This window comes from Parasteatoda tepidariorum, chromosome 5 (assembly GCF_982258835.1).
Source record: "Parasteatoda tepidariorum strain Cologne lab strain chromosome 5, Ptep-v5.0, whole genome shotgun sequence".
NCBI classification, from domain to species: domain Eukaryota; kingdom Metazoa; phylum Arthropoda; class Arachnida; order Araneae; family Theridiidae; genus Parasteatoda; species Parasteatoda tepidariorum.
Genome location: NC_141759.1, coordinates 37,388,472 through 37,532,650, shown reverse-complemented (window position 1 = coordinate 37,532,650; position 144,179 = coordinate 37,388,472). Strand labels below are relative to the sequence as shown.

Sequence of the window (144,179 nt, the reverse complement as noted above, 5' to 3'; positions counted from 1 at the left end):
CCACAAGGTGCTGATAGGTAGTCTGTGGTATCTGGTACCAAGTGCTCACCAACTGGTCCTGCAAGTCCCTCACATTGCGAAGGGGTAGCGTCGCTGCACGAATTTGGTTTTCCAAGTAGGACCACTAATGCTCTATTGGATTAAGGTCAGGTGAATTTGGGGGCCAAGACATGACTTGAAAGTCACTGGAATGTTCCTCGAACCAATCCATGACGATTCGACCCTTATGACATGGTGCATTATCCTGTTGGTAAACACCATCCCCCGCAGGAACTGTTGCCATGAATGGGTGAACCTGGTCTGCAACTATGTTCAAGTAGCTTACGTCAGGGATTGTTCTATGAGGATTATGGGCTCTAATGTGCCCCATGAAAACATTGTTCCAGGGCGAGAAATCATGAAAACCTGGGTGAGCCCATTGTTATAGATGGAAGGGGGTCATAATATAATGGCTTTTCGGTGTATACTTTTTCTGAGTAAAAGCATGAATGAAAAATAAATGTAATTAAAAAAGCATGTTTAAGTTTGTTGAATAATTTATAAAAACTTAAGGTTTCATGTTATTGATTTGCACAACATTTTGTTAGGTATTACAAAATAAATATTGTTTTAGATTTTTCGTTTGATTAAAAGCCAATTCGTGGTGGATTTTGTTTCAGTTCTTTGTAATCTTGCTTCTTTAATTTCTTCTCCATATCATTTGAGTAGATGTCTAGCAATTTTTGAGAAACCTAAATGATACAAAAGAAAATAATCTTACATATAATGAGTAAGGTTAAAAACAAGTGAATAGAATAACATATTACATAGGAAGAACTATAACAACACACAGTAAATCCAAATGGTTTCTATGATCACATCCGGGGAGGGGGCAATCATTGAGTTTCCCTATCGAACTCAAACCACGTCTTTTATGTAGATTATAGTCGTATTTTTCTGCATATACGCATGTTCCCCAACACTTGAGAAATTTCTCAAGTTCTAGAATTATTTCACTAGTGGTAACAAAGGTTATATATTAATATTCCAATAAATTATAATTAAAAGAATTTGTTTTCCACTATATTTAAATGATTGAAATAAATACAAAAGTTTAGATGATAAGGGCTGTAAACGTTTTCGGCCGGTATGTTAAATTATGCACGTGTGAAGAGGCAAACATCTGGGATGATTTTCATAACTCAAGTAAACTTCCTCCACCTACTTGGGAGTGGTAAATACCCCTTTATAACGTAATACTGTAAGAATCTATTTAACTGATTTCAGTTTTTTTTTTTACTAATATTTACGGCCTACTAATATATAACCTGGTTGGTTGTGAGTTGGGCCCCAAGAGGTCATGAATTCAATCCCCACCGGCTGAAGACTCCCTGTGTAGTAAGTGGTGACTGGTGTACGTTAAATCTATCTGGTCACAACAATACCTCTTGGGGTACTGGATTGGAGATTGATTGTTCTCTGGTTCAGTTCAAGATTACGATTTGTGAATGAATGGATGTATGAATGGGTCCGCCCTACAAATGGGCCGTGACGCGTGTATTCGGTTGAAGTCGTGTTCTTGGCCATAGATGGTGCCACTGAAAAACAAGAAACTCCCCAGCTGCCTTAAATTCGCTGGGTTTCACCAAGCAGACTGCTGATATTGGCAAATGGCATTAGAAACAGCAACTAATATATATTAACATTTATTATATATACAATTATAAAAAAAAACATTGTTTTTAATCAACCATATTAATCCCATTTATAATTTTAGTTTGAGTTGTTTTTATGTTTGTGTTGTTCTTTCTTTCTCCTCTTTTCCCTTCCCTTAGCTTAATTAATAATCAACCTATCTGTTCAATTTTACCTATTAAGTCAATAACTACCAACTGGGCCGGCCAACTGAGGTGGCCTCGTTGGTACTCTTTCTTAGTTTCTGCAAATGGCTGCGTTTTTAAGTTCTGATATAAAAGTTTCATTCAAGTTCTATAGGAACATTCTACAATTATTTATAAAATTTCTGTCTTAGCTCATAGCATTGTAAAATTTATTTCATTAAAAACCTCAAATGTAGGAGGATATTATGAACTGTTGTTTAAGGTTATTCGTTTCTATCAAAATATTTATGTAATGCTCAAGTGGAAAATTTTTTGAGAAATCATGATAAATCTTTTTTTTTTTTCTTCCTTCTTTTTAGACGAAAATTATATATTACTAGGCAGAATAATTTGATTTGAATGTATAAAATGCCAGAAATTTATCGAGCAATTATTATTTTAGTCTAGCACCAGTTTCTACCGTTTTTCTTTTTTTTAAATAACAATTTACCTTTTGCACTGACACTTATATTGTGACATCAAAAGTCACCACTTAGCAATTTACGATTTTGGATGGTAAAATTTCGCTTCTGAATTGGTTTATGATTATAAGCTGCTTCTTAGTAACATTGCATCATATAACTTAAATAAATTTATTTCGTGCGCGATAAACATATTTTAAATTTTTATTTTAATTATATTTATTGCGTTCAGTACAAGAAGTAATATATTGACAACCAAGCTGCTAGAACTGATTTATCTATATATACGGGTTATATATATATATATATATATATATATATATATATATATATATATATATATATATATATATATATATATATATATATATATATATATATATATACATATGCGGGTATATACATAAATATACATATGCGGGTTTATGTGCTTCGAGCACGATTTTCAAACTGTAATATTAATTTATATCAAATTTTTTTAAAATAAATTTTTAGAGATAATTAGTGTTTATACACTTTTTCAGATAGAGACTTTTTTTTTTAAACTGAAAAGAGCTATTGCTACTGCTTTGAAATAATTCTATTTCATAGCCTAAGTTTCACATATGATTTCACACGAAAACCTAATTACAAAACAATTTATTTTATTTGATAACCATAAAATCTTACTAAAATCGGAATGCATATAATTTTTTTAAAAATCATGTTAACAAACTTTAATTGCGAAATATGCATTTTGAACGAAGAACGTTATTATCCAAATTGATTGTCGATCATCAAAAGTTTTGTATACGTGTTTTAATCCTCCAAAGGTTTTTAGGACTATTAAAATAAGTCAGTAGCCACATATTCGAATAATTTATTTTTAAATAAATTTTATGTTAATCCAAAATGTTAAAATAAATATTTTATTTATTTATTTATAATAAATAAAAAGTTAATTGTTATTAACATTATCATATTGAAGATATAATTATAATCTTAGTTGTTATCATCAAAGTATTAATAATCAATTATTATTAACTAACTACGCACGATCAATTTAATACCGAAATGAATCATTAGTTTTGATTATTTTTTAAGGAAGAAATAAGGTCCTACTGAATTAATAACAACGTCTTTGTGAAACTCTGTCAGAATTTTATTCGTCAAAGTATATCTCGCTTTTGTGAGTTTGTATGCATGGCAGGTTAGTACATCTACTGAAATATCTGAAACACAAAAAATATGAATAATGTAACAAATATGATATTTAAATATCTTATATCAAATGTTTCATATCACATTATATCATATATGATGGATAACCATTTACAATTATTTTACTCATTCGTTGTGAAAACGCAGGGAATTAAACCACTCCGTTTTCTTCAAAAAAGTTTAAAGAGTGGTATACGGAACTAAAAATTTAAAATGGCATTTTTCGTGAACTTTTTAGCAATTTATACGCAGTGGTGGGAAAAGGAGAACATGCGAGAATCAAATTTCCTAAACCAAGATACATATATTGAAACGTTTAAAACGTTAGATTTTGTTACCACTGGAAAAACATTACCCACTAAGTGATACAAATTGGCCTATCTCATGAGCCTTCGATAATCAATAGCATATACATAACCTCATTTTCATCATATCAGTTTAGCTAAAGTTCATACTTTTACAATATAGTTTTATCAGAGCCGCGATGGTTCAGGGGATAGAGCGTTCGCCTCCCAGTGAGGTGAACCGGGATTCGATCCCCGCGATGGCTGGTCGATACAAATTCCGCATCCGGCTTGCGCCGATCACAGTGCTGACCTGAAATATCCTCAGTGGTAGACGGATCATGGGTCAGAGTCCCCTAGCCGTCAGGCTAACCGTGGGAGGTTCTCGTGGTCTTCCTCTCCATGTAACGCAATTGCGGGTTAGCTCCATCAAAAAGTCCTCCACGAAGGCAATTTTGTCCCACTACTTGATCTAGGAGTTCCCTTGTCTTCTGGATTGGGTTCAAAATTACAAGGCTACGGAGTTGATTGATTGAAAATTGGGTCTGCTGTTCAACGACGGTTATAAAATAAGATAAAATATAGTCTTATCACCCTACTGCATATAATTACACAGTCAGAACCTCGATGATCCACAAGAATACTCCTTTACTTCATTTGCATTCCTTAACCTCATCGGAGCACCACAAAGATCAAGCTAATGATGAGTGGGAAAAGGGTCGCAAGCGGCCTCAGGCAACGCCTCCTCTACACGGTTTATCATAGGTAGTCCGATCAGACTACTGTGAAGGATATGCACTCACTGAACGAGTAATTTAATACAGAATATAGTTAAAATAAGAAAGTGGTAGTAAATATATGACTAAAAATTAATTTTATTTATGAATATTACTGGTTTGCCTTATTCACTTGTCAACCACTACAGATTCAATTCTCAAATATATAAGATAGATTTCTCTCAATTACTTTTATAAAAGGTTTTGGGTTCATACGCACAACTAGTTCACTTTTTAAACAGTCTGCGCGGACTACTTATAAAAGACCGTGTGGAGGCTTCTTGATGTAGGAGGTGATGCCTCAGGCGCCCAGTTTGTTTAGTGAGCCTTCGATGTATTTAGAGGTAGTAGTGGGCAAAAATCATTTATCCACTGTGCGAAGAGAGTTGGAATCGCTGTCACTAAGCTGGACAGAGTACACCCAAAACTAAAATAACTGATAGTATAATTACTAAACGATCCATTCCTATTTAATATTCTGAATTACATAAAACGTATATATCTCTCGCAGAGATTCTCTAACAGAAGTAATTTTTAAATAATTTGCGAGTTAAAGAAGTGAGTTTTCGATTGTTTGGTGATAAATTTTGTCACTAATTTTTTAGCTTTGGGAGGACATTAGTCAGCTTAAAATCAAGTAATTTTTATTTACTTAAAAATCCCATCTGGACTTTATTTTATCAAACATGAATTTCAATCTACGTCTATTTTTTGAGCTGTCTTAAATAAACAATTCACCGACAGCATTCTATTGAAAAGGTTAAAATTTTTTTCTACGAAACTTATTGTTAGATTCGGGAAGATGAAATGGAATCGTTAAAGCGGATCCGCCTTTGAAAAAAAAATTGACAACCTATATTTATTTAACAATTACATTATCTTTATATTGTATTAAAGATTCATCCAATAAAAAAAAAGATAAAAGTTTTTTTCGCAATTGATTTTAAGGCTTTTAAAATAATGATCAATCACCTGCAGACGATAACATTTATATAGCGGCAGATAGAAAAAAAATAACGTTTTAACCCTTAATGAATGAGCGCATTTCTCTACAACAATGACCAATCAACGGAATTTTAACGCATTGCTTTATTAATCCCTTGGGGACGGTTGATTCAGATAAGCATTCGTACAAAATCAGAATCAAGTTGTAATTAAATAAAAAACGGTAACTTAAATGTAGTCGTCGCTAATTTGACAGACTTACTTTGCTTTTACTTTAATTATTGTTAGTTTAATCATACATATAATCAATGTTAATAAACAATAACTAAATAATAATATAACTAAACTAAATAGTTTTTTTGTAAACAAAGTAATGACGAATTAAATAAATCAAACAATTATAACTCCGCCCACAAATAAACTGCTAAAGAATTACTTTGATTTCCAGTTTTATCTTTTTACCCTGATTGATACGTTTTTATGCTGGCACGTATTTGTGACAGTCAGCCCAAAAGGGTTAAAGGAAATTATTTTGCTTTATTGCAAGTGCCCGGAAAAATTTAAAATGAACTAGCATTGTTTCAATTGATATTCGTATAGGTCAGAATATTTTATCTTCATCTTAATAAATCTAGATCCAAAAGGTAGCGGAATGAAATTTTAATTCTGAATTCCCTAACTGAGCGATTTCCAAAAGGGGCCCCGCAGAACCCTAATGTTAAGTGGAAAGATTGCAGGGGTCATTTTTTAACCAGTCATTTTTTAACCAGTAATTATTTTTGAAACCTGCTATAGGTTTGCATCAAACCAATAATCGAATTATATTTAATATTTAGGTTGTTTTCGTGAAATTATTTAAGTGAAATACCAATAAAGAAATAGTAAATTTTAAAAAAAATATTCTTTTTTAAATAAAAATATATTGCTTGAATTAGTAAAATGATATGCATATACAAATTATTGCATTCGTATTTTTTAACGAATTTTAAAATTCAAAATAAAAGGAGCAATTTCAAGAATAATCAATTAATTTTCTCCAATAACCGTTCTTACAGTTTATAGGAGTTCTTTTTCAAAAACCATAATTCAGCTTATGTTATTCAATTTGATTTACGCATACGTCAAGAACTACTAAACTAAAAGCCATGATGAAGTCGTGAATTCAACTGCCTAACATAAAAATTAATTTTAAGACAGTTATTGCACAAACAATGAAAAGAGTTTCATTTCTCGAATTAAACATTCCTAAATGTGTTGTTTTTTTCTTCTTTCTTGGTTAACATATGCACATTTGAAAATAAACTTTATTTATAAGTCAGGGTTCCGCCAAGAGAAGTTAGATCCTTTAGGTTTCCGTAGATGAAAGAAAAATTGGGAACAGCAGCTCTAACCAGAAATCATTAACATTTATTGAAAAAATCTTCTGAATGAATTTATATTTTTTGGTAGTTTTTCATCTTATTATATATATATATATATATATATATATATATATATATATATATATATATATATATATATATATATATATATATATATATATATATATATATATATATATATATATATATATATATATATATATGATTTTTCCTAAAACTAAATATGTTGGGAATCGCTATTCTAACTTAATCGAAAAGTTGTTTTCAGTTTTTGAAAGTATTTTGAGGTGTATGTGTACTTTGAAGGTTACTTGCCAAAGGCATTTGTTTCGAACACATTTCATTCTACACAGGGGGCAATACCACTTTCGAAAATCATTCCATTTTGTCAACGTTTGGGCTAAGTAATGAATTTTATTCATTAGTCCGCGCGTGCGAAATCTATTTAAAGTTATCAAGCACTTTTCTCACACAACCTTGAATAAAAACGGTATAAATAAAGAAAGAATGAAAAAAAAGGAGACGGAACGGCGGTAACGGGCCTTGAAAAAATAAGCAAGAAGATGACACTTATTTCGTCCATGTCATCTAATCAAAAAATGGCACTGTTCCACGCTATCTGATTTATTTATTTTCTTTTTAAATTTTTGGAGCAAATCTTGTTTTGACCTTTAGGTAATTTTCTATTTCTTTACTCCTTTCTTACAAGATATAATTCAAAGATAATGAGCTTTCGTAAAGATAAACTGATTACTTTGCTATGCTTAAATATTTGAAGTGTCACATTATCTTGATAAATTAAACTTTTGAATGTTAATAGATTGCTCACGCGATCAAATTTATTATTATGATAATTTCTTAGTAGCCAGTAAAATATTTTAACAATATTTTCCATTTTATGTCTATTTATTTCAATTAATCATTTTGTAAATAATTTTATCTTTAATAAAAATAATAGTTTTATAAGACAATTGTAATCATTTCAGGCTAAAATCTTCCAACACAAATACTGAAATATCATTTCAGTAGCATTTATCTAAAACAGGTTTTCTTAATCTAGCGATTCTAACCTTTTTCAACCATTAAATCTGCCACCATTAATAAAATTACTAGATTGCAGAATCAGTCACTTTTTGAAATCAAAACTGCAAGAGCAGAACCATTATGAAACAATATTAAAAAACATGCTCAAACTATCTCTTTTTAATATGTGTAGACATTCTGGTTTTTAAAATCAGCCGCGTCATAAAATCAAACGTTCTCAGAATGAACGTGGTTTTAATAGGCATCGAGCACCGTAGTACTTTAAAAATAAATAGCGGATCTCATACACTATAAGTATAAAAACCTGCACTGACTACACCATGAAAAATTAATCTAACTATTAATATAATAATTAATTACTATATTATAGTCAGAGTCGCGATGGTTCAGGGGATAGAGCGTTCGAATGTGGCGAACCGGGTTCGAATCCCAGTCGATACGAATTTCGCATCCGGCTTGCACTGACCGCAGTGCTGACGTGAAATATTCTCAGTGGTAGACGGATCAAGGGTCAGAGTCCCCTAGCCGTCAGGCTAACCGTGGGAGGTTCTCGTAGTCTTCCTCTCCATGTAACGAAAATGCGGGTTAGCTCCATCAAAAAGTCCTCCACGAAGGCAAATTTGTCCCACTATTTGATCCAGGAGTTCTCTTGTCTTCTGGATTGGGCTCAAAATTACAAGGCTACGGAGTTGAATATTAGTAGTCGTAAACCCATAAAATTTGGTCGGCTGTTCAACGACGGTTATAATTATAATATTATAATTATAATTATAACGGTTGTAATATTATAGTAACGTTTATTGAGTTGACATTGTGAAAAACTAGGTTCGATCCCCTGCTGTGGTGTGTTAAATGGTAGATAATTTGTGGTGGACAAAAAAGCGTAAAAGTAATATTGATTTTCTTCAGCTGTTTATTTCAAAGAAATATTTTTATAGTCAAGCTGTTAGAAGTATCTATTAAATCATTATAGATATACAAGATTATTATTAGACAAAAATTATTATTATAGATATACAAGAAGTAATATTTACGTACTGTCCACTGGATTACAGATCTCAGTCCAGTTAGGGTCATTATTTTTCTTCAGCAATTTTTTTCTTAACACTTCTGTTGTTTCATTATCCAAAACGTATTTTCCAGGATTGCTTGAAATCTAGCGTAAAATAAAAAGATTTAATATGTAATTTGAAAATAATGTAAAAAAAAATAACAATAGCTAAAAGCATTATTTTAGAAACATACCCTACAGAAATAAAATGCTTCTGAATTTTTTCTGCAGTGACAAGAATTTATTGAAAATATCCAATTTGAACGAACCTAAATTTCTCAAAAGCGTCAAGTGTAAAAGGTTCATCTTCTTTGGTAAACCAAAACCAATTATCGAATAAAGATTGTATATGTCGTAGGTTACTTGGAATATTTATTGAAACACTGCAGATGTTGTTGCCATTTTGCTGTGTACCTGGCTAATTGGAAAAGCCATCAGAACTTTGATTTCTGTCTGATACTTCTCAGACTTATAAAAATCAGCTAATACGGCATTAAAAAAACTGCGATTTTCTTAAAATTGTCTAAATTTGATTAGATTTATAGTCATAAGAATTATATTATGACGGTGCTTTGAATAGAGAAGTATAGTAAATCAGCTTCATCAAGAAAGGCGAATTAGATTAATTAACCTGCCCTAGTTTAAACAACATTAATATTTATGATCAGTGGTTAACAAAGATGTTACCAATTAAGACTATTTAGATACATTTTCTAATTTTCGTGATATTATTTAAGCACATTGCCAATGGCCTAAAATAAAATAAGATAATTGAACAATGGATCTAATATTTTTATCCGTTCGAAACAATTTTGATCGTTGCAATAAGCCAAAAGTGTAAGGCGCAATAGCAAATAATGGAGATTTTCCAATTAGCATGGTGTATGGCAAAATGACGTTGACGGCAGGCAAAAAGCAAATTTTTCCAATTAGCTAATGATATACTAAATAAAATCACGTTGAATATAAAAATAATATGGAAATTCGAATTTTTTTCCTTTTAATTTTGGAAAAAAAATTAAAAATGTTTAAAAATCGAAACATTTTCGAAACATTCGAACATTTCGAGCATTTCGAAAATCGAACATTTCGAGCATCGAAATTCGAGCATCGAACATTTTCGAAAAACAAGTCATATTTTACTTATTATTTTACTGCTATATGGTAATAATCAACGACCGTTGAAGTTGGTAGTAATGCATTATCCGGTAGTTGTGATAGTCTCATGAACTTTTTTTAGGGAACTTTATCAGATGGCATCATCATAAAGCAATAACCAAGCCGTGAAGTTACCGTAATGAGGGATACTAACTGCTTTGCCTTTCTGTGAAATACGTTATAAAGTAGTCGAGAGTTTTGCAGAATTTTAGAAAATTCCTGAAAAATATTTTAGAAGTCTCACCGTCAAAAGTCTAGTTTGAAAGTCTTGCGCTTTAAAACAATATCTTCTAAAAACCCAGCCTTGCACTGGTAGGAAGTAACATAGGAAATAACTATTCTCATTGCTTTTTAACCCACTTTTTTATTTTTATTTATTTATTTTTACAGTCAGAACGTTCTTACTTTTGATTAGTGTAGAAAAAAATTTCTCCTTTTCTATTGCAGAAGCTTTTTGAAAGGATCTTTTTGAGGAGATATTTTTATTTTAATATCTGCCCGAAGGAATTCTAAGTGTCCCCACAGTTCTACTACGTAGGTAGTGGTAGGAGGAAGGTGATAATAAATTTCAGTTTGCGATGCGATAGGTTAAGGTCATATGTTTTTTCTTAAGCGTTATTTTCAAAGGGGCAGACATATATGTATGCATATAAACTTATGCGTTCTTAATAAACTACATTCAGATAAAAACTAAACTAAAACTATCATTTTGAAATAATCTGCAACATTCGAGACAAAACTAATTTCAGATTTTAAATCCCAACATCTTAATTAGGTAAGATCACGTACTTGTATAAATGCAACAGAAAATTGTATTCCAACATTCGAATTAGGGAAGATCAAGTATTTGTATAAAGGCAACAAAAACTTTTTTTCCACACACTCGAATTAGGTAGGATCAAGTTCTTGAATAAATGCAACAAAAAAATTGTATTCCTTCACTCGAATTAGGTTAGATCAAATACCTTCATTAATGCAACAAAAAATTTTATTCCCTCACTCGAATTAGGTTAGATTAAATACCTTCATTAATGCAACAAAAAATTGTATTCCCTCACTCGAATTAGGTTAGATCAAATACCTTCATTAATGCAACAAAAAATCTGTTCCCCAGTGTTATCGAATTTGGAACTTTTTCCATTTTAATAGCAACAAATTAGTATTAAAGGATTAATATTGCTCTTGAAGTCATGCATACTTCACGACACACTACTGCGATGCGGCACGCATTTTGTCTACTTCTGTGACAGAGATATATTAAAAAGCTATGTTATGTAAATTTTTATAACAAAATGACTACTTACAAGTGCACAATACATTTCTCTGGAAAGATCTTTGGCATGCTGGGAAATATATTCCCATATAGCACCATGGAGGCATTCATCCAAGAATTCGTAAAATATTGTTTCTCCATCCGTCTTGTTATAAAAAGAAGAAGAAAAAAAAATCAATTTTAAGATAATTAGAGGAATATTGTTACATTTAATACGCTTATATATAAAAAACTTCATTGGTTGTATATTTAAAAATGCGTAAAATTTCCATATTTGCTTCCGAGATGGGTGTAATGTGCAAGAAATACGGGTTACAAGTAATCAATAACTTGTTATTGCGATTATAATTAATCATAATTTTGGATTACAGTTACTATGATCGTAAATCTCATATTAACATTTACAAGTAATAATGGTTACTTTGCAATTAAAAAATTTGATTACATTGCTTGATTGATTTAAATGTTATCAGTAACACGTTCCCACAATCCTATGTTCTGACATTTTAGATAAAATTTAAATTTTTACATTTAAGTGGTTTTGGAATTAAAGCTTTCTCAATTGATTTATGTTTTAATAAGTTTGATTTAATTATAACCTTATATAATAAGCATAAAAATTTCTCATATTTTAATCATATTTTTAACCAACTGCTATGCTTTTTGCAAAATATTTTTTAAAGTGGTAGACAATTTAAAACTAAAGTTTTCAGAATATATATACACATATCATATATAATAAAGATAAAATGAAAAAAAAAGGTAGAAAGTTAAGAAAAATAAGAAGTTACATTTACTGCGCATAAGCTTCAAGTATATAAAATAAAATATTTAAAAAAATATCTAAGAATTTAAAAAAAATTTAAAGTAGAAAAATGGAAAATAAAATAATGAAAAGATGTAATCTCGTCATTAACTCACACGATTATATCCGAAAAAAAGAGTGCTTTCTAATATTGTATTAATATAGAAAAAGCAAAACTTATTAATACAATAGTGTCGGGGGCACCCCCCACCCAAAAAAAAAAAATTAAACGAAAATAGAACATATCAAGTCAAAAATACAAAATAACATAAAAAAAATACACATCAAGATACACATCAAGATAAAAAAAAAAAAAAAAAGCAACAAAAGAAGCAAAAAAAAAAAAAAAAAAAAACTACAAAATAAAATACAATATATTATATATAAAGCGAGTAGTGAATTCAAATGAATTTACTTCCCTCTATCCTCTATTTATGCTTCTATTTTCATATTTTGTAACCTGGCAAACTTGTTACGAAAATATTTTAAATAATTTTTGAAAGATAACGGTATGTGTAAGTTCATCTTTCTTTCTTTCTTTAAACAAAGCTGGGTGCCTAGGCCGCGCAGCGGCCCCTACCCCATTCATCATGAAAATTATATACAGTGAATAAAATATTTTGAATTATGTAACAATGTGGTAACATTATAATTATAAGTAATCATGATTAGAAGTATGTACAAACTTGATCGGAGATTTACATTAATTGCCATTGAAAAATGAATACAGCCATGATTAGATAGATGTGTAAGTTCATTTAAATTCGCTTCTTGCTTTATATGTTACATTTTGTATTTTATTGTGTATTTTTTTTTTTTTAATTTTCTATTTTTATTTTCTATATTTTGCTTATTATGTTTTATTTTTTACTTAACATGTTCTACTTTTGTATCAGTTTTTTTAAGTGCTCCTCACAGTATTGCAGTGATAAATTTTGCTTTGGCTATATTAATACAATATTAGAAAGCACTCTTTTTTGTGGATATAATAGTGTGAGCTGATGATGACTTTATCTTTTCATTATTCAGTTTCCTACCAGTGTTTTCTCTTTTCGGTCTCGCTTTCAGGCCAGTGCCCATTGTAAACCTTGCAATGAATCGATTTTATCCTTGATCACCGAATTTTTCTTTGCTATGCTAATTTCCCGACCACTCTGTAAACTTCAACTCATCTCAACTTCAACTCTCACAAGGCACAGGGGATAAAAACGAGAAGCATAGATTCTTTTCGTCATCTCAACACAAATTGCTCGAATTTTCTGAACCATGCATTGCGTCTTATTCTTATATCAGATTAATAAGTTTGAATCTTTGAGTTATGATCTAAGTCTAATCGCTCGACTTTTTAAATTTCGACAAAATTTAAAACAATTCTCCCATCAATGAGCAGCTGAGGATGAAATTTTCAACTCCGACTGCAGACTTTTTTAAGATCTCGACTCCAGTTCTGATTAATACTTGATTAAAATTTTCTCAATTAAAAAAAAAAAATCGATTTTTAAACGTTTGTAGATTTTTAAACATTTACATAAAATATTTCAACAGTCCAACAATATTCAACTGTTCAAAAGAGTTGGTTATCAATTTAGTGCGTCTCTCTCTCTCTCGCATGCCTGTTAAGGCAGAGGGGTGCGATTGTTTTTGTTTTCCAGTGGCGCCATCTATGGCCAAGAATTCTACTTCTGTCACACCCATACGTCACACCCGTTTATACAGCGGACCCATTCATTCATCCACAGATCGTACTTTTGACCTGTATCAGAGAACGAACAATCCCCAATCCAGCACACCAGAGGTATTGATTTGTTATGGGAACATGGAGGACTTAGCGACTCGACAGATTTAACGCACATCCGTCACCATTTACTACATGGGGAGTCTTCGGCCGGCGGGGTTCGAACCCACGAACTATCGGACATGGGCCTTGCGCCCAGCCGACCAGGATATCTGGGCCAATTTAGTGCGGGTTTCTATATTTTAAATGTTATATTACTTATGCAGTTGAACGAAAATTTGCCGTGATGGCTGTCTACAGCGGTAAAGTGTTTAAGAACTTCGACTGTAATGAATTTTTTTTAAATAAAATTTCGCTGTGGCTAGGGAAAAATCGTTCGTAGAATAAATGAAAGTGCAATAGAAGTGGAAATGTTAGTATTTATTTAAAATTCGTAAATTTATTTTAAATATGGAAAAATCGTTCGTAGAATAAATGAAAGTCAATAGAAGTGGAAATGTTAGTATTTATTTAAAATTCGAAAATTTATTTTAAATATGGAAAAATCGTTCGTAGAATAAAGGAAAGTCAATAGAAGTGAAAATGTTAGTATTTATTTAAAATTCGTAAATTTATTTTAAATATTTAAGCGGATGAAAAATAGAATTAAATATTTAAACTCTTCTTAAAAGGCTTTCGCTCAACCCTTCTCGGAGCAGTGTAGCCCTGTCTAATATCACTAATTGAACAAATGTTATAAACCACTGGAAAAGTAAAACTTATTGCTTCGAAACGCTTAGCTACCCCTATTCACTGAACAACGAAGAGTTAAAGTCGTTTTAGTTAGAATGAAGAGCAAGTTCGCACTTGCGTTTGTCCTGTCTGATTAATATTCTCAATTAAATTTTGCTGTTGCGAAAGGGTTAGGACATACCTGTCAACTCTCCCGGATTTTGCGGGAGATTTTATTTTCATATTTAAAGTGGTAGTAAATATGTACTATTTTTTCTTTTATAAATTTAATTTTTAATTGATTTTGATCACCACTATTCTTACAAAAATTAAGCTTATATATTATTATGCGTTACTATCATGGTTGTCAACTTAATTTTGTTCAAATACAACGCAATTGTTTGCTTAAAATTGAAGTTTTAATTCCATTTTAATACCACTGGGAAAAATGATAATGGAAGGGATTAAAAGTTGGCAGGTCTGGTTAAGAGAATAATTTTTTGATAAATATTATTCATATAAAATTTTCACAGAATAAACTATAGCAAAAGCCGATGTAACTAAAATAAAATCAAATAAGACATATACAAAAGTTACTTACCGAATCACTATGGAAAGCATTGAAAAAAAAAAAATTATTTTTCAGTTGCAAATGCCCAAAACAGTTTTGCTAGTAATAGTTTAAATAAATATTATTCAAAGATTCAGAAGTTTCTCGCAAATAAAAGTTAGCTTTAAGGCATGTTAACTCATTTTATCAGCATCGAGAAGCAAGAATTTTTTTTTATAAGAAAATTTAATTTCAGTTATAACACCTGCTCCACTTTTTTCTAAAAATTTACAAAGTGTTAGGGTTATGTTGATCTAAAATTTTAAAATACTTAAAATGCAGCGCTGTCAACTGTTTCGCTTACTCCGGAAGATTTTACTGAATGGTAGAAGACTACCAATTGCAAAAATTTAGTTAATATTTCTAGTACTTAAGAATTCTTACCACGAGACAACGTGAACAAAGTGGCATTTTATATGAATTTCGGAATTGCTTGTATGTAGTGGTGGGCAAAATAACTTTTCATCTGATTTTCTAAACTAAGTTATACTTTCAATTTATTATACCAGGGATGATTATAATTGTCAAAGGTGGTAGAAACTAATTTCAATTTTATTTATTTATTATCTACATTTCAAGTGATTCATACTTAGAGCAAAACAATTCATTGCAATCACTTCTGATTGTAATCAAAAAAATATGCTAGAAAAGTTTGTTAATTTCATTCTCCTTTATGAAAATTCTTAATTTTATTATTCACCACATTTTACATGAATGCCGTCCGTGGTAATCTTGTTATACTTTAACACGTTCACGCCGGGAAAAGTGAAAATATTGGTAGAAGAACTATTTCAATATTAGATAATATTCGGGAGGAGTTAATCTATTCTCAACAATAACAATTCACTGTTAGGAAATTTATCACGGCGAAGAAGCGATTCAAAATAAAAATTGCATCCGTTAAAAACAATTGGTAGTTATGGATTTTTATTATTCCCGGAAAGAAAAACTAAAATATGAAATTTATTGTTACCAGTTTTTACTCCGGTGCGCTGCCAAGATGAGACAATTTAGCGTGACCCACCGGTGGGTCACCCCGGCGTGAACGTGCTAAAGAATAGATTTTGCAGCCACAAGAGAAATTTTTTTCCAGCAAAGCACAGCTAGCTGGCGTTTCTGTAAAGGCCTCATCTTGATTATATCTCAAAGAACCAGAGCATAAATACGTTTAAATGTATCTGTATGTAGTCGTGGTCAATTTTTTTTTTCTATTTACTATATAAAAAGAAAAATATTGAAGTTTAAATTTTCTACCGCTAGATATTAATTCCCTACCTAGCAAAACATGTTGGCATGTTTACATTTAATGCATGATTTTTAAAGGCGTAGAAATTATTTAAAAGAAATACATGGAGTCAAAACTATTTTTTTCTTTCAAATTTTCCATGACTTACCCGTCTGACCAAACGGTAAATAACTATTAACTAAATTTGCAAATTTGACAGATTTTGCTAGTTTTTTAAACGATTTTGCACAGCATATATCTGAAAAAAAAAGTGGTGAATTATATAAGTCTACGAATTTTTTAGAAATAGTGGTGGATAAAAATCTATTAAATTGAATTTATTAAACCAATAATCACAATTAATAAACTACCACTTGAAAATATTCATTCGCTGTCCGGAGCAAGTTGGCATCTCTGTATAAAGATGCCAACTTGCTCCGGAGAGCGGATAAATATTTACGAGTGGTAGTCTTTTTATGTAATTGGAAGGCGTAACTAACTGGAAGGCTGTGGCACAGAATAGATCAAGATGGCAAAAACTTATTGGGACGGCCTTGGCTTGTCATAGGCTGTAGTGCCCAAGAAGAAGAAGTCCTTTTATGTAAAATTGTTGGTTTAATAAATTCCATTTATAGGGCTTTTACTCATCACAACTTTTAAATAATTCAAAGCCTTACGGGATAGGCCACTTTGCTTCAGCTAAGCCGTGTTGAACCTTTTAGAAAGTTGGCAAAATGAACCAAAAAATGTGCACATGTTAGTTTGTAGTTTTATATCTTTTTTCAAAATATTTTGTCGTATCCGGAACATTTGCCATCTCTGTGAATAATTTAAAAGTCACTCGGTATATTATGAATACTGGGATTTTTACAAATTGGTATTTAAAGCGAATTTTGTATCATAAACCATAATTTAGCACACAGGTTTTTTTAGAAATCATCTATCGTTTTTTTTTTTAATTTTTATGTGGTCCTTCCACGGAGAATATTTCTCGGTAGTAGGATACAAATCGACAAGCCACTGTTAGGATACAAACTTGGTACTTGGGAAAGTGAGCGCTGTATTGAAATTTTAAAAGCTCGATGGGAACCTTTGTGTCGAGAATAAATATGGTTTTGTCCACTCCAAGTTTCTTTAGCTCAAGTTATTTATTCGTTAAATTAACTTTTTTGGCGAAATTTCACTTCAGTTACGTTTATTACTTTCTTATAAATATAGATTAATAAAACCAAAAAATATATCTATCGTAATAGCTAAAAATAGTACTCGAAAAAATGAATAGTCATGTAGTATACCTGGGTATTTGTGGAACTGCAATAGGAACTGGAACAGGTAAAGGAGCAGGAACTTTAACAGGACTCTAATAGGTAAAATTAAAATATCAATAACAACAAATAAAAAAACATGTTATATAAAATTTTGGAGAAGATCATAAGGTTTAAAACAACATATTAATAAAATATTGGATTATATGAAGTATTGGAGAAGTTCATAAATTATTGGAAAAGTGCATAAGCTCATAAGTTCTTATATGGCTTGATTATATGGGTTGTGCTATTGCTATTGTTAATTTAAAGGGAAAAGATTTAAGCCTTTCTTAACAAGGAACTAAAAACTAATATGATGTTTGTAAGGATTACACTGGGAAACAAATTTTTTGTTGCATTAATGCAAGTTCTTGACCGTATCTAATTCGGGTGAGGAGTTTTTAAATATGACATTAATTTTGTTTGGAAAGCTACAGATTTTTTTTCCAAATTATATTTGCAGTTTAGATAATTTTTTGTCTGATTATACAAGTTAATAAATAATGTATGGGTTTACATACACATCTTTAAGCTTATCTACTCCATTAAAAATAACACTTAAGACAAAAACATATGACTTTCACGTACTGCATCATAAATTGTATTGTATTATCGCCATTTTCCTACCACTCCCTACGTAGCAGAGAAGTGGAGAATTTTCTTTTTATTCATTCGAGTGAATTTTAAAAATCTTGATTAGGGATATTATATTAAATTGCATTAAGACTGCAGCCTGTAGAGAGACAGATATAACAAATTTTTTAAAAATAAATTTAAAAAAATAATTTTATTTTTTTAAAATAAGTATGAAAGAATTTGTCCGAAAAAGCCTAATAATGTAAATGCTTCTTAAATATAAATATTTTTGGCATATTTCCAGAAAATGCTCTTTTTTCAGGACAAACTATGAATTGCAATTATTAAAAACTTGGAACACTCATATCTGAGATTTGTTTTTGAATTTGTCTTCGGAAAATTTGAAAATGTTCCAAATAAGTTCAACTTTGGAGATTTAAAGCACATTCTCAGAAGAAAGTCTGGTGAATTTTTATTTTCTAGTTATAACTATCATAAAGACAAAATTTTGTTTAGGCTCGAAGAAATACCGAAATGAATTTTATTTCAGTTTTCTTTTTCAATGTATATTATTATTTTTAATCCATATATTCTTCGAAACTATAAAATTATTTTCCATGAAATTTTGGAAAATTTAGAAAAATGCTTTACAAGCTGCAAGTGCACGCAAAGTCTTGTTTCCTTTTTATATGACTCATTAGAGCACAAATGACAGCGCCTGCATCTGTGATCTAAAACCGGTATTTGATTACAAACTTTATCAAAATGAACTTCCTCTCAGAGCTGTTTTATTTTATTTTTTTATATTTTCATTTTATAATCGTCTTTGAAAAGCAGACTCAATTTTTTAGGTTTACGACTGCTAATGTTCAACTCCGTGGCCTTGTAATTTTAAACCCAATCCAGAAGAAAAGGAATTCCTGCATCAAGTATTGGGAGAAATGTGCCTTTGTGAAGGACTTTTTAATAGAACTAATCTGAGTTTACGTTAAATGGAGGGGAAAACCACGAAAACCTCGCACGGTTAGCCTGACGGCAAGGGGACTCTAACCCATGATCCATCTACCACAGAGGATATTTTTACGTCAGCAGAGTGGTCGGTGCAAGCCGGATATGGAGTTTGTACCAACAACCAGTCATAGCTGATATTCGAACGCTAATCCCCTTATTGGGAGGCGAGCACTTATAAAGAGTGAAAAAATTTATCATAGACATTCAGAAATTGGCGACAAGTGTATTAACTGCAGCCTTAGAGAGGATAAAAAAAAGAACAAAACAATTTTATTTATTAGCTTAAAAGATTAAATAAACTTGAACCGTGACATTATTAAATTATTTTAGAAGCTGCATCATTAAAAAAATTTGAAAAATATCCTCATTTGAGACACTTTTTGTTTGCTAAAGTAATCAACTTACATTATTTGATTAAAAAATTTCTTTCGTTCCAAAAATATACAAATTGGAAATAACAGTTGACATGTTTCATGCGCTCAAAAATAGGCTTACCATTTTCAAGACTTGCCAGACGTGAATGAAAAGAAATAAAAGTGATTTGAAATATAAAACGTAAAATTGCCAATCAAAAAACGGAAAATGAAGGTGAAAAACAAAACTAGAAAAACCTCAGTAGCCGAGAGAGAATAAAAATAATAAGAGAACTGCGTTTTCCCCTTTCAACCATAATGGTTTTTCTAGTTATCTTTTTTCGTGTTCATTCTTATTCTCTCTCGTCTACTGAGGCTTTTCTAGTTACGTCTTTTTCTTGGGATTATTTATTTAATCAGCTTATAATTAGTTATTCATCCGAATGTAATATCTAATTTCGAATTAATAAATAATCTCCATCGACTACTGAGACAGTAGACTGAATAGAATTATAAAGTTACTAATTCACACCTTATAATTGCCAGAAAAGTACAAATTAAATACCTTCTTTACTTTACGTTCTCTAGGATGAATGAAATTTAGTTCAGGCCCTTTAAAAAATGGACATGGATGGGATTCTCCAATTTCGGGATACAAAACTGGAGGTTCTACAGGCCTACTTTCACCATCAGCAGAATTGGGTAAATCTCCCCTAGAAAAATATACATAATTGATATAATATAATACCAGGGCTGCAACTACTACGCTTTTTGCAATATATTTTATAGAGTGGTGGACAGTTAAAAACAGAAGTTTTCATAATTTTCGGTAATTTGCCAACATTAAAATGTTGGCAAAAATGTTGGCTAAAATGTTGGCCTCGCCATGAGAGAGCTGTTACAAATTTTAGAATCATTTTTTTTCCTATTCCCACCAGGGTTGACTTTCGTCAATTCATGTGAATTAGGGTAGATTTTTTGGTCAATCCTTTCAGGGGCACAATATTAGGTGGACCAACGTTGTTCCAACAGTAACAGCAGATTGTACAGAGAATGAAAGAATGTCCGGCATTCATATCATGCCTTGTCCGGGATTCATACCCCGAACGTTTCTGATGCAAGGCCAGTTTCCTGATCCCTACACAGTCCGGTCGGCTATTGGTCATTTACTTGTAGTGTTGCTGAAAATAACTTTGGATCAAATTTACAAAACAAAGAAACAAACATTGGATCATAAATTTAGCTTCCACAAAACTCTCTGAAATAGAACTCTCACTTCTGACGATTCAGCAATCCTTCAGCTGTAGTTCGTTGATTTCGAAAATCATTTCGTCACGAAATCACATGATTTTACTTATTAATAAGTAAAAGATTTATTAAAATTACACCTATAGTTGCTGCGCTGAAATAGTCACAAAAAATTAGCTTGGTCCGAAAGAAAGAAAAATTTAAATGTTATTAATCTTTTCCTGATAAGAAAAAGCTCTGAAATATGTACTACCACTTTATCTTTATAAGTGTTGAAGTCTGTTCTTGACTATAGTGCCACAGAAGAATATTAACCCGTTAGCGTCCAGCGTCTTCTTTATACAAGCGGCTAGGGGGAGAGCCATTCCATAATATCAAAAAGTTAGCATGAAGGCAGAATGGAAATATAGCGAAGGAGCGAAATTGGGCTGCGGGATATTGAAGAATTTTTTCATTTGCATTGGCTCTTTCTTACGAAATTATAAACATTCCTTTTTAACACATTCATTACGTATTAAACTACTACTAGTTAAATATTTTGTGTTCTTTGCTGTCAGTTATATAGAATGGAAGGTGTGAAACATAAATGTGCTGAACCGCTGAATGTGACGAAATATATTCAACGATTTCTAATTTGTTGTTGTTCATTTACGTCGCACTAGAGCTGCACAATGGGCTATTGGCGACGGTCTGGGAAACATCCCTGAGGATGATCCGAAGACATGCCATCACAATTTTGATCCTCTGCAGAGGGGATGGCACCCCCGCTTCGGTAGCCCGACGACCTGCACGCGAAGTCGAGCACTTTACGGTAGCACAGTTTAACGAGGACCAATACCGCACACCCTCGTTCCCTACGCAGACTGATCCAACTGGTCACCCACCCGCACACTGACCGCAGTCAGTGATGCTTGACTTCGGTGATCTGATGGGAACCGTGTCTTAACGATCAGTCCACTGCGGGACATTTCTAATTTGTACAAATGAAAAAATAAAATGTAAAAATAGTTGGTATTACTACATTAAAACAGCTGAGTTTCAATGTTTTTTTCAATTTTATTTTTACCAAAATGTATGAAGTCCCATTTCTTCAAGCATGAGAAAGAATTTTTGGCATCCCCTCTGATATTTGAGAACAACCCCTCCCCTCTCCGGATCAAAACGATATTTTATTATTTTTTTCTTAAAATCATTTTTAGTGATTACATTACAAAACCAATAAAAAAATCTTCCTTTTTTGACAATTTTATATTTTTTTACACAAAAAATAATAAATAAAAATTTAAATAAATAAATAGCGAAAGATAATGGAAAAACACCGTTAAAATTTGGCAAGGGAGATTTTTTTAAGAAACAAATGCTGCTACCAGCTACGTTTTCCAGTATAAAGTTCATTTTCCCTTTTCTTTCGCTTGTATTATGGAATGCATTATGTCTGGTTGTATTATGGATATTACGGAATCGTCCTGCCTTAAGACGCTTGTAAAATTCTAGGACACATTTTTTTTTTCAAAAGCATATATTGTGGTAGGATAATTATGTTTTTACTGTCATTTGTCTTGGAGAATTTAAAGATACTCTCCCAGCAAAATTTATTTAATGTTCAGGTTTCTGTGACTAGATATAGAACTATATGTTATAATCGTTTTTTTTAATGGAATTATGGCTGACATTAAAAAATATCTTCTTAATTTAATAGTATACATTATATCAAATTTTTTATGAATCCCTTCGATTTGTTATCACTTCAATATAAAATGCCTAGATAAAACAGGTTAATGGATCTACTGAAAACTAAATATTAAAGTACATATTTTATTACCAATAAAGAACAACGGCAGCTTTGCTTTTGAAGTATAAAAAGCATGAATACAATTTAGTCAAATCAACCTATCAAATTTGATTATTTAATTGCAATTACTACTCACTTTTTTTATTCATTAAGATTCATATTATATTTGAATTTTCAAGCATATATCTGTCATTTATTTACATAAAAATTAGCTATCAACTTAACTTAGTAGGTTTTTAACGTTCTAAAAAAGAACATAGAATACTCCTTACCATTTAGAATCTTTAACAGGTGGAACAACAGGAAATGGTGATCTTAATTCGATTCCTTCGTCTGACATATCCATCGTCTGCTACAAACTTGATTTAATTTGTAAGTCGTTACCCTAGTGACAAACACGAATTGGACATGATACTCACAGCACGCGACGAATCTGCACGGAAAGTCATTCCATTAAGAAATTCCTCAATTCCTAGTTCCAGATTTGTACAGTATTATTTGATAGTATCATATAAAATTTTACGAGTTTTATATGCTAAAGAAATTTATCATTTGTTATATGTTTGAATGATTTGAATTTTTAATATTGGGGATTATACAATATAATGGAAAAAAAAGTCATTTTACTAGATAACCGTGATTCGTAAAAGTCAATCATTAATATTTTTTCTCTGTTATAAGAGGAAAAAAATCTTTTATAACGCATTTTTGCTACTTCATTTTAACAAATAATGTGCTTTGTTTGTTTCCAGAAACCTAGGCAATTTAAAATCAATGATTTATTTCATTATACAGTTAAACCCCGCTATAGTGAACCTTCAAGGGACCGGAATTTCGGTTTACTATAACCGGGAGTTCACTATATCCGTAGGGGAGAGTGGGGTCAATCGTAACGTTTTTTACTTAACTATTTTTAACTAACAAAAAATGCAATATATTATTAATATTAATTGACAGACGAGTAAAGTAGACTATCCTCTACTAGAAAAAAATAATAAATACCTTATTTTAAATGTTATTATATTAGTTATTAACAATTTTTGATAGTCGTGCACTTGTTACAATTGTCCCCACTTACGGGGTCAATTGTAACAGTTCATAAATTCAACTAAAACATAGTTAATTATACATATTATCATAGTTGTGATATATTTTTTTATTGATCAAAATAGTAGTGATATTTTAGGAGTAAAAATAATAATGAACAGAGACCTAAAGGGTTAAACTTTTAACTTTTAGGGGTTAAAAATTTTAATTTATGCTGTGAAAGGTGACAAATAAAATAATGCACATGCAGCATAATATAAATGATGTAGGAAACTATTGGTGGTTCTTAAGGAGTTAAGTAATGGTTTGTAAACATAAGATTATTTATTTTCAGCTGTTACAATCGTCCCTTTACTTATTGTTACAAATGTCCCCAAGACGCCATTTCAGCTTCATTTGTTAAAAACAATGCTAGTTAATTAACTAAACTAATTTTTTTTTATTGAAATGTTAATTAAGGTGTCCACTTACATATTCGGTTAATAACTTTCATTTGTTTAAACAAAATTACTTTGTTACAATATAATATTCTAATACCAAAAAAAGTACTTACGTAGCGTGAAAATATGTTTTGTGATGTAACTCCTTCAAAAGTACATAAAAATGGCTGCCAGCAGGGGTGCACATGTAGATTTATTAAATACACCTTGTGCGCCACCTAGAAACCAAATCTAGAACCCGACACTCGAAATCTTTGCTCTGATACAATCGTACCCTGTTACAATTGACCCCACTCTCCCCTACTGTAAACAATTTTAACTAATTTTTCCGAAATGCTTCCTTTTTTTTTACATATTATTTAAACAAATGACCAAAAAAAAGAAGTACAAAAATGATTAAAAATCAATATGTAGTAACAAAAAAAGTGTTAACTTTTATTTTTATTACTCTTCGTCTTGCGTACAAGGTTAGGGATGACCTTTATTTAGAGATGGGAAAGTGAGATAGAAGAAGCAAACAAGGAAAAATGCTTATGGCTACATTCCACTCAATAAATGGTTTTAAAAATCGGTAAATGTATTTTATGTAGAAATTTCAAAATTACCAAGAAATTAAGAAAAAAAAAATCAATCGAAGACAGAAAAAAGTTCATAATATCCAATTTCCTCTCTTCTTTCGGTTCACTATATCCACAAAAAATATTATTATGTTATATTATTATATACACTGGTTATCATAAATTAAGGAAAATTCACAAAAATCGCGATAACTCAAGAAATTACACATGGAATTTTATGAAACTTACCCACAATATACAACACATAGTAAGGTATTAAACAACATAAAAAGAAATTATCAGACATTAATAGTAGTATAGAAATTAGCACATGTATAAAATAAACAAATTGGAAGTATCGGTTTGCAATAGAAAAAGTACCTTTAATATGGAATATGATTGCCTCTAGAAGCAATACAGCACAAACAGCGATGTGTGATGCTTTCAATTATGCGGTCTATCAGTTCAATAGGAAGTGAGAGCCATTGCTCTTGTAAAGCAGTTGCAAGCGTGGCAAGGGTCTGAGGGGGCGGATTGATGGCAGATACACGCCTCCCTAGAGCATCCCAAACGTGCTCGATAGGATTCAAGTCCGGGGATCGAACTGGCCACTCCATGCGAGTAATTGTTTCCTGTTGAAGATAATCATCAACAATGCGAGCTCTGTGTGGTCTTGCATTATCGTCCTGTAACAGGAAGCAATCACCAATTGCCCCGGCATATGGGCGCACATAAGCATCAAGGATGTTGTCTCGATAAACCTGAGCATTCACGGTTCCCCTTGGAAAGACATGGAGGTATGTGCGCCCTCCTAAGGATATGCCTCCCCAAACACAGACACTGCCTCTTCCGTATGCATCTCTTTCACGGATGTTTGATGGATGATAACGGGTCCCAGGTTCTCTCCATATCAAATAACGTCTACTGTCACTTTCTAGACTAAACCTGGACTCATCCGTAAAGAGAACAGGCCTCCATTGATCTGACGTCCAGTGGACATGTTGTCGGGCCCACTGCAAACGGTCTCTCCTATGGCGTGATGTGAGCGGCACGCAAATGGCTGGTCGTCTCGCATACAGACCACCTTCGTGGAGCCTTCTGCGCACAGTTGACGTTGACACCAACCTTCCGGTGGCTGCAGCAAGAGAGGATCTAAGATGTGTCGGAGTAGCGGTTCTATTCCTGCGTGCACTTAATGTCAAATATCGGTCATCGGCACTGGTCGTAACAGTTGGCCGTCCTTGACTGAACCTCCTAGATGCCGAATCTGTGGTTTGAAATTGCCTCCAAAGTCTATGAACCACAGATGGACTCACATTTAGCCATCTGGCCACTTCTGATTGACTCTGCCCTGCCTCTAGTCTCCCGATGGCTCTCCATCGTAGTTCTTCAGGCAAATGATGCCTAGAGGTCATTATTACGAATTGGCTATCTCAGATTTTCAATGTCGCAATCACAGTAAAATTTGTGTGCTTTCTCTCAAACTTGGACTTTTATGCTCCAGGCAGATGACGTAAGCCGAGTGCAGCGCCACTAATTTGCATATTGCAATTTTACTCAGCTACTCTTAGTGGACAACATATGCAAATTTTGCACGGTTTGGCTTACTTTTGAAAGAGTTATCGCTATTTTTGTGATTTTTCCTTAATTTATGATAACCAGTGTAGTAAGGCACGGGGGCGAACATTTCGTTCACTATATCCGGGAGTTCACTATAAGCCATGTTCACTATAGCGGGGTTTGACTGTATTTTATAACCAACGTTGAACAGCCGACTCAATTCTGAGTTTACGACTATAAATGTTTAACTCATTGGCCTTGTAATTTTGGAACCAACCCGGAAGACAAGGGAACTCCTGGACCAAGCATTGGGGACAAACTACTTTGGAGGACATTTTTGATAAATCTAACTCGCATTTGCGTTACATGGAGAGAGAAACCACGAATACCTTCCATGTTTAGTCCGATGTCAAAGGGAATTTGAACCCATGATCCGTGTTCCAGTGAGAATATTTAATGTCAGTACTATGGACGGTGCGATTCGGGAGTAGAATTCGTATCAACCGGCCACCTCTGGGATTCGAACTTAGGTTCACCACATTGAAAGGTGAACACTCTATCCCCTCAGCCACCTCGGTTCATAATCAGCCATTATTGAAGTCGGAAAAAATAAGTTATTTACAGAAGAGCAAATTGGGATATTGAATGATTGTATTAAATTTTGACAATCATGAGTTGGTAGCGATCAATGACATAATTTTTGTTGCCAATTGAAACTGAGTAAATCTTTATTTTTGTTGAGCTGAACTTTTAAAAACGTGTTTTGCTAAATTTAATAACATAAAGTCAGAAGGAAGAGTTTTAAAAAAGAAAATGGATCAGAATTATTCTAACTTTTTTAATTGTCAAGCAACATCATTTATGGGCTGAATGATATTGCGTATAGTTGCGCTTTATTTTAATGAGCTAAACTAGATACGTATTTCACTTAATAACGTTATGTCACGCGAAAAAGCGATGATAATAATACAATTATTAAAAACAAATACTATTATTATAACTTTTTTGATTGCATTGGAACATTTCTTTTAGTTTTGTGTATGATTGCGCTGTGTTGATTTAAACCGATTGATTAATTACACCGAGAAACAAGTTTTTCTCTCTGCTGCATAAAAAGTTTTTAACAGATTTGATACTTTCACTTAGCTGATTTCAAATCTGCAATTAGTTTCTCTTTACAATATTATGCAATCTAATAATATAGTCCAAACCAGAACTTTTAAGCATTCACCAGAATGATTGCTAAGTGTACCCCCTTCTCTGGTGCGTAAGGCATGGTGAGAAAAAAGCGATAATACTTTTCAGCTTATGATGTGATCCATCAAGATCATGTGTTCTTTGTCTTATGTGCTATTTTCAAAGGAGTTGGCAATTGTAAATGTTTGCATATAAACTTGTACATTCGGACAAAAAATGTAACTAAACATTTTGAAAATAATCTGTAGCTCATCGAACAAAATTAATTTCAAATTTGAAATTCTTGAATTTGCATCAGGAAATAATCAAGCATTTGCATAAATGCAACAAAAAATTTGTTCCACCGTGCTATTCCCTTTTCCTTCCTTTTTTTTTTTTTGTTGCCCAAGTGAAGAACTAGCTAGTTGCTTTTTTTAATTTTATAACCGGCAAACAGCTGGCATAAATCTGAGATTATGACTATCAATGTTGCACTACGTAGACTTGCGATTTAGAACCCAATGGAATCCAATCTAGAAAACTAGAGAACTCCTAGATCAAGCATTGCTACCAACTAGCCTTCGTGGCGAACTTTTTACTGAACTAACCCACATTTGCGATGCATGGAGTGGAGAACCATGAAAATCTCTTACGGTTATTCCGACAGCAAGAAGATTCTAACCCAGAATCCGTCTACCACTGAGGATATTTTATGTCATCGCTGTGGTCGGTGCGAGCTGGGAGAAGAAATCGCATCGACCAGTCAACACTGGAATTCGAACCTGTGTCACCTCATTGAGCGGTGAGAGTATTTGTCCCCTGAACCATCGTGATTCCAGTTACTTTTAGAGTTAAGTAGATCACTCTTACAACAGTTAGTGTTTGTTTATCAATTGCTAGACTAATGGCTATGCGTATTGCTCACTTATCATCTTTAGTGCATAAATAAGCTGGTTAAAGACTTATATTACTCCTTACAACTTACAGATAGTGAGAATTCAAGATCACAATGCCGTTTTAATATTATTTTAAAACTAATTAAATGCCAATTTATTTTAACTTGTGGTTTATAATGGTCTGTAATTTTCAAACGAGTACAGGAAGTAAAGAACTTAGTCTCTCTGTAGATGCGAGATTAGAAAAGTCTAAATGATTAAAAAAACGAATTAACTCTTATTAATCGTTGAAAAAAGAATAAGCAACTAAATATCACTGTTACTAATCCTGAAAGAGAGATTAGAGAACTAAACAGTATAGAGAACTAAATAACTTTGTTAATTTTTGAGATGAGATTAGCGAACTTCCAATGTTTAGACAAATTAAACTCTTTTTTTTTTATCATGGAAAGAGATATTAAGCAACCAAATCTCATCGTTTCTTATCTTAAATTAGATATTCGTGGGAAAAAAGGCAATTTAGAGAACTGAATCTCCTTGTCATTAATCATGAATAAGAGATTAAGAACACTAAATGATATCGAGAATTACATCTCTCTTACATTTTAATCGTTGTAGAGAGATTAGATAACTAAATCTCGGTGTTACTAATACTAAAAGAGAAATTAGCAAACTAAAAAATTTAGAGAGCTAAATGTCTTTGTCACCAATCGTAGAAAAAAGATTGAAAAACGAAGTTTTAAATACAGTCGAACTCGTTTAAAACGAGCTCGGATTTAACGACAACTCGGATTTACCGAGGGAAACGAGAATATTTGGATGGATCAATGTTAAGTTTATGGAACAGAAATCGCTTTTAACGAACAAGACCCGGTTTTAGCGAGCAATATTTTTCTGTCTTGCAATCTTTTTTCTCATCTTTCTGTCTTATCTTTTTTTTCAAAATGATAAAAAAAAAACCGCGAAATGAAACTTAATTGCCCTTTGAGACTGTAGAGCAACTAGACATTTTTTGCTGGTTGGGGGGGGGGGCAAGTTGTCATTAAATTAAGAAAATTATTTAATTAAATTAAGTTATGTATATAAAGTAAGTAAATATTAATTAAATTTTAAGTAAACTCAATCATTTGACCCCTTTTCTGGTTGCACGCCTGCCTTAAGGATCCGTTTATTTCGAGCACTCGGATTTAACGAGAACAATGTTACGGTCCCTTTGTGCTCGTTATAAACGAGTTCGACTGTACAATTATTTTTACAAACATCACAAAGATACTTAAGCCTGTTTTTTTCTTCTTCATTTTTAATGAAGTTATCATGATTTTCTTTCCTCAAGGGGATTAAATACAAAGTTTCGAACCATTCAGAAAAAGAATAAAAACTCGTCATCTAAGATATTGCCGTTTCTAAAACTTCACAACTATGTTTTGCAAATAAAATTAAAAGTTCATTCGATCGGTGTTCCTTTACGGCATTACAATTGGTCTAAACGCAAATACTGAGCCGCGGTGGCTCAGGGGAGAGAGTGTTCGCCTTCCAATGAGGTGAACCGGGTTCGAATCCTTGCGATGGCTGGTCGATACGAATTCTGTATCTGGCTTGCACCGACCACAGTGCTGACTGGAAATGTCCTCAGTGGTAGACGGATCATAGGTTAGAGTAACCTTGCCGTCAGGCTAACCGTGGGAGGTTCTCGTGGTCTTCCTCTCCATGTAACGCAAATGCCGTTTAGTTAAATAAAAAAGTCCTCTACGAAGACAAATTTCTCCCTATACTTGATCCAGGAGTTCCCTTGTCTTCTGTATTGGGCTCAAAATTACAAGGCTACGTAGTTGAGCAATAGTAGTCTTAAACCCAAAAATTGGGTCTGCTGTTCAACGACGGTTATAAAATAAAACAAATGTAAATACTACGTTCCGAAAATAGAATAAAAGCTCATTAGTCGATTCGAAAGGAAACAGTGTTCATTTATGACAGTGCAATGGGTTAAACTGGACAATATTTTTTTTCTAAATATAATATTTGATTTTCGGGAAAACAGTGTTTATTTACAACTTAGAAATGAGTAGAACAATGTCTTGAAAATAAAATTGAAAAAATTGATTCGTAGGGAAGCAGTGTTCAGAAATGCTGGCAAATCTGTATAATATTATATTCGTTACATAAAATAAAAGTTGCATTAATAGGACAACATTTTTCATTTAAGACATATCAATGGGTCCAATTGCACAATATACGTTTTGAAAACTTATAAATTTTTTCGAAGGATGATACTGTGTCATTGCAATTTGTCAAACGGCTGCATAATATATTTTTAAAAACAAAATATAAGTTGATTTAAAAGAGAATAACGCAGGTTGACATGAACGATAATGAAACAGATACATGTAAAGAAATTATTAGTGAAAATGGTATTTTTCTTTAAATGCGATTGTAAAGTAAAAACACACGTGTGTTACATTGTCGCCTGGTAAAAACAGCTGTTTTATTTTGTCACTAATATGAAACTGCCTTTAAAATGCCATCTTGATGTTCAACGCCAGATTTATTACGGTTTTCAGTTCTGCTAAGAATGACATCGAAAAATAGAAAACATTTTTACATTTTCAAAAATATTTTACATTAAAATAGTTCACAAATCATCAAAAACTGAACCTCCAAACAAAAAATTTCTATTTAATGGCAAACTGTGAAGTACACTTCCATTAAGTAAATTGTAAAAAGTTATATGAACTGATACTCCGAATTTTGGCGGAAGGAGCTAAAAAGAGCTAAATAGGTAAGAACTTAAATATTGTTATATAGACAAATGAAATAGTGTGCCCTTCTCGAATCGAACGAGACTATGGTTGAGTCAATAAGACGAATTATCTAATAACTAGGAGGCTTCGCCCACTGCTCGCTGGTGCTCGCCAACCGCGAAACTGCTTTCGCAGTTCATTTCGGATTGCTTCGCACTCCGATGCTCGCTTTGCTCGCTCATTGGATACGTTCTTAACGTCTAGCTTTTGTATACTTTTTTGAACACTGAAGTTCCGAAAACTTTTCACTGTAGAAAATTCTAAGCCTGTGCATTTCAATATTAATTTAAAATTGAAAACAGTTCGCATATTTTTCTTAATCACACTATTCTAAATTTCAGTTGTTGAGAAAAGTAACTGTTGTAGGTTTTGTTTTAAAGTCTTTCCCACCAAAGGGCTAAAACCATGTGTTGTAAAACAACATGAAATAGTAGGGGAGAGTGGGGTCAATTGTAACAGGGTACGATTGTAACAGAGCAAAAATTTCGAGTGTCAGGTTCTAGATTTGGTTCCTAGGTGGCGTACAAGGTGTATTTAATAAATCTACATGTACACCCCTGCTGGCAACCATTTTTATGTACTTTTGAAAGAGTTACAACACAAAAGATATTTTCACGCTACGTAAGTACTTTTTTTGGTATTAGAATATTATATTGTAACAAAGTAATTTTGTTTAAACAAGTAAAAATTATTAACCGAATATGTAAGTGGACACCTTAAATAACATTTCACAAGAAAAGAGATTAGTTTTGTTAATTAACTAGCATTGGTTTTTTACAAATGAAGCTGAAATGGCGTCTTGGGGACGATTGTAACAATAAGTAAAGGGACGATTGTAACAGCTGAAAATAAATAATCTTATGATTACAAACCATTACTTAACTCTTTAAGAACCACCAATAGTTTCCTATATCATTTATATTATGTTGTATGTGCATTATTTTATTTGTCACCTTTCACAGCACAAATTAAAATTTTTAACCCCTTAAAGTTAAAAGTTTAACGCTTTTGGTCTCTGCTCATTATTATTTTTACTCCTAAAGTATAACTACTATTTTGATCAATAAAAAAATATATCACAACTATGATAATATGTATAATTAACTATGTTTTAGTTGAATTAATGAACTGTTACAATTGACCCCGTAAGTGGGGACAATTGTAACAAGTGCTCGACTGTCAAAAATTGTTAATAACTAATATAATAACATTTAAAATAAGGTATTTATTTTTTTTTCTAGTAGAGGATAGTCTACTTTACTCGTCTGTCAATTAATGCTAATAATGTATTGGATTTTTTGTTAGTTAAAAATATTTAAGTAAAAAATGTTACAATTGACCCCACTCTCCCCTACTGAAAGCCGGATGTAAAGCATCGGCTTCGATGAAGATAATTTTGTGAGAATTTTTTTGTTAATTTGGCGAGAATTCACCCGATTACACATATGATGCTCACTACGTGCTCTTGCGCGCCGAAGCCTATCAATTAAAAATGAAAACTGTTGCCAGCGCGAGAAAAGAAATATCATCGGTTTTATTGATACATACGTACGTATTAGCGTTTTATATAATATAGATTATTCAGGTTTTATTTATAAAAAAAAATTGAAAGGCTTACTTTCATCAATTTATCAATGCAGTAAAGACATCTGAAAAGTTGTCAAGACTCAAATGTCCATAAAAAAGTTTTTTACTTTGCAGCAAACTTTTTTTGTTTTGCAGCAAACTCAACCGGCGACCAATTGATCATCCTTTTTAAATAAGTAGAATTTCGAGTATTTCGAGATTTAAAATCATGCAGTCAGAAACTAAATCAATAAGTAAGCACAAGAAACTCCTATTGTTCAAGTAAGAGTGGATTTAATTTTTGTTTCTTACATGTTCGTATGGTAACACGGTTATCGTAGTGAGTTTGTTATACAATATTTAGTACTACACATTCTGACATAAAGAAGAAAAAAAAATACCTTTGATGAATAATAAATCAAATTAGCAATTTTGTCAAAATCAAACTCTCTACTTATTTGCTATTAGTGATTATGCGAGCTAATGAATTTAATTTGAAGGGATTTTTTCACCAAAACGAAACGAGATTTATCACCAAAACGTATAAAATTGTTTAAGTTAAAAGAATACACAGATTTAAAACAGTAAACACTACATTGTGATGCAAAAAAGTAAAGTTTAAAGAAAAATTAATTTAATGGCGCTCGCTGTTCAGGACTAAAAGGCAGCTTCCAAACAAATGAGTATTTACGTTACAAAGTTAAAATCAATCTTTACATTTATAGAAAGACTACATTTGCATTTATTTTTAACTCGTTTAATTGGTGATGAGTATATAAAATGTGCTTAAGCTAACTAAACAATTTTTTTAAAATTTTTTTAAAGCCTAGACGAAGGATTAATATTATTATAATACTAGCTGACCCGGCAAACGTTGTATTGCCATATGAATTATTTCTAGAGTATGAAAATATATCTATATTATATAAAACGCTAATACGTATGTATCAATAAAACCGATGATATTTCTTTTCTCGCGTTGGCAACAGTTTTCATTTTTAATTGATAGGATTCGGCGCGCAAGAGCACGTAGTGAGCATCATATGGCTAATCTATATTATATAAAACACTAATACGTTTTAATTGATAGGCTTCGGCGCGCAAGAGCACGTAGGGAGCATCATACGTCTAATCGGGTGAATTCTCACCGAATTATCAAAAAAATTCTCACAAAATTATCTTCATCGAAGCCGATGCTTTACATCCGGCGTTCAGTACTATTTCATATTGCTTTACAACACATGGTTTTAGCCCTCTGGTGGGAAAGACTCTAAAACAAAACTTACAACAGTTACTTTACTCAACAACTGAAATTTAGAATAGTGTGATTAAGAAAAATATGCGAACTGTTTGCAATTTCAAATTAATATTGAAATGCACAGGTTTAGAATTTTCTACAGTGAAAAGTTTTCGGAACTTCAGTGTTTAAAAAGTATACAAAAGCTAGACGTTAAGAACGTATCCAATGAGCGAGCAAAGCGAGCATCGGATTTCGAAGCAATCCGAAATGAATTGTGAAAGCAGTTTCGGGGGTTGGAGAGCGCCAGCGAGCAGGGGGCGAAGCCTCCTAGTCCTATTTATTGTGTGTGCGTATGTGGTATATGAGTGGAAGAGGCATGGAGCGCTGTGAGCGATGACGGAATGTGAAAATAATAACACACCAAATAATAGTTTTTTTAATTTATTGTAACTTTTTTTTTATAAATTGTATATACAACGAATTCCGAAAATATTAGTCAATATTAATCTCTTAGTGCAATGGAGTGTACAATATCTTTTGTCATTCCGTCTTTAGCAAACACAAATAAATTGGATTGTTTCCCCACTCGAGAGCATGCCACGTATCGTGTGAAAAACATGGTGTGCTCAAATCTAAGACACAAACAGACATTGCTTGACCTTGCCATTGCAAATGCTAATCTAATGGGGAACTGAATGCGTTTAAATTGAATTGGCACATCTGTGGGTATAATAGAGATTCGTGGAAGTAATATAATTTCACCCCGGAATTTGTCATTTAAAATAATGACTTCGATAACATTGTTCTTTAATTTTTTAACGACTAATCCCGTGCTGTTGCACAGACGTGGTGGGTTCAAATTACGAAACAAAATAATTGGAGATCCAACTTTGAGTGCAAAATTATGCGGTGGTATGCCTGATAAATCCAATGAGTTTAAAAACTCTGTTGGAAAATTTGGAGCTGATGTGCCGGCCAATTTGGTACTGCGTTATTTCGTCGTTGTTATTCACTGGAAGAGCAGTCACATTGGTATTTTCAACTCGAAATACTGCCTTTATTCACATACTTGCAAATATATTTGATGTTCTTCTTTTAAGGGCGAGCGTAAGTATTAGAGTTTAAAGTGAATTGTTGCAACGTGCGTGAATATTACTTTTTGATTTATCAGGTTTCTATGTCTAGTTTGGATTGGAATATGATTAAATAAAGATATATTTAAAATATACGTTAAATCTGTCCAAAAAATGAAAAAAAAATTAGTTATAAACCTATTCTCATACCTACTGAATATACATATAAAATTTCATCAAAATCGATCCAGCCGTTTAGGAGGAGTTTAACCACTAAAACTGTGACAAGAGATTTTTATATATATAGATTTAGACCCAAGAGTTGATCTAACTGATCTATGTCTTATATAACATAAACTGTACTCAAATATACAGTGGAACACCAAATTTACGTTTTCCATTGGACTAGCGCTTAAAAATGCACGGATAACGTAAAATCGGGGCAAAATAACATAAGTATATATTTCAAAAATCGTCACTTATGAGATGAACAACTAGAAATATGTGCATTCCTTATACATGAGTTTTGCTTTTAGATACAAATTCAACAATATCCATTTCAATGCTCACTATTGTTTGCAGATTTGCTTTATGGTTTTGGTTTACATTCGCAAATGTTTCGGAGTTTTTATGCCTTCAAACTTTTAAACAGTTGTAAGTATATCCTGCAATATTTTTTGCCCATCTTTGTTTTCATCACTATCTTGGGGAGCAGGCATCCAATCAGATATTGAAGGAATTATGGAAAAGTAATGGAATGTGTGTTGCTGTCAATAACCCATTCATCAACTTCGAAGATCTGCCAATAAGTAATTTATTCCGAGGGGCCAATGTCCCAGTTGGATCCCGAGAAGCAATTAACACTAAGAAGTTGTATTAAACCCATTTCCAATGCATTTTAGTCGACACTGTCCAATCCTGTAGTAATTAAATTCAGAGCTTCAAGAATATAAATTTTTGCTTTCGAAGCAACTTGCAGGTCACCGGAGAAAAATAAATGATTTTCTAACCAGTTGTTTAGTGTAACGTTCTTTAACTGAACGAAAGACTGAAACTTAGTATATACCTATATTGCCCAAAAGCATTCAAAATGACTGGATTGTAAAAGAATAAATGATATGTAAAAAAATTTGCTTAAAATTAATTTTTAATATTTTTTATATTATTTACAGTTATATAACAAGTTATTAGTAAATATTAACAATAAAAAATTATATGCAGTACAAAATTCTAAGAAATTCTTGTGTCATTATATACATCTTTGTTTTTCTAATTGAAATTAAAATCAGTCAAAATAACTTCCTTAGGCAATCTAATGTTAAATGAGTGTATAATTCCAAGATTCAAAGGTTGAAGTTTGCTGGAAAAAAAAGTCCACTAACAAATTTTTCAATTTAAGCTCACATACTTCTTTTAACCACTCTTCCCGTGCTTTGCCTATCCCACAACCCTTTTGACAGGAGCGCGCTTAGGGTTTACACCTGGCCGAAACAGTGAGGCATTTTATCAGAGTTGATCAAAATCATGTTTCAAATACAATGTTACATATAAATAAATATAAATATATAAATTAAATATAAATATATGAATTAAATATAAATATATAAATTAAATATAAATATATAAATTAAATATAAATATATAAATTAAATATAAATATATAAATTAAATATAAATATATAAATTAAATATAAATATATAAATTAAATATAAATATATAAATTAAATATAAATAAATTGTTTATTACATTGATTCTTTCTTACAATATGAGTTTTGCAAATATAATTTTATTTTACTTTATATTTCAATAAGATTTTAAGTCCTTTTCTCATTTAACAATAAAAACTCTGATAAAATGTATAAATAATACTTAATGTTATTAACAACAATGCTGCAACTAAAATTTTTGACACCACTAATAATAAAAAGGCAAATATCATTATTTAATTATGGTAAACTAATTAGTCAAATAATGATGTCAGTTACTTTTTTCTATCAAAATCAAAATCTTAAGGAATTGTAAAGACAGAGAATCAATTCGTCAAATAAAAAGTAAATTAATATAATCAGAAAGCATTTTTGAAATAAATTATTCTTGGCAGAACAAGTTTTTATTCTTTAATTACAAGTAGATATATTGACTATATATTTAATAAGATATAATATTACTCGTATAAAAATAAATATGTATAAATTTAACTTGGTATAATTGAAATACAGTCGGACCTCTATTTAGCGAAGTCACTAAATCCCGATAATAAGTTCGTTATATGGAAAATTCGTTAAGTAGAAAATCACATTTTGAAATACTTAAACAACACAAAACACGTTTTAAATTCATAAACACTAGACATAATTGAAAAAGCAATTGATGCACGCTTATTTTGTAAACTAATATCTACTATTTATTTTATAAATCTTAATCATAAAAGAAATCTGCATGGAAAGCAAGAATACAGTAAAACATTATCCAGTGTTACACTATCATACTACATATGTTTTCATCTAAAAAAAACTACATTTATGTATAAAATTATGGCTGCATTTATTATAAAAATAATTTTAAACATACATTATTACCACATGCGTTCTTAAGTTTAATTACTTCTGATAAAATCCGTTAATTTCGTCTGAGTTTTTCGTTTGAAATGCAAACAAAAAGGGTAAGGGATTTAATCCCTTTCTATAAAAGTTAAGTGGCTGGGAAACTCAATTCAAGATCATTTCCCCCATAAAATGCGTTAAAGTTTCAAATATTTTGGGAAATAGGGAAAGTGGATCTCAAAAATAAAAGTTCGTTAAATAGAAAATTCACTTCGCTATTTGGAAGTCATTTTACGAAGAAATGACCAAAATGTTCTTGGTTCCTCGAAGAAAAAAAAATCGCAAAATGGAAATTCGTTAAATAGAAGTGCGACTGTATATTTACTGATAGTGAAACAGCAAATTATTTAACATGTTACTACAATGAGTACATATGAAAATGACATGAAAAGAATAATGAAATGTTATCATTTAAAAGTTACATTCTTATCTGCATTTAAAAGTTACATTCTTAGCTACATTTAAGTTCGTCAACAGAAAAAAATATCTTATTTCGTTTTTTAAATTTATTAACCTATTCCTCATTATAAAAATATAACATCCTCATTATAAAAATATAAAAACAATTTATTATCAGAGCCTTAAGTATATACATATTAGATAACGCAACATTGTGTAAATAACGTTTTCCGCGTAAATCTATAATTAAAAAAAAATTATAATCAATCATATAAATCAATGATTTCTTTTTTAAGTAAAATTTTTTTATTCATGCCAAAACCTTGCTTTTTATTTTTCTTGACATTATCCGCGGCAGTTCTTGGGAATTGAACTTCACGCATTCACAAAATCACAAATTTTAATTAATTTATAATAATAAAAATTATTTATTAATAATAAATAATTAATTTCCATGACATCAAAGTTGAATTCATGTTATTATTTTAAAAACTACACTTCTGGTATTTTAGACAAATTTTGAATTATAAATTAAAATAATTCGTAAGAATAATATATCCCAGGAATAGGAAAAATGTAACGAAGATTTAGCAAATGTGAAGAAAATAAATTATAATATTGCTGTCTATTAAAACAGAAAATTGTCAATTAAAACAGAAAAATCTCAAGGAGTTTAAGTGCTGCCAAAGATGGAAGCCGGTCATCATTGATCTCAAATATGCTTTTAACAATTTCGAAAATGAACGTTCTGGTATAGTAATGGTTACAGGAATAATAATAAAAAAATTCTTTAAGTAATCGCAAAATTTGGCATAGCATCAGTAATATTGTTTTTGTACTGTAAGTTTCTTTTACTACAGTATTCACTGTCCTTCTTGAAACTAGAAACCTTGATTCATTGACAGTAAATAAATAGCAAACTTAAGTGAAGATGTCTTCTTCAAAAACCATAGTGGAAAGATCTATTAACATTCTGGTCACAATAACTGTAAGATAAATAACATTTCTTACTGAGAAAGAGATAGAACTACGAGTGTAGTTTATAAAGAATTAAAGAAATCTGCTCAATGTGCAAGAAAATGAAGGTAAAAAAACTTATAACTATATTAACAAGTTATGAAATTTTTGCGGCCCTAATTTATAGCGGACCTGGGTGGTCGGACAGCTCGCCCAATCCTAAGCCGCTTTTTGATTTTGATTCAAGGTGTTTTCTTAAAAAAGGTAATTTAAATTCCGGGATAATTTCATATTATAGGTATAGGTATAGGCTAGCAGAAAATGATGGATGAAGCGGTATAACGAATGAAACGGACAACGCAAAATCGGGGTTCTACTGTGGACACCAAATAAAAAAAAATCTCGATTACGACATCGCTTTATATCATTTTTGCGATATCGTACAATATGAGTAAAAATCTGACTTTTTTTTACATAAATCGATGTTTCGGAACAACATTTTTCGATGTCGTAATTTGTAATTTTTTCAAAATCGATCCATATTGTGTGTTATTTGGCGACTGATTTTTCGAGCTGCCACCCACACAAATCTTAACACAAATGATTAATGAATATAAATTTTAATATCGCGATGCAATTGTCAAAAATATATCGTGCTATTCTCCCAATCAATTTAATTTCTACATTAGTGTCAATATTTTTGTCACCGAAATAAATTTTGCAATATTCACAATAATATCGCATTCAATGATTATAGCTTTAAATAATATTCATCACGATTGTCATATTCGATGCCCCTATGTGCATTATAGGTAGCCGGTGACCAGCGTAAATCAGAACCTGGAGTTGTTCCACTTGTTGGCAAACTTGCCTCCATGGTACAAATATCTGATAAGTACTGATTTCTTTTTTTAAATGAAGTTTATGTTATATGCCTTTAAATGATGAGAATTTAAAATTCGTTATCAAAAAAGGTGTGATTAATTAATTATTATTATTGATATTAAAATGCTTAAGCATTAATATTTAATAAATTTAATATTCTTGAAATTGAAACGTCAAGCAAGAAAAACACATTTATGTTTAAAATAGTCACTGATGGGGAAATATAATATGTTTTTTATTTTCGATGTTTAACTTGGATATTTTTTTCTGCTGAAGCTTTGCACTTAAACTAAGTTCTGCACTTAATTGATAAATTTTCGATCAAGTTCTGCACTTAAATAAATGATAGTATTATCACATAATTATCAACTATTTTCTATAACGTAACTGTACTCCCAATACGATTGCAAGAAACATTTCTTGGTCAGTTCTTTAAAATTGCTAAAATTTGGTGCATTTTTTCTTTGAAATTATAGAAGATTTAAAAAATGACCAATATGTTGAAGACGTAAAAATTATAAAAAAATACCTTTAAAAGATGTAAGCCATCAAAATTGACCTTGAAATAAACTATAATGCCATAAAAAAGTTTAGAAAACCAATTTTATGTTTCTTTTAATTAAAAAAAAATAATAAAAAAAGATAGTAAGTCGCTACTTTATCTGTGAAACTAATAAAAAATAAGGCAATAATTAAAATAAATATGCAATTTTTTTAAAAAAAAAAAACGTAAATTAATACCTGATAAATAAAACTTCGATAATTTTTAGTAACAATCATCAAGAAAGATTTGCATTGTATTATTAAATGTTTTTTGATATTCTTAAAATTGAAAGATTACCTATTGTCTAAAGACTTATTCTTATATTTTGTAAACATCAACAATATATCGTTCAACATTAATACTTGATATTGAAAAATAAACAAATCGCTACTTTATTTGCAAAATTAATGAAAAATATGGTAATAAATAAAATAAATATGCAATTAATAAAAATAATAAAATGTAAATTAATACCTGATAAATAAAAATTTGGTAATTTTTAGTAACAGTCTTTAAGAAAAATTTGCAGTGTATTATCAAATTTTCTTGGTAATTTTAAAATTGAACGATTATATTTTGTCTGAAAACTTTTTCTTATATTTTGAAAACATAATATTATATCGTTCAACAACAATACTTAATATTGAGAGATAAATAAATTAACAGGATTCAATGATTACACTATTTTGCAAAGAAAAAAATGAATTCATTAGCAAAATGCTCAGGTATTAAAATGTATAATTCAATCTTCCTGAAAAATTATTAAAAAGAAGAGAAAAATAAAAAAGAAATAACCAAAAAATTATGAATAATCATGAATTAAGGACAAAACAACCAAGGATGCATAAAATTCATAAAAACTACTCTGTCATTATCAACATCTTTGCCTGGTTATAAATTTAAGCTATTTCACAAAAATATATTTTTTTAATAAATGTTGTTCTTAGATGGCAGCACTACATGTCTTGAAAACTTGATGAGTTCAAGCGTATTTGATCTCTTCCTTAGTTTTTGGCGACATAATTGCTGATCTTTTGGAAGTAAATACTGAGCGTTATTTAAAAAGCATGCTCATGATCATTCTATTGGTAGTATTACTTAAAATTTAGTAATTTAGTAACACAAATTGGGTGGTCATTGGAAATAAAGATTCGTTTAATCCAACAGCTTTTGTGAACGTGCTGGTAAATAAAGTTCATGCTATGCTATGAAACAAAGTAACTCCATTTATTTATATTTTAAACTGGAAATCATCATGCATTTTTCACAGAGCTGTTAAAAACTTTTGAAAAATTACTCGCATAGGTGATAGCATTTGCACTTTTTAAGAAGTGATATTTATTGCAGAAGGGAAATTAAAATTTCAATAATAATGTAATTGTAAGCAGAAAGTTTGCTAATTCTTTCAGCACTTAAAACCGCATCCTAGTCGCTAAGTTCGAAATGGGATACTGTGATGGGATAAGACAGTGTTTCCCAAACTTATGACTTTTGTGTACCCTTTGTAAATTTTTCGTAACGCTGTGTACGCTACAAAAAAATGAATGTATTATTTTAAAAATATGCTTATTTAAAATGGAGAATAAAGTTAAAAAAGTAGTGCGTGGAGTCCCTCCGCGCGGAAGAAGTTAAACTTTGCAACTTGCGACGTTAATTGTAGAAGAATCAGCAGTCGTAGAAGGATCACTAGTTCTATTCAACGACTCTTTTTCCTGCTCCGCTCGCTTCCGTGCTCTGTAATAACGGTAATATTGTGCATTTTTCCCTCGTGGACCTTTTGAACCAGTGGAAGTGCTTGTGGTTGCCTCATCGTCTCGCCATGGAAAATGTATTTGTATTAATAATGTATGTGGATGCGTCATAATGTAATTTCAAAAGAGAAAACCTATCACAAGAGACGTACCTTGACATAACCTTAAATCCGTCGCATTGTCCGTGGGATTGTTTTCATTCATTTTTTACAATTCTTATCCACTAAATTTGAAAATAAAAAATACTATCCTATTAAATTATATGCGTATCAAATCAAACTAAAAAAATATTTATAAAAAAACAATTCGCGATTGCAACGAACTATAGGGGGCGTTGTTGTATGAGACTAATACCTGCGATTTCTATATGAACAGTCATTCAGTTACTCTAGAGACGTCGTTAATGTAACACGTAGCATTGCAACGTTCCTTCTTTATTGTGGCTAATTAAATTTAAAAGAGAAAAATGCTTGATATTCTTTCTTATGCAAACGAAAACAAATTGGTATCTCTTTTTATTAGAGAAGGAATATCCAAAACACATCGGAAAAATATTTGTACATTAACAGAAAAAAATATGCATATTGTTATAAGAGTTAAAACCTAATGCCCGAGAAATAGTATTACTAAATTTAATGATATAACATGAAAGGCCCATTTAAACTTTACATTCTATAGTTTTAAGAATTATATTACTTCAAAAATTAAAATGAACAAAAAGTATACATAAGCCTCATAATTTTATGAAATTTAATTTTATAAACAAAGTTTTTTTGACAACAATTTTTATCAAAAACTTTCAAGTTTCAATAAAAATCATTATTTAGAAACTAAGAAACGTAAAATAAAGAATGCTGACGAAACGAAAACAAAAAAACAATTCTTTTTTGTCGCCATTTTTAGTGCTACGAAAATTCGTCTTTGGGATTTGCCAAAAACAAAACAAGATGCAATTTTATTTTTTCAGGAGGGAAATATTTTACCGAAAAAACGAAAATGTACCAATTCCCACAACATGAAACTTTATCTTGGTAAACATACGTTTTGGAAATGTTATTTCATTTGGAATCTTATTTATCAGAGTTCATATGGCGATATGATTGTTTTGAATCTATGCTAAACTCTATATCGGCTCATTTTCCACCGAAATCCGATTGACTATTTTGATTTTAAATAAAGTGTTTCATTTTATGAATTGTCGCAAAAATTTTAAGTGTAGATTGGCGGCACTTAAAAACCGCCAAATCTGTAGCGGCGTTGGCGTTAATACGTAAGTACCGAATTTTTATTCCATACTTTTCTGAATCATATTACTTCAAACATTGGAATATACAAGAAGTATACATAAACACATAATGTTATACCATTTAATTTTTCAAAAAAAGTATTTTGAGAACAATTTTTATTAAAAAATTATAAACTGAAAAACGGAAAATAAAGAATTCGATAAAAAAACGATTTTAAGAATTCTTTACATTGAAATAAAAACTTTCATATTGTTTCTTTTTTTATTATTCTTATAGTTCTTAATCAGACGTAAAAAACCATTCTGTAGAGAACCATCATCAAATGAAAAAAAAAATATTTACAAGCAAATTTTTTATAGTAAAAACTTACCTGATTTATAATTCCCGGAGAATTCCAAAATGATAAGTTCCTTGTTTGAAAACTTTATTCTCAAATAATAGATACATAGTTTATACCTTCATTACTTTTAGATAACATACTACACAGCAAAATTTTATAATTGATATAAATTTGAATATGTAGCTAAAAACAGAAAAAAAAAACGATTAAAATTAATTAAGAATCAGCACAAATGGCACTATTTCAAGTAAATTGGATAATTTTTTATTGTTGTTTTCCGAATTATATGGATACAAAAATATATACTATTCTATAACAAAGAAGAATATGCTATAACTATTACAATTCTGTATGTTCTGAATTCATATTTATTCACTGGAATGACGAAAGCAATGTTGACTTCACTTTAATTCGTAATGAATTGAAGACAGAAGAAATGCATTTTACCTTAATACACACATCTGTAACAGTATCCGAAATCGGAAGTCATCAGTTGCAAGTTTGTTGATAATAGAAATTAAAAATTATTGAGGAATTTTTCTTCAAATGTTTGGCGTGTTCTGTTCCTGAAAGATTTACTAATATTCTGGAGATTTTTTTCAAGTTCTTCGGCCTTTTCCTTAGGGAAATTTTGTTTCTTATTTGTTGCTAAAAAATGGCGTCTGATTCTGTCAACGATTTTGATGGAACTAAATGAAAACGTGATAAATTAATGTCTGATATTTACAGGCTCCCGCTAGACGGCGTACTAGAGCGTTGCGATTGCGAATACTTTTATAACTTTTATTATTTTTATGCTAGTGAGAACCAAAACAATATGGAAATGAATGAGGGAAAACTGGATCCTACCACGTGATTTCCCGGCCAATAAAAATGTAGCGCTAAACGTTTAACGCAACCTTGTTGGAAGTCGCATAAGAAGTATAACTTCAAAAATCACAACTGGCTGTTGACACCGCTAATTATTAACTGTTAACTCTGCAAAAAATTAGTCAACAGAAAAATATGTAATTTTCATGGCTACCTTTGTTTTTAAATAAAATCTTTTGAAATGTTAGTCTTTTGCAAGAAATTTCGTCTAAGAACTCATACCCCCGCTAAACTTTTCTCGTACCCCTGAGGGTACGTGTACCACACTTTGGGAACCACTGGGATAAGGGAACTCGAACGCAAATGGGATGAAGAGGAAAAACGTAAACTGCATCAAATTCTGATCCTGAAATTGAGCACCTAGGACTGGATAATGATGGGAGCCTCTACAGAGGCTGCCTTATCAGACCCCAGTTTATTGAAAATATGATGACAGAATATCCTAAGTAAATATATAATAATTGAAAAATGCATTTATTTATTTATTTTTGAAATTTAAAAATTTTTTTTTTTTGAAACTGCCATCTTTAATGTGGCATTTTATGATAAAAATGTGAAAGATTGCTTTGAAAAGTTTGTTTAACACTAAGGAATAAGAGATAAGATCGAGAGAAAAAAAAAGAATATTGTCAAAAAGAAGAATTTATTAATTTTTTTTTTTTTTTTGACAAATACTTTTAAAGATGGGTTTAATTTTCCTCAATAATTTTCTTTTTGTTTACTTATTTCCTCAATAGATGGCTGCACTGGTTAGCTCTGCTTATTTTCGAAATCTTGTGAGTTTTAATGGTGTACAACATGATTCGCCTCCAGGTGGCACCACCATTATGAGTTTTTAATTAATATTATACAATTCTCGTGAACTTTTGATCTAATGATCGGATCGTCCAGTTCTAAGACTCAATCTTATTAGTTCGAGGGGATGATTTGTACAGACGATATTTTAGGTTACGAAATCAGACCCCAAAACGAATTTTCTCTGAATTAACATACCTTTTTTTTGACGGATTTGGATTTCTGAAAATTTGTTAATCCTATGAGAACCCCATGCAAAAAATAGCTTTAATTCGTAAACATTTATATTATCCATGAGCAAAATGGGTCTTGGTTTGGTTTTCATGGCATTCTCACTTTTCAACTACAATAATCAAGAATATTATAATAGTAAACAGTGCACATGCGTTGCTATGGCGACCGCTGCTGTTAGATAATTTTTTTTTAAAATCCTTTTTTCACTTTTAATTTTGTTATGCATTTAGTTGGTGAGTTTATTTTTGAGATATGGGACCAGAGAGATCCCATAAATACTTCTTCAGTTGTGAACAAAAGAGAATTTCCTCATTTGAACGATGTTTTTGTTTTTATTGTTTTAATTAAGAATCATAAATTCTAACCTACAGTTCAAACTGGATCGTTTTCAATACTAATTCAGGTGAATATCACAAGTAAAGAGGGTCCAAACTGATTGACACGGTCCCAAAAGTTACAGTTGAAGCAAGAAAAAAAGAATGCCAGGTGTTAAACTTACCGAGGCTGAAAAAGCTAAAGAGGGTAGACAGGAATACCATAAGCGTTACACACAAACTGAAAAACGAAAGGATTCCGTTCGCAAACGGAGTCATGAAGCCAGTTCCTCATAAAAGTACCAAAGTGGTTAAGAGAATTGAACCCTACCGAAGAGCGAATGGTGACTCTTCGAACATCTTTCATGCAAATACGACAACTTGGTGTTGATCACCAGTAAGGGATAAAAAGATCCATTATCAACATACCCAATTACTTGCACAAGACCGTACTTCTACGCAATATAAATTATTCATTCACTATTCATGTAAAATTGAAAAAAAAAGTCAAGCTTTCAAATCAGATTTCATATATGAACTTTTGAATCCGAAACGGGTGTATGTTGCAGCTTACAATCTCCATTGATCATTAACAAACACCATTGTACCAATCCGAAAATGTTAATGTTGATCTCGATTGCATGTTCAATGTCTATTCAGTCATCAAAAGAATTTACACAAAATGTGTCTGAGCTGCTTTTAAATATGTCTGTGAAATTGTGTACCGAGCAGTTCAGGATTAACAATTAAAGATGTTCAAGATGAAAACATAATAAAGTTTCTTTTCCAAAAAAAAATTAGGCAACAACCTTTTTGCCTGTGATCCCCTTGCGGCGATCATAATTTTCCTCATTTTTAATTTCTAATTTTCGTATTATTTTACATATGAATATTTAAATTTGAATTGTAAGGTATTCAATTTTAACATCATTTTAAAGAATTTTATTTTATATGAAAAAATACAAAATTTGAGTTAAATTTGTCGAATAGTTCTTGAGAAATCATATTTTAAAATTACGGTATTTTTTATATACGAGAAATACGGTACGGTATTATTATTAGCGCTTTATCATTTCGGAAAAAAAAACATGTTTCGAAATAGAACATTAACATTTAAACGGTTAAATTAAGTTTTAACGTGTTTTTTTTTATTTTTAAAAAAAACTAATTCTCAATAATTATAATTTTTTTTACAATTTTTTCCGGTCACAATTCAATAATTTTGACTCATATTGCTTGAAATATATTTGATATTGTGCAAAGTGAAACTAAATTTTATGTGATGAGTTAAAAAGATGTGAGTCGGATTTAAAACGTAAAAAGCAAACAAAACTGATAACAAAACAGACCTTATTTAGTTTGCGTGACAGTTTCAACGAGATAAGAAACGACAAAGTAAAGATGTTTTTAAATATTGTTTTTAAATATTGTTTACTTAGTAAGTTTTATGTTTTAAGAGACAATTCATTGGTTCTAACTTATTTCGAAGTAATCTATTTCCTGCAAATTTTTTTTACAGGAAAATAAACATATCATATGCAGTATACAATGTATTAAGATGCGCTTTCATTATTGTGTGATATACTATTAAGAGAATTTTTTTCTTCATCTATATGCATCTACAAGTTGCCCTGAAATTCAGGAATAATTTGAATTTTGAATCATTTGTGCAAGAACTTGAAAAATGTCATCAAACTGTTATTCGTGATTCTCACGAAACATGACAATTCACTGTCCCTTGCTCCAAGATCTAATATTATAAAACTAAAAGAACTTTTTTTAAAAAAAATAAATTAATAAGTAGTATTGCTGTTAGCATTTTAAAATGACTTTACACTAGCATTGACTGTTTTGTATACTTAAAAAATTTAATTGAATATCAAAATGTCATTTTCCTGGCATGTCCCAAACAATATTTCCAATAATAACTAGCTTCAAAACTTCCCATACATTTTTCAAAATCTAATTTCTTTTATCTTATCCTATGTAAGCATTTCTAGAATATACGCAGAGGGTATTGTTTACTAAAACTTCGTTTAAAATAATTTTTTCTGTCAATAATTTGTTTGTCCCATGAAAATCTGTTTACCTGGCTACTTTTATTTAGTGATTTATAACCAAAATAGATAGCATCAGGAATCAATATCTTATGTTAATAGATTGATTAGATACCCTCTTATCTGAATATGTCTTGTTGCATGAATAAAGAACCACTTTTCTGTCTCAAAATCTATTTCAAAAAATTTTTCAAGGTGAGTAGGTTTTTATGCTGTCATTTTCCTGGCTTCTTGAAATCATTAATAACAAAAACTACATAGATTTATCTGAGTTATTTTAAGAAATACTGTTGTTTTCTGCAGAATATAAACGTCTTCGGCCGCCAAAATATTACATTAAAGTAAAGTTATATGCTATAAAATGGCGAATTTGTCATTATCCTGGCTTATGAATGCCAGGACATTGAAGTGTTACCAGAAATTCTTTTTAACTGCCAATACTGTAAAGAGGGAAAGCAAATATTAATCTAATACCAAGTTTATGTATGATTGTAATATGCTTGGATGTAATCAAAGTTATTTATTTATTTAATGATTGATTATTATACACAATTTTATTCTGTACATATCAGCAACAAAAATTTTTTTGTTTCTTTCTACGGTGGATAAAAAGAATTAATTTAAGCAATTTATGGTCAGTCTAACATAAAAGCTTAAGTTGAGTTACTTACTATTAATTTAAAATGACTGTTTTTTAAACTTCTAAGGTAATATGTCATTTTCCTGGCATTCAAGATTTGGTGAATTTCTATTTCATTTTTTTTCTCGAGCAAATGTCAATAAACTACACTGCTGTCTATAAGATATTAATAAGTGTAGCTAAAGAACTATACAAAAAAATTTTAGATTATTTTGATGACTTTAAATTTGAAGAAATTTTTTGGTCCAAATTGTCATGTTTCGTGAGATATATATATATATATATATATATATATATATATATATATATATATATATATATATATATATATATATATATATATATATATATATATATATATATATATATATATATATATATATATATATATATATATATAAAATTGGATTACCGACTGCAATTCTCTCGGCTTTTTTCAGGGCAATTAAAAACCAACTATTCGATGCGGTATCATCTTGGCATGGTGTGTAGGCTGTTTAAACAAAGAGCTGCAATGACTTGAAAGCTAGAGTACAGGAAAATAATACTTATGCATGCAATCAGTTATATTAATTTGTTTTAGATCACAAAAGTATGGACAAAGATCATCTTTTGTAACGATAGGCTGTTGTTGCTTGCTCGGCATGATTTAAACGAGGAAACGCATTAAATATATTTGCGGACCATTGACATTAACTATGAGGAGAATATGAAACAATCAAATATGAAAAAATTATTTCTGTTAAAAAATATAATATTAATACATTTTCTTGGTATTCCTTATATAGTATTAAAAAAACATTTTTAAGTTAGAGAAATATCTCAATGGTTGTCGTCATCGTTTTCTTATCTTTTTCTGATTTTAGGTTTTAACTTTCACTGTTAAATAAATAAAAGTATATAAGAACACTTTTATAGTAACATATTGTCCGATAATAATCTGTAACTATAAAAGTGTCCTTATATTTTATTAATTGGTATGCCTAATTTTAACATATTTTCTTATATATCATTGTATAATAACAATTGTTTTGTATATATTATCACTAGGAAGCAAAAATCTTAAATGCTAATTGCTAAAAAAAATCTTTGATCATATAATAATGGAAATATTACACTTGCTTATAAATACTTAAAAATAAGGTGCTATAATTAAAACACATAGATATTTAGAATAATGACATCAAAAAATATCTTATTAAATTGGAAGAATTTTTAAGCTTTAATAACTTTATTTTTGAAGTTCAGGATTTTCTTTTCTTGGACCTTGTACATTTTTTTCTTCTTTTCTGTTTAAAGTTACTAGACGGTATCGATTTCAATGGCGAAATTAAAAGTTCTTAAACGTCTAAACAAAAAACACGCAAAATAATTCTTTAATTCACAGCAGGATAAATCTTTCCAGCGCTTTTTATAATTCATTTGATATCACCTTTATATTTTCTGATATAAAACACGGAAAATTGCGTTTCCTATTTTGTGCTTTATAACATTTCTTGCCGGTCGCTATCGCGCAAACTGATATTTGACTACTACTATTAAATTTTTGCTTTCAGATGAGAAGAAAATCACCTCAAAATAAATAAATAAAAATATAGAAAACAATAAATGTATTAAAATAAGTTTTAAAAGGATGATAGTTACATGCGGAAAAATTCATTTTTAAAACGAAAAGTTGATGCTGCTCCGCCGTGACGTCATTGACAAAAATCAGAAGTTAGTATAGGAGCTTTAACTCAGAGCGACACGAGTCTCTTCGAAGGAGCGAATTTTCTATTCTCTCTTTAGCCCTGAGTTAATGTCCAGATATATCCTTGTGATAGTCCAGATTTGCCCTAACCAAGCAGTTTTCTTGGTGATTTTGCATTCCAGGAAATAATTTATCGTTATAATTTTAGATTTCAATCACCATGGTTTTATTATTATATAGGTTTATAGATGCATTTTTAAAAAAAAGTCACATGAATTCAGATATTTTCAAACTATTTATTCGGTGACGTAATACCGTTCATTTTGCTTCAGCCTATGAATATAAATTGAATGCTTAATTAAGTAAAAAATAACTGTGGCTGATGACATAAACTTCATTTTTGATTAAACAGAGCTGTAAGCTTGCAAACATCACTGACACAATCGTTTAAATAAATAAAAGAGTCTATAGTTTAATTTGTAACAATGCTTAGTGCTAAACCTATACAAAAAATACGTTTCTTACGAAAAACTCAATGGAAATTTTTTTGATAATTTTAAATATAAGATGCTAAAAATTGCCATAGTTCGAATTTCAGGACGCTAGCACAAATGATTCTTAAGTTATAAGAGAGACACACTGATTATCTCTTCCTTTTATTATTACACAAGGTAGCAATTTTTTTTTGTTTTCTGTTACAGATTTTTGGAATTTTCGCTTCGTTGATTTCAAATCTCCCATCGGTTTCTCTCAACAAGTTAATTTTTTTTTCAAATGATATTTTTAGTCTTATAATGTACAAACGTAATGTAAAAACGTTGCATATAACTGGGGGTCACGGAAGTGTTGCGACAAACTTCTAGGGCAGTTAGAAACCTACGTCTCGAAATGTCGCCGTACGCCGTTAGGGCTGCTTCTCTATTACGAACAGTTTCTTCGCCCCCTGTGCTTCTGAGTAGGTCATAACAAGAAAACTTTTTTAGCTGTGTAGGACGACATTTATGGGCATGGGTTCCTATGCAATTTTAAACCTGTTAATGTGCCATACCTGCCAACTCTTCCGGATTTTCCGGAAGATTTTGTTTTCATATTTAAAGTGGTAGTAAATATATACTATTTTTTCTTTTATAAACTTAATTTTTAAATGATTTTGATCACCACTATTCCTACAAAAATTTAGCACATATATTATTATGCGTTACTATCATGGTTGTCAACTTAAGTTTGCTCATATACAACGTATTTGTTTGCTTAAAATTGAAGTTTTAATTCCATTTTATTACCACTGGGGAAAATAATAATGAAAGGGATTAAAAGTTGGCAGGTATGATGTGCCCTAACTCTTGTAAAAGTTTGTCGCAATATTTATGCGACCCCTGCAATACATAGCGTTTTCAAACTTGTGCATTTTGTCACAAGATAGATTCCCACGTTGAATGCCACGCTAATTTTACACGGTGAATAACTACAAAATAAATTTGCAAATATAGACAGATTTTGCTACTTAATAAAAGTTTTATAATGACGTATCTGGGAAAAAGTGGTGAATTATATATACTTACAAATTGTTTAAAAAAAGTGGTGGATAGGAATCTACTAAATTGAATTTATTAAACCAAGAATCACAATAATTAAGTAAATTTCGAATAAGTTTTCTGCAATTCCATAAAAGAGTGTACTTTTTATTGTTCTATATCATGTTATACGCTGTCAGCCAGCTGTTTTTCGCGGTCTATGTGAAAGGTCAGTGTCAGCAAGCGGTGGCAGAAGCAGCCTAAATGTAATTTCAGTGTCAGCCACCGGTGGTTGACGCAGCCTAAATGTAATTTCAGTGTCAGCCACCGGTGGTGGTCGCGGCCCAAATGTAATTTCAGTGTCAGCCACTGGTGGTTGACGCTGCCTATATGGAAAGTCCAGTCTCAGTCACCGATGGCTGACGCGGCGCTCAACGTGTTAAAACTGTTACTTTAAAAAAGTCTGTAGTTTTAGAAGCAAATCTTATTTAAAATTTAAAGTCCCCACACCCGAATAAGGAAAAATCAAGTATATGTATAAATGCCACAATAAAATGTTTTCCCCAGTGTTGTAGGTCGACAAAACATAAATGTTATCCAATTATGTGCACGTACGTCACAACGCATATAGAATAAATGGAATATTTCTTAGAAACTTTAGACGCTTTTTCTCTTACTCACAAAGTAAATATATTCTTTTTTTAATTGAAATGATGTTCTCAACATACTTTCCCTAAATAGTTTTTATGACACGTTATAGCAACCTCTATCTTTTACTCATACTCATAAAACCACGTCCTCAGAGAACTTTCAAATCCAAGCGGTTTTTTTCTTATCTGGGAATTATCGCAGATTTTAAACCAACAAATCTTGAAGGTATCATATATAATTATATGACCCTAAAGAGATTAGGCGCTTTAGAGGAACTGTGAATCAAATAACATTTTTCTGGTGCAGTTTCTTTTCTGGTGTCTTGTTGTCATATTCCACATCAAATTTACTTTTATAATTTTTCGTTAAAGTAAAAGAAAATGGAAATTTTAAGAATCTTTCATATATGGTGTCTTTTTTGCTTGTGTTTCTGCCAGGAAGGGAATGAATCAGTCACTGATAATGGTAATGCACTTTTATTGTTTTTTATTAATCCCATTAGTCACAAATGTTCTCAGAGGTGACAATTTGCTCCGGACAGCAACTGGATGTCTTCGAGTGGAAGTCTTTTAATCTATGACTCTTGGTTTAATAAATTCGATTTATAAGGTTTTTACTGATTCCTAATTCAAAGGCTTATGAGATACCCCACTTTGTTACAGTTAAACCGTGGGCCTCCTCGGTTGAGCTGTATCGCCAGCCAAAATCTTTATTCGTGAAGGTGGTGGATTCGAATCCCGACGTATCTCTGAATGTATTTCTTCGTGATGTCCTTCCGTGTATTGCCCTATCTGACCTTGAACTTGACGAAGGCTTATAAGCCTTAATTGAGCACATTAACCTGTAAATGTAAGTTGTACTACTAAATAAATAAATAAATTCAGTTAAGCCGCCTTGACCGTGTTAAATACAAATACTTATGTTATTAATATAGTAACTGTGGAAACAGCTTTTGAAAAATAAATTAATACATTTTAATTAAACCTTTACGCTGTCATTTTTGATTTGTTTTTGAAAAGGAAAAAAAAAAGAATCGTAATTAGCAATTTAGTCTTTAGACAGGAATCGGTTAGCAAGAGTTAATGAGTGAATCAGAATTATACATATCCATAGTTTCAAACTTGTACATAATCCATACATCCATAGTTGTAAACTTGTACATAAAGTTGTAAATAAAGTTTTAGCCTTTTGGGGCATTAAATCTTCAATTTAAAGTTTAAAAATATTTTTCAACCTGCCACCACAAATCAATAATTAGATAATTTGTACATATGATCGATTTCTTTAGCTAGTTAGCACTTACTGCCATTATTTCAGCTCAGTTGCCCACGGACACTGTTATAGATGAAGGAGTGAGGTACTCCGTAGTTCACCTCTGTCTAAGTTTAGCATATTTAACTCTTAAATGTTTAAGTAGTTTAGTTTTTAGAAAAATCATTCATCCACTGATCGTAATTTTGACCTGAACCAGACAACGATCAATCTATAATTCAGTACCCCCAGAGGTAAGATTTGTTATGGGAACATGGAAGATTTTGCGATCCGACAGATTTAACGAGCATCAGTTTCCATTTATTACACTAAGAGTCTCAACTTTTCTATTGAGGATAAGCTCGTTCTGAATAGGCACCAGGAAAACTACATACAGTTTCAGTTCCTTTATTCTACAAGTTTTACTATTTGATTCGCTGCTTATGTATTAAATGTTTGGCAGAATGTGGAACACTTGGCATCCCTGAGATCGGCAGAATGTTAATGGTGATCAGTGGAGACTCTTAGGAAAATTATGAAAACTAAAATAATAATAATAATAATACTGTTTTTTTTTTTAAAATTATGTTAAAATCTGTGAAAGCACTACCCCTTTGCTATTAAGTATAAAACTGCACCGGTGCTTCTCCATATCGGTATAACAATTCAATGCAAAAATTTACGCAATTGGTTGCCAGATATTGCAGTAGATTTGCAGGATGGCCATATCTGTAAAAATTTAAAAAGAGAATTAGAGAAAAATTTTTTCAACCAATTCCTATTAAACAAAATTTTTTTTTTATGAATTAAAGCATATGCATCTAGACTGCTAATAAAATTCTCAAGTTTGAAGTGAAAATGAAAATTTTAAAACTTTCCAACGAAACGTTTCTTTTTCGATCAACGCATGTCTGTGAACAAATGTTTTTCTGTCTAAACACAATAAAATCGTAATATCGTTCACGATTTACTTACGTGTACCTGAAACACCTAATATTTTCAATATAGGATGGCGATAATAGAAGAAAAAGAAAAAAAGCGTAATTCTTCCTAAGGCGATAAAGGCGTAGCCCTTTCCTCTAAACCAGGGGTGTCAAACTAAAAACCTAACTTGGGCCAAATAAACAATGCTTAACTTTAAGTGGGCCGCAAAAAAAAAAAAGAAAAAAAATCAAAAGAAACAAATATTTTTATTTTGTACACTGTAGTAAACATATATAAAGTTAAATTATTGTTTGATACTTGATATCTCTTCTCTGCTATTATCTTTCCTATTTCAGAAGTAAATTTTATTGGCTGAGACTACTTTCAAAATTGACCCAACGTGAGCGTTATCAATACGGTTTCGGACAAGAGATTTATTTACATTCATAACAGAAAATAATTGCTCGCACTGATAAGTACTTCCAAACATGGAAATAATTTCATATGCGAATTTTCGAGTATTTTTAAACCTTGCCGGTAAATATTTGTAAAATTCAGGCACTCCCACTTCAATAAATTTTGTCTTCAAATTTGAGTCGCGCTGAATCTCAATCACTTCCATTAGCATATTACTGGGTACTGAGTCTATATTTATTGAGAAAATCGAAGAAAACAAACAAAATTTGTCTTCCAAGGAATTAAAATCTTTAAACCTTGTTTCAAATTATGTTCTAAGATTTGAAATTTTTTCTGCGTATTTTTGATATGATGCAGTATCCCTGGAACGGCAGGTGCTGCAAGCCAATTAGAATTTTACATTTTCGCTTGTACAATTTAAAATGATCCGTATGGCCTATAAATAAAATATATTATAATTTTATATGGTAGTTTTCTTTCTAATTCACATTTCTATTTTATTTTTACTTTGCGTCGGATACATTGACTGGGACGCAAAAATGTTGCCGCGAGTTTGACACCCCTGCTCTAAACTATCACTCCATTAATTAAATTTTAAATCAACACTCACAGTTTAAAGCACGACAATTGATCGCCACCACGGTATGCGAGCAACCCAAATGGGCAGCAGCTGTGAGAACGATAAATTGGTAACTTTAGTGTGATGAGCAACCCAGATACGAGTGGCATTACCTAAAGCCCTGGATAGAGCCCCGATGGCTGAGGGGATAGAGCATTCGCCTTTCAATGAGATGAAGGGTTCGAATCCCTGCGAAGACTGGTCGATACGAATTCCGCATACGGCTAGCACTGACCACAGTGCTGACATGAAATATCTTCCGTGGTAGACGGATCGTGGGTTAAAGTCCCCTTGCCGTCAGGCTAACCGTGGGAGGTTCTCGTGGTCTTTTTCTCCATGTAAAGCAAATACTGGCTAGTTCCATCAAAAAAAGTCCTAAACGAAGACAAATTTCTCTCAATACTTGACCCAGGTCTTTTGAATTGGGTTCAAAAGTACAAGCCTACGGAGTTGAACATTAGTAGTCGTAAACCCAAAAATTGGGTCGACTGTTCAACGATGGTAATAAAATAAAGCCCTGGATAAGTAGATAAAGTAGCGACACGCCGCCATGTTGGTAACTGCAACTTTCTTGTGATATCAACTATCGATGTTTCTATTCTTATACACCACTTTTTATTGATAATTATTTTTATAATCGTGAAGTTAACTTAAATATTTATTCTTTTAATTCTTTTTTTTTTGCCTCTGATATTATATGTTTTATTTTTATTTTATTCAGTGGAAAAAATACCTTATGTTTAAATAAAAACTTTCTGATTTCGTGTCTTTCCTAATCTGCTATAAATTTTTTTTTTAAACTCTGAAATTTTTTGCAGTCGTTTTTTTCTTTATGAGGTTCAAAGGGTGGCATGTTGTGTGATTTAAATCATGAAGGGCATTATTATCAGTGCTTAATGAGAAATTTCTATTCCCAACAGTTCAAATCTTTTTCTTCTTAATCCATAGGGGAGAGTGGGACCAATTGTAATATTTTTCACTTAACTATTTTTAACTAACAAAAAATCCAATATATTATTAGTATTAATTGACAGACGAGTAAAGTAGACTATCTTTCACTTGAAAAAAAAATAAATACCTTATTTTAAATGTTATTATATTAGTTATTAACAATTTTTGACAGTCGTGCACTTGTTACAATTGTCCCCACTTATGGGGTCAATTGTAACAGTTCAAAAATTCAACCAAAACATAGTTAATTATACATATTATCATAGTTGTGATATATTTTTTTATTGATCAAAATAGTAGTAATATTTTAGGAGTAAAACTAATAATGAGCAGAGACCTAAGGGGTTAAACTTTTTACTTCAAGGGGTTAAAAATTTTAATTTATGCTGTGAAAGGTGACAAATAAAATAATGCACTTGAAACATAATATAAAAGATATAGGAAACTATTGGTGGTACTTAAAGAGTTAAGTAATGGTTTGTAAACATAAGATTATTTATTTACAGCTGTTACAATCGTCCCTTTACTTATTGTTACAATCGTCCCCAAGATGCCACTTCAGCTTCATTTGTTAAAAACAATGCTAGTTAGTTAACAAAACTAATATTTTTTTTATTGAAATGTTAATTAAGGTGTCCACTTACATATTCGGTTAATAATTTTTATTTTTTTAAACAAAATTACTTTGTTACAATATAATATTCTAATACCAAATAAGTACTTACGTAGCGTGAAAATATCTTTTGTGATGAAACTCTTTCAAAAGTACATAAAAATGGTTGCCAGCAGGGTTGAACATGTAAATTTATTAAATACATCTTGTGCGCCACCTAGGAACCAAATCTAGAACCCGACACTCGAAATTTTTGCTCTGTTACAATTGACCCCACTCTCCCCTACTCATTGTTACTTGGTCTTTTATAATAAAAAATTTCTAAAATTCTTAGTACAATTAATTAAATTTTAAAATGAAATCTTAATAAAAATTTTTGATGCAAATAACAAAATCAAATTTTTTTTAATGTTACAAATTTTTTAGGTAAATAATTTAAATAAAATGTGATTGTGAATTAAAGTATAAAACATTGTAAAAATATTTAACCAATAAATTTTCTTAAACAAAATTAATATTTTGGGAAAAATTTCAATTTTTTTTCAAAACACAATAATCTTGTTTTTAATTGTACTGTCTCATCAATTTATCGGTTTAATAAAAATAAGAGTTAAGGCTATTTATTGTTTATAGATTCATTATGATTGAGGTATATTATTTGAAAATTTATAATATTGCATGACAAATATTTTATTTTAATACATAATTTTCATAAAAAAACATTTTAATTTTATTAATTGGAGAAAGTAAACCAATAAAACTGCTAGGAATATAAAATGAAAAAATAAATATATATTTTACTGAATTAGTACAAAGGTATTTAAATTGCATTCAATTTGAATCTTTAATAATTTTTTATTTAATTAATGAGTAATAATGTTAATAACATATATTTAAAGAGGAAAAATACTTGCCATATATGTTAGTTATTTGAAATAAACACATAATTTTTTTATAAAATTAAACAAAGCAATTCGAATTGTTAATATAAACATTTTTAGAGACATTTCTTTAAAACCAGAAAGGCAAAATTTCATATAAGCAAACAAAATAATGAGCAATGTAAACAAGACAATATTTAACGAGAACAATGCAAAGAAGACAATAAAATGACAAGACAATTAATTTTTTAGCATTTTCAATATAAAATTTTATCGTATTTAGTATCGTTTGAGGTCCATTATCTTTACCAAATCTATGCCGCCATACTTTCCGCCGTTCTTTATTGCTATGTCCAACAGGTTAGCGATAGAATTTAATGCCTCATTTTAACTTATTAAAATACCTAAATGCGCAACAGCCTATCATTATTAATTTCAAAAATAAAAAAACAAAACAAATAAAGTAAAAAGAAAAGTGAGATATAACAGATCGGTTGCAATGATACTTCACCGTTCATACTAGTCAACAAAATAGCGACTGTTTACTCATGTGATCTTCGATAGCCAATCAAAATTGAAAGCGGCTCAAAAGCCGCAGGGAAAAGAGTGACGCTACTTTTACTAGATATAAGCTTTAGTACCAGGACTCCTAGGTCATCACTCATCACTATAACAGAGTTACAGATAAGGTAATTGCCGGACCATCTATCGCCTATACAACCTTTTTTTGTCGCTGAAAGATTTTTGTCAATCTCGTGCATTTATGTAAATAGTTGTATATATTTTATCAATCATTTTCCATTTTAGTACACTTGCATAAATGTTAATATTATTCTGATCCCTGTAAATATTATTATATTCTAATTTAGTTAAATCTCCATTATGTTTAATTTCCTATTGATTTAATCATATGTTCAACCGAATGGTTTCTCACTTATGACATTACTATTTGGTGCTTGGCAATCGCTCTCCCCCTTATTCCACTCTCACTTCAGATATTCCCCCCATTATATGTTAAAAAAATCCGACAAATCAGTTAATGCCTCTTCGCGGCAGCTCACTGAGATTTGAGCTATGTTCTAAAGTTCTCATCACAATACACTTAAGCGAAGTGCCAATTTATTCCCAAACCTTCATCATATTTGCGTTCCTGTTTCCTTATTGTCTTACACGAAGTCCAATAATTCAAAATGAATTGGAAAAGGGCTATTCGAAGCGTCAGATTTCCAGTTTGAACTTGATGACTATTTTCTGCTACAAATAACACCAATCTAACTATCACTAGCCTTTCAAGCCGAAGTACCGAGGTTTCCACATTATCCAACGGCAATTTGTGAGGTTTGTGGAAACGGTGAGCTTGCATAGGTGAATCAGACTCTCCGCTGGGGACTAGTGAGTTTATAATGATATAATACCAAGTACTAGTTACACATAAAAACTTTAATATTTCAAAATGGAATATGAGGATAGATGTTATGGCTCCCTACATTTTAAATATTTAATCTATCATTTAAAAATCTATCATTAAAAAAGTAAGAAGCTGGTGACATTTCAGGGGTATTTATTAATCGGGGAAAAAAGCATAAACTAGTCGCATCATACGGATATGTTTGATGTAACAAATTGTTTCTTTTACCACTCTGCTTTTAGCTTAACTAATCCACATCAGTTTTGAGTACGATAGTATGATTTTATTTCAAAATAGGTAATGGTAAATAAAATAGGACAAAGAATCATTAGCCTCGCCTTCTAATAAATCTATATTAACCCACCAAGAATATATATTAACCCACTAAGTTTAAAACCGATTTTTTATTTTCACCCTGATTATAGTCACTCTGAAAATTTCACTCACCTGGTTCAGCCACCCAGCTCTTACTTTATTCAAACTTTTTTTCTGAAAAAAAAAAAGCATTTAAAAAGCATTGAAATTGTTTATATATTTTTTTAAAAAAATGTATCTTGCTGGTTAGAATTGTTAGAAAAAAGATAAAAAAGTTTTTTCTATGAGTTCCCAATATTTGTTTGATTTTGTTCAAAAGGTATCTTTTTTGCGTACTACACTGGGATAAAAAATTAGGTTTTTAACATCAGAAAAGTTTGAATAAAAGTTCAATTTCGAGTATAGCTGTTTTCTTTTTCAGACCTAACCGATTCCTCTATTTCTATCTCTACGAATCTATGGATTTCATCATCTCTAAGCGATGAAGAAGACACATCTACTTGTAAGTACATCATTAAATAAAAATTTTAGCAAAAATTTAGAAAAAATTTAGCAAAATTTTAAGTAAAATTTTTTATATATATATACATATATATATATACATACAGGGTGATTCTAAAAAGATGGGCAAAATTTTGGGAAGTGATAGTTTTCAATGGAAAAAAATCAATCAGGAAAAAGTTTTTAGATTTGCATTTGGGGAATCGAAATTACGTATTACGAAATTACGTTTTTTTCTCCTCTTTTCTTTTTTTTTTCTAAAAAAATCAGTATAAAAGCTTTTACTATTTTTAAGTATTAACTATTTAACACTACTAACTTTATTTCAGATAAGAAATAGCTCTGTATATATGCTATCAAGGCATTAACTTTCAAATCTTTATGGTGAACATTTTCTCTAGCTAAGTTGATATTTTAATGTGTGACTTTATGTTTTGTTAATTTTATGTAAAATCATTTTTCGCACCCTCCGCATGTAAATGATTCAAAAGTTCATGTAAAACGTCACTTTGCTCCAGCTTTCTCGTAATAAGGCTTTTAAAATGCTGACAAAAACCTAAACAATTCTTAAGCTTTAGTTTTTAATTGTCTACCAATCTATAAAGGATCTTCTAAAAACCGTAGTAGTTGGCAGTGCTTTTTTGTCATGTATTCTCAGTGTTAAGGCAATCAGGATAAAAGAGATACAACAGGTAGCCAAACTATTTCTTTCGCAGTTAATTTTGGGCAGGGTAAAAATAGTTTGATTTATTTAATGAACTGCTACTTAGTTCAAAATTATATAGTTACACTTTAAACTAACATTAACAGGGATACCATTTAGTATTCTCATGCTCAATTTAAATTAATTGCGGGTTTTTCGTTTTTATTTTTGTGCTTTCCTTTTCTTCTTTTTTCACTTTTCCTATTTACATTTACAACTAATTTAAATACCTACTTCATTCTTACTTCACCCTATGAGTCAGCAAACATCACATAGGTAGTGAGATGGGCTCGTTGTCCAGGTACTCGCTGGGACGTATTTCTTGTTTCCACATTGACAGGGATGTCACGATGGATTAAATATGTAAAACTGGGTTTGTAATCAAAAGCAGAAAATCTATTTCAAGACATTAAATTAACATGTTCACGCCGGGAAAAGTGAAAATACTGGTACGGGAAAAGAAAAAATACTGGTAGAAGAACTATTTCAAATTTAGATAATATTCGGGAGGAGTTAATCTATTCTCAACAAGAAACAATTCAATGTAAGGAAATTTACCACGGCGAAGAAGCAATTAAATATAAAAATTGCATCTGTTAAAAACAATTGGTAGTTATGGACTTTTATTATTCCCGGAAAAAAACAAAAAAATGAAATTTATTGTTACCAGTGTTTACTCCAGTGCGCTGCCAAGATGAGACAATCTAGCGTGACCCACCGGTGGGTCACCCCGGCGTGAACGTGTTAAGCGACCTTTTTCAGAGATGCCAACTTGCTCCGGACAGCAAATATATATTATAAAGTAGTAGTTTATCAGTTGTGATTCTTAATTTAATAAATTCAATTTAGTAGATTTTTATCCACCACTATTTCTACATATTTCGTAGGCTTATATAATTCACCGCTTTGCATACCTGCCAACTTTTAATCCCTTCCATTATCTTTTTTCCTAGTGGTAGTAAAATGTAATTAAAACTTCAATTTTAAGCAAACAATTACATTGTATTTGAGAAAACTTAAGTTGACAACCATGATAGTAACGCATATTAGTATATGTGCTTAATTTTTGTAAGAATAGTAGTGATCAAAATCATTTAAAAATTAAGTTTATAAAAGAAAAAATAGTATATATTTACTACCACTTTAAATATGAAAATAAAATCTTCCGGAAGAGTTGGCAGGTATGGCTTTGTAGTACGTATGCCATGCTATACCTTTTAAAAAGCAAGCAAAAATAGTCAAATATTTGCAAAATTTACTTTATAGTTATCTACCGTTTTATTAATTACTAGGAGGCTCCACCCACTGCTCGCTAACGCTCGTCAACCCCCGAGAATTGCTACGCAATCCTATGTGGTTCACGCCGTGAACCATGGCTCGCTGCGCTCGCTTGCCAATGAACACAATGTTCTAGCACAAAGACATAGTATATTATCAAAGACATAGTATTTTATCATCAAAGACATAGTATTGTACTTATGTAGAAGAATTCTACCAATGTTCTTATTGGCTTTTAAAAAAGTATATTAGCTATTTAGATTGTACATGGTGAAAAAATCAAAACATTAGCTAAATGAGAAATATGTTAGCAAAATAAATTATCAAATATTGCAGTTACTCACCTAAATTCAACTAAATGTGTATAATAAATTAGTTAATGCTAGAAATTCTGAAAGTTTTAGAAAAAAAATTATTATTTAAAAATATAAACTTTAAACCCTAACTTTTCCTTGTGAGATAATAACCCTCAAAAAGTCTTTCATTTTCAAGAACACAAAAATTTGTTTTATCGCCAAATGAAATATTTTTTGGTGATCAGCATTCTTTTGATCATTGCTATACAAAGGTGACACCATATGGGTCATTCTCACGAAAACTGTCATTTTTCAGCTCATAAAATCCCAAAAAAGTAAAGTGAATAAAAAGCTCTGAAACTTTCTATATTAATAGAAATATGTAATGGCATTATAAAGAAAGTATATATCCTATAAATTATACTTAATATTAAAATTAATTAATTTTTTAAATAATTAATTTATAATTATTAATTTATAATAATTAATAATTAATTAATTAATTTATAATTATTAATTTATAATAATTAATAATTAATTAATTAATTTAATAAATAAATTAATTAGTTTAATAAATCAATTTATTAATTTATTAATTTATTTTTCAAATTAATTAACAAGTAAATTAATTATTTTCACTATTTAAAAAGTGAGGGACTGACACTAATAGTGAGGGAATGATATTTTATTTTAATACATGTTTTTATCTAAGTTACATCTACCTAAAGTTTGAAAATTATAACATACTAAGTATATCTAATATTTATTATAATTTAGTCTTATATATTTAATAGTTTTTACAGGTTTGGGAAATAAAATTGGCTGGCTCGATTGAACAAAAAAAAATTTAATAATATACTCATCTTGAATCATTCCCTCACTTTATACACTAGTGAGGGAATGACGAATTCAATAAAATTTAAAAATAACAGTTAGGCTTTATTAATTTCTGAAGTCAATCACATACAATTATATTCATACAAGAAAGCAACATATAATTATCCACTTTCTCGATGAAATTGTATTTTATTTTACTCTAAAAAACGACATGAGGGAATGACAAATGTAAAAAATTTTACCTGGTTTGATTCATTCAAATTTATTCCACAGCAAAGCTTCTTTAAGTTGAAGATGGAAACATACTGCAATTTTGTTCTATGATGCCAGTTGTTAACTTCTGAAGTTTTTATTAAAATATTTTTATTCTAAGATGATTGCAGGTGATAAAAACATTGTTGTGAGGGAATGACGCGAAACACTGGGGACAAAGTTTACAATAGTGCTGTGTTAATATTTTTATCAGAAATTAAATTTAAAATTTATTTTCTGAATTCTATATTTCAATATTCTCAAATAAAAAACACAAATTTGTAAAAAAAAAATTTTTATATCAGAAACAATTTTTTTCTTTTTTTAAATCAGCAGTGGGGACAAGTGAGGGAATGACATATTGGTATATTTTTATTACCTAAAATTAATAAAAAATAAAAATTGATAATTTTATTTTTATTCTTTTGTTAGCTTGCATTCTGAAGGACACTTTCCCTGAAATTTTTTTTTTCGTAAGTTGTAAAACAAACATAAAATATACTGGGGACATGAAAATGACTGTTTTTGTGAGAATGACCCATATGATAAATTTGACCACGAATCCGAAAACAATACGGTTCATTTCCAGGAGGTGGCTTTATGCGTGCTCCAAATGATGCAAAAGTAAGAGCAGAATTATATTCCCAGATATGATTTCGATAATTTCGTGCCTCAATCGAATTATCACTTAATAATTTTTGCAGCAACTCGGGAATGTCCATTAGTGTAGGCAAATTAATTTTTCCATCGTGGCAGCATTTCGTATATTTGCCAGAAGAATTTCGTTCTTTGGCCCAGAAGTAAGCTACATTGTTCCATCATTGAACCAATATTATACTCTTCAACATCTACTGTTACATCTTGAACAGTTATTATTGCACTTGATCTCTGCAATCTACGTCTTCCATAACATTCCTCAACACTTTCTTGGGCTCTTCGAACACGTTTTCTTTCATTACGTTTAAAAGCCCTAGCAGCTTCACCAATATTCTGCATTTTAAAGCGTGAAAATTCAATGCATAAATAAACGCGAAGTATAAAAAAATTCAATGCATTCAATACAAACACTTAGACGTTTAGGTAGCTCCCAGTAGAAAAATATCAATTCAACAGCGGCCTTTTAAAGCATTCTCACTTCAATTAATTAATTAATTCCTAATTGAGTTTAAATTAAATATTATCATGTTTTTAGGGCATGAATCTGAATTGAACATCCTGATAATGCTCACTCTGGTTATTGTTTCCGTTTTTAAAAGCGCTATATGTTGAGCCACCTCAACTAGATTTGGCATGTGACATTTTTAGCAGCAATGATTGGTCGATTTTCTAACGTTGCCATTCGGGGAGTTGTAATGAGGCTTTTTTTTTTGGTGCCGTGTAGGAGAAATATATACATAGATTTTGTCTTGTCCGGAGTAGTTGGCATCTCTGCTATTTTAGAGCATTTCTTTCATTTTACGATTGAATGCAAATATAGAATATTTTATGAATGGATAATTTACAAAGTAAATTATAATGGTAGTTACGATTCAGTGATTAAATAAACATAAATGAATTGAGTTTCTACCACTTCTTACATTTTTAGTCGCCTTGTCACCCTGTACTGAATAGATTAAAAGTTGCAGACAGTCACACGAGCCATTTTTTTCTATATATATATGCTTGTGTCAACCATATACTCTATTATTATTTTTTTTTATTTCCAATGGCACATTAAAAGAGAATTGAACATCAAAAAGTTAACAATAAATCTATAAATAAGAGCGAGCAATCCAGTAACGCTCCCAGATAGATTTCCGAGGGAGAGCAGAGCACCTAGACAGGTGAAACAAGTCCATTACCTCGTGGAGGCCACACAATATACAGAAGGGATCATGAACCATGTTGATGCGACATAGATGTTTTTTCAGGCAATTGTGGCCAGTTATCAGACGAATCATGGCAACAGATTTCATCCTAGGCCACTGAGGGACATTGAGAATCTGTTTAAGCCATGGTTTATTGGAATTACGATTTTTGAGTTCGTCATGAAAAGAGGCCCTGAAGATGTTCTTTATGAGACTTTTGATATTATAGAAAGGGAGTCTGGAATTAGATCTCTGTAGGACAGAGGCTCCTTTTTTTTTGCCAGGAGATCGGCCGCCTCGTTTCCCTGGATTCCACAGTGGGCCGGAATTCACTGGAGAGCCACTATCTTGTTATTATTGGTAAACCATTTGAGGAGATTTGAGCAATTACCGATGGTTAAAGTTCGAGAGCGGCTGGGAGAAGCCTTGGCTAGGCATATACTCCATTATATGCCTAACCAAGTGATTATCTTTTCACTTTGAGTAATTTCAGATATGATAAATCAGTGAGAGCCTACCAGGGCCGGTATTGAGTAACTAAAGCAATTCTAAGTCTTATATTGATTAAATATGATAGTATTACTGTTAAAGCGAAAATAAGTTTTCAAATTAGCATTTTCTAGCATTAAGCTACCACTTTTTATTTTTTCCATCCTGATTTTGATTCCGTACAATGCTTTTATGTCTCGCCCGTACTCAAGAAGTTAACAAGTGTCGGTAGTCATGGATATTTTATTTTTCCTGAAAACAATGTAGAAAATAATCTGGAAACAGTGTTACTAAAAACGTGACAAAAATATTTAAGCGTTAAATACATGCAAAAATTCATGCAAGTAATTATTTTTTGCAATTTTCCTGCGTTTTCTTATGCACTCGTGAATTTTTTAGCACCCGCAACAGATATTATCATTACAAGACCAAAAGACGATATTTCAAATGTTACGGTAACTGATACTTCTGAATCTGATACAACTGTTACAAATTTATCAACTCCTGATGAGGAAGGTATGTATGTTGACAGCATGGTGAAAATGTTTATTTTTTCTTGATTATGAAAATATTTTTTAAAAAATTATGATTTTAATTAAAATGTACTACATAAGAGTCACCTGACTACAACTGAAATGTTGAACATTTTATTATTTTATGGTAATTTGTGAAACAAACATTTACAATATGTGTTAAAGTAAAATGCAATTTTTCAATAACTTCTCAAGTGTATTGAATTCTGATACAATAAATCCGTTACCAAAAGTAGTACTCGTCAGTTAAAATCTTATTGAAACATAACAAAGTTTTAACTAAAAAAACCTAGTCAAAAGCCTAGAACCTAATCGGATGGGTTGAAATTTTTGGCCAGTCAAGATATGGACCCTAAATATTCAAGTTTATTTATTATTTAAAAAAAAGAAAAAGAAAACCAGCATGAACGATGTGTATTCGTGGCCCTATGGCTACGAAATCCGTCTCAAATCTAAAAGAAAGCAGGCTCTACCTCAGTTTGTAACAGTTTTAATCCTTCTCTTAATACTGAAGAATAAATATTCTTTTTAAAGTATGTATGCTAAGACAATTGCTGTGATTTTAATTTAGTAAACAGTTATAATTTATTTATCAACTTTAAATGAATATATTTTCTTTTCGTTAAGTAGGAATTTTTTTCATTAAAAAATATTTATTATTCTCAACTCGTTCTCTGAGTTAGGAGGTCGATGTTTCAACTTTTAGGTCCCTGATGCACATTCATGTATGCAGTTTTAAATTTTAATAATAAATGAACTGAAACTTCGAGAGATCTTGTATGATTTTGATAATGCACTTTAATTTAAACTTCGTTAAGTTCAATAGAAACATTACAGATGTGTTATTTCTAATGCCACTTGCCATATACGAGCTAGCCTACTTGGGGAAACCAAACGAATTTAAGGCAGAAGGTGCATTTCTTGTTTTTCATCTATAGCCACGAATACGACTTAAGCCGCATGCATGTCACAGCCCGTTTATAGGACGAACCATTCATACATCCATTTATTCATCCGCAGATCGCAATTTTGACCTGAACCAAAGAACGAGCTATTTCCAATTTAGTTCCCCCAGAGGTATTGATTGGTTATCGGAGCATGGAAGACGTTACCGACAGATTTAACATGCACTAGTCACCAGTTACTACACGGGGAGCCTTCGGCCGTCCGGGATCGAACTGACGGCTTTTTGGACATGAGTCCAACGTCTACCAAATAGGTTATCCTGGCCTTCACAGATGTGTACTATTGTATATTTTATTTTATTTTGTAACCTTTGTTGAACAGACGACCTAATTTTTCGTTTCTACGACTACTAATGTTCAACTCCGTAGCCTTGTAATTTTGAACCCAATCCTGAAGACAAAGAAACTCCTGAGTCAAGTGTTGGGAGAATTTCGCCATCGTGGTGAACTTTTTGATGGAGCTAACTCACATTCACGTTGCATGGAGGACTGTGGGCGGTGCAAGCCGGATGCAGAATTCGTGCGAAGCGGCTATAGCTGGGATTCGAGCTCTCGTTGAAACTCGAACCCTCTATCCCATAAGAACTATTATATAGTGGAAAATTTATATAGTGATAGTATCTGAAAGATATGCAGATCATTGTTCAAGTTCGCCAACACTGTAAAAGCTTTACCAGCAAATAACTGACTCACTATGACATTAAATATATTAATTTGAATTATTTTTAACTTTTGGGTGAAAAACTACTTAAAATTATTAAATCGAAAATTATAAATTATACTATTAATTTAATTACCTCTGGAAAAATGTTCGCTACAAATTGGAGCAAGTTTTCATCTCTTTTATTCATTTATTTAAAAAAGAAATGAAGATGTTTTGCAACTAGTGTATTTTTCGGAAAATGTAAAGCACAACTGGCAATTGTGTAACTAGAAAGCATCATTAAGTAACTATACATATTTAACCAGGATAATTTATATCTAACGAAATCTCTAATATTGTACTTAAACAAAGGGCATAATTAACAAGCAAATTTATACTAAGTTTCTTGCTGCCAAATATAAATTTTTTAAATCGGAGAAAGAGTTAATACAATTTTCTAGATTTTAATAATTTTGTAAACACCACTACACATTATTTATATTTAAAAAAAATCATTATATATTTATTTTCACTTCAATTGAAACATCCCTTTAAGACCTGGATTATCTTTAATGTCTTACATCATTCTTCAAAACAAAGTAACTTTTCTAGCGCTTTTTTCATTTCGTGTTATTTATACTTTATAGTTTTATTAGTTTATAGTTTTATTGGTCTATATATAAAACACTTATGTACTAAAAGTGATAGTACATATCTTTCTGTTAACTGCTACTTTATCTTTAAAAATACACTGTGTCTAGATTTCAAATCAAAATATAAATACTATTAACTATTATTATATTTAATATGATATGGGAGATAGAAGTATCTGGATTTTTTCAAAATAAATCATAATATTAAGACACTTAACCTACCACTACTTGAAAATAAAAAAGGCGGTCTTAAGGCGATGGCGGACCTAATGGGTCAAAGGTTTCTTTCACCAATCAATTGCACTTCGATTTATCATACATTCCCACTCAGATGAATTAGTAGTTAATAATTTCGCTCGATTTCAACTAAAAGTATTGCCGAGCTATTTAGGAGGTTGATTTATGATTGATTAGGTTATTTTTGGTACAAAACATAACCTCATTCTCTGCATCAAGTGTATCTCACAACCTCAAAGCACCTAATTTTTTTGTGAGGGACAATTTACTATTTTGTTGGATTAAAATTTGAAATATTTATTCGTGTATAAAATATAATCATTTTTTTAAACAGAAGAAAACATTTCGGGTTGTGAAATGAATCCTTGTAAAAATGGCGGACTCTGCCTTGAAGACCCTTCTGATTCCAGTGTGTTTGATTGCATGTGTCCTGATGACTTCACAGGAACTCAGTGTGGAGTCAAAGACAACTGCAGATCAGATGAAGGCATTGTTTGCAAGAAAGGTTACTGCTCTTATTCAGAGGACAGATCAATGAGAAGTTGTAATTGTTTCTTTGGTATGTACTGGGATGACATCAAGGAAGAATGCAAAAGTAAGATTCATTTACTCACTTTTATTAATTTTACTGAAAAATCAAGGTCACCGGCATTTTGCCACGTGCCAGTGCAAAAAATTTTCAGAACTTTTTAGTCTGCCTGTTTTTTTTTCGTGTTTTTTATAATCAGCTTTAATGCTTTTAAACATATTAAGGTGTTGTGAGAAGAATTTCTCTATCAAAGAGGACTTTCTATGGCTTATTGCAATGAACCTTTAAAAATGATATTTAATATAAGACTTCACTACTCTGGGAGCTTTTAGTAAACTGCCTGAATAATCAGACTAATTGAGCAAAGAATAAAATATTTTCATACAAGCGTAATGTTATATGGTTCATTGCAATGAGAGTTAGGAGTATTATATTGATTGGAAAATGCTGGAAACTTTTATAATGCGCCTAGCGGGTTGAAAAATCACGGTGGCTGGTTTTAAAGAAGCTAGATTACTTGAAAAACTAATGATATATATTCCTCATTAAAATAAAAAAGAAACTTTAAAGATACCACTCTTTCAGTACGAAAAAATTTTAATAATTTTATCTTTTAGTGTAATCTGCTTAAATCGTTTCAAAGTCTGTTAACATAGCATTGCGTACCTAGTATTTAAATACGACGGTGTGTGCTTCTTGTAACAAATAGAATCCATTGCAATATTTTAACCTCAATATTTGTATCTTGGGTTTCCGCTATGTATTCTAATCCTGTGATTATCAACCAGATTAATTCGGAGGACGAATAAAACAATTCAACGTTTTGTCGCACATCGATAAGGTTGATAATTGGGACAATTGCAGGTATGTCAACCGCTTTCTGAATAAGTTTTAATAAACTGGTTACGAATTAAATAGAAAAACTTGTATAATAAGGATAATACCTACTTTATAAAAGTATCACACAAAAAAAAAAATACTTAAATGATTTTTGACCAGTTTGTTTCCGATTACTCATATACCCTTTAAATCGAGAAATATTTTGAACTTTAACTTCTTTAAAATTAAATTTATATTAATTTTGATACACGAATATTTATTCTGCTATTCAATCAACAAAATAGCAAAAAAAGAAACCAAATTTTACGGGCATGTCCAGACAGTTAAAGGATACAAGTAAACACGAAATAACTAAAAAGAAAACAATCAGAAAAATAAAAGACTATCAAAAAATAAACATCTGAATTTAATGTGATTGCCGTTCCTATTTATTGCTGACTATCATGTCCATTTTGGGTATCAAACTGGTTACAGGTACGGTTGAGGAAGATGCAAAATTAAGTCGATTTCGTTTCGTTTTAATGTGACACTCATAGCTGAAAATGTAGTTTCCTGTACTGCGACTGTACTTTTTGATTTTACGTATTTTGCTTTCTGTTAAAGCAGCAGCATAGGACTTTGTTGAGATTGCTCTGTTGTAATAGATGGCATTGTTTTCAGTATAGTTAATGTAATTGGGTTTCGGTTCGAATTGGGGATATTTGACTCACTGCTTGTAATTTGTTGGCTGGGAGCCTTCACAGTTTGCGCACTTTGTCGGTTGATCTTTCGGTTTAGCACACTGGAATGAAAGATGGTTCGTCGTGGTTACAAGTTTGCTGAGCTTGAGTGAATTGCTGCCTGCGAAAGCACTGTGAGTGACGCATGGCCTTCCACGATAGCTCTCAAGTTTGATGATTTTGTCTCTTTTTTATTTAGAAAACAAAATGACATCATTGAGTATTGCTATTTTATTAGATTTTTTTTAATGAACAAAAGTATGCCCGAGTATCATATCAGACATCTACTTTTCAATTCTCATATCCTCTTCAAATCTAATCCCGTCCTTGACATTGAAAAGCCTATTGGTTCATCGCTCTTTATGGAGCTCCCATTTCCGATTATAAACGAGCCAGTTTCATCAAACATTGAGAGATGAGACCCTAATTAGCTCGTCTTCAAAACTCCCTCGCTTTTCCGTTATGAAAAAGAAGAATTTAAAAAATGCAACAATGATTCGGTAAATACAGTTTGGTTTCTAATACAAGCGAATGTTGCATGAAGTTGAAAAACAATTATCAATTTAAATACATACTGAAGATACTTATTTCAATTTTTAAATAAAAAAAAATTTTGTACGATTGAAAGATTGCGTGAACAAGACAAAATTAAATTTTAAACTTACTTTTAATGTTTAGCAGCACTTTTCATTACCTTCCTATATTAAAAAAATCGTTTTTTGCAGCCGTCATCACCGTTTCAGAGAATTATCAGCGATCGTGTTTTTCACTGACATAACTGGAAAACTATTACATGAAACTAAATGAGATTTTGCTCATTTTTAGAGAACTGATTGAAGAACATTCATATATTAAAATGTGGTTGGCTGTTTGGTTCTAATGCCACTTGCCACACGGGCAAGTCTGCTTAATGAAACCGAGCAAATTTAAGGCAGAGTGTGCGTTTCTTGTTTTTCATTGGCGCCATCTATGGCCAAGAATTCGATTTCTGCCGCACCATACGTCGCACCCGTTTATAGGGCGGACCCATTCATACATCCATTCATTCATCCACAGATCGTAATTTTGACCTGAATCAGAGAACGCTCGATCTTCAATCCAGTGCCCCCAGAGGTATTGATTATAGATATTAAAATGTTTTTGATGCGGATATTATTTTTTGAAATATTTACGTCAAATCTGAAGATTTCCTTTTTGTGTCGCATTTAGGGCATATTTGTCATATTTAAGATAATTAGACCTAAAATGCAATCTCCTATTTACTTCAATGCAACACTGAATTTTTATTGACATGTGTCTGTCACTACAAATTTTAATCCTTTTCAAATAGCTAAAATGCTTAAGTTTTTAATTGTTTAATTTTCCAAAAGACTAGAGTTTTCATACGTATTATCGTTACAAGATCTTCACAAAATAAAATGGTGGTCACAAATGTAATGCACTTGAGATTTGTTCCTTCTTCGTTACCACTATTGGATATTTCTAGATCTGTGGGAATTCTGTATTGTATGGTAGCTAAAACGAGAGACACTATAAATTAAACGAAAAACTATATACTTCTATTTTTTATCCTCATTTAATTTTTCTGTGACTCATTATTGTTTCGAAATAAAGTCTTTAACATGTTAGATGTATGTTTTATCATCTTATAGATTCTGAACCACCCTGTTTTCCCAATCCTTGCCACAATGGGGGTGAATGCAATATTGATAAGGATAGTGATTTCAAGTGCGAATGTCCAATAGGATATGAAGGATCCACTTGCAGTATTAAGAACAATTGTGGTGATGGAGATGATTGTCCTGGTGGTCGATGTGAAAGAATAGAAGAGAATAACTTAAAGATTTGTACTTGTTCTGAGGGAAAATATTGGAATGAAGAGGAACGTCGTTGTGAAGGTAATAGGTTTTATATTTATTGAAACTAATTATGATTGTTTTCATTAAAAGTCGAATTTGACTTTAAATTTCGAAAACTTATTTATTTATTTTCGTTTAAATAATACTTATACTGCAGACGTCACTGGAAGAATAACCTTTCAAAACATAGCAGAAATATTAACTTACAAGAGAAATATTTATGTCTCCCTTAACAATCGGACTAAACTTTCTCTGAGAAACATATTTTAATGTTAGGATAATAACGTATGTATTATTTCAAAATAGTATAAAGTTATAGTTTATAAAAAAGTAAAGTTTTTACACAAATTTAAAGTAAATTTCGATTTGTTGTCAAGGAAAATTAGTTACAAAGTTAGAATTTATCACCAGCTTTTATTTCCTGAGAAGCGAAAAGTATCTATAAAGTTTATTAAAGACTTGAATTTTTGCACTAACTTAATGCAAGCTACCATTTTCTAAGTCATTTAAAATATTAATTTTTTTCTCCATTTTTTGAGGCTAAGTTTCTTGAGTATAATGATTGTTTAATAGGGATAATTTTAATTTTATTTATAGTATTTATCCTAAAGATTTGGTTTTGAAGAAAACTAATGAGAATTGCTTAAATGTTGAATATTTTAATTTTAAAATTGATATTGTTGATAAAATAATCGAAATTGGTGTTTTTGATAAAAGGAAAGCTTTTAAATTTAAAGTTATTTTTTTCTGAAACTTTAATACTAATTTGTGTAATAAAATTTTTAAAAATTTAGTTTTTTCACAATTGGTTAGGATTAAAAATATTTGCAATAACGTTGAAAGTTTTCAGGAGGCTGTGAATAATTTTTTGAATAATTTGAGTAATAATGATTTTACTTTTAACCTTTGTGAAGTTAATTTTTTGATTAAGAAAATGATTGAAGAATGCTAGATTTTTATTTCTTTTAACAGGGCGCAATTCAAGTCTTAACTGAGCAGTCCCAATTAAGCATTATATTAATTTGTTACGTAATCTTCTCTTTTACCTCTCTTTTTTTCAATCTGTGCATTTTAATAGTGGGCGTTGTTTTCTTTTGTTTTAAGTGTTTCCTTTGCATTTAGTTTGCTTGTGAAATCGCTGTTTGATCGGTTTAATGTGAGTTTTTATTTTCTCAAGTTTTTGTTTGAATTTCTTTTCTGAATTGGTTTCATGTATTTTAGGTATTTTTTCCTGGACTTATACAAAACCTTCGGGGTACTGAGTGAGTTACTTTTGGCATTTAATTTTGCCTCTCTCTCAATAGAAAAGGTTTTGTTTTATGGCTTCCGAGGCCGGTACCCTCTGAAGACGTCAGCTTCGGTGGTCATATTTTTATTTTCATTTCCTTCGTTTTCTTTATTGCTACATTAATTTATTAGCTCATTCGTTCTGTTATAATTTTTAATATATAATGAGTTTTCTAAATTGAAACTTTAACTTTATTTAAAACTCTTATTTTATATCTCTATGTTTCTGACAATTCTTTTATATACACTTCCTGCTTGGTTCTATAATACAATATTACTTTATTACAAATCAAACTTTTTCAATTTAAATTAATAAAACATAATTTTAATTAATTTAATTAAAGCATGAATTTAATTAATTTAATTAAAGCATACATTTAATTAATTTTAATAAAACATAAATTTTACTACCAGTTTAATTAATCAGGGAAATAATATGGTAAAAAATATGAAACCTCATATAATTGCTTAAAATATTCTCATTAGTATCCTTCATTAAATTGCATGCACCATTTTCTGCAATCTTCAAACATTAATTTGTTGAAATTTGTGAAATCTTTTGCTGAGAGCAGAGCATTTGATATCCCTGACATCTTAGTTTTATGAGTTAATATTAAAGGAACATTTTATTAAAATATTGCTAGATATAGTTTCTAAAATTGAGTAACAAAATACGAGTTGCAAATTTAACGCGTTTTAATTAATGGCCAAAAGTACGAGTGCGAAGTTTTAATTTTTACATATATTTATTGTATTTTAGATGAAAAACTTCCCTGCATTCCAAACCCATGTAAAAACCATGGGTTGTGTGAGATTGTACCCTCTGGTGACTACTCCTGTAATTGTTCTTATTGTTCAATTGTTCTTATTATTGTATATTAGATGAAAAACTTCCCTGCATTCCAAACTCATGTAAAAACCATGGGATTGACATGAGATTCCACCCTCTGGTGATTATTCCTGCAATTGTTCTTATTGCTAGTATAGTTCAATTGTTCTTGTATTTTAGATGAAAAACTTCCCTGCACTCCAAACCCATGTAAAAACCATGGATTGTGTGAGATTCTACCCTTTGGTGACCACTCCTGCAATTGTTCTGGTCATTATTTGGATAAGGACTGCAAACAAGAAAATACGTGCTACAATACACATGGTAATGATACGGAGTGTGGAAATAAAGGAACTTGCAAATTTAAAGAAATCTCATCCTATTGCGATTGCATTGATGGATATTACTGGGATGCTGAAATGCGTACCTGCCGAAGTAAGAAACAATTTTTTTTTCAATTTACTTATTGAAAGATGTATAAAAAATTCATACAATGCAAATTCGAATTAATACCCCGCATTATTATAAAAACCTTAGAGCAAGTTTTTATTCGTCTGAACGTGCGCACTAAGAAGTTGCAATTCGTCTTGTCATTGATTTTATTGGCATTTATAAACGTTGGTTAATGTAACTGTTGTAACTAGTGTAGATGAAATTAGATGTATCTAACCTATTGCACACTAAATGGTTGTTATTCGTCCTGACATTGGTTTAATGAGCATTTGATACTGCTGGTTAATGTAATTGTTTTAACTACTGTGGAAGCAATTAAATGCAGCTAACCTTTTGCGCATTAAAAAGTTGTTATTTATCTTGTCATTAGTTTAATACAGAGTTGAAGCCGATGGCTAATGCAATTCCTGTAGCTAGAGCTTGAGTAGTTTGGTGCAATGTTTGGTGATCCTAAACTTTCGCACATCGAATTCTTCATGGTATTTAGTCAATAAGCCTTTAAAATCACTGATTAATGTAATTCGCTTAATTTCCCTGCTAGCGATTTGGTGCAAAATTTGATTAACTAAATCTATTGCTCACTAAGAAGCTGTTTGGCTTGCACGGCATTTGTTCAATAGGCATTTAAAACTGTCAGTAGTCCTGTATTTACTGGGAGAGTAATTTGTGGTTACATTTATGACCGATTTTTAACTTACTGATGGTTATAATATACACATAACCAAATAACTACGTTTTTGAAAGTGTTGGTTATCATCTTTCAAAATGTATTTAATCTTGAAATTAATTTTTGACTGACGGAAAAATTACAAAACTGCTGAAATACGAAGAGTTTTGAGCAATGAAATTTTCCGGAGTTGTTCAGAGAAATACTATTCCTAGAAAGTTAAAACAGAAGTGCTCTCTAATTTTTGATTGAAATAAATCGCAAAATTTGGATGAATGCTCGCCAAATGTTTTACCCCGTTAGTGCAGCGTTCGAACAACGCCTCCTATAACTGAAAGCCTCCACACTCTTGTTTGTAGGTAGTCCGATCAGACCACTATGAACCATTTAATATGAAATCTATTAAAAATTAGAATGTGGTAGAAAATATATGTCTAAAAATTTGTTTTATTTATGAATAGTATTGGTTTGCTTTATTCACTTGTCAACCACTACAGATTCAATTCTCAAATATATATGATAAATTTCTCTCAATTACTTTTATAAAAGGTTTTGGGTTCATGCGCACAACTGATTCACTTTTTAAGCAGTCTGCGCGGACTACTTATAAAAGATCGTGTGGAGGGTTTTTGATGTAGGAGGTGATGGTTCAAAGCGTTCTTTTGAAAAATAAAAAAAGTGGTAACTACTTAGTCCTTTAAATTAAAAGTATTTAAATATAATTTCATTTTTAAAAAAACACACATACGTCAGTTTTGGAACTTCTTGTAACTATTTAACATCTTATTGCTTCCCGATATTGCATCACATAAAAATAAATTTAAAAAAAAATAATTTTTTAACTTGTTTTTAATTTTTAATTGGATTTTGCAACCTATTGATAACAAAGAAAATTTCTTGGACATATTCAATGGCAATTAACCCAGAATAACATCACGTGATGCATACCATAGATCGGTGGAGATAATTTAATTGATTTATAATTTTTGGCGAAAATAAATTAGTATTAAATTTTGAAGAGTATGTCCTGGAATTAGTTAAAAGCACCTTCTTAGGAAATTTTAAAAATGAATCAGAATTAATAAATCTTTTGTGCATCTGAATTTCCCAGATATTGCCTCCTTATAAGATTTTTTTTTCGTTTTTTTGCGGAATCATTATTTTTAGCCAGTCTTTTTAAGTTCTTAGATAACACTAGGGAACAAATGTTTTGTTGCATTTACACATACATTTGATTTAATCTAATTCGGGTATGGAATTGGACAAATCTGAAAGGACTTTTGCCTGGAAAGCATCAGATTTGTTTCAAAATGTTGTTTTTAGTTTAGTTTAGTTTTCGTCTGAACATACAAGCTTATAAAGGATGTATAGGTTTATACAAATGCATGCAATACACTTGCCTGTTCCCTTGAAAATAGCATATTGAGTAAAAAAAAGCACATGACCTTGACAAATTGCATCATGAACTGAAATGTTCTACCACCTTCTTTCCACCAATTCTGACGTATCAAAGAAGTAGAGACGCATAATCACTGGAAAGAATTTTAGAAATTCCTGGTTAAGAATATATTATTGAATTGCAGAAAAACGGTAGCTTCTTGAGAGAAACTGATTGCAGATTTGAAATCAGTGATGTTAAATAGCTAAGATCCGTTCAAAAATCCAATGCAATAGAAAAAAGAACTGCTCTCCCTTAGTGTAATACCATCTCCGGAGCCAATTTGGACAAGTTTTTAAGCTAAGGTCTTGTCCAATTTCTAAGCAAGGTCTTGTGCATACAGATCCTCATTCGATCATTCAAAACTTGCAGAGGTTTCAAAAGAATATAGAAAAACTAGTCATAGTTATTCTTTGTTTTGGTTTACAATAAAATTTATCTCATTGTTTCTTCTTGCAGAAAATTTTCCTCCTTGTTATCCAAATCCATGCGCAAATGATGGCCTTTGCAGTAGATCCAATCATACGTTCCATTGTAAATGTTCCGAGGAATACACCGGTGTACGGTGTGAAAATCCAGACTACTGTGTCCTTCAAGGTGGTAATGTAGTTTGTGGAAATGTTTCCTGCGTAAGCAACAGTAAATTAAAAGCATTTCAATGTCAATGTGAAGAAGGATTTTACTTTGATTTCGGCAAAAGGACTTGCCTTGGTAATAATTGATTGAATTCATTAAATTCACTTTAACGTTCGGTATTCGAATACGAAAAGTGTTTGAATTCATAATTTCTTAACACCAGGTTTACGAACGTTTCTTATGTACCTATCTCTACGAACACGCGTCAATTTGAAGCATGAACGAATACATATAACAGCACTTACAAAGATGCCAACTTGTTCCAGACAACAAATATATATTTTAAAGTGATAGTTTATCAAATGTGATCTTTGTTTTAATAAATTCAATTTAGTCGATTTTTATCCACCACTATTTCTAAATAATTCCTAGGCTTATATAATTCACCACTTTTAATTATCGGAATTCATTTAGCAGTTATTTACCGTATTTTAAATTTTGTTGGTGTGTTCGGAGCAGTTGGCATCTCTGTCCTTAGTAAGCAATGTAACTATATACTATAAGAAAAAAAAGTGAAAATATTCTAGTATTTTGTTTTTCAATACTCAAACTAACAACTGAAACCTTCAAAATCTGACATCAATTGACATTCAGCGTTTGTTCTTTCTATTATTACTTATCGGCAACAGTTGCTTATCTCTTATTTCATTTGAGATAACGATATCGGATCGAAGTATTGTCGGTACATTCCTATTTATTATTGATGTGATGTTTGCATGCTTACTCATAATTTTGACTAAATTACGATCGCGTCAAATTGACGCATATCCGTAGCAATAGGTATACCACAAAGAGAATTTCAATATTTCAACGCTTTTGAAGAAAATAGACTTCAATATATATTTACCTCTATCAATGGATAAAAGTCATTACAAGAGATAAAATATAAATGCAAACGGGTTTTGTAATTTTCCTAATAAAATTCTAAATGCGTCAAAATGACGTGTCCCGTAAACCTAATGTTAAGCAAGCTAAAGCATTTCTTATGCATTTTGCTTAGCAATGAAAACTTTAAACCTACTTATCTCAAAACTTGATTTTTTGAGTTGTGCCGATATTGCAGCCCGTGGTGTCACGTATCCCACAGGTCTAAGAAAATGTTAATATTGATATCGAAAAGGAGAAAAACATTGATCCTTTAATACATTTGCGACCACCACCTTATATTTTTCAGTGCTGTCAACTACTATGCCTTTGTAAAATATTTTGTAGACTGGTAGACAATTAAAAACTAAAACTTTCAAAATTTTCACTAAATTTGCCAATTTTTTTAAAGTTTCACCGCGAGAAAGCTGAAATGGCTTTTTATATGAACTTTTGAATCATTAACATGTTGTTATGTGGATGATAACTTTAAATCAAATTTACCAAAACAAAGAATAATACATTGAAACTTATACTTAGCTATCACTTGAAGAAATGTTTTCAAAAAGAGTGAATTGTTAGCAGGCGAGGTTATTACACGAAGAATATATAACCAAGAAAACTGCCCCACCGGACCGTTAAAAGTTTATCCTATCATAAAAAAGAAAATTCCAAGTAGCAATAACCTCAATTTAAAATTTCTTTCATTATTTCTCAGACTCCTGGGAGCGCAAAAAATGCAATTTAATTTATCGAAGCAAGAGTGTGTTCTACTTAGGAGATTCTTTTTTAAAAGAAAGAGAAAAAGAACTAAGCATAAAAAAATGGAAATTATTTTATAATTTTCGCTGTTTTAGATCTTCAGATGAATTTGTTATCTAATTCTCTAAGGGCTTAACATTCTCTTTTACTAAAATTTTTACATTATATAGGAGAAGGTGGGGTTCTAAAAAAAGATTCGAAAGTCTGTTGGAGTTTAACTGCTTCGCCTAGATATTAATTGTTTAGTTGTATGCAATACATAATTTATAAAAAATAATAGATGAACTATTTTTTTTATGAATGATTTTTTTTTTTGAAAAAGTCGAACCACCCGGTTTTACCCCACTGATGGGATAAAACTCGGTATGCATGTTAACTCTATGGGAAATTTAGGAATACTGGAGTTTCAGTGAAAAAGTAGCAGGCATTTCTATTTTTTATGATAATTTAAGAAATATATGCATTTAATTTACATGTGATGCAGAGACGGCGGTAATCAAGAGGGAGGGGTAAGAGAGGTGCAGTTTTCCCGGTGACCCCTCCCTCTTGATCTTGGCAGTTTTCCGGAAAGCCCGACCAAAATTCTTTACCAAAAATAGTACGCTTATAAATGTTTTTATTCCAAACGAAAATGTTTTTATTCCAATTTTCTTTATATCCAAATACGAACTACAATTTTGTGCTAAAGGTCTTCAAAACTTTTACAAATATGAAAGTAAGACTTTTTGTGCTTTGAGAATGAGGCCCGTAATAAATTTTGTCCTTGGACCCCTAAAACCTTTGTTCAGTATTGAATGTAGTTATTATCTTCCTCTACTGCGCTCAGCTTTTGTGGGATCAGCATTGACACAGATCAAGGGTGATGACTCCAGATCTGATAGTACCCAGTTTTACTTTACACTACCAGTGCTACTTATCAGGTTAAATCCTTTTTAAATGTTAGGGTATGAATGTTTAGTAAATGTGTAATTAGCTGGCCTAAAACTGACTTTTATTATTCTAATGACTAACAAATAAGAGTATAAAAACCAAAGGAGATTATAGAGCAGACATAATAAAGCAAATTTATCCACTTAAAAGTCGTAAACTTATCAACAACACTCTTGTATGGTAGATTCTTCTTCTTGACTAGTAAAGTGTATATCAGAGTTTGTGTAATTCAGAGTTTTTACAGGAAAAAACTAATTTCGCTAAAATCGAGGTAACCGATTTTTCAGAGATGCCAACTTGCTCCGGACAGCAAATATATATTTTAAAGTGGTAGTTTATCAATTGTGATCTTTGTTTTAATAAATTCAATTTAGTAGATTTTTATCCACCACTATTTCTAAATAATTCGTAGGCTTATATAATTCACCACTTTATAGTACTTATGTCATGCGGTACTTTTTAAAAAGCAAGCAAAAATAATGAAAAATTTGTAAAACTTACTTTAGTTATTTACCGTTGTTTTAATTATTTTGGCGTGTCCGGAGCAGTTGGCATCTCTGATTTTTCCTTCCCCTACATATGGTGTAATGTATACTTTAGTCGAAAATTATAATTTTCTGTTATTGTTATTACCTTGAAAAGTACTCTAAATTTCGACTAATCTATCAAGTTTACTTTAATTTTTCTTCATTTCTAATAATCTATTTTATGATTAATTGAACATTCATTTTTTATTGAGCATTATTTTAATCCATTACTTAGCGCATAAAATCTTATTCACAATACTTATTAGTTCAAAAATTATATTTAATTTCGATTTTTTCTGTTGCATAGTTAAAAAAACAGATTTCTTTCACAAATAAAATATTTTTAAAATAACACAAAGCAGAAAATTATTGAAGAAAAATCCAATTACTAGTTAGTAATTTTTAATGCTTCTAAGACTCTCTCGAAATATACAGTTTTTATGTCAGTAATTATGAATAAATTGTTAAAATAAACAAATTAGATTTCTATTGAAAGTTTCATGTAAAATATCTAGGTTTGCATACCAACTTCGTCAAGCTCCGTCTTTGCTCTAGCTTTTATTGCTACTTATGCTAAATAAATTATTTTAAGTCGTAAAATAGTGCTGTAACTTTGTTTTACAGGTTATTTAAGTCCATCGAATATCTGTGCTAGTATGATAAATATTTTAAATTTCAGAGATTGATTTCTGTCCTATCATGATGTGTGGTGTAAATGAACAATGCGTCAACAGCAAATGTATTTGCCAAGACAATTTTCAGAGAAATAATAACACAAACAAGTGTGAAGGTAAGTGTATTTTTCGTACAATATATTCGTACAATATATATTAATAATTTCGTCATTATTCGAACCGTCAGGTTCTTAAGGAAAGTTTTCTACATTGATAGTGAAATTAAAAATTAAACTTCGGTTGTTAATATAAAGTATTTCTCGCAATTGGAGTCATGAAGGTTTACCCAATCGCGTAATCTGATGAGACTTAATAATTTCGAATATATAAAAATCGGTGACCAAAATATTTTGCTGTAAGTCTATTTCAGAAAGATATAATGCATTACTAACTACCACATGTTATGAATGACAAAGAATTTAGTAGGTTAGATTTGGTAACAAATCAACTAAAAAGCTTTCGTATCATTCTTAATCCAAAAAACAACCAGTTTTTAAATTGGCTGCTTCCTCTTAGTTCAGAACTTAGATAAATCGAACTATAATGGGTTAGGGCTCTACAATTTCGAGCCCAACGCCATGATTGTGGTAATATGGTCAGGATTACTCACAGGCCGCTTTTACTTCTCAGACAAGCTGGTACTTATTGGTCTGAAGCAGAGTAGGCTTCAAGCCATACCACTGAGAATCGAATCCCAATCTTTCAGTGTCTATTTTTACGAATAAGTGAAATTGCTCGAATGGCAAAACTCCTCAGCAAAGCTGAAAAACTGATAACAATATTGTTATTGGTTTTTTAGTTATTGTTATCAGTTCTTTTTGTCTTCTCTTAAATTCTTAAAGTTTATATTTTCAATGATCAGAGCTGTTTGTATACCGGAAACGAAAGAAAATCTAGAAGTAACTTCCGTAGCTTATTTTCACAAGAAATTAATGTTCGTGATTACGAAAACTTATTTGCATTTATTAACAGTAGGAAACAATCTTGTATAGAAGATATGGCTATAAATAAGCCTTGTTTGGCAGAGTTTTTCACAGCTCTGAAACCCTATACATATCTTGAGACGAAAAAGCTCAAAAACTGGTACGAAAGATCTTTTATTCCAGCATTTTTTTTCCGCGAAAAATTTAACTACCCAGATTTTTTTTTACGATTAGAGCGTAAAAAATTCGCTCAATTGCTATCTAGGTCATATTAAAAATTTAAAAAAAAGTGATTTTTTTAAAATTATTGTAACGAAAATATACAATGTGAAATGTATTCTTTCTATTGTAGAAAACATTACTATTGTTGTAATTATGAGTTATAAAAAATATCGAGTAAATTTAGTTTTGTGCAATCAGAGTACATTTCAGTTGATATATTCCAAAGCATATATTTTATCTTACATAATAAGAATCTTAATAATAAGATAAATATGAAGATAGATTAATGTCTCTTTTTTAAAAATTATTGCAGCAAATTACTGTGCTGTCAACCCATGCCCTATAGATGATATGATATGTACTGAAGGACAAGGAATCAGGGATTTTTATTGTTCTTGCAAAGAAGGCTATTCGTTCAATGGAGCTCATTGCGCAAGTAATAGCATTAATGTAACAGAATCATAACACTATAACACGGTGATGCGAAGATTTTTTTTAAAAATATGTCTGTTTTTTCATTTAGATGCGGTCTGTGTATTTCCATCATTCAATGATTGTGACCAGAAATGCCGTCTATCAGAAGAAGAATTCAATTGCAAATGTGATTCAGAGTTTTTCATTTTAAATGAGGACAACAATACTTGTAGTATGTAAATTAATTACTATCCTTTCATTTCGTAATAATGTAGATTCGGAACAAATAGTTTTATATCGAAATGGAAGCAAATAATTTAAATCAAATAAGAACAAATAGTTTTATATCAAGTAGGAACGGGTTGTTTTATATAAAAGAGGAACGAATAGTTTTATGTCAAATAGGAACAGATAGAACTATTTGTTGTCTTATTTATCACCAAAAGCTACACTAAAAATTAACGTTTCTTACGTGTTGCAAGAAAGTCAATAAAAAGGATAAATTTTTCCATAATCTAGTGGATTTATTCTGAGTATAGGTTATCGTGTTGTCAATCTAGCTTGAGCTTTTTCTTGGGACTGAATTGCAATTTTCCTTAATACTAACTCATATGCAGCTTAAGCCGAGTGTTAATTTTTTTCTCATTTTTTTAATAACTATTTTTTTTAAAAAAGAAAAAGATGCTGAAAGGTTTTAAAAAAACAATCCTAGAGAAATGGGACAATATTTATACACTGATGCCAAGAGAGACTTACTTTAATTGAAATTTTTCTTTCTAAGTTACTCAGTTAAGAAAATAAAAATAAAACAGTGGTACATTATTCACCTTAAAAATTATGTTCTAAATTCTGCTTAAAATTATTCTTAAAACTTAAAAAAAGGTCCTCCTTGCTGCTTAAAAGAAAATATTGAAATTTTCAGACTTAAGAGCATTTTTATTATCACGCGAAGAAAAAAAAATATAGTAACATTTCCCTACTGCATAGTAATACTCGTATTACGGACGAACCAACTTATTGTCTCTAAAAAAACAATTTTCTTACTGGCAGTATAGTCTTATGGCATGTATGAAACTGAATTTTAAAAGTAAAATTTTAATTTTTCTTAACGTCAGTGATAAATCAATAAATAAAACTTGCGTTTCTACAATATATTTGGCAATTAAGGTTTTAAGTGTCAAAATGTTGGCAAAGTTGTTGAATTTTTTTAAAAATTTTTAATACATCAAGTTTATGGTGTATTAAAAGTTACACAATTATTTTATGAAATCTTTCTCAATGACCGTACAAGTAAGTAACTGCGTTATTAATATAATATGAAAAAGTCGATTTATGAGTTTTAGAAACGATGATACTCCCTCCGTCCCGTATTAGTTGCTACATTTAGGCCAAACATTTTGTTCAAAATTAATTGCTATATTTCAAGTAGGTGGAGTCATAATTAACTTCCGATACAGTTCAGTAGTTTGACGTTAGTAAAATTTTACTACCAATGAATTCACGATTCATTTGAAAAAGGTAGTAATAAGCGAAGTGGTGAAAGAATTCTCCCTAAATGGGGCGTGGCTTAAGATCGTGTGAATCCTGGATTTTTTACAGGGTTCCAGCAGTCCTTGAAAAATTATAATTGAGGTAATAAATTAAGGTTAACGCTAGAAGATATTCCTTATTTTAATATATTACTTTGTCGTTAAGTGAATCAAAAGCTCGAAATTTTCATGCATATATACTTTCCTTGGTAAACAAGTTTTAGTGGTGGTTACAGAAATTAAATTATCGACATTCGTTTAATTTTCGTTACCATTTTTTAACATTTACAAGGCCTACGTTAATGCTGTTTTAAACGAACTTAGTACTGATTTAAGGAGGGAATGCTTAGTAAGTTAATGTTGATGATTGATAGCATAGTACCCTAAAATCTCTGAAAAATGCTCGAGCAAAATGATAAAATCTTCAGTATCAATAAGCAGTACAAAAGTATAAAAATGTTGCAACTAATTTGCGGCAGAGGGAGTATTAACTATGGCGTAATTAAAAGCATATGCATTTAAAAATTTAAATCGAATATTTTTCTTTGTCCTGTTTATTTTCTCTATTGCATATCAAGTCTAGTTATAATGAACTTGTTAATTTGATCCATTTCAATATGACAGCTTACACTGGAAATTCAACATGTTCAAACAAGACCTGTGACATGGGAAAATGCTTTAAAGGGGATAATGATGAAGAAACGTGCGCTTGTCCTCCTGGTTACACAGAAGAGGAAGGGAAGTGCATAGGTAATATTTTACTCTCTTTGAAATTAGAAAATATAATTTAACCTAATTTCAAAAATACTTACGTAATTACTTAAATTTTAAAAATCTAGATTTGTGCAAGGCCAATAAAGTGCCGGAAGGGATCTGTCCAGACAATCAGTGTGAAAGTACAAAAAATGGTTTCAGGTGTAAATGTGAAGGGAAATATCAGCTATCCAAAGATAAAGTTACATGCACAAGTAAGTTCCGTAACTTTCATAACGCTGTAAAACATATTTTTTGTTAATTTCAAAAAAGTACTTTTTAGCTCCTCTTAGGCACCACTGTTACCTGTAAATTACATAAAACTTTAAATTCCATTATTTTTTTTAATCTTAATGTCTAGTGATCACTTTATGTAGTAGTTTTCAAGTACATAGTAAGAGTGCAAAACGTAAGTTTTGTTTCACCACATAGACCGCTAACCTTAAGGTTTTACCACAAATATTAAAAGAAGCATGATGGATGGGAAAAGGAGGGGGGGGGGGCTATGCGCGACTCAGGTGCCCATCTCAAATTTCAAGACAAGTAAGTTTTGTCTCATGAATTTTTACTGATTACGTCCTCTTTTTCTTTTTTCTTCTTTTTTTTTAGTCATCCTGGAGAGAACACGGAGTGTAAAGGATTAATTCTGTTATTTGATTTTCAAATGGTTTGATTTTATAGGTTAGACTATTGCTTTTTTAAATTCAAAAGAAAGTTTTAAATTTTTCTCTGCGAGGAACTAAAAGCTAATATGATGTTGGTAAGAATTACACTGGAGAGCGAATTTTTTGTTGCATTGATACAAGTATTATATCCAATTCGGGTGTATGCTTTTTTTAATAGGAAATTAGTTTTGCTAGATACAGATTTTTTTAAGGCTAATTTTCAATTTTTTTTTAAAAATCAGAATAAGCAAGTTTGTAAAGAACATATGGATGCGCTGACCAGTGTCGACCAAAAACTAAAAAAACTGGTAGTAAAATTTTGAATCGGATGTATGAAAATTCTTTGCTTTATTTTTCCAATTAGCCGACCAGGTGGCTGAGTGGTTCGCGTGTTTGACTGCGGAGCCATTGGCCGCGGGTTCGAATCCTGCTCTGGGCATGGATGGTTCTTTCTCTCTCTGTGTTCTATGTCCTTTCCTCTTTGTGTGAATGGGACCCGCCCTATAAACGGGTTGGTGGTTGTGTGACGTGGGCGACGCTGTTCCACAGGTGCCCACTGGGTAAGGAGAAGAGAGTAGCAACTCTGTCATTTCTGTGGCCAATGGGACAAACCCCAAGTACCCGCCATTAAAAAAAAATTTTTTTTCTTCCAATTATTAAAAAAAATTGTTCTGTTTGGGAATTTCTGCGAGGAAATTCTCTCAGATTGTTAAATTGGAAAGGTAAAACAGTTTTCAAACGTCCGTTTAGAAATTATATTATCAGTTCTTCAGTTTTCGGAGGAGACTGGTCAGTTTAGTACAGTTGGACATATATAAATATTTTCTTATCTACGGATTTGAAACTAACAATTAAGATAAAAATCATAAACTGAAATGCATTTCCACCTTCTTCCTACCACTACTAACGCAGCAGAGAAGTGGGAAGATTTAGTATTCACTTACAATTTATTATACCAATTGGCAGCTATATTGATGTGTCATAACTTTTATAATATAATAAATAAAATATAATAAATAAAATATAATAAATAAAATATAATAAATAAGAACCTTGAAAACGATGCAGTGGATGTTTTTTTCTTCCTATGTCCACCAGGAGAAAGATCTTTCGTCATACAGGCATCTGAAGGGCAGATTTGTTGGCCACTCTTTCAGGGGCACCATATTAGGTGGGCCATCGTTGCTCCCACAGTAAGGACAGATAGTACAGAGAATGAAACAGCATCCATGCCTTGCCCCGGGATTCGAACACAGAACCTTTTTGATGAAAGACCAGTTCCTTGACCCCTACGCAAACCAGTCGGCATGATGTGGATGTGTGATGCCGAAATTTGAAAATTTGCTAAATTACTTTACTACTATTATTATTTTTCTTTGCCTCCACTGTGAAAAATCCTTTAAAAAATCGTTAATTTGCAGCTTTGCCATTGGTTTACATTTTTCTATTCTTTTGTTTTACTTTTATAGGCTTTATAATATCAAGGAATTTTAAAAAAAATATAGTTTAATCATTATATTAGTTCCTTTTTGAAGGAACAAAACCGCACATATTGATGTGTTACGTAGTAATATATGCTCCATTTACCCATCACCTCCTACATCAAGAAGCCTCCACACGGTCTTTTATAAGTAGTCCGCGCAGACTGTTTAAAAAGTGAACCAGTTGTGCGCATGAACCCAAAACCTTTTATAAAACTAATTGAGGGAAATTTATCTTATATATTTGAGAATTGAATCTGTGGTGATTGACAAGTGAATATGGCAAACCAATAATATTCATAAATAAAATAAATTTTTAGTCATATATTTCCTACCACTTTCTTATTTTAACTATATTCTGTATTAAATGACTATCTCCGGTAAATGGATATCCTTCACAGTGGTCTGATCGGACTATCTATAAAAAACCGTGTGGAGGCTTTCAGTTATAGGAGGCGTTGATTTACCACGGATCATACATCTGTTGGTCATAAAACTCTTTCATCTTGCGTATTTGTAACAACTTTTTGACTTCACCCTAATACATTAAAATTTCCGTTTTTTTCTCCTATTCGATGCATCTTATATTAAAATTGGGTAAAAGTTTTATTGGGTAAAGTACATCAAAATTGATCGAAACACGAGTATTTAAGAAAAAAATATTTAGCCGAAAACTTTATCTCAATTCATTATCTTAAGTCTGCAAAAGCGACTGTTTTATAGCGTTCTTATCTACCGGTTTCAACTGGCCAAGTAACTAAAGTGACTGAAGAGAATTTATCTTATCACATTTCACCTAGTTAAGGTACAAAAGAGGACAGGAATATGCCTTAGTTTCTGTAAAAAGATGAGTTTTGTGTTTATTTTCACGTTTCGCAAATAGGACGCATTTCCAACCGAAATTATAATATTTTCTAAGATATGACGAGTCGAATGTTTGTTTAAAGCCACGCATAGGGTTATTACAGTGTTTTCCAACATTCTGTGATTGTCTTGCTTCCAACTGAGAAAGGCTTACCAATATCACGGAACTTACTGCTCTAACTTTTGAATTAAAAACAATCATTTCTATTAAAGAATATCTGTTAGAAATTTCTTATCTTAGACTTTTAACCCTTTGGCGCTAAAGGAATTCCGGTATTCCTTTTATATATATATATATTTTTTTTTAATGTTCTAATTACAAGCGAAAAGATATTTTGGTATTTCTTAATTGTAAAAAATAGTTTAACAGTTATTAAAAAAATCTGTTAGATACTCAGCATCGCATTTGTTTTAAAATATGATATCCAAAAAAAGAGTAGTTTGAAATTTCTTGTCATTCATATTCAAAAATTTATCACCTAAAATTTATCAATAATTGTTTTAGAATAATCAAGGGAATTTCAATGATAAATAACTGTTTCTCTTAAATCTAAATAATTGCAAACAAGTGCGAATTTGAAAAAAATATTTTTTGGAAGTGAGTCAAGTTTGAAAATTTTTACTTTTAACAAAAATATGCAATTAACGGTGTACGATGCTGTATTTCATAACCGAAAATTATTAAAATGATAAATGTAATATTTTTCACTTATTTTAACGTAAATTAATACGAAATAATGAAAAAAAAAATATGAAAATATGTATGAAAATTCCATGTCAGAAAATTTTCATGAAACATATTAAAATTGGAACGAAACTAGGACTGAGTTATTGAATGTCATTTTAGAAGCTGCTCTAATGATTTTTCAGAAATTCCACGACGCTTGCAATTCTAAACTGATATGACATTCATTTAGAACAGAGGGAGGCTGATGTGGACAGGACCTTGAACTAGTGTACACAAATAGAAAATTTCTGTTACTTATCCCTCGACTCGTATTGTTTGATTCGGGCTTAAATATCTTATATCAAATAATTTTCCGATTGAACTGAACAGACTGATCGATCTACAACTGCCCGGTTAGGATTTTTTCTTATTAGGCTTAAGAAATACGACTACAACAACTATGGATGATTTCCATTCATCATACCTACCATTGCATACCTGCCAACTTTCATTCTTTCCGAGAATGGATTTTCAGAGTGGTTGTAAAACAATAAACGAAAAACAATTTGACTTAAAAATATATTTATATTTTGATCTTCTTGAAATTCGCTTGCGCAAAGATTATTATGCTTTCATATATTTATTGTAATTATTTATATGTAGTGGTGGTCAAACTCATTTATAATTATCATTATAATTCAAAAAGTTAATTGGAATAACATGACTATTGCTACCACTTTCAAAATGAAAATAAAATCTTCCGGAAAATCCGAAAGAATTGACAGATATGCCATTGTTAGATTCGTTGTTATTTTGTTTTAGGTATTGCAGCATCTTATGAAATTGCTGCATTCGCGACATCATATACTTAATTGGAAATATCAAATCTAGTGGGAATACACACTTATTGAAATTTATTTTATTTTCATAATTTTGCTACCTTTTTCTTTCAATTTTTCTAAGGGTCGTACATACTTCGCAACAAATCATTTATTTTATATTACAAATTTTAAAACGTAAAATAAATTTTTCAACTCTCATTAAATTGAATGCAGAATGTCTGAAGGGAAAATTTATGATATATTTTTCTAAACGTTATGAAAAATTTCAGTAAATTTAGTAAATTAAATTGTATGCACAATCTTTAGTTACTACTCTGTACATCTTGCTTCCATGTTTTTTTTAAAATCGATATTGGTAAATTTGCATTTTATAAATTTTATTAGAAAAAATATAGCTTTTCAAAAAACCATGTAATTTTTCTAACAAATGACTTATTTTTATGATGAATTGAAAATTCTAATGAATAAAAATTGTTTATTCTTGTGTTGAAAGTTTTTGTTTTGTGTGCCAAAAAATTCTGTCAACGAAAGAACGCGTCTCAAAATACACACATGAAAAAGATGCCTTTATGAAACAAAATGGTAGGGCATTTATCCTGAAATGTATAAATCAGATTCACAGCTTAGTTCTGTTGGATAGAGGTTGAATGTGCATGCACATTCTCTTTAGCGCCATATATTCCGTGTTTATATAAACTAGAACATTACCAATAAGTTTATGGGCAAATACTCTACGATTTTCTTTTCTAGAAGAACCTTTTGCATTTCTGTAAAAGGAGGCGTATACTTTAGGGGACAGAACTCTCCGATAGACCTAATATTAAATACTCCAATTTTAAAAAAAGAGATTTATAAGTGGTGCATTCAGCAATTTCTAACAATATAGGTCAAGATACTATAAAACAGAAATAAATTTTCACAGATTTTCTTCAGAAATCTAATTTTTTTAAAATCAAACATAGAGGAAAGATTATAACTAAGAAGTGTATTTAATATTTTTTGTTTGCAGTACGCAGAATGTGCCAAAAAGATGAAATAGGATGGAAAGCATGCTCAGCTAAAAATGCAACATGCATTGAAGATTGGAATAGTGATTTAGGGTACGCATGTCAATGTACATTTCCACAAAAGGAATCAAATCAAGGCATTTGTCAAGGTAAGATAATTTAATTCTTTACGGAATTAATAATTTTTCAATTTCAGTCAAAAAATATTCCACAAAAAATATTTGAATTTTTGAAGTGAAAACGGAAATCGTGCAAGGAAGCCGATTTTCCACGCTTTTTGGGAAATAAATTTCTTCTAGTGATTGCTGTTTACGTTTTAATGTATGATTCTTTGTTCAATAAATTTGATTTAGAGATATATTTCTCGTCAACACATGTAAATGATTCAAAAGTATATAAACATTTTAAAAATCCACATAGTATCAAATGTACGGTTAACAACTTTCTACGCTTTTTTTTGTGGAAAATTTTTCTAGTTGTAGCAAAGTTTATGTTTCGATGCACCATTTCTTGTTTTGTTAATTTGGTTTCAATTTATTTTCTACACCACATCATAAAAATCCTTCAAAACTTCATATGAAATGTCTATTTTATCAAACTGAATTGAGTTGAAGCTATTAAAATGCTGGCAAAAATTCTGAAAACTTTAGTTTTTAATTGTCCTCCTCTCTACAAAATATGTTGTAAAAAGGCTAGAAATTGGTAACCTTTTAGACATTTTGTGGTAGAGCTTTTAAAATATTGACAAAATCAACCAAAATTCTGAAAACTTAAATTTTTGAAAGCGTTATTATTGACAGCCCTGTTCTAGCAACTGATACACAAAATTAAAGTAAAATGTATAAATTTTTTTTCTCCCTGTAACAAATATTCGATGTGTGTTGATAAACATCTAATCTGTAATCAAATTCGTTTCATGCAATGCTTAGTTTCCTACTGTCCATGGTGCAGGGTTTAAGCTGAGTCTAAAAATTCATTAGCAAAAAAGCTAAAATCTGAAAAAAAGTTTTAGCAAAATGCTAAAATGCCATTAGGCTTATAAAATTACTTTATATCAAACAAGTACTGTAAGTTATCTGACAAAGAATAGCTTAATGTACAAGAATATCAAAAAGAATACCTATAACAAAAAAAAAAACACATTTATTATTTATCAAAACATTTTGGTTTATAATTAACGATCTTCCTTTCTTTCATGTTTGCCCATTTTACAAATGCTTCTTGAAAGTTAAATGCACTTTCAGGGCCCTCAATATTAATCATTAACAAATTGTTTACATGGTTGATTAACAACCTGTTTCGAATATTAGTTTTAATCAAATTAAGGCAGCTAAAGCCCCTTTCACAGTCAACAGTGTGCATTGGTATTGTTGCACAATACTCTATAACAGAAGTTATTAATGGGTACTGTTCAGACACATCATTGGTATATAAAAATAAAAGTAATTCATTAAATGACATGTTTTTACATCGTTGCATTAAGATGTGTTTAAATAATCCCCATTCACAAAGTAATTCAGTTTCTGTAAACTGAAAATCTTTTCTGGGAGATTCCGAAAACAAATTGAAAATGCAACGGATTTCCTTTACACCATAATGCTGTAATTCTTCCGAACTATGGGGCATCCTGCTAGGTATAAATATATTGAACATTTTGATTTTATCCAAATCTCCCAATCTATCAGTAATATTTTCAATGATACAGTTTAAAAAATTGTGCATCAAATTACGGAATCTTTCGCTCTGTTTCAGTCCATCTAAAATTATATGGCCCTGAAACTCAAATTTTTCACTTTCCTTCTTAGGCACATCATATAAAAAACTCATATAATGAGTGCCGGTGCCATTTTTTATTTCTTCTAAACTTGAAATACAAGCCTTCACACTTGATTGAACATATTCAAAATTTAAATTAGATTTTTGAAATATGAGGCTTAATTTATTAATGTTGAACATGATATCATTCATGATGGCAGTGGTTGCTAAAGTTTTTTTCATCAAGTTTTTTTCATAGATGTTAGCGTCATGGTTTTTGGCGGAAGCTTTTTTTTTTTAATGGAATTTAGTAAAATCCTTTAGCAAAAATGCGAAAATGCTTTGCTGAATTTTAGCATTTTTGAGGGGTCTTTTCGCATTTTGCGAAAAAAGCTACCGTAGCGGAAACCCTGCCATGGTGTCAATGCTGCAAAATCGTGTTCTTTAAGTTCTTGCAACATTTTTAGCATCGGTTTTGGCATAAATAGTATCTTTGACATAACCCTTTAACCGCCAAAAAGACAAAGTGAATTTTCGCCCTCTATTTATCGTGCTCGTGATATTTCCGGGCTAAAGTAAAATGCAAAAAAGATATAAACAATCCATTTCTTATGTTCGGAATCATGTTTATTTCTCAATACATTAGACTGCTGTATCAGACTCTTTGAATCAGCACTCATCAAACATGTAAGCCAAAAATAACCCAAGAATTGAAATTTAATTTATATATTGTACATACACTTAATTTTATCAAATTTTCTTTAAGAAAATAGGCATTTTATGACCGTTTTCTTCAAAATGATAAAACCATTAGATGTTAAAAAATTACATAAAGCTAAGGTCTAGGAATTTTAGTAACCATGTGATTTAGGTCACTGTCACCCACATATCTAAGGCGAGACTGGCCTAGATACACCACTAAAACACTACAGTATTAGTAATCATTGGTATTGTCAAACTACAAAACGCACGCGGAAAACTGGATTAGTTTTTTCCCCCAGAAACTTAAGTTAGATTTTGTAATTACTTGCAACTAAAAAAGAACTGCTGGCATTTTTCTTTAATTTCTTACATCATTCATTGCAATATGTTTCAAAAATACAAATATTTAAAATGATAAGAACAATATTTATGATAGATAAAAATTCCAAAATAGTTCTTTGAGGCGTTTTTTTTTTCACAAAAAAATATGACGTGTCAGCTTTTTCGATAGGGGGCATACGTATATATAACATAATTTAAGAGTATAATTCTTTGCCCCAACTAAACAAGAAACTTATTTTTTTGGCTATACAATCAGAAATTTTATGAAAGAGACTATACTTTCTAACAGTTAATATTTTTGATTATAACAACACAGATAAAATGATAATAAGTGACGCTCTTTTATCTTTTTCAATGTACATTTTTCAGATAAAGTGTATGTTAATTCTTCGATAAAAATACACAGCTCAAAACAATGAAAGGATATTGTATGTCTCGAATTAAAAAAAAAATGGTATGAGCAATTTTTTTTGTGTGCATAAAATGGAAGAAGATAGTCACAAACGCGAACTTTTCTTATTTTCAAACTTCGCAGTATGGAAATTTTGAGTTTGACGTTGAAGACAACTCTATAGCGACAGCGAATTTTATTTGCTTTTCAGCTTAATGTGAGACAAAAGCGGAAAAGAATGACCGACATTCATTAAGCGCGTTATTTCGATGAGAGCGATGTCTCAAAGAAGTCATTCAACAGAATCATAAGCTTGGCAAGTTGCTGACCGGTTAGAAAGGAGCCAAACACAAGCGAAGTAGCAGAAGCCATTGAAGTTTCATAAAGTGTGATTTCCAGGATCTGGAACCGTATTTTGGAGACTGGAAATGGAGGTCAAACATCAGGGCAAAATCTTAGACCTTCAACAACGCCCAATGAAGACGACTAACGGCTCGGTGAAACCGAAATATGAATGGCACTCTTCTTCAACAACACCTTCACTCAGCTACTGGCACCACAGTTTCGACACAAACTGTCCGAAATCATTTTCACGCTGTAGGTCTGTATGCTCGCCGACCAATGGTGTGTGGCACGTTAACAGCAAGGCACGGTCACGCCGACAGGGAGTGAACTGGGAGAAATGAATGGTTCAATATTCTTTTCTCTGACGACTCTCATTTTTCTATTTATCCTGATAATAGACGTATTTTCATCTGGAGGGAGCGTGGTACTAGAAACAATCATGCGTTCGTGCACGAAACTATAAGATTTGGGGATAGGGGAGTGGTGGTCTTTGCTGATATCTCCATTGATGGGCGCGCCGATCTCCATATCATTCGAAATGGAACTCTGATCGGTCGCCGATATATTGATGAGATCTTGAGACCTATTGTTGTCCCTTACTCTACAGCAATTGGGGATGACTTCATGCTAATGGACGACAATTGCAGGCCACGTCATGCTAACTTGGCGAATGCTTCCCGTTTGGAGGAAGAATTCATACGAATGGATTGGCCAGCGTGCTCTCCAAGCATGAACCCAATCGAACATATTTGATACTTTCTAGGCAGACGAATTCTGGACGCTTACCACCTCTTCAATCTCTCCAAGAACTGGAAAGAGCTCTTCCGGAGGAGGGAGATCGAATTTCACCAGTCCTTCATTAACAACCTCATTGACTCGATGCCTCAAAGGTGTTCAACGTTGCAGACTGTCCTGGGAAACCATACCTTCTATTAAAAACACTATTTTATAAATAAACACCCTTTTTTAATTTGTTTTTATCATATGCACAAATTGTGTTTCTTCCTTTTATGCCCAATTGCTCAATAAAACGCATTTTTTTTCTGTCAAACAGATGTCATTTTTATCTCATAGAGCCTACTACGTCTGTGGATAATGTATCAATCATTCAAACAATTGTCCTGGTTCAAGATAAACCCACAACTTCAATATTCTTTAATTGTTTCGAGCAGTATATATGCACAGAAAATCTACAGAAGCATTGAACCGTTTCCAGTTATATAGTCATAGAATCCGTGATATTTTCCATGTTTTGACGCAACTGAAGATTTAAGTCTTATCTATCCGCCAGAAAATTAAGCTTTAAATATTTTTTCTTTAAAATATGTAATCTAGTAATCGATTTTTTGCTTAAGGTAATCGAGTTTTGCTCAATGTAATAAATTTTTGCTTAATATGTAATCTAGATCTAGATCACAAATGTGAAAAAAGTAAAATTCTTTCCATTTCTGCAAAGAATAAAAATCTATCAGACAAAATAAATGTCATAAAATTATCTAAAAGATTACTTAAATCATATTTTTTCATCTTTCCTATAATTTTGTTATTGTAATAAAAAGATCTAAACATCTAGGATTAAACCAATTATACTTTCCATACACAATCGCTTTGTGAAGGCATATAAAAAGAAAAACAATTCTTAAAATATTATTTTTAAAGTGATAATACTGTATCAAAAGTTGTCCAATTTATTGGAAGCTAGATCTCTGGTGCCGGCAGTACAAATGAATTAGTTATGCTTGCTGATAAAATTTTCAGTTTTGTTTTTGTTTCTATAAAGAAGCTAACTATTTGTGCTCTTTATGAATTATCAAAAGTTTAAAATATTCAGAGCAACCAATTTTCTGCTCTTCCCGGCAATATTTCTAAAGGTAGTTACGTTTGTGTTTTATATTAATTTTTTATTTTGTAAACGGCTTTGAACAGTCGACCTGATTCTATGTTTACGGCAATCAATCATCAACTCCACAGCTTCATAATTTTGAACCCATCTGAGATGACAAGGAAACTCTTGGATCAGCATTGCTACCTCTGAGGATATTTTTCGTCAGCATCAGTTAGTGCGATCCGGAGCAGAATTTGTATTAACTAGCTACCACTGGGATTCGAGCCCGATCTTCTGAGCCACTGCGGTTCAAGTTTATGTTTTAATGTATAGTTCTTGGTTTGGAAAATTTGATTTAAGGTTATTTTCCACGCCGCTACACGTAAAAGATTCAACTGCTTTTATGAAATGCTAGTTTGTTTCAGCTCTCTCGAGGTAACCTTTTAAAATGTTGGCAAAATTACCAAAAACTCTGAAAACTTTAGTTTTTAAATGTTTATTAATCTATAAGATATTACGCAAAAAGCATAGTAGTTATTGGCAGTCCTGCATAAATAAAGGCGATTCTTCTTCTTCAGGAGCGCAACAGCCCTTTGCAGGCCTTGGCTGCCTCAACAGCACGCCTTCTCCAGCTCCCTCTGTCCATGGCAACTCCCCTCCAGTTCTTAAGTTTTAGGACTTTGAGGTCGTTTTCGGTGTCGTTGAGCCATCGAATAGGTGGTCTACCTCTAGAGCGGGACCCCTGAGGGTTCTTGAAGGTGGCAATTTTTACAGGGCTATCCTCAGAGCCTCTCCATATAAGGCCGAGCCATCTTAGTAGGTTGCTTCGGATTATCTGCATAATTTGAGGATGTTTATAGAGCCCATAAAGTTCAAAGTTGTACCGTGTTCGCCAACATCCTCCCTCTGGTATGGCACCAAAGATAGTTCTAAGTATCTTTCTTTCAAACGTTTCTATCGGGTGTTGGACGTCAAGGTTTAAAGTCCAGGTTTCGTTTCCGTATAGCAAGACAGGCAGAATGAGTGTCTTATATAATTTTAGTTTTGTTTTTCGGCTAATAAAATTCGATCTTAGTTGACTTTTTAGTCCAAAAAAACATTTGCTGGCCATATTGATTCTATTGTCAATTTCAGATTTCAGTTTGTTTTGGTCATTAATAATTGCACCAAGATACTTAAATTCTTTAACCTTTTCAAAGGAATATCCGTTTATCTGCAAAGGTTCACTATAGTTTACAGTTGAGCTTGAAAACTCAATGAATTTGGTCTTGTCTTTGTTAATAGAAAGGCCCATATTTATAGCAGAGGCCTCTAGGGCTTGAAAGGCATCTTTAACAGCCCGTTCTGATCTTCCTATGATATCAATGTCGTCCGCATAAGCGAGGATTTGGAGAGATCTGTTCCAAATAGATCCTCCTCGGTTTTAATCCGCTATCCCGAATGCATTGCTCCAATGCCAGGTTAAAAAGCAGACAAGCAAGAGAGTCTCCCTGACGCAGGCCTCTTTCAGTAATGAAAGGTTCAGATAGATGGCTTTGGATTTTAATCCTGCATCTCACATTGTTGATAGTGGCATGGGTGAGACTTACGAGTTTTGTAGGGATTCCGAACTCGTTCATCGCTTCAAGTAATTTATCTCTTTTAATACTGTCGTAGGCAGCTTTGAAGTCTCTAAATAGGTGAAAAGTCCTGATGTTGAACTCTTTAGTTTTTTCAAGGATCTGTCTTAGAGTATGAATTTGGTCGATGGTAGACCTTTGAGGCCTGAATCCACATTGGTAATTTCCGACCGCTTTATCAGCAAAATGCTGGAGCCTTTTGAAAAGAATATTGGAGAAGATTTTATATGCCATATTGAGGAGTGTTATACCTCTGTAGTTACGACATTCAAGTTGGTCTCCTTTTTTAAAAATAGGGCAGATGGAACCTTCTTCCCATTCAATGGACATATTCTCAGTGTCCCAGATTTCAATTAGGAGTTTATGGATAGCATCAATAAACTGGGGTTCGCCGGTTTTAAGAAGCTCAGATGGGATACAATCGGGACCAGCCGATCTGTTGTTTCTGAGTTTTTTAATAGCCATTATCACTTCATCGATTGAAGGTGGGGGTTATCTGCATCCCTCAGTATGGCTAGATCTACTGGGTTGTTGCGAGGGACAGAAATATCACCCTTGCCTACTAGCAAGTCTTGGAAGTAACTCTTCCAAACTTTGGTTACCTCTTGAGGCTCACTTACGAGTTCACCTTCGTTGTTTCTGCAGGTAATAGTTCTTGGTTTAAACTCACTTCGCATATAATTGACTTTTTTGTAAAACTTCCTACATTCATTTTGGTTATTCATGATTTCCAGATCTTCCAGTGATTTCTCAAAGAAGGCTTTCTTTTTTGCTTTATTTAGTTTCTTTTCTATTCTTCTCAGGTTCTTATATTGTTCTTCAAAGAAACGTGTGCGATGTTTCTGTAACATTAGTCTATATGCCTTATTTTTTTCCTCAGTTGCCTTATGGCAGTCTTCATGGAACCATTCGTTTTTGGAAGGACGCCCCAGTTCTGGAATAGTATCACTTGCAGATTTCAAGACAATGTCTTTTACTGTATTCCAGTTAAAAACAATGTTCGGTATTCCTTTTTCTTCAGAAAGTCGGTTGGATAGCTTGATGTTATACTCTTTAAGAATTTCGTCGTTTTTCAGTTTAGAAATGTCAAGTTTAAAGTCCTTGTTTTCCTTCTTTTGATAAAAACTTTTACAGAGTCGAAGTCTCACTTTGGACACGACGAGTACATGGTCTGTATCTACACTGGCACCCCTGCAGCTTCTCACATCAAGTACATTGCTGCGGTGTCTCTTGTCCACAAGTAGATGGTCAATTTGATTATGTGTAGATCCATCTGGGGATCGCCAGGTGTGCTTGTGGACTTCTTTATGTGGGAATGCTGTGCTAGAAATAAACAAATTCTCTGAGACTGCAATATCAAAGAGTCTCTGTCCATTTTCACTGGTGTAGTAGTGCAGGCTTTCAGCACCCGCTCTTTTCCAATTTTAGCGTTGAAGTCTCCGATAACGATCTTCATGTCTTGTGCTGGGCACGAGTTAATGCTTCTCATCAACAGGTCATAGAAGATATCTTTTTCAGAAGCATCTTTTTCTTCAGTTGGTGCATGGGCACAGATTAAGGTGGTATTGTAATGTTTTCCTTTCAGCCTGATTTTACAGAGTCTCATGCTAATAGCCTGGAAGTCGATGACAGTATTTCTCAGTCTTTTGCTCACGACAAAACCTACACCGAATTGGTGAATTTTGTCCTGGCAACTGTAGTATATTCTGCAATCCTTTTTATCCATAATTCCATTGCCCAACCATCTGATTTCTTGGATTGCGAGGATGTCAAGTCTGTAGTCAACAAATACATCTATCAGGCTCTTTAATGCTCCAGCTTTATACAAGGTGCGAATGTTCCATGTTCCAAATCTCGAGTCCTTTTTCGTTCCGAGTCGTCTGGGTGGATGTGAGCCGGGTTTTGCATTTTGTTGAGGTTTCTTAACTTGAGTTTTTTTTTCCGGGGTGGGGTAGTTAGCCCCACGCCCAACCCCCAACCTGGAGGACCAAATAAAGGCGATTACCGGGATTTTTTTAACAGCAGATGGAACTGTTTCTTAGCCTAAAAAAGTAAATAGTGATGAATAGTTTATAATGAAGAATAGGAATGTCGTCTTTTTACACGTTGAGTGAAATTTCCCAAAAGGATGCTAATATATATTTTAATTAATGATTACATGCATAGATATTTTATTCATTCAGTAACACAATCTAGAATTTAAATGGTTTAACTAAATTATTTTACTCTTACCCGATTAATCAGCCCTGTATAATAAATATTAATATGGAAATAACATTCAAACACCACATTCTATGGCTTTAGAAACTTGTTGACCGTGTCCTTAAAAGCAGAGATAGTCATTTATGGTTGAAGCTTTATTCAAAACAGAGTTTTATTAATTTTAGATGTTTGCAGCAATGAAGAATATCAAAGAAAGTGTTCAGCTTTAGGGGCAACATGTGATATTAATGCATATGGTGAAATAATATGCAAATGTCCTCCCTTATATCAACAGACGAAGAATGAAGAATTTTGTAATAAGCCTGGTAAGCATTTTATTGACTACTAAAGAATCTTTAATGAAATACGTTCAGTTTTCGTATTTAAAGTTAATGCGATCAAAATTTTTTTTTGCACGTTTAAGGAACGAGTTAATATTTAATATATTGTTTAAAATACAAGAAAATGAAACACAAGCTCCATAAATATGACCTAGAATGCTGGCTGTGACATCAAAATGCATTTAAACCCGTAATATCAATGCAAAAATATTTTTAATATAAAAATATTTGTGCATCGTATTTGTTTTTTAATATACTATGTGAACTCGGTAATAATTAAATGATACGCTATTATTTTTTAATAAAATATTTCCTGGTTTAATAAAATATTTTCTGGTATCTTGGCAGATCTTCAACTGATTGGAGTAGATTTTCAACTGTCTCGCTCCAAGACAAAATTGACATGTTTAAGTGATTTTTAAAAAAATATACGAATTAAAAAGTCCTACAACTTAGCCAACAAATTATATGAAACAAATTTGATTTATTCGCAGAGTCCCTATAGAAAGCGATCTGTTCTGTTGTTGAATCATGAAAAGTAGTTACTCCCCCTGTCGCATATCAGTTGCAATATGTGAATAATTTTGTACTGATTATTGAAACAGATGATTTTATTTTAACATTACGAGATTTCAGGGTGCTATGCTATAAATCAACTACGTGTGCTTACTAAGCATTCACTCTTTCCCTCCTTAACACGTTGAGCGACGCGTCAGCCATCGGTGGCTGACACTGGACTTTCCATTTAGGTCACGTCAACCACCAGTGACTGACACTGACATTACATTTAGGCCGCGTCAACCACCGGTGGCTGACACTGAAATTACATTTAGGCTCCGTCTGCCACCGCTTGCTGACTCTGACCTTTCACATTGGCCGCGAAAAACAGCTGGCTGACAGTGTATAACATGATATAGAACTATAAAATTTACTCTCTTTTATGGAATTGCAGAAAATTTATTCAAAATTTACTTAATTATTATGATTCTTGGTTTAATAAATTCAATTTAGTAGATTTTTATCCACCACTATTTTTAAACAATTTGTAGATATATATAATTCGACACTTCTTTTCACGTGTCGTGCTAAACCTTTTATATAAATTAGCAAAATCTGTCCATATTAGCAAATTTAGTTAGTAGTTATTTACCGTGGAATTCAACGTGTTAAATTAAAACCAAGTTAGTTTCAACAACTTAAAGTTTGCAGGCTAAGTCACGGTTTAATTTTGCAAAGACTTTAATACCAATAAAAGCATAATACTATTTTATTGTATACCGACTCACTAAACGCATGCGCAGAAAGATGGTGTTTTCTATACTAGGGTGCACAGCAAGTTCTTTACTGCTCATACACCGGATTACTGTTTCCGGTGTATTTTAAAGCCATTCATGGGTGAAAGCGAGACGGAAAAGAGGAAAAGCTGGTAGTAACCCCATTTCAGTTTTAACATGTTTTTGGAAGGAGTTAAACTATTCTCTTTTTTAATTATTCAGCTATATCTACTTTTCTATAAAGAAGGAAGCTGTTTTTAATATATGCTAAATTTGTAAAAAAATTACGGTAGTTACAGAAATTTAATGTTTCTTGAATTAAATGCTACAATGAAATGCCTTTCGTACCAGTTTTTGCTCTTTTCCGTCTCGCTATATATAGGCTTTCAGCCCTGAAGCCATTTGGCTTTCAACGTTCCGACGTGTTGTGTTTTGACGATCATTGTGTTTTGAGACTAGTATCTTAAGTAGTATTTCTTGTTTATGTGTATTTGTTACCTGATTTATTATTTGTGTTTAACACGTTGAATGCCATAGCGGTCGCAGGTAACCGGTACTGAGTTTGTTAGTAGCGCCACGGGGGTGACCGGCGAAGCCAAGATTATTGGAAACACATAATTCGAGTAAATTTTTAATATTTTTATATTATTATCGTTACTAAAATGGTTTGAAGAAGTTAATGCAATATAGAACACACAAGAATAGTTTTATTTATACACACAGAGTTGTCAACTTGCTCCGGACAGCGAATAAATATTTTCAAGTGGTAGTTTATTAATTGTGATTCTTGGTTTAATAAATTCAATTTAGTAGATTTTTATTCACCACTAAACCTTTTAAAAAACTTGAAAAATCTGTCAAATTTACAAAATTAGTTTGCAGTTATTTACCGTTTGGTCAGACAGGCAAGCCATATAAAATTAGCGTGGCATTCAACTTGTTAAAAAAATAATCGTTATAAGAATCGTCATTTGAATAAAAGAATCGTTATAAAACACTTCTTATCTTATCTACAATTTATCAACTTCGAAATTTAAACCTAAATACAATTATTTGTAAAATGAACTTAATCTCGCTGCTCGAACAATATGCTAATCTAACGGAACAAACAGCAATAAACAAATAAAACGAAGTAAATCGGAACTGCCAAAAAGAAAAAAAAGCGAGTTCTTCCTAAATCTAGCAATTATGTCATTTTTTTTTGACAATTCATCTAAAAATAACTAAAACAAATTTTCACTTCAAATTCAACAGAATTACGTAATATCATTAATATTTTATGAAATACAGCAAATATGAGCACAAAAACTACATGATTTATTTCTTTAATTAAAAATAAAATTATTTGTTTAAAAATATCGCCTCACAGAATGAGCTGTAGTAAGCAGCTGTATACGTTCTAACACAGTGGTTACCAACTGGCGGCCTGAAGGCCACATCCGGCCCACGAAGGCTTTTTTTGTGGCTCGTGAACTAATATTAATTGTCATTTGTTTGCGGATAATTTTTGTAAAAATTCTATATGGGTTTAAATACTTTTCTTTCGTTAAAAAAAAAAAAAAAAAAAAACATAATTTCTTCGTTTTTGTGAAATTTAACACACCAACGGGACAAAAAAATTTATTTCTCAGGTAAAAATTTACTTCTTATTTTAATTTGTAATTCAATACTTTTGTTTTGTACAACTTGATGAAAGTCTGACAGTAATATTTAATGTTCCTTGAAAGCTATATATTCCTTGAGTCCTATATAAAATTTTGATAAAGTTGCGGCCTGCCATTTGACTGGGGTTTTTAATTGCGGCTCCCGTCCTCGTGTAAGTTGGAAACCCCTGTTCTAATAGAAAGTAGAGCAGCTGAAGAGCTCGAGATTGTTGTTGTTTATATTTATATTGGAAACATCATCCATACTTGTGATTTGCGAGTTATTTGAAATGTTCTACAGTGGAGGGAAAACTTTTTTCAGGAGCCTAATTTTGCAGAGTATTCATTTTTCATAATCTACTTCTATAAAAAAATAAATAAGCCAATCAAAAAATACAAATATCAAAATTTCGGATTTTTGTCTGATTTTCAAAATAATTACTCTAAAAAAGGGAAGGAGTTTGAGTAAATATTGTCGACTGATAGCATTTAAACGTTTCTCTTTTCAGCTGATGTTTCATATTTGATAACGATTCCACTTGATTTAGAATCATATAGAATTGGCCACACCAGACAAGTGAAAAGAGGAAGGTCTTTGGATACTGATTACTCAGTGGATTACTTTCAAATACAATATGATGCTGAGGAAGCTGTAATTATGTTTTCCTCATAGATAATATTATAATGAAATTATTAAAATCTAAATCATATAATTCATTCGTGCAGCATTTTTTTGTTGTTGCAAGAAAGATTATTCTCCTTCGGTCCAAAATAAATTGCTAATTGTGTCCCAAATTTGATGCTACATTTCAAGCAGTTGGAATCATAATTAACTACCGATACACTTTAGTAGATCGACGCCATTAAAATTAAACTGCTAATGAATGTACAATTCTTTATTTAGAAGATAGTTTTAATCAAATACTGGTGTAGAGTACTTACAAAATGGGACGTGGTTTAAGAACATGCGAGTCCTGGACATTTGAAACTAATTTATAGTAATGGTGGGATGCCAACTGCTCCGCTTTCTGGAATAGTTTTTTCAAAGTGGTAGCAAATTATACAGTAAAATGCGTGAAAGAATGATGGCTACGCCTACTTTTTGATAGAGTAACTAGTAAATGGATGTTTTAAACGTTGCATTTTATATGATACTTATAATTTGTGATATTTAGTGGTGAAAAAATTACTTAAAAGGAAAAATACGAAACTGAAGGTAACTTAAATTTCGCCACCACTAGAAAATACTATTTTACAAAGCGGAGCAAGTTGGCATCCCTGGTAATGATTTAATGAGGGAATAATTGGCAAGTAAAGATAGATTTATAGCATAGCACCCTGAAACTTCTGAAAAATGTTCACACAAAATCATTCGTATGAATATTCAGAACAAAAATATTCAAAAGCTGTAACTATTTAGGGACAAAGGGAGTATATATTTTTCATACTAAATAAATATTTTTCCATTTACGATAAAATTCTTATCATAAGAAAATATTTAATGAAAATTTTGATGCTGAAAACAACTCAACCCGTAAAATAACACAGAAGAAAGAGGTTAAATAACAAAATAAAATGATAGTTGGTACAGAAAGGTGATTAATTGAACTACGAAGTTTCATTTTTTAGCATTGCTTTGCGTCATCAGTGAGCAATTGTGCGGTGTAAATTTTAAAAGTTCTTGAAAATACAAAAAGCGAAATGGTGGGGATTAAGTTCGGCAACTGAAAAAAAACGTCAGGGAAAATAGCATAATTTTGTGATTTTGATTAATAGCGGACGCCCATAAGAGACAAATGTCCTTAGGCAGAAGTTGCTCAGACAAAAAAAAAAAAAAAACAGTTTTGAACAGTTGGTGATTATCTTAAAAAAGTCGTACATTTAAAATTCTATTTTTCAGGAACTATTCAACCAATTTCGCTCAAATTTTGTATTTTGCCATGTAAAATTACATACTTTAAAATGATGTAAAAAATTGTAAAAGTTACTTTTCAAAATTCTTTTGACTGCTGTTAAGTAAAATAATAACAAATAATAAATATTTATTAAAATTTATGTTATACATGGAACTATCTTTCAATAAACGAATTTTATAATTGCCTGCATAAATTTTTCAATTCGCTTAAAATGTTCTCGAGATATGGGGAAATAAGCAAAAAGTAAAATTAATATTAAGGGGTTCAAATTTTGGATCATCCTCCTGACCAAACTATCGGGACTGTATTTTCCAGATTGCAGCTACCCCTCATATTTTGGAGGTCAGAAATCTGAATCCGTCGAAAAAAAGGTAGGTTTGTTCTGAGAAAGAACGTTTTTGTGTCCTATTTCGTAACTGAAAATTACGTCTGCACTTATGAATTAGCATATTTGAAGTCTCCTCCGCGAGTCATTAAGATTGAGTGAAGTACCCATCATTAGATCAAAAGTTATTCGGGGTGGCCCGTTTTTTTTTTTTTTTTTGGCGAACTGTACATTCAAGTCTTAAGAAATTAGTTGGCCAGTATTATTATGTAAATACATTCCTTGCAATAAACGAATATGTTTCTGTAGATAATTAAAGAAACAGAAATATATATTGTATGGTTGGTATTAATTTAAAAAACATATCAAATATAGTTTGGAAGATAAGAATTAATGAAAAAAATTTGATTTTCCCATTTTTTTCTACAGCATTTAAAATAGTTCTTGATTGTGACCATCCTGATTAATCCAATCTGTAAATTGTGCTACTATATTTATTTCTAACCATGTTTCATTTTAAATAATGTTTTCTTAAGATAATTTCCTTATCTTAGCACATCTTTTAATTTTAACGAATCACAACTGTTTTATCACAAATGTAAACAAAGATTTTTAACGGCTAATTTATTCTAATGGTTACTTTTGTCTTCTTAAAGATATGTCTAATTGAAAAATATTTTTTTTTTACTCTGTCAATAGGGTTCTTTTTTATTACAATTAAAATTCATTTTATTTACGAATAAGCTGTTCTTTTTGTTGAAGCAAAAGTTTCCTTCTTTAAATATTGTTTCTTCTTTTTTTGGTAGTTCTCAAAGATATTTCCAGAACTTATTCAACTTAACGTTCTAAATTGCAGGTAAGTAAGTTTTATGAATGATTTAAAAATTGAAACGATAAAAGATGCTTGGAATGTCTTATGCAGTAAATGAAAAAAAAAATATGAAAGAAATTAATGAAAGCATATTATTTTAAATGGAATATTCAAACTTTTAACAGCTTTTACATATATTGAGGAAATCTCTGAGTGTACTTATTAATATTATTATTTTCTTTTCTTTAAAATACGCTAGTACTTTGTATCAAACACCTCCCTCAAGAAAAAAAAATTAATAATAAATAAATAATGAAATAATAATAATAAATAAATAAATAAACTACTATTTTGATATTTGATACAATTTTGTTTTTAAATACAAATATCCATGTATGAGATTTTGAACCCTTTCGTTACGAGCACCGTATTTAGCCAGCATCCACGCGATGACCTGTGTGCACGAGAGTCGTATTTAACTAACATCCACGGAATGCCTTGTGTGTACAAGCACCTTATTTAGCCAGCATCCGCGGGATGACTTGTGTGTACAAACACCTTATTTAGCCAGCATTCACGGAATGCCTTGTGTGTACAAGCACCTTATTTAGCCAGCATCCACGAAATGCCTTGTGTGTACAAGCACGTTATTTAACTAACATCCACGGAATGCCTTGTGTGTACAAGCACCTTATTTAGCCAGCATCCACGGGATGACTTGTGTGTACAAGCACCTTATTTAGCCAGCATTCACGGAATGCTTTGTGTGTACAAGCACCTTATTTAGCCGGATCCACGAAATGCCTTGTGCGTACAAGCACGTTATTTAGCCAGCATCCACGGGATGACTTGTGTGTACGAGAGTCGTATTCAACTAAGGGTGAAGGGTGTCCTTTTAAGCAACGGAGTTCCTGAGCAGCAAGGCTCGTACTTACGATATATTGATTGAGAGGGAGAAAGTAGCTGGAAATGTTGATTAGACAAATTGAGAAATTTTTTTTTTAAAAAGGTTAAGTGAAGGTAGTCGAACTGGTATCTGCATAATGTATCTCCATAATAATCTCCATAATTTATTTAAAAGTGTAAAAAAGGATGTTTTCAAGAGAAAGGACACAATAAAGAATAAAGAAAAGAAAAATTAAAAAAAAAGGAAAAAAAAAACAAATAATAAAAAGAGAAAAAAAACAAATAATAATAACCAAAACAAAAAATACAAATGGATTCAAATAGATACAAATAAAATATATTAGATTTAAATTAAATTAAAGATTTAAATAAGTAAGTTATGTCAGCAGCATTTGAAGAGCTATAGGAACATTTTGATGAGAAGGGGAATTAAAGAAAGAAAATTTGTGCTAGGGGATTGAAAAATTAAAAATTACTTAGTTGAAGTTGAGATTACATTTAAATAATGATTTAGATTGACAATTTAAATCTATATAGAGAAAGATTAGCTTGATTTCTTCTAATTTTAGAAGGATGAAAACATTCATTAAAAGTCTACGATAGATGCCGCCACCAAGACAATTTAGTGATAGGTTTTCAAGAGAGGTGGATAGAAATAAAAATACATATTAAGGGTATATTTTTCAAGAGAATATGAAGAGTTAAATTAGGGAATATTATTTAAAATATATTTTAGGGTATTGAAGTAATAATTATATTAGTAATAATATAGATTCTATGTAGATAAAAAAGAGAATATCGAATCCACGTAAGATATGTAAAGACATAATGTATAGTGATGTTGAAAAATTGAAAGAAGTATTTTTCTACTAATATAAAAGTAGATAATATAAAAATAATAAAAATAAAAGCAAATAGCAGTGTATTGATTTAGCAGTTAAGATTGTGGAGATGATATAATAACTACTGGTAAGCAGTATTAAAATAAAAAAATAGTATGAAAATATGCAAAACACTGGGATATGTTAAGTTATTTGGTAGGTTTGAGTAATATATGGTAAATAATAAAAAATAATGTAACTGTGGCCGTATTTAAACAGCATCCGCACGATACTCTGTATGAATGAATGCTGTATTGAGCCGTAATTGATGATGACCTATGTGAACAAGCGGCATATTTAACCGGCATCCACGTAATGTTGTGTGTGTATGAGAACCGTATTTAGCCTGGGTTAAGGCTCCTATACTATCAGAGCTGACCTATCAAGCAATATTGGAGCAAACAAGTTCGCAAGTTAACGTTATGTTAGTATTAGTTATGTTATTAAAGTGATGCCAACTGCGCCGGACACGCCAAAATAATTTAAAAAACGGTAAATAACTACAAAGTAAATTTTGCAAATAGTTGACAATATTTGTTTGCTTTTGAAAATGTAAAGCATGCAATAAATACTTGTCTTGTTGGTTGGCCGGGGTGCCTGAGGCCGGAACGGCCCTTTACCCCTTCATCATGAGATGAGTTCCTGGAGGTGTTTCCTTCTGGTGCTGGCAATAAATACTAGTCCTAGTGTTCAGATTTTATTGGGCACCTGGGCCGCGAAGCGGCCCCTATCCCATTCATCTGGAATTTTTGAACAGTTTTGGTTGAGTAATGAGGTAAGCAGGCAATGGAGTTGCTCTTATGAATGTTTCAAGCTCTTTGCTTGAATAACTAAAAAGGAATCAAAAATAAATTGAGCAGCTTGCTCTAAACTGTGTTTGTTTGATTTTGGAGTTGTTCAGAATTGTATCAGCATGAGTAAACGTTATTTTCAGAATGGTTGATGAAATTATTTGTTTTGATAGTTATGATATGAGGCGTCGGCAATAAATACTATAAAGTGGTGAATTATATAAGCCTACGCATTGTTTAGAATTAGTGGTGGATTAAAATCTATTAAATCGAACTTATTAAACCAAAAATTACAATTAATAAACTACCACTTGAAAATATTTATTAGCTGTGCTTATGTTAGCTCTTTGCTCCAACAATAAATGATAAGTCGGCCTGTCTAATTCAGGGGCTCTACAGAGATGCCAACTTGCTCCGGACAGCAAATATATATTTTAAAGTGGTAGTTTATCAATTGTGATTCTTGGTTTAATAAATTCAATTTGGTAGATTTTTATCCAGCACTATTTCTAAATAATTTGTAGGCTTATATAATTCACTACTTTATGGTACTTATATCATGCTATGCCTTTTAAAAAAGCAAGCAAAAATAGTCAAATATTTGCAAAATTTACTTCGTAGTTATTTACCGTTTTTTTTTTAATTATTTCGGCTTGTCCGGAGCAGTTGGCATCTCTGGCTCTAGCCTGGGTCATATACTCGGATACCCGTTCGATAACCGGCATAATCTACTTCAAACTGCTACTGACTAATATCTCATTTACCTATATTGGATTTATACCACTAAAAGTATGTTCTAAATGCGCTTGATATGTTTTGTTAAAGTTTTTTTATAGTACTTGAAAAATCTCCAAATATATTGTTATTTTATAATTAAATAAAAAAATCCGAACATCAGCTAATGGGATACTTCGTGGTGTGGTGCTTCGTTGAGTAGCGTCGCTTCAGCCGAGCGGACTGCCGTAACGAAAGCGTTGAAAACATTTCTAAGCAATTTTGTGAAAGAGATTTATAAAAAAAAAATTAAAAAAAAAATTAAGTATAAAAAAACATGCGTAATCAATATTTTCAAATCATCTTTACTGGTTTTATCGCTTTCACTGATCAGGGTAAGTAAGACGGAGGAGGGGGAAAAATTGACTTTAAAACCATTTTATTTATAGCAGGTGACTCGAAACACTTCTATTGATTAGAATAACCTGCTGATTTGAATTAGTTTATTCGAATTACTTACGGATTGAAATCCAAAGATTCGAATTAACTGATCTGTGGATATTCGAATCAATCCTGTTACTGAATGCAAATCAGTTTGAAAGAATAATAATAAGGGAAAGTATCAATGATATTGTCCAGTATATTGTAAAATCAATTATATCATTCTTTTTCAGGAAAAATGGGAATTCTTATCTCTGTAAAATAGAACTGCAATTTATATCAATCACAGAAGAAGATTTGAAACGAATTAGGTTACCTGATTTCTGCGTATCGGGAGAAAATTCAGTCGATAAATGCCTTATTCCTCCATCTTTAATTTCAAAAAAAGATCGACTAAAAAGCGATCGTGAGTAATATGCATTAACTTTTTATGCTAATATACATGGTATTCTGAAAAAACAACCCTTTATAATGCATACCCTCCAACTTATGAAGATTTTGAAAATAATTCTTTCTAGTGGTAGCGAACCAGAGTAGAAATTTTTAAAGCAAATGGATCTCTCATAAAACTTTTATCAGAACTTAAGAATCTAGCCATATGGCTTGCACTTTTATAAGTAATAGTGGACAAGTTACGCTAAAATTAATTTTTTTTAAATATTAAGACATTAATTTTGCTACCGTCTGAAAAGAAGATTTCTGAAACTACGGAAATTCCGTAGCAGTTGGAGGGTATGATTAATGTTTACAGAGATGCCAACTGCTCCGGACAAGATAAAATAATTACAAAAACGGTAAATAACTACAAAGTAAATTTTGCATATATTTGACTATTTTTGCTTTTTTTTTTAAAAGAGGTATAGCATGACATTAGTACTAAAAAAGTGGTGAATTATATAAATCTAATAATTATTTAGAAATAGTGGTGGATAAAAATCTACTAAATTGAATTTATTAAACCAAGGATTACAATTGATAAACTACCACTTTAAAATATATATTTGCTGTCCGGAGCAAGTTGGCATCTCTGTGTGTATATATATTTAGAATCCTTGTTAAATATGAAGTCTAAAAGTATAGGAGTAATATTTGCCAATTTTTTTAAGCTTAAGATTAGAAGATGGTTTTATGATGTTCCTTGGATTTATATTTAATGTAGAACATGTGACCGATGTAAATCTTAAGGAACCGGTAAAATTTACCATACTCAAAAGCATTGCAATTTTTTTCTGCAAAATATGGTATAATATGGGTGAGTACAAAGGTATTACAAAAAACTAATTAAATACGTAAACTCTGTTATAATCTTGGATCATGACTATTTGTAGACAATTTCATCAAAAAGAATATATGAAACACAGAAAAGAATTCATTTACCTTTAAATAAAAATAATAATGAACTAATAGGATTAACACAATATGATGAACTTATAATGCTCTTTCTGTCCCAAATTAGTTGATACATTTGAATACTTTTGCACTGATTATTGCTATTGAGGATTTCATGATTTTATTTTAGCATTTTTCAGAGTGCTATGCTATCAATTAACATCATGTACTTATTAAGCATTGTCTCCTTAAATCAATACTAAATTTGTTTCAAAATTCCAGGAGTGGCACGCTGGCATCATTTTGTAAGGACTCTTTCACCAGTAATCGCGTAAAATTATCTTCCAGCTAGTGAATTTATTAACCTCATCGAGACATATATGCATTCTAAGGGTGTCGATAATCGGGGTAAGAAAAGATAAAACTGATAGCCAAATTTTTTTATAGCAGCTAACTTGTGGGCGGGGTAATGATAGTTTGCTTTATTTAATTCATCACTCCTTAGTTCGATTTAAAAATTGTATAGTAACACTTTTAACACAAAGGGATTGAATGTGTTAGATTTAAAGTGAAAGCAAAAATAAGTCTGTCAAATTAGCTGTCCCCAAACTTAAGCTACCGATTTTTATTTATTTTTTATTACCCTGATTCTGATTCCGTACGAATACCTTTTTGACTCGCCCGTCCCAAAAAGGTTAATAGTGTAATTTTACTGGTGTCGATCTACTAAACTGCATTGATAGTTATTTATGACTCCACCTATTTGAAATTTAGAAACTAATTTGGGACACAATTTTCGATCTAAACTTAGCAACTAATTCGAGACGGAGGAAATATTGTATTTGACCAACAATATCATGCTCGCCTTACAGCAAATAGAAGACATCTGTTTTCAATCTGTCATCTTTTGACATACTTCATATGAGTTTTCGATAGTTTTTTTTGTTGAGATTATCATCTTTTTTTTGCCTACAAATAGCATATTAGAGTGTTATCGCATAATTGGCACTTTTCTTCTACACTTTGGTAAATGAAAATTAATATTTACAAAAACTAAATTACTTTTCAAAATTTCTTAACCAATTTAGAAATACCATGTATTTGAGTGAATTTAATTAAAAATTTTCTAAGTTACAAAATATTTATTATAATTTTTTTTTAAAATTTTAAATTTGAGTTTCCTGTACTAAAGTATTTTGTAATTAAACTTGAAGCAAAATACATTCTTTTTAAATTTAATTATGAATGAGCCACATTATTAGCTATTTTCTGTAAAAGAGAAATTCATGTTAATGTATTATTGATTTGAAATATTTTTCATATCATTTTTCATCTAAAAAAGCTTTTTTTAAATTGCTAATCAAGTTGCGAATAAATTAAAATATTTTTTATTCTGTTGTTGTTAAGCTCCATGTTTAACCAAGCTATTCTAAGCCCATGATGTTTACAATGTCAGGAAATCAATAATCATGAGTGGGTGCTCTTAAAAATTATATTTTGTGAGGCAATCAAGAATATGCTCGGTAGGCAGAACACCTAAGACAGGCCGGAAAAACTTAGTTTTTATTATGTTAACCCTTTTGAAGCCGTGGTAAGTATACTTACCACCATGTTTTACCACTTTTAATTTAGGTTTCCATTTTTCAATAACTTCAGCTTTCTTGAAGTGAGTTTGAATAAAATTGGTAACCATTTGTCACTTTTAAAAAACGTATAAGAGTTATAAATACATAATTCCTTTTGGAGTGTGTAGCATTTAAGGAATTTATTTTATAAATAAAGAAAAATAAAAGTCAGTAAGTTCCTAATAGGTCATGTTAAATATATTTACCACCAAAAAAATGGCATTTTTATAAACTAAATGAGTTTTTTTTTATATATCAATTACTGTTCTTAAAACAATTTCAATTCCAAAAATACTTTAATTTACCTTTACTAGAAATAAAGGGCCCGTTAACGGGTTAAGGTGTCCACTGCGGGAACGGGTTATATGCGGAAACATATATATAAGCAGCAGTATTTTCTAGTTTTTTTTCTCTACAGTGCTACTGCTTTCCATTTTTTGTTGTTGCATAAACAACTTTAGAGACTTTTTTCCGATTTAGTGCATAGCTGACGTTTTTTTAAGCACTTTCTAGATAAACTTCTTTGTACTTGTAGCTATTAAACAATTGATTTTACAATTATAAGCAGGAACTAGTGATCCGATTTTAAAAATTTTTCGCAGTTGTGCTCCCTCCTTAGTAAGGTAATAAACATAAACATTTACTGCTCTTTGCACTAGATTCTATACCACTCATGTTTTAAAATTAATTTGAAACAAATTAGCTAATTATCTTGGATTTTGAATATCCTAGTATTAAAAAATAATGAAATTCTGAAGGAATTCTACATCAAAATTTCTGATATTCCATTTATATTGCTATGTATTGTGTACTTTAAATTGTAAATTTACAATTGAGATTACTTTGTAAGTTAAATGTCTTCAAAAACTGAATTTTAAATATTTTATTTGTAGCTTTAAAAATATATTTTTTCTAACTAGTATCGATTAGAAAATCAGACCCATGTGATATGGACTTCAAGGAACAGATTTGTGGATCAGAAACAGTGTGTACCAGCTCAGACTCCAACAAATCTTTCAACTGCACATGTGGTGCTGGTTATGAGATGAGAACCAAGGTCTTCCCATTCGCAGATTCCAACTCTTTTATTGAAACGTGCAATGGTAAATCATCATAAAAAATAATATATTAGAGAGCTAATGCCCCGCTATTTTATTATGATACTATACCAGGTTTATTTGATTCCGTAATCAGTATTTGGTGGAAAGGTAAGCACATTATGAGAATTGAAAATTGCCTAGATACCCACCATGGTGCCCGAAAGAATTGATTTTCTATTATGAACTGGCTGTTCGTGCACACTTATTATAGTATTTATCTGAATTATCCATTTCTTCCAAAGTTTGATGTTGAGTCGTGGATGCTTAGGAGATCGAGTGTTCGCCTCCAAATGAGGTGACTTAAAGTCGAACCCAAGTGGTGTCTGGTTGATACGAATTCTGTTCCCGGCTCGCCCCGATTGGTAGATGGATTTTGGGTTAGAATCCTCTTGCCATCGGGCTAACCTTGGAAAGCTTTCGTGGTTTTTTCTCTCCATGCAACGCAAATGTGAGGGGGTTCCATCAAAAAGTTCTCAATGAAGGCTAATTTCTCATAGTGCTTGATTCTGGAAATCCCTCGTTCTTCTGGGTTGGGCTCAAAATTACAAGACTACGACGTGAACATTGATAGTCGTAAACTTAGATTTTGATCCGCAGTTTATCACTGGTTATAAAATAAAATAAAACTTTTGAGGTTTTTGAAAAATATGTTTCACCGTGGTACAGACCTAAGGTAGAAATTTTTAAAACAAGTAGAATTTAAATAAAATTTCCTTCTATCTAAACTTGATAGTATAAAAAATTTGGCAATTTATCTCTTACATATCTGTTTAAATTATTTATATGTAAAGATGGACATAATTCTTTTTATTCCAATTTATTGCAATGTTTAGATATTGAATAATTTGCCTTAGAAACCACTAAAAAATGAAAATTATTTTTCAAATTCCGCAGTTGTTGAAGGCTAGGAAATTACCACAATTTTATGTTAGTTTTATATTTTCTGGTATTACTGTCGGAATCTGCATTTGAAAAAACGCATAAATAATCTATTGTAATGTGTAATAATGTGGTAAACAAATTGAAGACAAGTTGACAAGTTAGTCACCAGATCTTTAAATTACGATAAAATTCCTATTTATGGGCCTATTTGATTGCAATTTTATGCAATAATAGCTAAAAAACGTAAAACACTAAATTCTAATTAAGATGAACTATACTGCCGTTTTAAATGAACACGAACAGCCAGTTCATAATGGGGAGGGAACCATAAGATGTCGTATCCTGACACAGATTGCTACACAATTCTTAATCGACCTATCTCCCCGAAAACATTTGATGATTTCATAATCCCACAGAATAAATATAGTACTTTATAAATGAAGGGCATGGGTAAATATAATGATAAGCCACATTTTAAAATTGTTCATGATTTTTTTTTACTAAAATAACACTTCTATTTCTATGCAGGAATTATGATATTTCTTTGTGTTATTGTACAGTACCTATCTAGATAAAATACAGAAGATCAGTTTGGTGTATAAATGTTATCTCTGAACTAATCATTACATTTCCCTAACTCCTTTAAATAAATAAAAATTACATAAATGCGTTAAAATTTTGCATAAGTATACAATTATTTTTTAAATACTTGCTGCTAACTGTAACACTTATGCTAACACTAAACACTTACTGCTTATTTTTACTGCGTACTGCTACCTTTTGCTTAGTTTATTATTTGTAAAATATCAATTGTTCACAATTTTTAAAATATCACTTGTTTATCATTTGTAAAAATTTTATTTTCTTACTTTTTAAAACATCATTTATTTACGACTCTTAAATGAACCGTCGACCGTGTCAACCGTCGACCAGGTTTCGAAGTTTAAAAATAAAAACTATCATCTATGAAGCACTAATTCGACCTATTCTGCTTTATGGGAGGGAATGCTGAACAATAACCATGTTGCATGAAAGTTAATTATTGACCTTTTAGCGGAAAATCTTAAGAAAAATATTTGGTGCTGTCCATGAGAATAATAGCTGAAGACTCCTGTTTTACTTTGAAATTTACCGAAAACCTGTAGTAATCTGATATTGTTACAGTCATAAAAGCAATAGATTACGATAGGTTGGACATATAATTTTCGATCTGACAATGTTGGTTCAGTAAAAAAGTTCACTTTTACTAATCCCATGGGAAAAAGAAAACGAAGAAGACCACCAAGTAGTTGTCTTGTCACGGAGGAGAAGGACTTTCATATAGTAAATAAGGGGAACTGGAAAAGCCTTACTGCGGATAGAACCAGATGGCAAAGAATACTTAGAACGGTTTTGGCCTGTAAAAGGCTGTAGTGCCCTGAAAGAAGAAGAAAATACTTGTTAATTGTTAGTGAAATATTGTTGGTAAAAAGTTTTTCTTTTCATTTGTACTGTACAAAATATAACTGTTTCAAAAATTGGACTAAGTTTTTTATAATCGTATGTGTTTAGATGTAAACGAATGCCTGATGGACGGAATTTGTCCTAAACATACCACTTGCGAGAATCTCATTGGTAGTTATAGTTGCTCTTGCACGCCTGGCTACAGGATAAAGGATAAGACATCCGACCCGAAAGTTAATGGCTGTGTTGGTGAGTTTTTATTCAATGGCTCAAGTGCTAATTTTTATTTATGTATCCATTTCTTTCAGAAAGAACACGGCGTTTAAACTGCCTTAATCATAAAAGGTCGTAAGATGTGTTTAACCATTTGACGTAGAATTTTCAATTAACCCATATATTTATCATGTTTTTTTGTTATTTGATATTAAATTAGATTTTATGTAATTATTTAGGTCAACTTTAATAATTTACGTCAAAACAAGTGAAAACTTATCATATTAAACATTTTAATAATTCATGGTTATGAAATACAGCACGACACACCGGTGCCCTTTTCTGCGTCAAAAGTAAACCCTCCCAATCACGGCTTATTTTCAAACAATAATTTTTCGGATTTGCGCTTATTTGCAGTTATTTAAAACATAAAAGAAATAGTTATTCATTAGTGAAATTTCTATAATTTACAAAATCTATTATTGATAAATTTGTGAATACGAATGAAAAAAAAAACATTTTTAAACCACTTTTTTCGGATTTTATATTTTTTTACAAATATAATTCCGATAATCTAATAGATTTTTTTATGTAACTATTAGACTGTTTTTTATAAATAAAGAAATATATTTTTGTTTGTAATTATAAGAGCGTCTGAAAAAAACATCGAAAAAAGACACCGGTATCCCATCTGCATCAAAGGGTTAAGCATTATAAATATTTTCCATTGGTTGTTACTTTTTCAGTTTTTTTAAAAAAAAAATCGCATTTAAATGATGTGCAGTATTATGTTGTATATGAACGTTTTAATTGATTGAATGTTTTAATTTTGTAAAATAAATACTAAGAGGAAAATAATTAAGTTAACGTCTTTATCTTTATGAAAAAAAGACTTGTTTCCAAAATGTAAATACGGGTGACAAATGGGTAAATAATTGATTCCCAAGATTCTAAAAGATCAAAATTTGGCGCTATTTGTTGCAATAAAATGGTGCCAACAAAAAGCGAAAAAAAACTGACATTTCATAGCAATAAAAAATTAGAGAACTATATCAAGAACTAAGCATATTATTGATGAGCAATCTTTTTATCATTATTGATTCTCGACAGTCGAGTTTTTCTTTTTACCTAGCATTTGATTAACACGTTCACGCCGGGTGTTGCGCCTGAAAGCGGGACGGAATAGAGAAAATACTGGTAGAAGAACTATTTCAATATTAGATAATATTCGGGAAGAGTTAATCTATTCTCAACAATAACAATTCACTGTAAGTAAATTTATCACGGCGAAGAAGCAATTCAATATAAAAATTGTATCCGTTAAGAACAATTGGTAGTTATGGATTTTTATTATTCCCGGAAAAAAACTAAAAAATGAAATTTATTTGTTACTAGTTTTTACTCCGGTGAGCCGCCCGATGAGACAATCTAGCGTGACCCACCGGTGGGTCACGCCGGCTTGAACGTGTTAAATAATAAGGCTAAATTAATAAACTATAACTAAACTAATAAAACTTTAATAATAATTAACTCTTTATGAATACTCTGAAGTGTAAATAAGCTGATCTGCAGATACGTTTCAAAATTCAATTCAATGAATGATGAATACGACGAATTTCTAATTCATTCGTCACATTATCTCTTAAAGAAATAATAAAATTTTTTAAAAAATGACATGTTTTTTTAAATATTATTAAAACTAAAAATAAAACTATGAATAATCATCAAGTTTATAAAGCGAAATATAATTAATCAACCAATCAATTCATAAAATTTCCATATTTCTCACCAATCAATTGATAAAAATACAATTCATACTGTTGTTTTTGTACATGGAGTTAATATTTTGGTGATTCAGGAAATTGTTTTTTGTGTTTTTATCATACGAAAAAACCTTCTCTATGTTTAAAAATTTATCAGCGGGAAGTCTAAAAATTTAAGCAAACTTTAATTTTGTTTGGTAACACATATTTTTTTAACTATAAATTTGATTTTTTGTGTGTGTTATGAGTTATACAGTATGCATGGAGTGGGGTATCAGCTTCCGTCTTTTTCTTTTTCTTTTGACTAATAACATGCGTTGAACAGCCGACCCGCTATTTGGTAAACGACAATCAAATTCATAGCTTTGTAGTTTTGAACCCGACCCAGAAGACAAGGGAACTATTGAATAAAGTATTGAATCAAGCTAGCTTTTGTAGAGTCTGTTGTGATAGAACTAACCATCATTTGAGTTACATAGGGAGGAAAACCATCAAAGACTCTCTCGGTTAGCCCGACACTAAAGGGATTCTAACCCATGATTCGTCTACTATTGCCAATATTATACGTCAGCACTTATATTCGGAATCCAAGAGTACAATTCCAATTTACCAGCTATGGCAGGGGTTAGGATCTGGATCATTGAGAATCGGCGAGCACTCTCTCCTGAGCATCCCGGTTGTGTTGTCATATACGCACACTTTTGTTGAAGTTTTCATATCCTTTTTTGAAAAAAATGTTGCTGAATTGCGTTTATTCCGTTTACTGTGTGTTTGTTGGAATAAATCTCAGCTTCAAATAAATAATAAATACTCAATAATAATTCAAATAAATAATAAATAAATAATCCAAATTTCCAATGAGCTGCACAAGTGCGCACACATGAGCAGACCTAGTGCGTTCTCCAGAAGTGGTATCCACTCTTTCAGGACCACCACAATGGGTGAGATACCGTTGGCCATGTTAATTTGGACGTCTAGTTTCTGCCACACTAGATGGCAGCACCGAGACTCTTATTTGGATGCTAAAGTGCACTAGGAATTTAATTTTGCTGGAAATACCAAGAGCCAATAAGGGACTCTAGGGATCTTTTACATGCCGCATAATCATACGACATGGCCGCTAAGGATTTTCTGCATCCCGAAAGTCCGGTGTCTGGGCCGGGGATCGAACCCGCAGACTTGGGCTCAGAAGGCCGACGACAAACCAACTGCGCCACCCAGTAAATAAAATAAAATTAGAAAATAAAATTATAACTAAAGAATAAAATAAAAGAATAAGAATAAAATAAAATTATAAGAACAAAATTGTAAGAATAAAATAAAATTATAACTAAAAAAAATTAGAAAAAGACGCTAAAGAAAAAGTTCTACCGCATTAAATCGCATGACGTGGTGTGCTAATTCAGAACATCAAAACAGGATATTACACAAACTCATTTCATGACTCAATACATTGCTCAAAATGTTTCTGAACATTGAAATCATATTGCCCTTCTTTGCAGCCCTTCATTATTAATGTCTCTGAACTAATAGCTGTCATTTTATTTCACTGATATCATTTTATTGCAGGTATAACACAAAACTCAAATCTTGCTTTGATTTCTGGAAACATTTTTGATACAATGGTATAGATATAAATGTACATTTATTTTAAGAACATTTTCTTTAAAAAAAAAGAAGAAAAAAACTTTTTTTAAATAATTATACAATAAGTTTGTCAACATTTCATACTCCGTTAGAGGATTGTTTAATACATAAGAAATACCGTAATCTCCTAAAGGGCACTATTTTTCGTATCTGTTTGTTCAAAGCAATATTTTGCAATTATCTTATCTATCAGTTCTATTGCCGTTAGCAACGGTTTCTTTTATCCTCTCCCAATATTTGCATTCATATCTATTTAAGACATTTTATCTAGATTCACAAAATAAAATACTTAGAATATATGTAGAACCAGTACATAGATATGATTTTCATTCCTGTTTTTGACGTTTCTAAAACAATGAGTTTGTTTGTATTTACATATTTCATTTTTTCCCATCTGTTCCTTTGTTATAACTGTTGAATTAAAATTTAGAAATAGCTTTGAATTATTTTCGTGAATATAGCTGTAATCGTTAACCTGTGGCCACGGCGCTCTAATAGATTTTAAATTGTTGTAGATTTGGGATATTCTTTTCATTTTCTGAATGAAGTAACACATTTTAACCAAAATTGACTCATTAAATTTTAATACTAACACAATATTAGTTTCTGGGAATGTAACTATAACAGTTAACGAATGGCCACAGCATCGCATTAAAATTAAAATAGTTGTATATTTATGATATTTTTGCCATTTTCTGATAGAGACATCACATTTTAACTAATATTGCTCAGTAAAAATTTTAATACAAGAGCTTACAACATTGATATTTTTAAACTAAAGTGAAAAACAAAAATTAAAAAACCAAATTAATTTAGTTATTTCACATGTTAACCCCTTAACGCACAGATTTTTTGAAAAAAAAATTTTTTTTAATCTAAAAGAAGAACTTTAGAACATTGTCTTTTGGTGGACAATTTTGATATACTGCCCTTTTGTTCCATGGACAAGGCTATTTTATTCTTGAATAAATAAGTGTTATAGCTTACAATTCTATGCAACTGATAAATATCAATAAAACGATTTCTTTTCTTATCTTTCGCATTGTTATTTTCAATCCACGATTATATTGGAGTGTGAAAAAATATAGCAGCATAAAATACAACGCCGCTCGAATTATCTCGAGTGTGCACAGTTTGGCCTGTTTAGCGAGCTCGAATTAACTCGAGCGCTCAAGTTAAGGGGTTAAGATTATTTTTGGAAACATAGATGTTTGTGTTATTCTAATAGTAACATTTCACTTTAAAAATCAATTTAACAGAAAAATATCTACCAGAATACTTATAAATTTTAAATATTTATTCCTCAACCATTTTCACCCACACTCTTTATTTGTAATTTCAGTACGGTTAGGTTCAGTAGGTCAATGTTTTAACAGGTCAGCCAACTATCATGTTTGTGGTAAAATATTAAACAGAGTGATCGACTTTTTAAATCCAAAGTTTTCAGATTATGTGGTAACTTAGCCAACATTTTAAAAGCCTCTCCACGACACAGCAAGAGCATTGCGGCTTCGCATATGAACTTCTGAATCATTTATTCGTAGTGGTGTGGAAAATAAGTTTAAATGAATGAACAATATGCATTAAAACTTAATTTAGTTACCACTAGAATAAAGTTTTACAAAAAGCGGAGAAAGTTGGCAGTCCTGTCTTATTTGTGCATATTGTAGTCATAGACCTTTTATACTTTTCGTGAAATTAAAGAAAAGAAAATTCGTGAAATGAGGTATTTTTACTACCAGCACTTTACATTTTCGCAAAATTGATAGCCTTCCCTTTTGGTTGAAAGCTTTTTAGAGTTCGAGTGGTTGATATGATTAATTTAAAGTAGTGCAAGCTGCGCTTAAAAACGTAGAGAGTGGTAATTAAACTATTTCTGATGCTTTAATTACAAGCAAAATGATATTTTGGCATCTTTAATTATAAAATACAGTTTAACAGTAACAAAAAAAAACCTGTTAAATTATCAAAATTATATTTGTACAAAACTATAAAATTCTAAAAAAGTAGTTGGAATTTTTTTAAAATTCGTATGAAAAAATTTTACAAATAATTGATTTTGTAAATTTAAAGGGGGATAATTTTTATCTCTAAGAACAAATTAACTGCTAATAAATGCTAACTTGAAAAATTATTGTTTGAAAATGAGCTGTGTTTGAAAGATTTTACGTTCAACGCAGAAAAAGATACTAGTGTTTAATCTCGTATTTGATAACCATAAATTATTAAATTGCTAAATATAATAATTTTCTCTTATTTTGATCTAAACTACTAAAAAATAATAAAAAAACTTTGAAAAATTTGATAAAAATTCTTTGTCAGAGGGTTATATGAAAGATTTCGTTTAAAGTTCGTTTTATGATCAAATTCCGTGGCCACAACCGAAATATATATATATATATATATATATATATATATATATATATATATATATATATATATATATATATATATATATATATATATATATATATATATATGTAATACAAAAATTAAATACTTTTGTATTAATAAAAGCATTAAAACTTCATTCCTTTTCATTAAATATCTTTAGTAAAGGATAGGGTAGAAATTCTATTTTGGGACTTCAAGGCTAAAAACATGCCAATGAATAATAATTAAATTTATACTTCAAAAGAGAAGTTATTTTAAGATCTTTCACTTCCATATAAGGAAAGATTAAACGATTTGCTATGAGTAATAAATAAATTGATGAGGCGTAAGAATACAGAAAAAGGCATATGACTGGGCCTCTTTACAACTAAAAATCATCCTATAAAATGCAGGAGCAATGTTTTTGCGTGACTTTTTGGTGTATAATGTTTACCAACTAAACTCCGTCGGATCTGACTGGAACTTTGTCCCCCCCCCCTCTCCAGCCGGGAGAGCGGGGATGTGACTTCGGCTTCACGATCTATTTAGTAAATAAAATCTTGTGCACAAGATGTTCTCATTATTCCTGCTTTCTTGACAAATAAATCCACCTAAATATAGGGGTTGTTGCCCTTATATTAGAAGTCGGCAGCATAGTTGCTTGCGGAGGAAATTTACGCATTTCTATCTCAAAAATTAAGATTAGCGGAGCCCGGCTGGGACTTCGGAAAAATCAGCGGTGAAAAAATGCATCGAAAATATCGAATATCTCATTCGCATGGACAGTTGAAAATTTATCAAGTCAAATTTTTCTGCAACTCATGGTAATCAATAATTCATCGAGTATCTTCAACAAAAAACAAATTCTTTAATCGTCAAACTTTTCATTTGTTTAAATGATACCTACATCCAGTGGTACTTTCCGTTAGTGTACTACCTTCCTTTTGTGTGTGCTGCATTTTATGTTTAACGTTCTGAAGGCGAAGGATGCAACTAGATAGTTGAGCTTCAAAATTTCACCACCCTTGGACTCCCCACTGCTTTGGATTTAATCGTCGTTGAAGTGTTATTACACTCCGGAATGCTTTACGATGGTCTACTACTCCCTCCTACTCAGAACTTAAAGAAAAATAAGCTTCAATTTCTCCTTCACTCTAATTTATGAATCATTTTAAGAAAGAAAAAAGAGAAAGAATAATTTTTTCCTATCAACTTTAAATTGATGTTGTGGCTTTCAAGATATGTTTTGGATTAATTCGAACTTTATGCAGCTTTGCATCCTTTAAGTATTTTTGTCTAAAACATTTAGTTCTTTGATTTTTAATGATTAATAAGAAGAAGAAAGTGAAGTGCGCGAATGATTTTTTTTTCTCTTCGCCAAATATTGAAGAAAAAGTGATATATAAATTATTTTTTTCTTCTTTCTCAAAATTTATGATACTGTTATGATTACATATTTTAGTGATCAAAATTTTTTTTTATTCTGAATAATTGAGTATATTATTAATGTTGGATTGCATTTCTTATATTTATATTCGTTTCATTTTTAAATTATGATTTTTTTTTCCTCTTCAGCGAAATTGATGAAGGTCGACGTTGGAGAGTAGGGTGTTCATATTTTATTGAAATTAGATATGAGTTATGAGAAAACTTTTTATTATGAATCATTGAATAGAATATTTTTAAGAGTTGCATTTTTTGTGTTTATATTACTTTTTTTTTAAAAATATGATATTTTGTTTTTATAGTGCATTTAAAATGTTTTTGAAGGAAATAAATGCGGTTCAAACGTCAATTAAATTAGTAATGGCAACCAAAATTAAGTTATTTTTTTTTAAACTTTTGTTTCCTAAAGATTTATCACGATGAAATCGAAAAAAATAAAAAATAAAAACTTAAGGAAAATTTGCAAAAATTTTGCTTTTTCGGACTTGGTCAAAACTAAATATTCTTATTAAAAAATGTGAAAAATTAAATGTTACCCTAACAAAAGGACAGTTAACACTTAACAAAATTTGCGAGTTTCCCTTATTACGATAGGCGAAAATTTTAACTCAGTTAAGTTTTTATACTTGATACTGATTTTCCATATGCTTTAGTAGGGTTGTAGACTTGCAAAGATTTTTGTTTGTTTATTGATTGTGTCGGGCCAGTTGTTATTCTATTTGGTAAGAGACTGATCATCTCTGCTAATTCTAAAAGTGACAACTTATCTTTGCACATTAAACAGCAGATATCTCAAAATGTTAAGGTTAAAAATGGTGAAAAAGATGTTTCTAAAAAGTAAACATCGAAAAAAGAAAAGAATGATGTTTCAATAAAAGTAAGCATCGAAAAATAGAATGTTAAGGATGTTTCAGTAAAAGTAAACATCAAAAAATAGAAAGAAAGAATGTCCAAAAAGTTCAAATGATTCGGAGATAGATCTAGGTAATGGATACGTTCATTATCGGGTTAATACAGACGAAAAAATATGTAAAGGGTAACAAAAACAAAAAAGCAAAGGAAAAATAGGAAAAAGAAAGAATGACCAAGATTACATAAAATAAATAAAAGAAAAGTGTAAGAAAACGAAATTTTGAAATAGTACAGGTATCAAAACTTAGGAAATATCACAACCCACAAATGTTAAAATTAAATCATGAATAATGTTCAAAATAAATGTTTTTACTTTCTTCAAAGGAAGAAGTAATCCCTATATTTTTGAGAGATCCGAATCGCGTGTGGAGATGTTTGGCGAGGAAACTTGAATTTTTTTTTCTCAACACAGTGAAAAAAAAATTAAATTAAAAACTATTTTTGTTTTATCCAGTCTGGATCTCTCAATTACACAGTGCTTCATGAAATTCTGTTTTCTTCCATTTTAACGGGGAATACAGAATTTCATCAAGTAAAAAACCCCATTAACCACACAGAATCGTAAATTCTGATTAAATGACACTTGTTGTCCAGTTCGTTTTGCATAAAAATTTTGTATATTTTTGTGTGAAAATTTTTGAAAATTTTTTTAGAATAGTTATATAAAATGTTTAAATTTTTCTTTCTGTTTAGTTCACTAAATAGATAAATTGTATTATTATGTTTTTATTGTTGTTGCTGTAAATAATTTTTTTCACATAGTGGAAAAAGGTTATTTATAGTAGGAAAGAGGACAGTCATACCATCACAAAGTATATATTCATAGTATTCTTAATTTTATTATTTTTTTTGGCTTACCAAAATTTTTTTTTGGGGGGGATGTAATACAAAAATTAAATACTTTTGTATTAATAAAAGCATTAAAACTTCATTCCTTTTCATTAAATATCTTTAGTAAAGGATAGGGTAGAAATTCTATTTTGGGACTTCAAGGCTAAAAACATGCCAATGAATAATAATTAAATTTATACTTCAAAAGAGAAGTTATTTTAAGATCTTTCACTTCCATATAAGGAAAGATTAAACGATTTGCTATGAGTAATAAATAAATTGATGAGGCGTAAGAATACAGAAAAAGGCATATGACTGGGCCTCTTTACAACTAAAAATCATCCTATAAAATGCAGGAGCAATGTTTTTGCGTGACTTTTTGGTGTATAATGTTTACCAACTAAACTCCGTCGGATCTGACTGGAACTTTGTCCCCCCCCCCCTCTCCAGCCGGGAGAGCGGGGATGTGACTTCGGCTTCACGATCTATTTAGTAAATAAAATCTTGTGCACAAGATGTTCTCATTATTCCTGCTTTCTTGACAAATAAATCCACCAAAATATAGGGGTTGTTGCCCTTATATTAGATATATATATATATATATATATATATATATATATATATATATATATATATATATATATATATATATATATATATATATATATATATATATATATATATATATATATATATATATATTAGTAGATAGGAATTAAGGAAAATATTATGTTCTTTTCCGAGTTTTGACCAATCCATCAACTAATTATTAATTAGGTCTTTCAATATTCGATGATTTTTTAACAACTTCGTATAAAATAAGTTTTCGTTCACATTTTTTTTACTCTTAATATTACTATTTTTTTTTTTTTTAGAAATTTGCAATCCAAATCCATGTGATCATGGCAGTTGTGAAAGGAATGGTGAAGCCGATTTTGTGTGCAGGTAGTTTTTTTTTCTTATAACTCTCGCTGAAGAGCCGACTCAATTTTTGTGTTTACGACTACCAATGTTCAATTCCGTAGACTTGTAATTTGGAACCCAATCCAGAAGACCAAGAAACCCCTGGGATCATGCATAGTGACAAACTAAACTTCGTGGTGCACATTTTGACGAAACTAACCCGCATTTGCGTTACATGGAGAGAAAATCTTCCCACAGTTAGCCTGACGCTAATTGGACTATAAATCATGATTTGTCTATTACTGAGGACTGTGGTCGATACGAGTCGGGTGTGGAATTCACATCGTCAAGTCATCGCTGAGATTCGAATTCGGGTTACTTTATTGGGAGGCTAGTGCTTTAACCACCTTAGATACCACAGCTCGTGCAGGTCATGTTGTTAACAATAAATTTATAATTTTCAAATAACTCATTTTATTTAAATTATTATCTCGTGCCTAAAACGTGAATTCTGAAGCTGTGTTGTTGATTTTGAACTTTGAACAGAAATATGAGTAGACATGTTTCATAATACACATATTCTATTAGCACTCATTTTCCATCAGCATAAAATAATAAATAAACGAATAATAATAATGATAAGCACACATAAAATTGCTCAATAGAATTTTTTGACATTTCTTAATAAGAATGCGATAAAGAGTTATGGTAGTTGAAAGAAAGTATGATATAATAATAATGAAGTTTCTGTCATAAAGGATGTTGACGATAACGGAATTCGATAACGGATGTCATTTAACAATAAAATCACCACACGTCTTAAGTCTAAGAGTAAACATGGCGATTACTTAATTTAAAAAAAATGTAGGCCATCAAGGATGCAAGTAGTTGATTTAATATTAGTTATTGTTATTAGATTTTGTTATTGTTATTAGATTTTGGGTACATATTTTATCCTTTTGTTTTGCTGAAACTTATTATTATTTGACATTTGCTAAATTTTTATCGTTTTGTTCTTTGGTTGAAAAAATTAACTTATTATTATTTGGCATTGACCAAATTTTTTACTTTTTTCTGCTAAAAAGTTTAAATTATTGTTATAGTCATTTGGGCCTTTTAGCTCTCCATTATGTGATACTTAACCTTGTAGTAGTTTTAATCATAAAATAAAAGAAATTAAGAGAACAGATTGGCTTACAAATCATAAAATGGACGGAAGAAAATAATTGGTTATTGTGCTGTGACTGCAGCGCCAATATTTAATATATATATACTGATATGTTTCATTGGCGCAACATTTTACGATTATTTCTCTTTGGCTGAAGTGGTAGTCAAAATCATAACAAATTTTATTTGTGAAATCAAAAATAAATTGGTAGAGTGTAAAGTTTCTTACCATTGTAAATATGAAAAGAGAATCTCTCGTTTTAAGGGAAAATTTGGTATCTATGTCATTAAAATTTTATAAAATTTAGCACTTCGGTCTCAATATAAATATAATGCAAATAACAAGACGAAATAATGTAAAAAGTGAAAGAAAAATAGGCAAGTTGGTGAACAAATCGCCTCCTTTCTTATTGCATGCCGCCGCCCATCTGCATACTGCACAAATGACTATAATTCTCTTACTTACCTTCTAAGTATTTTCAAAATTTACGTTAAGAATTAGATTGTGCTGAAGAATAACTGTATCAAATTAATTTCAGGTGTGAAGCTGGCTTTGCTGGAATTTTATGCGATCTGACCGATGCAAATTACAAAAGTAAGTAGTCTCTAACTTTCAACCAGTTTCTGATAGAAGATAAATATTATTGGGGAAGTTCGAATTCGGGGAAATGCTGGAGAGTGCGAAATTTTTTACACTAATAAACGTCAGCATTCTGGAAAGAAATGGTGAAAGCACGTCAAATAAATATTTATAAGAAACGATATTTCATACCAACAACTCAATCATCAGTGCATGTAATCAACAGGCCACCCTCTGATTTTCTGCTGATTTTTAACAAAAATATTTTATTCAACTTTCACCAAAGAAATCACGCAATAATTATGTAAATGTCTACATAAGCTAGAAAAATGACATTCCCTACTTATGGTATTTCACAGTAATGCAGACAAAAAACTGTTAAATAATTTTAAGATTAAAATTTACCTCATAAGAAAAGAGAGGAAATATTTGAAAATTCAAGATATTCATATCGTAATTAATTGCATATTTTTAAAACAGTCTTAAATTTAAAATTACATGAAAAATGGTAAAATGGTTGAAAATTTATTATATTCATATCGTAATTAATCAAATATTTTTTTTATCTTAAATCTCATATTAATTATATGAGAAATGGTTAAATGGTCGGAAATTCAAGTTAGCGCAAATAATAAAATATTTTTAAGAAATTTTTATTTTTAAATTTATTACATAAGAAAAGTTGTAAAGTAGTCGAATTTTTATTTTTCATTTTTTTTTATCGTGTATCTTACTATATTGAGAGTAATTTTTATTGAAAAATAACTAAAATATTTAGACCTTTATAAGTTTTTTTTTGTTGTTTAAAATTTAACCGCGTATTTTTGTAATTTATATAACAGATCTCATAACGGGTTTCATTTTTATAATAGGTTGATAAAGTTCTGTTTATAAAAATTAATTCCTCTTATTAAATTTATATTATTTGTTTCCTCCAATATTCACAAGTTGTTTTTTAATTTAATTTTCCAGTGCATATACATCAAAGATTCACGTATAATTGCATAATTTCATGATTTTTAATACTTTGTTCCCCTTTTATCTTCATTATTAGTTCATTAATTTTTATGACTTTTAATAAAGAGTAATAAATTTGATGAACGGGCCAGTGATGTTTTGTACAAATGTACCATGATCTTCCTAATTTCCAATGATTCATTCAATGATTAATTTCCTTGGTTTCATTCATTCAAACACATAAACAAATAAAAAGATCAATTTATGATATTATTTTTTAATTGCAGAGGATTTTTTAATTTTTTATTACTGTTGAGGATTTTTTAATATTTTTAAGTGTTGAAGTTAATCTAAAATAATGGAGTTTATTACCAACAAAAATGCAGTGCACAAAAGATGTGCTCGATTATGAAAGATTTATTCGGAGATTCCATATATGGTCATACAATGGTAACCGATAACATGGTACCATCACTTTGGAATGGGGCTTTGATAAAACTTTACGTGGTAACAATGGTTTTATTGTAAATGAATAAATCTGTTTATTAGATTTATTTATACAAATATTTTTAAATAGTGCCTCTTACATGATATTCTGCATCTGCGAAATCATTATAAAATGAGAAAATCACCTAAGTATCTTAACTTTTACAGATAAAAAAATTAAGCAGTAATTTTGTAAAAAAAGCTTTTTTTTCTTCAACAGGGCACTGTCATGCCCAGTGCACGAAGTTCTTCTTAGAACCTAGATCACAGCCTGATGGAAAAAATCCATTCATATGTTCTATTTAATCAAATAAATCTTGTGATAGTTATATCTGTATAAAATTCGTTTTCTTTTCGCAGGAGCACAAACAAATACGATTATAGTGGGAGCGGTTTTAGGAGGTGCCCTCTTAGTACTTATAATTATCTTCTTTGTCACAGTTCAAAGGTAAAAATTTATTTTGAATTTCATTGCTTTATGTTTCTAAACAATTTAAAACGAAATTACTTTATTCTAAGCATATATTTCCTAGTTGTTTGGTTTTCTAATGTACAATCATATTTTGTTCTTAAAAAGATAAATCAAAATTATCTTTCTTTGACAACAATATGAATATTATTATTTTTTTTAAAAATAAAAGTGGCTATTATGCTAAGAATTAAAAATCATTTTCTACTGTACATCTACTTTACATTTTTAAAACTCTTCTAATTGCAATTTTTCTCATGAGTACATAGCTCAAAAAGCTCATTCTTGAAAATGGACATTATACAAAGTGCGTTTTTTTAAAAAATAAACATGGCTTGAAATGCGTGTTTGAAACTAGATATTTCTTAAAACGTGTTTTTTAAAATAATATTTTGCTTTAAATGCAGGTTTGAGAAATGGATTTCGCTCAAAAGGCGTGTTTAAGAAAATAAACACACGAATTTGAAATGTGGATTTGAAAAACTAAATATATCTCAGAACCAACGCCTTTGAGCTATGTCCAATTCTTGAAACATGCATTTTAATCTTGCTTCTCTTCTTATCCTTGAACTATGCTTTTGTTTTCAAACGCACATATCGAGATAAATTAGATAAAAAAATTTCCTGTCTTGAATAGCGAATTATTTAATATACAGTTTTCTCTTTCACTAAATGCAATCTTGCGTCAGTTAAATTATTTTTTATAATTATATATGTGCATTCATTTATAATTATAGAATATTTCTGTAAAATTATTTTCATTATATTGTCTAGTTCTGCATTGACTTAGCTTTCACGCATCCATACGCGCACGTTGGTATCTGACAAATATTCTTTCGTAATTTTTAGGATAAAGAAAAAGAAGCTTGACGAGCCTGATCGGATGCTTTATGCTACTGAAATGGTATAGTTTTTGGGAAACAGATTTGTATTTATGCTTTTTAAACTTTATTTTAATGACATAAAATGTGCCATTTAAAAGCGAATTATTATTAACTCCTTTGACTGTGATATCAACGCAAATGCGGTAATTTTGGAATGCCCGCCCTAAATTTGGGCAAGAGAAAAAAAAGGTGCTTCATTTCCGTTGAATCCGTACTCAGTTCATCCAGTGCATAATATGTAATTTACCATTTTTCCAACACATACTTGTTTTTAAACTTTCCCACGAAAAGTCTAGCAGTTTCGCGCCATTTTTTGGATTCTTGAAATGTGTTCGAAATTCAAAGGAATCTGAGCATGGAATTAATGACAGTTGATATAAATAACAATATTGCTGCATTAGTTTATTATATTTAACTTGAAAATTATTTCATTTGATTTATTTTGTTATAATTTGAGTAAAAATTACCGTAAATCCATAAACATTTCCCATATATGTGAAAATATTAAATATAGTATAGTTACTTCGTTCACTTTTTTAAAAAAAATATTCGATTTCTAATATTTTGATGATAATAACAAACCAACTTAAAGAAAAATTTTTTAAATTTTTGCCACGTTTTTCTCAAATTAATTCTACAGGCGAGGGGTAAGGTGGCAATTTACATAAATTTGCGATGAAGTTATAAAAATGCAACTGAAATATGTTTTAAAAAAATTGTGTTTTGAAATAAGAAATTTATGCTAGCTACATTTAATTTATTTTTTTTACTGTTGAGTATATTTGAGTATATTTTTTCTCATAAATGAAACTCATGTTTAATTTTTGATATTTGTTCGTGTTAGATACCGTTATTCGCAAATTTTTTCTTTATAAAAAACAATAAGCTCTGCCTTCTTTAAAAACAAAAATAAAATTAAGATCGATAAAACTCCTATTGTTACAGAAAACTCTTGAATCGTAGGCTTCGTTTATAATCTAAATTTCAGTTTAATTTAATATAATTGTCCATCAAAATATACAATTACTGCAAAAAAATTTATTATTTTACAACTTGGTTCTATGAAAAAAGAAATAATTGATAGATTTTTTTAAATATCATCAATATGAAATTATAATAAAAGTGAAAAAAACACGAGTGAAATATTTTCAAAAGAAGCATTCAGTAATAATAACAAACTTGATCCTTACAGCCTCACCCTCTGTACGAGATGAAGTTGGAAGCAACTTCTAAATCTGAAATAGTATTCGTTATTATGAAACGAATAACCGTATAAATAGGGCTGCTAACTTTCTACACTTTTTGTAAACATTTATTCTAGTGGTATCTAAATTAATGATTTATTTTTTATTCATTTAAACTTATTTCCCACACCACTACTTTAAAATTTCGTATGCAACACTTATTTTTTTCTGTTCCTTATGGTCAGGCTTTTAAAATATTGGCAAAATTATCAAAAATTCTGAAAGCTTTGGTTTTTAAATGTCTACTACTCTTTAAAATATTTTTCAAAAAGCGTAGTAGTTGGCAGGCTTGCAATTGAACTATTTACATGTAGTAGTTAAAATCAAATTTACAAGACAAAAAATTATGCATCGAAACGTTAACTCAGCTAACCTTAGAAGATATTTTCCTCATAAGCGTTGAAAGTTGGCAGCTCTGTTTAAAACTTAGCACAATCGACACTAGCAGTTAAAATTCGTAATATGTCTTCCAGTTTACTATTTCCCAATTATTTTTGCTCCTTAATTTAAAAAACACGCAATCTTTCATTTTTATTGTACTTGTGCTGTTTACAATATTGATTTGTGCTATTTACCATTCAGAAGGAAAATCCATTTATGAGCTGAAGAGATCAAAAAATGAAGATAACACTACATAATCATGGCCATCCTTACACTTTATGTCGTGATATTACTCATATTTTCTTTTAAATCGATTAATGGTTCATGACTCTTAAGAAGTTATTAAATACTGGAAAATATTATGAATGGTAATATTAAGAGCAAATTTAAGCACAAATCTCAATAATAAAACCTTTGCAAACATCAAGCCTATTTGCATATCGTCTCATAAGCTTCAAATAAGCGGAATATTACATCATAAATTTTTATCATTCCATTCCGATTTTTTTTAGGATTTACCTACCAGAATAAGAACAAGGCTGCAAACTACTACGCTTCTTGAACCATATTTCTTAGAGAAGTAGAAAATTAAAAATTAAAGCTTTCATAATTTGTTGCAATTTTGCCAAAAATTTAAAAGCTTCATTTCAGATGAGCTGAAACAAATTGGCACCCCATAAGAACTTAAAAAATTAAATTCTTAGAAAGGTAATATTCAATTTTTGATTTCCAGCAATTTAAGAATCTGGATCCAGTTTGACCGTTCAGCTAAATTCCATCTATCAGGCTATCAATTTTTCTTATGCATATTTAACATAAATTTTCATTTTGATAAAAACGTTATAACGATAGAGAATATTTTATATTAAAATTAAATGTTTGTTTTTAAAACATTTTATTTAACACGAAATTCGTTGAAAAAGGGGAAAATATCTCCACTTTCCATTTAACATCAAAACGGGTTCAACTTTTTGTAATATTTTCGAACAGCAGTGATCAGATTATTTTGGAATGAGACCAAATACTCTCATTTAGGGGACTCGTCCATCATATATTTCAACAATTTTTTCATAAAATGCCTCACATAATGATTTTTTTATATTTTTCTTTAGACAGAAAGACGAGGAGGAGCTGTAAATAATGCTTACCAATAAAAAGGAAAATTGCATCATCTGATTTAACTTCTGATCATAAGCAAGATGGCAAAAATTAATCATCGCTCATAAAAACTGTACAAAGATTTGTTTTCTTCAAGGAACTCTTAGATATATCTAATCAAGAAAATTAGATTGTGTTGGTTGTAATATTTCAAATTATATTGGAAAATAAATGTAAAGCATATTGCAATGTTTGTAATATTTTCATTCTTTAGTATGTATATTTGTTTATAATAAAAAAAACATAATTTGTAACCGTAAACTCTCTTTAAACATTTTCTGCACTAGTAACGTCCCTGAATGTAACTGCCAAACAGTTAGCCATTAAAACCTTTGACACTGTGGTAGTTTTTTCGGCTCAACAAAGATAATTAAAGCCATTGCAACAATGCTGACCTCGTCACTAGTTTTAATGAAGTCATTTTATGTTATCTTTGATAAGATTTTAAAATGATAAAAAAATTAAACGGTAAATTCCCCCTTGAGTAATAGCTTATATTGTTTTCGCATCATAATTAGCATATCTCCGTATGTAATGCTCTTATCAATTGATTTTCTAACAGGCTTTTAATTGGTTGACGGAGACAATATCTTTTTCAAATGCATAATGATAATTTGTTTTATAAAAGAGGAATCTAATCTGTTTTCTATTGTAAGTAGTTTCTTATCAAGTTAATGAATATTCTTCGTCATCATTTTACAAAATATAAAGTGAAAATGATTTTGCTTGTTTTTAATGCTTAAAAAAAGTAATAAACGAAATATGTTTTATGTTGATATAATATTTTTAATAAATGTCAAATAAATGATAATGTAGGTAGGCATTAAATTTTATTTGTTACTAATCGACTAAATTAAAAACATCTTAATAAAAACTTTTTACCAGTTTCCATTTTGGATGTTCTTTCTTAGTGTGGTTATTAAATAAATCGTATGGGTTAATATTGTTGAGCACCCCATGGCGCTGCTATCCACGTCAGGGTTCCTACCGGCGACAGTATATGCAATAAGGGTGATTAATAAAATGCAAAATTTTTTTAAAAGATATTAAAATTAGAAACATATTCAAGCACATCTTTTAAAGTTTATTATAGAAAGTGAAAGTGGATTAGCTCTTTTCTTACCATTTTAATAAAATATTTTTTTTCATAATTTGAAATGAAAGTCATAGTGGTAGTTACAATTGGATAATTAAAGAGATAATAAATAAACTAAAATGAATTGAGTTTCTACCAATTTAAGAATTATAGTCGCCTTTGCCATCCTCGGTCCTCATACGCAGTTAGTTACGGGCTGTTATTTCACGTTTGAACAGGTATTTATATTAACACGTTCACGCCGGGGTGATCCACCGGTGGGTCACGCTAGATTGTCTCATATAGCGGCGCACCGGAGTAAAAATTGGTAACAAATAAATTTCATTTTTTTAGTTTTTTTTTCAGGGAATAATGAAAATCTATAACTACCAATTGTTTTTAACGGATGCAATTTTTATATTGAATTGCTTCTTCGCAGTGATAAATTTCCTTACAGTGAATTGTTATTGCTGAGAATAGATTAACTCCTCCCGAATATTGAAACAAATCTTCTACTAGTATTTTCTCTTTTCCGTCCCTCTTTCAGGCGCAACATCCGGCGTGAACGTGTTAAACAAATTACCTTAACATTCAGTTTTCCTATAATAACTTGTTATAAATTTTTGTTATTTTTTTTAACCCTTTCGCGCCGACTGTCACAAATACGTGACAGCATGAAACTGTATCAATCAGGATAAAAAGATAAAACTGGTAATCAAAGTAATTCTTTAGCAGTTTATTTGTGGGCGGAGTTATAATTGTTTGATTTATTTAATTCACCATTACTTTGTTCAAAATAAAACTATTTAGTTATACTTTGAACTAACATTGATTATATATATGATTAAACTAACAATAATTAAAGAAAAAGCAAAGTAAGTCTGTCAAATTAGCAACGACTACATTTAAGTTACCGCTTTTTATTTAATTACAACTTGATTCTGATTTTGTACGAATGCTTTTCTGAATCACCCGTCCCCAAGGGGTTAATGGCGGGCACTTGGGACGAAGACCCATTGACCTCAGAAAATGCCAGAACTGCTACTCTCTACTCGTTACCCAGTGGGCACCTGTGGCGAAGCCACGGCTGGGGAGCAGCGTCGCCCACGTCACACAACCACAAACCCGTTTATAGGGCGGGTCACATTCACACACAAAGGAGAACGGACATAGAACACAGAGAGAAAGAAACATCTATGCCCTGAGCAGGATTCGAACCCGCGACCATCGACTCCGCAGTCAGGCACGCTAACCACTCGGCCACCTGGTCGGTACTTGTTATCAAATAGGTCTATAAATAATATGGTTTATTATAAATGAAATTTCCCCCCCACTATTATGTCAAATTCAACACGTGTATGAGGAGACGACAGTGTACGAGACGACAAATTAGTAATGTAGGAGAGAAGAAGTCACATGTCACCATTTTTTTCTCTCTCGAAAAATATAATCAATTTCCCACGGCAAAACTGTCGATACGTTTGTTTATCAAGTTCTTATTTTCGTATAAAATCTTTTCGAATTTTCATTAAACTACTCCTTCTGTCCTAAATTATATGCTGAATATTTTTGTACTGATTATAAATCTTGATGGTTTTATTATTTTGTTTAAATATTTTTTAGAGATTTTAGGGTGCTATGCTACTAAACAACAACATTTACTAAACAAGCATTTATTCCTTCCATCCCTAATTCCCTTCTTAGTAAATTAGTTAAAAAAATCTATCCTCTAATTCGTACGCACTTAAGCTACGGCCCCAGTTTCTAAGGACTCTTCTACCAGTAATCACTTAGCCCTTTCTAAGGACGTGGTATAAGTATACTTACATACTTGCCAACTCTTCCGGATTTTCCGGAAGATTTTGTTTTCATATTTAAAGTGGTAGGAAATATATACTATTTTTTCTTTTATAAACTTAATTTTGAAATGATTTTGATCACCACTATTCTTACAAAAATTAAGCGCATATATTAATATGCGTTACTATCATGGTTGTCAACTTAAGTTAGCTCATATACAACGTATTTGTTTGCTTAAAATTGAAGTTTTAATTCCATTTTAATACCACTGTGAAAAATGATAATGGAAGGGATTAAAAGTTGGCAGGTATGTACTTACCACCAATTTTTAAAGTCCATGGGAACTTTTTTACCGCTTTTAATTTAGGTTTCCACTTTTTAATAACTTCAGCTTTCTTAAAGTGCGTTTGAATAAAAATGGTAACCATTTATTAGTTTTAAAAGAACGTAATAAAAGTTATAAAATACATAATTCCTTTTGAAGTTTGTAGCATTTTAAAAATTTATTTTATAAATGACGAAAAATAAAAGTCAATAAGTTCCTAATAGCTCATGGTAAATATACTTACTACCAAAAAATGTTATTAAAATATAGATTAATTTTTTACAAGCTGAATGAGTTTTTTTTCTTATATCAATTACTATTCTTATATCAATTTCAATTCCAAAAATACTTTAATTTACTTTTACTAGAAATAAATGGCTCATTAAAGGGTTAAAACTATCTTTAAAGAATTCTGATTCATTTGTATGATAATTGTAATGGTGGCGATCTACCAAACAGTATCGAGATTTATTTATCACCACCTTTTTCAAATGTAGCATTAACCCCTTGGGGACGGGTGATTCAGAAAAGCATTCGTACAAAATCAGAATCAAGTTGTAATTAAATAAAAAACGGTAACTTAAATGTAGTCGTTGCTAATTTCACAGACTTACTTTGCTTTTACTTTAATTATTGTTAGTTCAATCATATATATAATCAATGTTAATTTAAAGTATAACTAAATACACTGGTTATCATAAATTAAGGAAAATTCACAAAAATCGCGATAACTCAAGAAATTACACATGGAATTTTATGAAACTTACCCACAATATACAACACATAGTAAGGTATTAAACAACATAAAAAGAAATTATCAGACATTAATAGTAGTATAGAAATTAGCACATGTATAAAATAAACAAATTGGAAGTATCGGTTTGCAATAGAAAAAGTACCTTTAATATGGAATATGATTGCCTCTAGAAGCAATACAGCACAAACAGCGATGTGTGATGCTTTCAATTATGCGGTCTATCAGTTCAATAGGAAGTGAGAGCCATTGCTCTTGTAAAGCAGTTGCAAGCGTGGCAAGGGTCTGAGGGGGCGGATTGATGGCAGATACACGCCTCCCTAGAGCATCCCAAACGTGCTCGATAGGATTCAAGTCCGGGGATCGAGCTGGCCACTCCATGCGAGTAATTGTTTCCTGTTGAAGATAATCATCAACAATGCGAGCTCTGTGTGGTCTTGCATTATCGTCCTGTAACAGGAAGCAATCACCAATTGCCCCGGCATATGGGCGCACATAAGCATCAAGGATGTTGTCTCGATAAACCTGAGCATTCACGGTTCCCCTTGGAAAGACATGGAGGTATGTGCGCCCTCCTAAGGATATGCCTCCCCAAACACAGACACTGCCTCTTCCGTATGCATCTCTTTCACGGATGTTTGATGGATGATAACGGGTCCCAGGTTCTCTCCATATCAAATAACGTCTACTGTCACTTTCTAGACTAAACCTGGACTCATCCGTAAAGAGAACAGGCCTCCATTGATCTGACGTCCAGTGGACATGTTGTCGGGCCCACTGCAAACGGTCTCTCCTATGGCGTGATGTGAGCGGCACGCAAATGGCTGGTCGTCTCGCATACAGACCACCTTCGTGGAGCCTTCTGCGCACAGTTGACGTTGACACCAACCTTCCGGTGGCTGCAGCAAGAGAGGATCTAAGATGTGTCGGAGTAGCGGTTCTATTCCTGCGTGCACTTAATGTCAAATATCGGTCATCGGCACTGGTCGTAACAGTTGGCCGTCCTTGACTGAACCTCCTAGATGCCGAATCTGTGGTTTGAAATTGCCTCCAAAGTCTATGAACCACAGATGGACTCACATTTAGCCATCTGGCCACTTCTGATTGACTCTGCCCTGCCTCTAGTCTCCCGATGGCTCTCCATCGTAGTTCTTCAGGCAAATGATGCCTAGAGGTCATTATTACGAATTGGCTATCTCAGATTTTCAATGTCGCAATCACAGTAAAATTTGTGTGCTTTCTCTCAAACTTGGACTTTTATGCTCCAGGCAGATGACGTAAGCCGAGTGCAGCGCCACTAATTTGCATATTGCAATTTTACTCAGCTACTCTTAGTGGACAACATATGCAAATTTTGCACGGTTTGGCTTACTTTTGAAAGAGTTATCGCTATTTTTGTGATTTTTCCTTAATTTATGATAACCAGTGTAGTTTTATTTCGAACAAAGTAATGGTGAATTAAATAAATCAAACAATTATGACTCCGCCCACAAATAAACTGCTAAAGAAATTACTTTGATTACCAGTTTTATCTTTTTACTCTGATTGATACGGTTTTATGATGGCACGTATTTGTGACAGTCGGCGCGAAAGGGTTAAATTTCGGACAGCTGGAGTATTTCTGTATGATTTTTTTTAAAAATGACATCAATCGTTCGCATGTGCGCATAAGGGACTAATTTTGTACATATGAATTCGTAATGTATATAAATGAAATGAAATGATTATGAATTAAACGTTTCGCAAGATGTATATGTTGTATATTTTTATCACTTAACTCTCCGAGTACTTAATACTGTTTGAGGCACTAAATCACTTAAAATACAGTGCAGTATTTTAATATAATGTTAAAAATTCTTCAAGCAATTTGCTCACATAATATACAATAAAATTTTTTTAATTTTAAAGTGATCGATCTCGTCCCAGGGGCAACATCGGTGTTCAAAAGTTAAATACTTCAGTTTAAAAAAAATTAGCATACATACAAAGCTTGACTAAAATATTTAAGTATCCAATGAACGAGCAAAACAAGCTTGAATTGAATCAGCAAAAGCTGTTACGGAGATTTACAAGCCTAGCTAGCAGAGTTTGCAAACTTTAGACAGCAAGTGTTAGCTTATTATTTATTTAAGAAATTTCAAACCATTTTTAATTTTTGTATAAATTAAAAAAAAACTTTTACATTGAAATAGAATGTAATTCGCAAGAAAATTTAAGCAAAATGAATAGATTTTTTCAAATAAAATTTTTATGTTATTATAAAGAAAATGAAGTAATTTTTAAAATTTTTTATTAGTAATTTCTCTTTCAATAAATATATATCTAATGTTTTTATATTTAAATTAGAATTTTAGAGTATGCAATTTCCTTATCAACTGCTTATCTAATGTGATTCTACTTGAAAATAGGTAGGTAATATCTCTTGAAATGTATAACAAGACATAGTCTTACGAAACAATTATCTAATTGTTTTGTTTCTATTGAAAGTAAATTCCTAAAAAATTGATAAATTTCCACTGGTATTGTTTGATAAAAAGAATAATTAAAATTATTTAACATTTTTATTTCGTGAAATTTATCAAAGCGAAATATCTTTATACTCGATGCGCAGCGCTTTTTAAAATCTATTCTTAAAAAATTTGTATTAAACATGCAATAGGAGATAAATTTATTAAGTGAACTTGATGATTAGATGTATTTAGATTGATTGATTAGATGTGGATTTAAAAATTCTATCACTTTTCGGCTATTAATGTACTAAAAAGACAATATAATATATATGGAACAGAACCATATATTATGTAAAGTACTCGGAAATCTTGGTCTGACATTGAGCTATAGTATTGGGAACCTTAATTCACTAAAAATTTGCTATGACCTTTGTAAAGTATTAAATTGAAACATGTTCCCGTTTGTAATCAAGTTCAAGACATACCATATCTCGAAAATTATTTTGCCCGACGAGACCAGCGTTGTATTAGTATGTCATCATTATAAAATTAATATAATGCTAGTATAAAGGTACTGATATAAAATAATCGGAACAAAACATGCATCATGTAAAAAAAATTTGGTTCAACGTTGTGCTATTTATTGGTATTTCTAACCGTAATTCACTGCAAATTTGCTACTACCTTAATAAAGCATTAAATCGAATAATGTTTTCGCCCAATTTGAACCATAGTATCTCGTCATAATCAAGTTTAAGACCTACCATACTTAGAAAATTAAAAATTAAATTATCTTGTCCAAAGTGTTCGGGGTATCTAATATCTAATGCTTTTTCGTTTTCCAGTTTTGCGCATATATATATATATATATATATATATATATATATATATATATATATATATATATATATATATATATATATATATATATATATATATATATATATATATATATATATATATATATATGTGTGTGTGTGTGTGTGTGTGTGTTCAAAATGAAGAATAAAACAAAGAAAAATAATAGACATATGGAAAAAAACCGGAAAAAAAATATATATAATCTTTTCTTCAGCCCACACGATTATATCCGCAAAACAGAGTGTGGGCGAAAGAAAAGATTATATATATTTTTTTCCCCGGTTTTTTAAATAAAATTTCATCCTTTTTTATTTTTATTTTTTTTTTATACTGTTGCTTGTTATTTTTTTCTCGTATTTCTTCGTGTTTTCTCGTATTATATATATATATATATATATATATATATATATATATATATATATATATATATATATATATATATATATATATATATATATATATATATACACACACACTCCGTTTTGTTTTCAGCCTTGAGAAACAGGTATAGTAAAGAATGTTTGATGTTGCAGCATAGTGTCTTATATTAAAAATATTTATTAAAGAAACAATACATCTCACAATTATCTAGTGTCTCAGAGTCAATTTCCGCATTTTTAAGATTAAAAAAAACATCCTTAATGATTGCGTTTCTATGGAAACGGATCTCTTGACAAATATTCTTGGAAGATTTTATCATATGTTTATTATTCTTCTTCGTTACGCAAGATCTGTTAAAATGCCTTGACGAATACACTAATGGGCAATCGCAGCAAATAATTCAATTTTTTTAAAAGGGAAATAATTCACATAGCATGTTGCAAAAATTTTTTCTCTCTCAACTACAAAAACATACATATCATCTACATAAAGTGCTCGGAGAAGATATATAAAGTAGTTCAAAGAGTTCTTAAAAATAAATTTGACATAAGAAAATTAAGATCCCTTTTTCAATAGTAAATACAAATTTTATAAAAAGAAAAGTTAAAGTATTTTAAAATTGGTGTATAATTCTTAGAACCTTAATCACTGTAGACATTGTTTTTATTTTATGTGTATCGATTTATTTTACGTTCTGGCAATATCAATAGTCGATTTTCTAAGCTACTGTAAATGACCTTCTTAAACTTGTTGATAAAAATTAAATAAAATAAAAACCAGCTTTTCATATAAGATTCAAAGATTCTTCAAAAGAGTTTAATTCAAACATTCCCTACAATTAAACAATGTTCGTAGTTTTACAAAATATTTTTACTAATGGCAGCTAACATGTTTTATTAATATTTAAATAGATTAGATTTAAATTAATTTTGGTCACAGCACAAATGAATAATTTTTATTTTAAAGGTTAGATAGATGATGGGCAAAAGCTTATATTCATTAGCGCTCTAAAAAAATTCTACTTATTAAAAAAATTATGCTTCAGTTCCACTAGAAAATCACTTCCTACAACTAAAGAAGTACATCACACAATCCTCAAATGTGGAAGGGCATAGATAACTATATAATTTAATGTTTGTGTCGTCCTTATACTAAATTATATGCCTGTCGTAATCTTATCTTTTTGAGTCATGTCAAATCCGCTGAACCAATGAAAGCCCACCAGTGCTGCCACTGAGTAGCAGTAAGGATACCACAGCCTACAAAAAATGTAAAAAGTGGTGATTAATAAAAAGAAAACATCTATTAAAAAATATTAGAGTTATCTTTTCTTTCGTTTCTATCATGTACTTTTACTTCACTATTGAAGATGATTTCAAAGTTCGTCCGTTGTTGTAGAACTGGGCATCTGAGGCCTAAATGGCCCTTTGATGATTTCAAAGAATTTTTTTCTTTCGATACAAATTATTTATAATTTATGTCATCGTGGTAGTTACGATTGAATTATTAAAGTAAATTAAACAACTAAAAATAAAATGAGTTTTTATCACTTTCTACAATTTTACTTGCCTGTAGAATCCCTGTAATCTAAAGCTAAAGATACACTGTCTTATACGAATTTCTTATTTTTAAACCAGATTTTTCTTAACATTTAAAGTCGTAGTAAATTTTATTTTTGATAATCAATTAAATCAAACTTGCCAACTTCAATTCTCTTTGAGAATGATTTTTTTAAGTGGTAGTAATGTGACAACCGAATGACAATTAAAGGCAGAAATATTTTTTTAAATATTATTTCCAAGCTTTAACCCCTTGGGGACGGGTGATTCAGAAAAGCATTCGTACAAAATCAGAATCAAGTTGCAATTAAATAAAAAACGGTAACTTAAATGTAGTCGTTACTAATTTG

At 30.8% G+C, this 144,179-nt stretch overlaps 2 protein-coding genes across 4 annotated transcripts; one reads left to right on the top strand and one right to left on the bottom strand.

The window, feature by feature from the left end:
• Positions 1 to 612: 612 nt before the first annotated feature.
• Positions 613 to 23,226, bottom strand: LOC107453629 (uncharacterized). 2 transcript variants are annotated; one of them, XM_087163698.1, is made up of 6 exons: positions 23,040 to 23,226; positions 20,293 to 20,440; positions 17,776 to 17,840; positions 11,426 to 11,539; positions 8,951 to 9,068; positions 613 to 731 (listed from the first exon to the last, which is right to left on the bottom strand). In XM_087163698.1, exons 1-5 carry the CDS (start codon positions 23,111 to 23,113, stop codon positions 9,014 to 9,016), a joined length of 456 nt encoding a protein of 151 aa, XP_087019824.1. In that variant the 5' UTR covers positions 23,114 to 23,226; the 3' UTR covers positions 613 to 731; positions 8,951 to 9,013. The 2 variants fall into 2 exon arrangements, with proteins under 2 accessions (XP_087019824.1, XP_015926010.3); XM_016070524.5 differs by lacking the exon at positions 613 to 731 and adding an exon at positions 3,383 to 3,492.
• Positions 23,227 to 52,877: 29,651 nt separating this feature from the next.
• On the top strand, positions 52,878 to 134,880 carry LOC107451810 (uncharacterized). 2 transcript variants are annotated; one of them, XM_087163684.1, is made up of 24 exons: positions 52,878 to 53,078; positions 60,414 to 60,494; positions 66,595 to 66,711; positions 69,561 to 69,821; positions 72,967 to 73,212; positions 75,470 to 75,724; positions 78,307 to 78,558; positions 82,246 to 82,356; positions 83,699 to 83,821; positions 83,909 to 84,031; positions 85,953 to 86,078; positions 86,168 to 86,296; positions 91,610 to 91,756; positions 100,974 to 101,114; positions 104,556 to 104,698; positions 107,094 to 107,143; positions 111,065 to 111,237; positions 114,706 to 114,888; positions 117,319 to 117,459; positions 127,271 to 127,340; positions 129,005 to 129,060; positions 130,849 to 130,936; positions 131,807 to 131,861; positions 134,583 to 134,880. In XM_087163684.1, exons 1-24 carry the CDS (start codon positions 52,994 to 52,996, stop codon positions 134,601 to 134,603), a joined length of 3,177 nt encoding a protein of 1,058 aa, XP_087019810.1. In that variant the 5' UTR covers positions 52,878 to 52,993; the 3' UTR covers positions 134,604 to 134,880. The 2 variants fall into 2 exon arrangements, with proteins under 2 accessions (XP_087019810.1, XP_042906601.2); XM_043050667.3 differs by having other exon boundaries at positions 134,579 to 134,880.
• The last annotated feature ends 9,299 nt before the right edge of the window (positions 134,881 to 144,179 follow it).

What these genes read in the sequence shown, in the direction of transcription:
- LOC107453629 (XM_087163698.1), bottom strand. Translation starts at nt 23,113, where the DNA reads ATGGATATGTCAGACGAAGGAATCGAATTAAGATCACCATTTCCTGTT. An exon ending in CCTGTTAAAGATTCTAAATG is followed by an intron (nt 20,441 to 23,039) that starts GTAAGGAGTATT and finishes ATATTTTTCTAG; the next exon opens with GGGAGATTTACCCAATTCTG. An exon ending in GCAGTTCCACAAATACCCAG is followed by an intron (nt 11,540 to 17,775) that starts GTATACTACATG and finishes TTTTATAACAAG; the next exon opens with ACGGATGGAGAAACAATATT.
- LOC107451810 (XM_043050667.3), top strand. Translation starts at nt 52,994, where the DNA reads ATGGAAATTTTAAGAATCTTTCATATATGGTGTCTTTTTTGCTTGTGT. An exon ending in GACCGATGCAAATTACAAAA is followed by an intron (nt 129,061 to 130,848) that starts GTAAGTAGTCTC and finishes TTCTTTTCGCAG; the next exon opens with GAGCACAAACAAATACGATT. An exon ending in TGCTTTATGCTACTGAAATG is followed by an intron (nt 131,862 to 134,578) that starts GTATAGTTTTTG and finishes ATTTTTCTTTAG; the next exon opens with ACAGAAAGACGAGGAGGAGC.